The sequence below is a fragment of the Molothrus aeneus genome, chromosome 3 (genome assembly GCF_037042795.1).
Source record: "Molothrus aeneus isolate 106 chromosome 3, BPBGC_Maene_1.0, whole genome shotgun sequence".
In the NCBI taxonomy this organism is placed as follows: domain Eukaryota; kingdom Metazoa; phylum Chordata; class Aves; order Passeriformes; family Icteridae; genus Molothrus; species Molothrus aeneus.
The window spans coordinates 40,209,586-40,351,366 of NC_089648.1; the positions used below are offsets into that span (position 1 = coordinate 40,209,586).

At 42.6% G+C, this 141,781-nt stretch overlaps 7 protein-coding genes across 19 annotated transcripts; 3 read left to right on the plus strand and 4 right to left on the minus strand.

Moving 5' to 3' along the window:
* Positions 1-5,135: 5,135 nt before the first annotated feature.
* Positions 5,136-11,733, minus strand: PSMB1 (proteasome 20S subunit beta 1). The gene is made up of 6 exons (XM_066545648.1): positions 11,575-11,733; positions 10,251-10,358; positions 8,999-9,080; positions 8,425-8,554; positions 6,779-6,885; positions 5,136-5,416 (listed from the first exon to the last, which is right to left on the minus strand). The coding sequence occupies exons 1-6, from the start codon at positions 11,676-11,678 to the stop codon at positions 5,231-5,233; spliced, it is 717 nt and encodes a 238-aa protein (XP_066401745.1). The 5' UTR covers positions 11,679-11,733; the 3' UTR covers positions 5,136-5,230.
* Positions 11,734-13,657: 1,924 nt separating this feature from the next.
* TBP (TATA-box binding protein) lies at positions 13,658-23,354 on the plus strand. The gene is made up of 8 exons (XM_066546723.1): positions 13,658-13,721; positions 15,326-15,562; positions 16,135-16,466; positions 17,533-17,620; positions 19,603-19,694; positions 20,863-21,030; positions 21,336-21,430; positions 22,648-23,354. The coding sequence occupies exons 2-8, from the start codon at positions 15,509-15,511 to the stop codon at positions 22,725-22,727; spliced, it is 909 nt and encodes a 302-aa protein (XP_066402820.1). The 5' UTR covers positions 13,658-13,721; positions 15,326-15,508; the 3' UTR covers positions 22,728-23,354.
* A 1,814-nt stretch (positions 23,355-25,168) lies between these two features.
* Positions 25,169-29,766, minus strand: PDCD2 (programmed cell death 2). The gene is made up of 6 exons (XM_066546722.1): positions 29,442-29,766; positions 29,107-29,358; positions 28,561-28,737; positions 27,428-27,543; positions 26,108-26,224; positions 25,169-25,602 (listed from the first exon to the last, which is right to left on the minus strand). Exons 1-6 carry the CDS (start codon positions 29,740-29,742, stop codon positions 25,438-25,440), a joined length of 1,128 nt encoding a protein of 375 aa, XP_066402819.1. The 5' UTR covers positions 29,743-29,766; the 3' UTR covers positions 25,169-25,437.
* Positions 29,767-29,985: 219 nt separating this feature from the next.
* On the minus strand, positions 29,986-50,022 carry GNPAT (glyceronephosphate O-acyltransferase). 2 transcript variants are annotated; one of them, XM_066546724.1, is made up of 16 exons: positions 49,792-50,022; positions 46,194-46,385; positions 43,609-43,785; positions 42,641-42,770; positions 40,321-40,448; positions 39,789-39,864; positions 39,047-39,198; positions 38,826-38,956; positions 37,924-38,147; positions 35,521-35,766; positions 35,027-35,106; positions 33,163-33,303; positions 32,172-32,271; positions 31,985-32,078; positions 30,983-31,044; positions 29,986-30,689 (listed from the first exon to the last, which is right to left on the minus strand). In XM_066546724.1, the coding sequence occupies exons 1-16, from the start codon at positions 50,020-50,022 to the stop codon at positions 30,646-30,648; spliced, it is 2,208 nt and encodes a 735-aa protein (XP_066402821.1). In that variant the 3' UTR covers positions 29,986-30,645. The 2 variants fall into 2 exon arrangements, with proteins under 2 accessions (XP_066402821.1, XP_066402822.1); XM_066546725.1 differs by having other exon boundaries at positions 46,194-46,382; positions 49,792-49,897.
* Positions 50,023-50,051: 29 nt separating this feature from the next.
* C3H1orf131 (chromosome 3 C1orf131 homolog) lies at positions 50,052-56,743 on the plus strand. Its single transcript, XM_066546726.1, has 7 exons — positions 50,052-50,144; positions 50,279-50,565; positions 52,673-52,729; positions 53,793-53,888; positions 54,583-54,669; positions 55,677-55,729; positions 56,386-56,743. The coding sequence occupies exons 1-7, from the start codon at positions 50,084-50,086 to the stop codon at positions 56,513-56,515; spliced, it is 771 nt and encodes a 256-aa protein (XP_066402823.1). The 5' UTR covers positions 50,052-50,083; the 3' UTR covers positions 56,516-56,743.
* Positions 56,744-58,890: 2,147 nt separating this feature from the next.
* TRIM67 (tripartite motif containing 67) lies at positions 58,891-99,546 on the minus strand. Of its 12 annotated transcripts, none has more exons than XM_066546731.1 (11): positions 99,419-99,546; positions 98,623-99,298; positions 93,293-93,388; positions 89,391-89,513; positions 88,036-88,146; positions 85,707-85,866; positions 78,135-78,280; positions 74,523-74,661; positions 73,253-73,556; positions 65,844-66,006; positions 58,891-64,808 (listed from the first exon to the last, which is right to left on the minus strand). In XM_066546731.1, the coding sequence occupies exons 1-11, from the start codon at positions 99,544-99,546 to the stop codon at positions 64,743-64,745; spliced, it is 2,112 nt and encodes a 703-aa protein (XP_066402828.1). In that variant the 3' UTR covers positions 58,891-64,742. The 12 variants fall into 12 exon arrangements, with proteins under 12 accessions (XP_066402828.1, XP_066402831.1, XP_066402826.1 ...); XM_066546734.1 differs by having other exon boundaries at positions 78,135-78,292; positions 85,713-85,866; positions 89,391-89,510; positions 99,413-99,546; XM_066546729.1 differs by having other exon boundaries at positions 85,713-85,866; positions 99,413-99,546.
* Positions 99,547-127,561: 28,015 nt separating this feature from the next.
* FAM89A (family with sequence similarity 89 member A) lies at positions 127,562-133,824 on the plus strand. Its single transcript, XM_066545649.1, has 2 exons — positions 127,562-127,825; positions 131,823-133,824. The coding sequence occupies exons 1-2, from the start codon at positions 127,562-127,564 to the stop codon at positions 131,979-131,981; spliced, it is 423 nt and encodes a 140-aa protein (XP_066401746.1). The 3' UTR covers positions 131,982-133,824.
* The last annotated feature ends 7,957 nt before the right edge of the window (positions 133,825-141,781 follow it).

The following is a 141,781-nucleotide window of genomic DNA, read 5'->3' on the forward strand; positions in this document are numbered from 1 at the left end:
ACCAACTTCCAAGGCATTCTACAGCATCTCTCTCCTGCCAGGTAGCTCCAGCTGGTTATGCCTCCATCAGCGGCCCAGGATGGAGAGGAGGTGCTCAGCTGAGCCAACCAGGGGCTCCAGGGTGGGAGCATAGCCTTGAAAGAGCAATGACCAGCTCAATCATCCCCCCCAGCCTGACTGCCAAGCTCATCATAGCCAGTTCCACAAAGCCCGGTTAAACAGAGCATTGCTCCAGAGGGGCTGCAGTCCTGTTCAGCTAAGCCACCTCAGTGGGCCAGGCACCATGGGTGTCACATACCCACACCTGGCTGGGCACCTAGGTGAATCAGCACATTGGTGACTTCTAGTAGAACCATCAAGCAGTTCACCAAACCTGTGTAGCTGCAGAAAGCTAAGCAACATAAATAGCTATGCTTCAGAGAAGTCAAATCTTAGGAAAGTCAATAGCAGTTTACCTCAACCATGAATTATCTATGTAACACCACAAGCTTCAACACCTTGTTCCTTTTCCTCAGCACAAAAGGGAATCCTATTTTTTAACTTTCCTTTTATGGTTCTTTGAGCTTAAGTACAAAGGACTGGTTAAATTTCTGGTACCGTGACTACTCTCTTGCCAGTAGCCCTTTAATTTGTATCTTGTGCCAAAGAATATTAATTATTGTAGGCTGCAGTGAAGTCCATCCCTACCCCCACTTGAGCCTCTGAAATGAACAGTGAAGTTGAACTTTGCCAGCAACTGTTAGGAAAGGGGCCAAGAACAGCTTAACAGGAAAGATACTCAGGATTTTTTGTTTGTTTTTTCTGCTAAACCATGTTTTTGTAATTATGAATACTTTGTTGAAATTGCTTGGAAAAGGAAGTACACAGAAAATGGTCCATACAATTAAACTAACTACATATTAGTGTTGAAAGAATATAAAACTGGTCTCACTCTGTTGCACTCATACAGACAAAACCCCTTCTCAGAAGGAATTTGGCTTGAGAAGAGAGATCTGGAGACAAATCTTAGTTAACTTCAGGCCCATGTGCCTTATTGTCTGGTTTACGGCTGCCCCAAATGGCCTAAAAGCAAAGGACATTCACACTAAACAAAAGCAAAGGCTGAAAGAAAGAGAAAAGAGGAATTTGAAAGCTGTCATTTCCAAACTCCTTCTACTCAAAAGTTGATTCCTGACTTTCCATAAGGAACCCTGAATAAGGCAGCAGTTACTTTATACTCCTAAAAACTATCTGCAACTAGACTGGAGAGAAGCAGAACTACTTTTATCTGCTTGGATTCACATGAATGCTGCTTTAATCAGTCCCCACTTGCTTCTGCCACCTTTCCCCAAGTTTAGGTTTGTAAAATCCTGAATTGATTGCTAAATATACAGAAAGAAATTGCCCAAGCAGCTTTCTAGGATGTATGATTACAGTGTATCAAAAAAGGTTTATCAAATGTGGAAAATTACAACTTTGTCCCCTAAGTTAATAAATACTTAAGAATATAAAGGAGTAAGATGCAGTAGGACCACTTCAAACTACTGTACTTCATATAGTATTTTTTAATTTCCATTTAAATGGTTTTCTCTAGTCAGCAGCCTGGTCCTGGCTCCCATCACTCTAAGGCGTATGTAGTGTTACACGCATATCTCAGTGTAAAAGGAAAAATGTCACCCTAGAGTGAGAAAGTTTGGTATTTGGATTATATAACAACATCTTATGATTCAGCCTCAATAAAGTCTTGGTTTTAGTTAAAAGAAAATTAAACTTATCCTTGACTGATATAGTGAACTAAGCTTTTAGAAGGATATATGCAATATTTATGTCCTGTGAAGCACTTTCACTTTCCATAGTAACAGGCCCCCTCTTCAGTACTTAAAATGGATTTGATGCATAAACAATATTGCTGAAAACACATCCAAAAATAGTGAAGAAGACTTTGCTTTACAAAACTAGATTTTAAGACTGGTTATGACCTTGTACAGTCCTTTACACAAGCAAAGGTACACAGCCATTCGGCTGAGATCAAAATAAAGCCTCCCATCTCCTCAACAAACAGTATCCCAAAGCGCATTACAGCGGGACACTGGGAAGCGTGTATGGCTATTTCCACCCGCCCCGCGGGAATTGTGCCGAGACCTGCGAGAGCAAGCAGCTATTGCCACCTTAGGGCGGCCCTTAGTACTGCTGCAGGTGAAGTGGAGCTGCCTGCTCCTGCTCTCGTTGTACACCCTCAGAGCTGACAGTGATCACTCCAAGGTCATTCCAATCCTGCAGCACACCCTCTCTCGAAAGGTACATACATTTAAAATTAATAGAAGGTTTCAAGATGAACATTTTTGCTCTCTCTCCTTTCTTTTACATGAAATTGTATTAAAGATGTCTAATCCCCGTCCAAGCAGATCTGCCAAACCCAGCCCTTTGCTTCTAGCATGTCTAAGTGGCATTGTTACAATTGTTTTGCCTAGCTGCACCTCTGTAGCCTGCCTAGACAGTTCTGTAACCAAGTAAGGCTCAAAATGCCTTCATAAACTGTTAATGTATATGGCAGGCACAGTGCTAGATGAATACTAAGCTGATTTACACCTGGGAAGTACAGGCATGGAACTAAGGAGAGCTGCAGACAGCTGGGCAGCTCTCCTTCCCACCTCTCATCCTGAGGTGATGACAATCTTCAGAAACCAAGTTAGGGAACATGGTGGATTAAAAAAAAAAAGCCTTTCATCCATAAAATACATCTGATATTTGGGGTGTTTTAATACTAATAAGCAAGTAACTTCTAGCTGAACAGCCTGTGAATACTTTTTACTCACACATCTCCTGTCACTCCTGCAACTCTTCACTCAGAGCACAAGCAGTGATGGCATCAGGGCAGGGCATAACTGCAAAGTTAAAAATGTGGGAAACAATCCTCCCCATCTCACTGGTAGCAAAACCCATCCACAAAGGGAGTGGACACAGTGCTACATTCTTTGGTGAAAGAAACTTGGTATTTTCAGTCCAATGGGCCTGTGAAAACACTTCTTTTCCTGCTGGTTCTTCAGCTAGATGTACTCTGCAGGGAAATCTGAAAAGGAGACAAAATGGCCATCTCACATTGGTGCAAGTGCACCAACAGGATGGCATGGAGTCGAAACAGGTACCTGCTCTTATATCTCTTCTGAGACTGCAAATTACACCTGAAAATTCTAATTGCCTTGTGTTTCTACAGAAAGAACTTACAGAGGCAAGACTAGCCACATCAAACTAAAGCCAGTAATTACTAAAATCTGTCAACAGGCATTTATTTTGGATGTAAAATATACCCTTAAATATAAGAGCAGCCAAATTTATCAAAACTTTTCAGTTAAATCATTGCAACTCTCCTATATGTCTGGCATCCTGTAAGAACATTGAATTAGTTCACATAGAAATTAGATCGTTCCCCTTGTTTGTTGCTCTTCACTGTTTAGACCTTATATATTGCAAACAGACCTGTCCAAAAGGCAAGCATGTGAATTTGTTACCCTCTCCTGCTTTTCTTTGCAACTGAAACACTATTTAGTTTAGTTTCAGTAGATTTCAACAATTTTGCATAAAACCCCAACAGCCTATTGTGAAATGCTTGAGCAATTCAACATAAATCTGGTATCAAAGAGAAGTGAATTTGAGCTGCTTTAATTTAACTTTACAGATGTAACAGAGCAGGTATTTAATTCAGTATTGCTGATTTTTATTTTAAACAGGCACAGGCTTTCTGTTCTTAGAGAATTATTGCATTGTGTGCCATTTGCTCAGTACAGACAGCATACAGCTACAGTCATTTATACAATCAACCTTGTTCAGCTAAGATGACTTTTGAAAATGTTAAACATCCCTTTAAGACACTTGAACGTATCTGGAAGTTCTGACTTGTGTGCCCAAGTGACTTCAGCCACAGCGTTACTCAGACTGAGATGCTGCATGCCTTTCTTACAGCCCAAGCACCCGGGAATGATCTGTTCCCTCCTTACCCGGCCCAACACCGGCACCCAGCGGCCAAGCGCCTTCACAAACACCTCGGAGAGCTGGTGGATTTCCTGAACACAGCCAGAGTCCGTTTAACAGCACTGGTTGTTCGATTACTGATGTTCAAAATGTTACCCACTATTGAAACTGTCTACAAAGCCTGGGACAGCCATCTCTGGTCAAGACCAGCGAGAGCCAGGAATAAAGCACTGCACCCAAATGCTGCTCTGAAATCAGCCAGTCACATCCAAACAAGAGATAACAATGTTACCATAGGGTCAAGCATGTCAGCAAAATTGTTCTTTTTAAGGAACTAGTGTGCCACCTGAAGCAACGAGATATTTTATATGTCCTTTTTTAAAGAGCTACAGACTGTGAAAAGACTCTTGGACAAGAGAAAACTATCTTGCCCTTGACAATGCAGCTCTCTTTTTCTAAAGGTCCTAATACTGAAGCCAATATCCAGGACTGCGATACAGCACATCAATTTCCCAAATTTTGATGCAATTTCCCAAGCAACAGGCCTAACAAAGGACCCAGGCATTAAAAAGGCACTCAGGAATCTCCATTCTAAGTTATTTTCCATCAGTAGCCACAAGGGGACAATGCTTCAAATTCTGGGCATTAACCTAGCAGAAACACGCAGAGGTGAGCCCAGATGCAGAGTCCAGGACTAAACTCTGAAAGATTCCATTTAACATTCTCCCCTCTAACACAGTGATGATACTGGTTTCAGATGACCAATACAGTCTTTGCAAATAAACAAAGTCAAATGTCAGGACAGCACATCAGAGAAATAATGTCAGCTGACAGCATGTCAAGAGAAATAAAGAAGACAGGAAAAAAGCAAGCTATGAAGTGCAGAGAAAGCAGCATGAACAGAGCAAATGCTTTACTCAGTAAATCAAGACTGAACTGAAAGGATTATCAGAATATGCTGAACTATGGGAGGGTATTAAAATTTAGGCTCACGGACTAAATTTTAATACCCTCCCATAGTTCAGCATATGGGATTGTGAGAAGGGGATTAAACTTCCACTAGAATTAGCCTGATTGATAGATTAAGATGAGATTAAGGAAACAGACTTGTAGCTTTAAGCTGCTTCCTCACCGCGAACTGCTCTGGTTTCTAAAAAACACAACTTCTAACAAAGACAGCACCACAGTTGTTGAACTTCTTGAAAAAATTTTAATTGGACAAATGTCCTCATAACACAGGTAAATTGTACATCACACATAACTTGCTTACACATGAACTGAATTAGTCTTTTCGTAACTGGATAGTTTGCTCTTTAATTCCATCTTTTGTGACAATGCAAATCTTTAGTGCATCCCCAGTGTACACATCTCTCTCAGCAGCAGAAATGAAGACATCCTTAACTAGCTGCAAAGCCTTTTCCAGGGTCAGAGGTACATGTTCCACATTTTGCATGTTCTTGAAGCCAATCTATGAAAAGATAAAAGTGTATTTTATCCATCTATGAAAACTGATTCAGTCTCTGCACTAGAAAAAACAGATTTAGATGAATTAAAAAGAAGAAATGACCCATCTATTTTAAAAACCCCAAAGCTGAAGTATTCCTCCAAAGTATTCCTCCAAACAGTTTACAGTTGAGAGCTTTGCCAATACATACACTCTTAGAAAAATTACCTAGAAGCAGATCCAATATACAGCCAGCATAGCTCCTCCTGCTCATTCAGCATGTACAAGATCACAATGAACATCTGGATCTGATCTAATTCTTCATAAACTTCTCACAACTTTGGCAGTACCAGAACTGCACATGAGTCTTTTTTTCTCTGGTCACTTGTAGTTAGGAACATTTCTTAAAAGCAAATATTCCCTGAGATCCCTAGACTTCAAAACTAAGTCTATATTGGAGCATATCTGGTCCTACCAAACAGCATTAAATTAGCTCATAAATATAAGCATCAACTTAACCATCAGAACAGGAAAAGGAGAAGAGTTCCATGTTTTGCCTGAAACCCATAAGCAATAAAAAATTATTTATGACAACTTGTTTTTTGCAGAATATATTTCCTTCAGTTAATAAAGTTTAAAAAAAAAGGAAATATTCTATTCCTTTCTCGTCTGGTAAGAATCAAGAATGCTTACTGCTTTTCTAAGCACAAAAGCTGTGATGGCATCACGTTCAAGTGACTAAATACCAACACCAATGTCAAAAACTTAAAATGAGTAAAACACGCTTTGGTATTTCTCCCATTCAATTATTAACAGCTTCAGCTAAATATGAAAATACTATTCAAGTATTTCAGACAGATTTAGCTGAATAAGTTTCCAGCAGTTTTATGTAAGAACACTCTTACTAAAAATGGTATCTGAATTGTACAAAACTGAAGACTTAAACAAGGCTATGTTAAATGATAAAATGTATTAATTAATTCTATCTTCTTAATTTGGTATTATCTCATACTAAGTAACAGGCATATTTATGTTATCAGCCAGGAAAAAACTCCCAAAACCCAGAAAAAAACCCTCCAAACAACTTCTAGGATAAACATAACTCCCCAATTAAAACACTTCTGCCTTTAAACAGGCACTGCAAATACAAATAATGTATTAAAAACCTCAACAGATCCCAAAGCAAAACTTTGATTTCTCTTGAGAAAGTAAAGCCACATAATTTATAAATGTATGGATTACCAGGTCCTACCTGGGTAATAGATTTAAAACTTCTCTCAAAAGTAATATTCTCCAGAAGTAAAGCTACATTAATTTGAATGTCACAAATCTTTACTGAAATAAAGTAAAAACCAAACCAAAACAAAAGCCAACAAGCTATTTTACCTGGTTATCCAGCAAAGGCTGCAACATTGCACTTGCTGATCCACCTGCTTTAAAAGTACTTCTCTCATAGGAGCCCACTGGATCAAAGCTATAAACTGCTCCCTTTCCTGAAGAAAAAAAAAAAAAAAAGAATTAGTATGTAATTCAGAAAGCTGCCCAACACTGACAAGCATCTTCAACAAAACCAGCTCTCTGGATAAGTAGTATCTGGAACATTGCAGATCCCAGTAAACCTTTACCAAACAACACTGAGTATGTTCAGATGATGCTTTTTACAGAAGACTCACTATGGCTGCAGCCTGGTACAATATCCAATGTTATTTTCTTTATTTAAGCCGCAATATCATGCTTCAACAAATGTTTCCCACACTACTTACCACAGAAAAAGTGTTGATGCAGAGTAATCAAAGCAGAAAAATGAGCTAGAGTGTAGTGCTGAACAAAGAGCCCCAGGGGTTCCAAGGCTAACACAAGCAGCTGAGATCGTTCCTGAATGATACATTTCTTGAATTACCTCCAGAAAGCACACCTGGATGCCTCTGCATCAAACTCCCAGAACCAGGGATGATGCTCTGGTCTCTTGCACACTTCCCTTTGAAGCCAGACCAGGTGGTGCAAAGTTTACTGGCTTGCACCAACATCAGAGGCACAGACACACTGTAGCCCTGAAGCATCAGCGTTTGATGAGAACATGCCAGTCAGAATGCAGCAGCTGGCCAAGCCCAGCCCTTCTGTGCAGACAGGCTGCACCCAATTCAATCAACTGGCCAGTGCCCTTGGCAGCAGAGCACAGGAGCTGAACAGCCCTGAGAAAGCCAGCCAAATCAACAATCAATCTTGCTGGACCCTAATTTAGTCCTTGCAAGCGAACCTGCACACTGATTCTTATCAGCTGCTACAACACCCTTATAATCTGAGATTTACCATTATGCAGGGCAGACTAATCCCCTGCCAGATCCCACAAATCACAGACATGTCTTAGCAAGACTGGGAAAGCAGTATAACTTACTGGTACAAACAAATTGCATGGAATGGCTAAAATTATCCAAACAAGACCACCTCTGAGCTCCATCTCAAAGCCAGACAACACTACTCAACCAAATCACTGGACAGCAACCCAGTAAGTTCTGGAAGAGCTGTAGATTAAACTACAGCTTCTGTGTAGAACTCATGATTTTCATTAGAGGTTAGTTAACGTTTTGAAATAACTTTGTAGAAACCTGTCTCTGGAGTAAGTCTTCATATTAAATAGTCTTTACCACACTCACAGGTCTGAATGAAACATATACAATTTTACTGGTGACATCTACTGTAAAGATGCAATTTAAAAATCCAGCAAAACCGCTGTAAAATTTTCCAGTCTAAAGTATTAATTATTTCACTTTAGAGATTTTATTTGTGATCAAATAATTATAACATAGCTTTTAGACCTTCAGAAATGGAAAAATCAAGTGAATAACAAAAACTAGGAAATGAGCCAGATGCACTGTATTCAATCTGTGTAAGTACCGTAATGGCTAAAGGCAGGTGTTGGGAATAGTAACACAAACTTCGTTATTCAATCAGTACACCTCAGATGTAAAGGAACAGCTATCCATCCACAGAAATGCAGCTTCTCTTTTCCCTTTTTCTGTTTGACGTCTTACCTTCTTCATCAAGTCCACCAATTATATTGTAAACATAGTAGGGAAAGAAACGTCGAGAGTACAGGATTGTAGACAGCATTGCTGCAATAGCCCCTGTAGTCATGGTCTTGTTGTTGGAATGCTTGTACATCTGCCAGTGGTAGAGCACATCCAAGAAGAAAGTCAAACACTAAAGCTGACATTCAACTAGAATTACATTTTCTGTAACCTCAATACAGAAGAATCTGACACTAAGCAAAATTATTAACCAGCACAATTAGTGAAAACATGCTGGTCTAAAAGGTAAAGCCTCTTTACAAGCCAAACATTAACATATCTCTAAATTTGTGTAATTAGTAGGTGTTGCCTCATTTACAATACCCTTTCCAGCTCTTCCACTCTATAAATTTGTGGTGTCACACTTAATGAGAACACATCACCAATTTTCCCTGCCAGATCTTTCACTAGCAAAACAGTTATGATACAAACACTCGGAAAAAAACAGCAGAAGTTATAGTTAAAACATGTCATATTATTGGTCTCAAATATAATATTAAGAATCTAAGTTTCTAAATGCAGTAAGATTCGTAGTTACCTTCAATCTGGCTTCAATAATTTTAGTAAGGGTAAGGCAGTCTCCATGGAACCCAGTGCATCCAATGACAGTTTGTTCTGTTCTGAAAAACATAACATTTTGTTGCAATTTTAGACTTAGCATGAACTACAGTAATTTCTTATACAGTAGGTTATTATGAAAACACCAAATGTATTTTCAGTTTTTTTCCAGAGGGCTGCATTAAGCTTGTACAATGGTTATGTGACATTTATGGCTTTGATGGCTTCTGTCATGGCTTCTGTCAGCACAAACAGAAGTTATGTGGCTGCAGATGCACTACAGAAGCTTGGCTCTCTGCTCAGTTTTGAAATGTTTTATGAACACTAACCATGGAAACACACACTTGAAATTTTAATTCTAGGAAATAGAAAAGAGTCTAGAAACATTAACACACACTGACCAACCCAAAGTAGTCATTCAGAAAACATCTTAAAACAAAATCTTCTCTCAGCCTGTCACTAGAATTACACAAAGCCACCATGTGCAGTATGTATCCTGTACCAGACTAATCTCCATCTGGACAGTATCAAAGTCAAACATATAGCAGTAACAAGTTAGACAGGAGAAACCAAGTTATTTTGATTTCATGTCATCAATTCAGAAAAAGAAACAATAACCCTGATAAAAAAAAAAAGTTTATGTAGTTGATGACAGCCTATAAGACAAGCACCTGCTGCAGTAAAATGAACATAAGTGTAATGTAGGTGTAAACTAAGGAGATTCTACCCAGGTGAGTTAACCTAAGCCTAAAATGAACATAGAAAGTTCAATTATGGAATGACTCATAGGTTTACCTCCCCTAAAACAAACCCCTCTAAAGTGCCAGGTAATTAACCAGAGAGATACAGTACAACTGGCAGCAGTGGGAACAGTTGTGTACCATCGCCAGATCTCCTGATGAAGCAGAATGAGTTATCATAGGATTAAGTTTAGCTACAGTTAAATTAAAAATTCTTCTGATTATCCAGCCAAAAAACTTCATGTTAAGGTTTGTATCATGCGAAAAATGTTCTGTTCTCTCTTAACTTCAAGAGCATGAAACAAGAAATCTGGCTATATTTAGAACATCACATCACATCTTGCATTACAGCAAAGGTCACCACGAGTCCAAAATCTACTTTGTTACTGGGCTTTTTCTTCTAAGAATTCTGCTTAAAGTAGGAAGCAGGTGACATAGTCAGCAGTACAAAAGATTTTCCATCTTTTTGAATCCTTGCAGATCTGGACTTACAGCTTGTAGCATTTTGGGCTGTCCCGGGAGTGAATGGAGTAGCCTTCACTCAGACGTGTGTCAGAGGCAACGATACAAAAGTCTTCTCCAGCAATCGCCAGCACAGTCCTTAAAAAAAGAATATTGATAAATCATGGCCTTCAGCACAAGCATCTTCTTAGACAACACAGAAACAAACTAGATAGTAATTCTACACACAGACTCATGTTTTGTCAAGTATCTTACACTCTTTGCTATGCTTCCCACTATGCACATCCCTACTCAACACCAAGGGAAGAAGGCAATAGACAGACTGAAGAAAATATGTGCATGTGGCCCTCTACTCAGATTTAAACTGTATGGAAACTTGGTAAAACAGAGACTCCACACCAGGCAAGAACCAGACCCAATGGATGAGGTATTTTATATGCCTGATAATAACTCATCCTTCTAATACAAGCAAAGTACTGAGCAACAGTATCACTACACTAAAATAAATGTCACTTTTAAAATCTGGTGTTATTACTTCCTAACAACTAGTATTGTGATCACCACAGGTGTACCACCATTAAGTAACAAAGATGCCCTTTAAAAAGCAATAGCCATCATAAGAAAAAATAAACCTACCTGGCCAGATCATGCCACCAACTCAGGTGCATAAAACATCACCAGCCTTTAAGAGTTACAGCAAGGTAGCATCCAACCCAGTAACACGTTTACTAGCAGCACGGTAAACAGCAAAGGCCATAAACTACAACACAAGAAGTTCCACCTCAACAAGTGGAAGAAATTCTTAACGTGGAGGGTGGCAGAGCACTGGAACAGGCTGCCCAGGGAAGTCGTGGAGTCTCCTTCTCTGAAGACATTCAAAACCCACCTGGACGTGTTCTGGTGTCACTTGCTCGAGGTGACCCTGCCTTAGCAGGGGGGTTGGACTGGATGATCTCCTAACTCATCCAGCCCTAACAACTCTGTGATTCTGTAACAGGACCATTACCTGGGTTTCCTAAGCCACTATAAAGAAACAACCCTGCCGGTAACAACAGATGCGTACTTTAAGACCAGTCGAAGTTTAGGGAGCCCGAGTGTTCCAAAAGCCACACGGACAGGCAAGAACACCCTGAAAGGCTGCAAGGCCTCAAGGCAAGCCCGAGCCCAGCTGCTCCTTGTGCTGCCGCTCTCTCCCTACAAAGAGGAGACCGTGAGGGGAGATAAACCCGCACTGAGCACCGAGGAGAAGCAGGAGTAAGGCGAGGAAGGAGTAAGCGAGCCCCAGCCCCGGCGCCGCTGTCCCCTGGGCCCCATGCCCCGGGCCGAGGGTGCCCCGTCCCGCCCGGGCCCTCACCCTCCGTTGAAGGTGTACGGCGAGAAGCGGTAGTGCTGCACGGGCGCCTCCAGCCCGCAGCCCGTCTCGGGCCGGGAGGGCCCGCATCCCGCGGTGGACAGCATCGCGGCCGCCCGATCGCTGCTGTCTCACGGCGAAATGGCGGCACCGGAGGCGGAAGCGGAGCCTCTCGGGGAGGGCAGGGCAGGGCAGCACCGCCTCCTCTCGCTGCTCTGCCGGGCGGCGAGCGCCGGGGCCTGGCCGGAGGGCGGCGGTGCCGCTGTGGAGCGGAACCCGCCTGCAGCAGGGGGTGTTGCCTGGGGCCCGGGGCAGCGCCTGGACAAGAGCCGGGTCGGCGCTGGCCCATCGCCTGCGTGCCCGCTGGTGGGAACGCGCAGGCTGCTCAGTGGTGAGGCCATCACGCACCGCTCGTGTTTGGGCAGCAGCGTGGCTCCTGCTCTGCAGGGGAGAGCGCCTTTGGAACCGCCGTGAAGAGCAAGAGTCGGGAATCATAGAATCATCGGGAGGTTGGAGTAGGAAGAGACTATCTAGTCCTGCCACGGGCAGGGACACCTTTCACTGGACCAAGGCGCTCAGAGCTCCATCCTGCATTAAACACTTACAGGGATGGGCACCCACAACTTCCCGGGGCAACCTGCGCCAGTACCGCACCACCCTCAAGCAAAGAACTTACTCCTAATATCTAATCTAAACCATCTCTCTTTCAGTTTGAGGCCATTCCCCCTCGTCGTGTCACTACACGCTCTTGTGAAAAGTTAATCTCCACCTTTCTAGTAGGTCACCCTGAAGCCTTCCCTTATCCAGGCTGAATAATCAAAATTATCTCAGACTTTCCTTGTGCTTCATCCCTCTAAGCATCTTTGTGGCTCTTCTGGACTTGTTCCAACAGCTCCAGGTCTTTCATGAGCTGGACACAGTACTCCAGATGGGGTCTCACCAGGTCCTTGAGGTGGGCCCCATGGGGTGTGGTGCCAGGCACCCTGGCACGAGTGGAAACAAGTGGGAAGGGCTTGGATAGAAGCTCGAAGAGGCACTAGGGGAGTACAGGGTGGGGACAGTGAGATGCAGGGGACACATGGTGCTCCTGAGGAGAAGTGCGCTGCCCTGCTTGGGAAACACAGCCGTGGTGGCTGCAGTCTCCATGGGCACTGTGCAGACACAGCAGCGAGATCTGCAGTACAGCAGTGTGGAACTCTGTACAGCTTCAGTGTGAGGAACCACAGCTTATGTGAGGGCCTGGTGCACTGCCAGGGACCCCCACAGATTCACAGGATCTGGAAGGGACCACAGGGGGGTATGTGGGGCAACCTTTCTGCTCAAGCAGGGTCATCCTAGAGCACCTGGCACAGGGTTGTGTCCAGATGGTTCTTGAACATCTCCAGTGAGGGAGACTCCACAACCTCTCAGGACAATCTGTTCCAGTGCTCGGTCACCTGCACCGTAAAAAAGTTCTTCCTCATATCCAGGTGAAACTTCCTGTGCATCAGTATCTGCCAATTGCCTCTTGTCCTATTGCTTGGCACCATCAAGATAAGTCTGGATGAATCCTCTTCACATCCATCCTTTAGATACTTATTCACATTTGTGAGGTCCCCTTTCAGTTGTCCCTTCTTGAGGCTGACCAGGCCCAGGTCCCTAAGACTTTCCTCATAATTGGATGCTCTAATCCCTTAATCATCTCTGTAGTCCTCTGCTGCATCTGCTCCAGGAGCTCCATATCTCTCCTGCCCTAAGGAGCCCAGAATAGGACACAGCACTCCAGATGTGTCTCAGCAGGGCTGAGTAGAGGGGCAGGATTGACCTGCTGGCAATGCACTTCCTAATGCATCCAGGATAGCACTGGCCTTCTTGGCCACAAGGACACTGCTGGCTCATGGTCAGCCTGTTTGCACCAGGAGCCCCAGGTCCTTCTCCACAGAGCTGCTTCCCAGCGGGCTGGCCCCAGCCTGTACTGTGCATGTGGTTACGCCGCTGCAGGTGCAAGACCCTGCATTTGCCCTTGTTTGATTTCCGAAGGCTCCTCCCCGCCAAGGCTCCTGTCCCGCTGGCGGCGGGAAGTGACGCGCCGGGCGCGCCGGTGGCGCGGGGGCGGGGCGCGGCCGGGCTCCGGCGGGCGCGGAGCGCGGCGGGAGCGGAGCGAGCGCCAGGTACCGAGTGCCCGCCGCTCCCCCGCGGCCGCCGCTCGCCCCTGCCCGCGGCCGGGCCGCTGGGGCGCGATGGTGCGGGGCAGGCCGGGCCTGGAGGGCGGAGACTTGCGCGGGCCGAGCTCGCTCCGCACCTCCGGGGCGGCCTGAGCCGCGGCCGGGGGAGCGGGGAGGGACTCCCGCGGCGCGGAGGCGGCGGCCGCCTTTCTCTCCCCCGCCGCGGGCAGGGGGCGCCGGGCGCGGGATGGGCGCGGGCAGCGGCGGGACCCTGTGAGGGCGGGCGGCGGCTGCGCGGGGCCGGGGCCGGGGCCGCTGGGTGGGCAGCGAGGAGGGCCGGGGGGCGCGGGCAGGCTGTGGCCGCACGCCGAGCGCTGCCGTGTGGCGGGGGGCGAGCCCGAAAGGGCCCTCGGGGGTGGGTCGGGGCCTCCTCCGGGCTGTCTCCGGCTGCTGGACTCTGTTCCCTGGACCGAAACGTCGCCCGGCGTTTGTAGTGGAGATCGGAGCAAGCCGCGTTAAGCGGGTAGAGGAGGGAGCTCTGCGTAGTCGGTGCCCTGGGTGCAGGTTTTGGCATGCCTGGTATCCAGCCTCCTAATTAAATATCTGGGCTGTCGAGGAGTTGACTTTGTTTCTTCCAGGATAATGTTTAGGCCTCTAATGTACCCACTTTGTAGAACCTGGGTGCTCTGCTTGATACCTTTGGTGACGGTAAAGATGATAATGTCTTATGGTCATGGGTGGAAAAATGCAGGTATTTCTAGCTACAGTGTAAATATTATTGTAGTTCTAAGCTCTCATATCTTAAAAAAAAGAGAGGCTGAATAGGCTGTCTTCAGATTTTCAGGTAGCCTACCTCTGGCCCAGTAATGACCTTGAGTATTTCTTAGCAATAATTAAGAAGCTTAGAAATTAATGGGATAATATTTTATATCATTGGTATCATAACATATAAATTCTCCAGTTCTGTTGTTTATTTTCATAACGCAGCAACAGAAGTATAGTTAAAAAATGAAAGAAGATCATTGTATGTTTCACTTGTGTACTTAAAATTTGTTTTCACATATTTCTTTTTTCCCTGCGTGTCATTACAGTTTGAAATCTGTTAGTGCTTTGTTTTATGGAATTGGATGGAAGAGGTTTTCCTAGCTGTGATTTGAGCTGCGATGCTTTTCTCATAGAAGAAAAAACGTAATTTTTGAAAGCCCAAGTCTTAAAATGGCCAGGAAGAGACTTACAAGCAATGTCAATCAGTAGCTAAGGGAATTAAATTCTTTAAAAAATCAGTGCTTTTGCAGCTAAAGGAAGCTTGGAGTAGAATGAGCATCAGCAGCTTGAGCTGTTTGTGCAGGAGGGTTTGGTTAGCCAGAGGCCTGCCCATGTGAGTCAGGTGACCTGCCAGGGACTTCAGCAGACTCATACTGCAAAGTTTCTATGGAGTGTGCCTGAAAAAGGTTATTTTTATGGATTGTGCATGCGTGTGTATGTACGCGTGAATGTTCTTATATGTATTTGTACGTGGGTGTCTCTTGTCTGAGTCAGCAGCTGATAGGCTTGCTTTTGGGTTTGTGTTTAGATATTATTCTCAGGATATTCCTTTTTTTTCTTTCCAGGCTTTGGTTAGTGTTGTAGACTCATATTTCTCTGAAGCTGATGTTTTCCTAACACTTACAGCTTGGCTTTAAAATCTACTTCGCTGGAATGTTTTAAACGGTTTAAAAACCTCTAGGATTTGAAGTTTATTTAAATTAATTGAAGGAAATACTTCTGGCCTCACCAAAGAAATAACTGGAATCATGGATCAGAACAACAGTTTGCCACCCTACGCTCAAGGCTTAGCCTCCCCTCAGGTAAAAACAAATTATTTAAAATGTAACTATGATCTGCTAGGGATTGAATAATTCTAGTATAAAGCAGAATTTTGAAACCATTGATGTCTATATTCAGAAGTATAAGAAACATGTGGTTTCTTATACATGGAATATATGTGGGATTTCTTAATGGGATTCCTCTTAAGTTGAAACATGACTGACAAGTTGGAAAAATTAATTTAATTTTGGTGGTTGCTCCTTAAACTATGCACATAATGGATTGTTGCTGGGCTATGAATGCAGTGAGTACAGTGAGCACAGTTGGTGTTCAGACAGTTTCAAGTTAAATTGTGGGTCAGAGCTGAGACATGCTTGCAACGTAGTGTGAGAAGTATGTAATGTTCTCTAGATTCCTTTGGGTAGTACTTTATTCTATAGAACACCTGCATTTCCAAGGATTTTCTGATTTTAATTATTTACTACTATATGCTTCAGGTTTGATACGAGCAACTCAGTTAACATAATTTTTGATTCCTCCTGAAAACTTTGTCTCTAAAAACAAAATGGAGTCATCATGATCTGTGGTTTTCATGTCCTGTTTTCTTCTGCAGGGTGCAATGACTCCAGGAATTCCAATTTTCAGCCCGATGATGCCGTATGGCACAGGACTGACACCGCAGCCTGTCCAGAGCACCAACAGTCTGTCCATACTGGAGGAGCAGCAGCGGCAGCAGCAGCAGCAGCAAGCAGCACAGCAATCCACGTCACAGCAAGCCACACAGGGAACATCTGGTCAAACCCCCCAGCTCTTCCATTCACAGACTCTTACCACAGCCCCTTTACCAGGAACCACACCTCTGTACTCCTCTCCAATGACTCCAATGACTCCAATAACTCCTGCAACACCGGCATCAGAGAGCTCTGGCATAGTGCCACAACTACAGTGAGTGCCCATGTGTCAGTGCATCATGTCCTTTCTCAGGTAGCCCTTTAAAGAAAGACTTAGGACCAAATTCATATCAGGAATTAGGTACTGCATTTTGGTGGGAAGGGAGGTCCTGAGAATTTATGTCTCCTGTAGCAATATGAGTAATTTTTACTTTTATTTTTAGCTTAGCTTCATTACTAAACCACTTAGTAATATAAACAGTTTCTTAGTGATTTGTCAATGGTACATCTTTGGAGCATACCAGTGGAGGGTTATATGTCTTCATTTAACACTGTCATAATTTTTAACTCCTTGCAGTTTAGGAGTTCAAGATGTTTCCTTTTCCAATGCTTGCCTAACACTGAGTTTGTGAGAACGTAAAAAACCCTAGAACTAGTTGGAAGAACCCTAGAACTAGGTATGGAAGTATTTTCAGTGAACTTCAGTTTTAAAGAGACTATTTCAGAAATTTTTGGCTGGGACAACGAGAAATGGTTGATACCATAAATTGAAAGAGTAGTTTCTCATATTTTTCTTAATTTTTCTCCTCACTGAGGACCTTTATATTTCCGGGTTTTCCCAGAAAACAAAATTGTTTATCTAGTAACTTTTTAAAACTTTCTGGAGACCTACTGTCCCATCTCCTGGCAATGCATTTACCTCCTGGGTCATTCCCACTAGTTTTGCACCCTCTTCCTTGAAGGGCATAGCAAGGAAAATTTCAGATGGTACTATATCATTTTCTCCTGTTTCCAGCAGCTTCCCTGATTGTGGTGAGGGCTCTCAGCATCAGTAATTTTTCCTCCCAAACTGAAATAGAGGTTCTTCTCATGGGACACTTTTCATAATAGCTGACAGATAAGGAGGAATCAGCAATTATGCCTTAGGAGCTTCTGCCCTACAAAAGGACGTTCCTGAGCCAAAACACTGCTCAGTGCTCCTGTTAGTAGGAAAGATGCCATTCAAACTTGCTTGGAGAAACAAAATAATTTAAAAAAATTGATTAGGCTTGGTTAAAAATGAGGAAGACACATTAATTCCTTATTGTTTTTTTAAATATATTTCTCTGGTCTGTCTTTAGGAATATTGTGTCTACAGTGAATCTTGGTTGCAAACTTGACCTAAAAACTATTGCGCTTCGTGCCCGAAATGCTGAATATAATCCTAAGGTAAGAGAAATGTATTAAGGGTTCATCCTATAACAGATAAATTAAAGGCACAGGTTGTGGCTGCAGGCTGCTGCAATAGACTGAAAAACCTACCTGCTATATATGCAGTTTTATACTGTAGTTAAAAGGGAAATCTTAATAAACTTAGGACATTCAAATTAGTAAAAAGCATTTTTATGCTGAGGTAGCTGTGATGTGCACCAGGTTGTAAGTTGTTAGATTTAGAAAAAACCTAATCAAGAGTGTAGTACACTGGCCAAGCTTTTTGTGGTGGAGGTGCCCTCTGCTGCTGTTCATATGGGCATATTTGTTTGTAGTGCTCAGTGAGCTCTTTTTGCTTATTACTGTGAAATGTCTGATGATGAAGTCTTTTTCCCTATCTCTGAACAAGGAGAAAGGAAAGAAGAGTTAAAATCCTGGACTTCTGCCAGAGCTGTGGTTTCCTCCACCTAGCTGCTCCTCTGGAATTCTTACGGTCACAGGGCATTCACTTATTTTTCATAGTCTCACTACCCTCTGTTCTCTCATGTTCTCCTCCAGTACTTCTGCCATCTCATTGCTTCTGATGGCTAACTTGATGGAACATTAAAATGGATCAAAACAAAACCAATTAAATTGATTTTTTGCATACTGACTTCAAAGTTGCCTGCTGCTTCTTAATAGTAGTAGGGTTCTAAATAAGTGGCATCTTTTTAGTTTGGGAAATCTGAACAACAGCAAAGGACCTGGAGCATTAAATAAAAAAAAAATGTTGTTTCATGTTTCTTTTGGGTGGCTCCTCTTGAAAATGTTATCTTTGCAACAACAGTAGCTGGACACTAATAAAAGTTTAGGTTTTACATAGTTGAATTGGCTTGTCTTGGGAAGGCTTCAGTTTTCCTGGAGTGTGTGTGGTTTTCTTGTTTTAGCATTTAGTATTTTGCTACAGTTGACGTGAACTCTGCTCTTAAAGGTTAAAGCACACATGCAGGCATATTTGATAAATGACTCTTACTGTAAGTTTATACCAGTGATGCTGTTACATAATTGTGAGTAAGGTATTAGCGCAGCAAAAATTTGAGCATGCCTTGGTAATTCCTAATTTAGGGGGTAGGTGGCTGTATAAAATTTGTAGGCTAGAATAATCAATATCAAACGCTGTTTTCCATGGCAGAGGGATAGAAGGCTTATGTAACACGCTCCTGACATTTAGTCAGTAGATTCATCTATCAAAGAAAGATGTTGCTTGGCTATATTATTTAAGTCATATTTTGACAAATGTGCTGTTGGGTAACCCACGCTACCGCCTTGGTTATATCAGCAGAACAATTCATGGGACTGCAGGGTGAGCTGTTCCGAGTTAAATATAACAAACAGGAGTTTTGGTGTGTGTGTGTGTGTGTGCGTGTGTGCGCCCACCTCAGTTTCCAGTATCTCTTGCCTCAAGGAATTTAAGAATATTTGGAAATGCTTGCTGAGAATGAAAAGCTAGAGCTAATGAGGCTGCTGTGTCCTACAGTGGTAGCTGAGCTGACTTCTGTTTACACAGGACTTTGATCTCCAGCTGTTCTGTTTGCTGGTATAGTAACACTGTAATCCATTTTTTTGGATAGTCTTCCATCCTACTTATAAGATAAAATTCCAACACATATGGAGGAATTTTTTAAAAATTGTTTCTATTGCTCTGATGCCAATCTTAGTGTTATTTATATGTTACATACATATGTTATATATATATATATATATATATATGCATAAATATATAGTAATGAGAGATAAACAGGAATGCAGTGGTAAATATCCTTCCTGCCTGGCTCTACCTCTCTGTGTATGTCCTTGAAGGTACTTATGGTTTAAGCATTTCAAGTAAACTTTGAGTGATCTGTAAGTATGTTTGAGTTTAGTTTTCCTTGCACTGCAGTGTAACTTCGATGATGCAGATTTGGTTTTAATGTAATGATGACAGCAGTATGTCACTAACAGTCTCAATGCTCACACTTCAGCGTTTTGCTGCTGTTATTATGAGAATAAGAGAACCACGTACTACTGCACTGATATTCAGCTCTGGAAAAATGGTGTGCACAGGAGCAAAAAGGTATGTTTAGGCATTATGAGCAAGCTAACTCAGGCTGTCTTTTCTTTTGTACCATGATGCTTGTTTATATAGACACATCAAAGTTGTACAGGTACAACTAATCTTGTTTCACAGTTATCTCAGATTATACACATTTCTACAGAAAATGCCTGTTTATGATTGAAGAGACTTCCCAATTTGTGGGGAAATGGTACTTCTGTTTCTGAAGTGCTTTCATTCAGTCTCATAAACTGGTTTGCAGAGGTTATTATATTCATTTTTTGGCCTTGCAGTTACCCGCTTTTTCTAATAATTAAAAAAATTCAGCAACTATGCATTGGAACTGCTTAAATTGTAAGGATGGTGAGAGAAGAATTTTATATTTGAATAGATTCATTCATCACAGGACTAGAGCTCCAAATCTCAAGTTCCTGTGGTCTGATCTGTTCTTAACATGACCATTGAAGGACAAGAATTGAAAACTAAACATAAGCGTAACTCTGGTGGGCAGGAGAGAAATTCTGCTCCAAAGAAGTCTGCTAGGAATCCAGAAGGAATAAACTAATGAGCAGAGATGAATGAATAGATCTGTACAGGGGAACATTTTCTCTGCCTGGTGATACTTGAAATTCAAGTTGTCTTACTCTGCATTGGCAACAGATTCTCAGCTGTTTACAAACCTGAAGCAAACTGAATTCTGCAACAGTGGGTAAGGCTGTGCAGTTGTATTAAACCCATGTTTGAATGCCTGGGCTGAATCAAACAGAAGATTTTGCCAGTTGACAGATTTTTATATAAATCTGTATTTTCTAGCAGTAGTAATTCAAGGTTGTTCTACAGTGAAATCTTAAGTAACAATCTAATCTTAAGTACTTAATCTTAAGTAACAGTCCCATTAGAGGGACTCTGGTCAATATTTTAAAATGTAAAAGGTATGGATTTATAATTTACTGTTTTGTGTCATGAACAGTGAGTGCAACACTAATGGTGTCCAGGAGCCTATTATCAAAATTAGCATGAAAATCAGTCAGTGGTAGTTGTTAATTTTGGATGTAAAAATTTCGCATGTGAACTCCCCTCTCCCTCCACACAGACTTTTTTCCCCAGTTAGGTATTTGGGGTTTAATGCTGTTTGCTTGAAGTAATATTTAACTGAGGAGGTAATACAGATATCCTTTTCTCACTTCAGTGAGGAACAATCCAGACTGGCTGCAAGGAAGTATGCAAGAGTTGTTCAGAAACTGGGTTTTCCTGCAAAATTTTTGGATTTTAAAATTCAGAATATGGTGGGCAGCTGTGATGTGAAATTTCCCATCAGACTGGAAGGATTGGTACTCACACACCAGCAGTTCAGCAGGTAAAAAAAGGCTTGCTTATGTTTCATTCTTGTTGCATACTATCTTAGAAGGTGACATCTGTTTAGATTATTCCCTTGCACCACAGGGAAACCTGCATCGTTGTTCCCATCTCTGCACTGCCTCAGGTGTAACTGAGGCTGCCCAATGTGAACCTGTCAAAATTTGGTTTTGACAGATTCACATTGCTGCCCTCCCCAAGTTTCAGAGAAGTCTACATCTGCTCTGCCAGTCCTAGACTGGGCCCTGAAGATGGGGTGGAACATGGGTCTGCAAGCACATTTAAATACTCTCTCTTCTCTTACAGCTACGAGCCGGAATTGTTTCCTGGCCTAATCTACAGAATGATTAAGCCAAGAATTGTTCTGCTTATTTTTGTTTCAGGAAAAGTGGTTTTAACTGGTAAGTGAAGACAGCATCTTACTCCAAGAGGTGAGATTTAGACTGTATGACAGAGAACAGACAGGGATACATAAGCTGCCAGGTATTTTCCTTTAGAGATGACAGTACTGAGAAAGGAGACTTAATAGAGTATTCCATGGATGGAGTGTTAAGGAAACTTCCCTGTGCAGCCATCCAGCAGTCACCCTGGCAGTCAGAGCCACACCAGCTGCAGCAGGACCAAAGCCTGTTTGGAGTGGGCAGCTTCAGCAAATCCAGCAGGTGTCCTGCTTGACTCCCTACACATTCCACTCACACAGTCAGACCAGGTTTTCTTGAGGGCTCAGCACCAGGCTTTGTTATGCAAAGATTCAGCAGTTCAGGCCTCTTGTCTGGGTGTGCTTCACCCAGAGCTCAACCTGCAGCTCAGCACTGCCACTGCACACACAGCTACCAGCACCATGTTCCTTAACAGATGGGAATGCACAAAGCAACAGCACATTTGGCTAGATCAAAGGAACAATCATCATGAACCCTAGTCAGGTGTGCAGGTGCCCAAAAAGCTGTAAGAACGTAAGATCTTTCTGGCAAAATCTGAAAGACTGTTTCTGTGGCTGAGCATGTGACTGAGCTAGCTTTTCTTTGGCAGCTTGGTTGCAGGCTGCTGCCATGCTCTATGATACAGCAGCCAAAGAAGGGGAGATACTTGAGCTCTAGGACATCCTCAACCTCTGGTGCTCAACCTACTCCCTCCATTTTTTCTCATGCTGTGTCTTACTAGGAAGAAGAAACCCGCAAGCCCCACAGACAAAAGAAGGATCATGTCCCTGCAGTGTGGGGAAATGCAATTCTCTGCAGTGGTCTCCATTGCCAGACCTTCCTCCCCCTGATACTCACACTCTCAAAACAAGCTCCACCAGTTAGGCCTTTCTGCACAAACATCCTACAGGGCTGTGCTTTGTTGTTGGGTCTCTTGTGGAAATCATGTATATGAAAATTCATTTGCAACATAGCATCGTGGCAGAGATGCTAGTGAAAGTTTTAGCAGTTGTCAGATTAAACAGAGAAGGCTGGTAATGTAAGCTCTCTATGAAATGTGTTAAAAAGGATTGTAAAAATGGGGATTTATGAATACATGTAGGTTTTATATAGACTTGCATTCACATACACATTCTAAAAGCTAAAATTAAGTATTTGGCGAAAGGTACAAACTAATTGAATCCCTTCTCTTTTTGCAGGTGCTAAAGTACGAGCAGAAATCTATGAAGCATTTGAAAACATCTATCCTATTTTAAAGGGATTCAGAAAGACAACGTAACAGTTTCTACACGTTTCAGAGAAATCAGGGGTATATTTTAAAAGGTATTGTGTATGGCACAGCAGTAACAAGAAACGGACTTCCAGTGCAACTGCAACACCAGGACTTGGACTATTTCCCAGTTAGTGCCTACTTCCCTGATGCTCAAGGGGAACTGTTTTCTTGAATATGTCTACTGAGTTACTGTGAGTTGCTTTACTGGGCTGTTCCTGGAGCAGCCCCTCCAACTTTTATTTATATTCTAGCTTTTAAATAGTTTTAATGCCAGTTCTATTAATAGAAAAAATCTGTAAGTTGGTTTAAAGACAAATGCAACTGTGTCACTCAGTATAAACCACTTTAACTGCCATGTATATATGTTTTAAGTTCCTTCCATAAGACCATGGTTTTTATAATTTTCAGAACTTTAGCTTTTAAATTTTTTCAATTTTAAATTTCTTTGGTGCCAGACACATTCCCTCTTTCCAGTATTAAGCAAGATAGAATAAATTTATTAATTAAAATGGCTCACTGTACATATATATATAATATATACCTTTCTTCTCTTTCCTTCTTCAACTCCACATGTACAATAAACCCTGTTTATACAACTATGGGAACTGTCTTAATAAATTTTAAAATTACCCAGCTTGGTAGAATGAAATACATTGAATGACTTTTTTTATTTAACAGATTTTTTAATAGCAGATGCACTGCTCTAAGTGACATGTTGTTTTGAGAGAATCTTAGCAGTGCTCTGGCTTGCTTACCAGCAGTCACACCCTTGGCAATGTCCACCTTGAATATTTCCAACATGTTAAAGCAAAAGAGACAACTGGTTAAAGAAGCTTGTGTTTGAGTATGTGTTGCCTTATGTTCAACAGATGGCATATAGGTAAGTCTTAAATAGCTGCACTTGACTGAAACAATAGATCCCTGCTTAGCTTCTAGAATTTCTTTAAATTACTACCTTTGTATTTTACCAGCTGTGACAGCCTCACTATATTAGTGTTCCTGTAAAATGTCAAAGCCCTTCCAACTGGAGTCAGCACATACATAATCTTCCTTCTGAACGATGCTTGAAGCCTAATAGGCTCAGAGCTAAAAATAAACTTTTTTTTTCCTTCAGGAAATTTCCAGGAATAATAACCTCTCTATGACTTACACATTATTTCAAACAGCTTTTATCTGAAACTAACCCAAATGTAAACAATGGTCTCATTTCTAAGTTGGTGTTTCATTCCAGACAAAATTAAGTTTTGGCTGGCTTTGATACTGCCCCATTTGCACATCCTGAGTGACCTTAATCTTCAGACTTCTCTCTAGATCAGTGTCTCTCCAGGTGTTCTAATGACTGGTTTCATGGATCTTACCAGAAAGATGCTGTTTATTAATGCAGCTGTGCAGGATATGCTCAAGCACTGTGTTGCCTTCAGTGCTGTGCCACTCTGTGCTGTGAGCTCATTAATGTTCCTGAGAGCTCTTGGCTATAACTGTATGGCTGTCTGTGCTTTTGTAGGACCTGAACTATTACCAACTTATGTGCAAAACTCTCTTCAACTCTTCAGAAAGCTTGAAGCCCCAAGAAACCATAGGACAGTTTTCAACACAATCAGTCAAGCTGTACTACAGTGACTTGAGACAGTTTGCTTTTTCACAACACAGACCAGGCCTTCAAACTACCCTGCTAGAAATTAAGTCCTGTGATAACAGAACCACTTCCAGGTACAGCATTCTCTGCCTGCTTATTTGAGTACTTTCAATGCCTGAATGATTTCAAAAACCCCACAGTGGGCCCCACAGAGTCACAGGTAAGCAGCCATGAATGGTTGGAGCAGGATAAGGGAATAAGTAACTGAAGTCAGTTCTGTAGGGAAACACACAAAAAAGCCTTTTCTGCAAATACTGCCATAGCCATAGAAGTAGTTAAGCAACTACCACAGTAAAGTTCAGCATTATGGTTTCACTATTCTCTTGCCTCAGCTATTTGGCACTCATACAGTGGAAGAATCCCTGCAGACTTTAGGTAGAATTCAGCCTGAAAATCTGCTGCTACAGGCAGTGTGTAACAGACAAATGTGTTCTGGTAGGGCTGACTTTGTTTAAACTGCTTCTGCACCAGGTAACCAAGTTAAACTATTGCATGGGGCTAATAGTTTTAAAGTCAGATAAAACACTTAATTTTTGTGCATTTTACCTCAACCACTCAGTCAGAACATGTGACAAACTCCCAAGCTGGGTTTATGTATCTGCTGAGAAAGGGAAGTAGATTTAAATTCCACAGCAAAAGGTTATGTAGCTTTATTTTAGCTGACTCATGTACAGCTCTTCAACATAAGCACTGGAGTGGGTTTACAGTAGTCTGCTTTTCTTTGAATGAATATTAATTTTTGAGTAGCCTGATGAAAATCCTGACAGACTACAATCTTTTAAGTTTTTGAAGTTCCATTACCAACAAAATATAATTTCACCAATCCAAAAGTTTTTCATCTTTATTTAATAAACTTCCAGAAATGAGATTTGAAATAAGGCTTTCTGAACAAATGCATCTGGCTTCATTACCAGGTTGAAGTAAAAGCTCCTCTGGAGCACAAGAGAGGCTGTCAAGGTCTAGTTACAGCAGTTTTATCACTGTTACAAGATGCACTGTTATCAGTGACTTCAACTACCTGTTTGCATAGTGCAGAGGTGCAGTGAAACAAACCAAGTATTCCATTTGGATTACTCAATTTCATAAAGTACAGCCCATGGAATAGTCTTGTTTCCATATGAACTCTTCCAGGTATTCACTTTCCCCGCCACAGCTGTCAGCACAAGTGTACACCACCAGCGTTCCCCAGTCAATGCTCTCTCCAAGGCTGTCAACCTGAAGGTGATTCAGGAGCTGTGGCATAATCTTCAAGGAAAACCAAAAGGTTTAGAGGCAGGCCACAGACTTCTCCCCTCTCCCCACTTCTCTTGAAGAACAGTCCTGCATTTGGTGTAAGAATTTATATTCTCTTACACCAAAATCCCAACTGAAGCTACTATGTATATGGCAGCTCAAATAACCAAATTTGGAATTCTAGGTAAGTTTTATTTGGCCTTATAAGACTTGCCTGATTTGTGAGCCTCCCACCATTTGAAATTCCATTAGTAACTATGTTTTGCCTTTCCATGACATAAGTGTGTTCATCATACATACACCTCTAGCATTCAAAGTTCTACAGCTGAATGCTTCCAGCCAAACTTATTTATAATGCACACAATGAATTGAAAAAGCACTTATAAAAGTAAATAAAGGCTCTGTACGATCATTTAGTGTAGTTAGTTTGTTGCTCAAATTACAAGCCAACACCTATACAATTAGATCCTGAGTCGGAAATACATTACCTGTATTATTTTTAAATGAGCTTACATACCTGGAATTCAAATATCCTTTTGGCACCACATACACAATTTGGGATATCTTTTTCTTCAGGCCTATTTTCACCTGACACCCAGAGTGGACCTTCTCCACCTCTGCAGTATCTAATAATCTGAAACACAGCAGAAAGTTTAAGTTCTTGTGACTATCCTTTCATCTTGCTATAAAATAGGTGTTTAGTGACACAAAGCTGTAGATAGAGCAGAAAAAGGTCAGTTCTTTAACAACCATAGCAAAATATAATTTGCAAATGCAGCATTCTAAATAAGACAGGTTGCTTATATGAGTTTTCTTAACTATGTGAGTCATGCAAGTATTCATACCATATTTTTTCAGTGACCCAGGGGATCATTTGTAATTCCCTAACCAAGGGATCCAGAAATGCAAGGTTGTATATGTTACAGTCTTGGGGCAGAGAAAGAGCAGCTGGAGAATTAGCACACAGACCTGCACACAGTTAGGAATGCAATCCAGATCTTTCTGTCTGCAGTTCTGCATCTAAATACAAGCAGACTAGCCTAATGTTCCAAAAGGTATTTTCTTATCCTTTGTTTTTCAGTTATTAGCAAATCACACATCATCAGCAAAGGACACTTGGACAGATCAGTCAGTAGAGAGATGGTCAGAGAGAGTGAGGCACATACCTAAGGCAGAGAATGGAACAGACTCAGTCTCCTACTTTCTGAGTGTGCACCTTAACCCCTCAGCTACCAGGCAAAACATGGAGAGAATTTCTTCACCACTTTGATGGATTTAGGACTGTGTCTTCTCTGAATGAAACCAGGGACCATGGTTTTGTTTGACAATGTAGCTTTTTAGCCTTTTGCAGTAAGAAATAGCATGGGGGAAGGATTTCTGTTTTAAATAGTAGAAATTCTAAAGCCATCCTTCAACCTTAAAAACAGCCAAGCCACCCCCCAATGCAGCTGGTGACACTGACAGAGCTCTTCTCTGCAGTTTTTGTTCTGCTGAGAAGGAAGGCCAGCAGGGCTGCAGGCTGGGGGAACAGTGCAGTGGTTCCCCATGTCCTTTGGTTTGAACCATGTCTCAGGATGGTGGCTCCTTCCACACTGGGGAGGATTCAGCGCCCTCGTGCCACCTCATCCTGACCAGCGGCTGTTTAAGATGGCTGAGCAGGTGCTAAACTCTTACTTGGGCACGAATTAAGTTCAGCACATAAGGAAGATGAGAGGGTGTGGGTTAGGTGTGTAGAGGATGAGGAGGCATCCCTGTTTCTAACTAGTACAAAACGCTGCATGTGCAGCAGGATGCTGTGTCAGAACCACTACTTTCAAAGGCTGCCCCATCTTCTGACCTGCTCTGGTTCAGCAGCTACTCGTTTTTTAAACATTTGGAAGATCTTTTCTTCTGCAGTCTCGTGTTTTGCCATTGCTTCCAATGTCTCTTCATCTAAGGACTGAAATGCTTCATCTAAGCAAGAAAGAAGAACAGTAAAACTTACAGGCTGATATAAGACACTAAAAATTAAAAACAGTATTAGCACGTGTGAATTTATTTTGCTTCATAAGTCATTCCTGGCATAAATCTAAGATCTTTTTTCTTTTCATGACATGTTAAGATTTGGTCACACACAGGTCCATTTACTAGTTTTAGCTGCATTTTAAACAGATGTCAGTACTGAATACTGGAAAGGGAAGGAGTTAATCTACCGAAGTTTATGGCTCCCAGCAGATATCACTGAGACTACAGAACTTTCAGGATACCACACTGGAAAAAGGCCTGCATGCTGCTCATGTGCCAGACTTCAGTTTTTAGCACTGAAGAGTGTATCTGTTACACTCCAATAGCCACGTCAACTGGGGCCACTAAACACTCTTGAGACAGCTTTGGACCACAGCAAGGGACCACCAGGAACCCAGCATCCTTTCCTGGCACCACCACAAACTGTCCATCCTGGGTGTCTTCAAAGACAGTGTGGTTGCAGCAAACCCATTGTGAATTTAGGGGGAGCAGGGAGGAAGGAGCCTGCACTTCAACAGTTAAAATATCCTCAAACCAGTTCTCTGCTAGAATAGAGAAGAAAATTTTATTTTCCATAAAGTAAGACAAATTGAACTAAGTCAAGCCAAGACAATCTAACAATGTGCTGATTTCAGCAGCATCCAGCAGCAGGTGCTCAGTCCTGTCCTTCTCACTTGAGATGTTCCTGATCTACTGGAAGCACACAGGGACACAGTGTAACTCCAAGCTACCTGCAGCGACAGCTGCTTCAACAGCTCCTGGGGTCAGAGCTTAGTAAGTCTCTCCCAGAAAAGCAACTTATATTATGGGATGTCTACAACAAATTAACTTTGCAAATGACTGCACGTTTAGCCTTTTTTCACCAGCAGTTTACAAGGAACACTTAAAAATCACAGTATTGGATATCTTAAAGATGTGATAACAGGCATAACCAGGAAGAATTACAGGCAGTATGTTATTTCTGACCTGCAGTGCCTGCAGCTCCAAGTTCCTCTTGATCTTTTGCGTCCTTTGATGTATCTTCAGCTCCTTGTTCATCATCAGTGCTGTCAGCAGGAAATTCTGGTTCCTCAGGTTCTATCAAAATTTCATATTCCGGAAAAAGGAATTCGTTATGCTCTGGAATTGCATTTGCCAAGTCATCTAGAAAACAGAAGACAGACACCACTTCACAACGTCATCTAGTATTTCACGTCCTTCTCCCCAAAAGCTACACAGCAAACTACATAGCAGAAGTATTGCATGAGCAAGAAAGATTTACATCACTGCTAGACCTGACCTGACCTGAAGGTAAGAAACACTGTTATGTTAAGGACAGTGGAAAACTGCAACAGGCGTCCTGTTGCTTTGAGCCTCTGTAAATCCAAGTGACGTGGAAGGCAGACCAAACAGTGCTAGCAGCAGCATTTAAGAATTCAAGAGCTGCGGCTCGGCAGCTCGGTGCAGTATTAACCACAGCTGGCACGGGTGCCAGTTCCCCGTTGCAGAGGTCTCCGATGGCGGCGGACCCACCTCCGGCGGCGTGCTGCCCGCAGGAGCGGCGGTGCCCGCGCCGCCAGTCCAGCGCCTGGTGCTCGGGCCCGCAGTAGGCGGCGCGGCGGCAGCGCCCGCAGCAGCGCGGCCCGAGGCAGCCGCAGACGCGGCAGAGCGCGGCGCCGCTGCTCAGCCGCCGCGGGGGCGCGGGGGCCGGGCCCGGGGGCGGCTCCTCGGGGGGCGGCTCCTCGGGGTACGTGTCGTTCCGCCGCGGCAGCTGGCTCCGGAACACTGCGGGCGAGACGCGCCGGTCAGCGGGGCGGCGGCCGGCGGCCCTCGCCCCGTCCCTCCCCGCGTCCCCGCGCCTCTCTCACCGCGGAAGGGCCCGCCCGGGCCCGCCAGGCGGTAGCAGGCGGCGCCGCGGCAGGCGAACACGAAGAGGGTGCGGTGGAAGGCGTCGGCGCGGCCGGGCAGCGGCGCGTACAGCTGGAGCAGGAAGGCGCAGGGCTGCTGGCAGCGGCCGCAGCGCAGAGCCGCGGGGCCCGGCAGCCCGGCCTCGCCCAGCCACGCCGGCCGCCCCCCGACCTTGCTGGGGAAGTAGGTGCTGTGCAGCCGCCAGGCACCGCCCGGGCCCTCCGCCGCCGCCGCGAAACCCAACTCCACGCCGGGAGCCATGCCGCTTCCCGTCCGCCCTCACGCTCCGAGAGGGGCGGGCGCTGCACGGCCCCGCCCGGCCCGGCCCGGCTCTCCCAGCCCCACCCCAGCTCCGTTCCGGGCTCACCCCGCCCCTGCCCCGGCTCCGCCTTTGTAACGCGGCAGCTGGGAGCGGACTGGGAAAAATAAAAGCCCTGGAAGACGAGGGCAGAACTCTGTCAGCTCAAGGGACAGCGCAGTCAGCGGTGAGACGGGGAGAAGAGATGACAGACACGTAATCGACGGTGCTTTAATTCAATGTTTAAATATAACATTCATTAAGTAATTAAAATAATGCCAAGCTGCCTTAGAAAAAAAACAAAAAAAGAAACCTAACAAAACCAAAACCAACCCAAACACAAAATACCAAAACACAAAACCCAACACATTTATCAGTTCTGGTTATTGCCCGAGGTTTGATTTGTGCTCTTCATTCATAAGGGCCTTGCCTTACATTTAGCCAGCCAGCAACATTTTTTTCTAAGTATTAATTTTAATAGCAAGTCTTTTAATTCCCTGTTACATTTTCACATTCATGAAATACTTGAAACCAATCACATTCCTTGTTACAAGTCTAGAAAACTGTATGTAGGTAGCCATTGCTGTGCACATCTCTTTCAATGTTTATTAAAAAAAGAAACAATGTTTAATTTTTTTGAAAAAACAAAAACACAGTGAGGATGTACATACACCTCTAAGCCCCTCAGCAGCAATTCCTAAGTGGTAATGGAGAGCTGTCCAGCTGAAGAAACACCTCTGTGCCTCCCACACTTGCAGGCTGGCTGGGCAGGAGGCGAACCTTGTCTGTTCCTATCCCTGCTCCAGTGGGGCAGTGGTCCATGTTCTCAGTAGGAGCTTACATCCACTCACAGCATCAGGAACCATTCAGAGTCGTGCAGCCACAGGTTTCTGTACAGGTATCCGAGCATCTAACAAAAAAACCCACACTAAATATTTCTGATCAACATGCTATAAACACCATGCCAATAAACTACTTCTTACTTTACTGCCCTCAGCCACTGGATTGCACAGTATGTGAAATAAAGAAGGGAGATTTCAAAGCTGCAGCTAATGATACCAGAAAAAGCATTGTAAAAAAATATTACTAAGATTTTTATGCAGTTAAATCTATGGAATCACTAGCTAAATCTAACATATGTGCATTGTCCAAAGTAATCTATAACTTGAGAAGCTATCTTCAAATTAATTAGAGAACACTTACCAAACATGTCCAGGATTTTACTAACAGCCTCTTGATTTACATTGTAAGTGAATCCACTGGGCCTACAATTATTTAAAAAAAAAAGTTTACTCAAAAAATATTCCTTATTCCAGTAATTTCTACGCAAATAATAAAAATTAAACATTTTCATAATTACATAATATTTTTCATGACACCAGCATACATATCTAATTGAAGGACATGTCAAACTTCTACTCTAGAACAGTCATGGTTTCTTTACCTTTTCTCTTGTTCACAGTTGCCAAATTCTGTTGCACTCAATTTATTCCTTTTACTTGAAAGGGGAATTTAGCTACATTTACCTTAACCTAATAATTTAATGAACAGAGGCATAAGGAAATAGCTCAGGTGATCAGCTGCCAACTATGTTCTGTGGAACACTCAAGACATTGCAGGGACTTGTTCTACTGGGGACTTCCACGATCATACTTTTAAACACAGTGAGGAGCACCCCAACAGAAATTCATTTGATAACAGAATAACACATCATACAGCAACAGCTGCATTTTAATCTTAGGCCTATAAACCATGAACTGTGTAAAAAGACCCAAAGTATTAAGCTCTCAGATAAATTGCTTTGAGATGAGTTCAGTGCTGAAGTTCTTCAAAACTACCAGTATTCCTGATTATTGCTTACACTGCCTCACAAGGCTTACCGTAGCACACAGTATTACAAATAAGCAGTGCTGTTCTTTTCTTATCAGAGTCTTGGGAGGAAAGTTGAAAACAAAAGGTGAAGGGAATTAGAAGCAGCCTAATAGTGAGTTAATGAATTTTGTTAGGTCCCACAGGAGTCTTTCCACTATGAGGGCATGCCATTCCACTTCCACATCATGTACAGAAAGGAACTACTGCATCTTCTCTATGACTCCAGTCAACCTCTGGTGCTCAGGCAGTTGGGGTTCTGCTGTTCTGCTAGGAGCTCAGACATTAAGCATTGCCACTAAGATTTCTATGCACCAGGTATCTAACTTTACTTACATTTTCTTCTTCTTCACTGCGCCCAGTTGCACAAGAGCTGATAAGGCATTTTTCTGCATGTCAGAAGACAGCGCTTCATAACATTGTGTACTCCCTATGGAGAAGGTAGAAACACAATTAAAATTTTTATAATTTTCATTTAACAGGCTACTCTTGTAAAACCATATTGAGTAACAGCTGTACACACCCTTCTCAAGAAGTTGAAAAACACAGTTGCGGATTCCAGGTATAAACTGCTTCTCAGTAAATGCTTCTTTCATTTCCTTTGAGAGGTATCTGAAAATTAACTAACATTTTCAAGAAAATGAGCATTCCTTTCTTTTAGATTGTCAGCTTGTAATGAGTTATAAATAGATGTGTCCTTGTAAGTAATACTATTCCACTTTGAAAAGCACAGGGAGGACCTCAAAAGGTATTGCATAGGGCTACTGAAAGTTTTATTACTGCTTTACAGGTAAAAGAATCCCAATATTAAAATAAGACTCCATATTTCTATAATAGCTACCTTAGACATTAATTTTACTTCTTATTCTTACAACTCAAAACAGTTTAACTTTTTTAAAGCAATACCTGTTCTGAAGATGAGAAAAAATGGGCACATCAGTACACCTCATACATCAGATCACTTACTACATTCCGCTATGTTGAACACCTCCAGTCTCACCAATCTTATACTGACTTACCTGAGATTTTATCCTTCTGGGTTTGTATGTATTACTTACTACAGGAATGTAGTAAATGTTTTATTTTATTAAAACCTTGGAAAAACCAGAAGAATTTAAAGAGAAATGGGTGGAATTAATGATTCCCATAAAAGCTCTCAGATAGGAGATGCAAACTCATTTCCACACCTGGCAGGACAACCCACATAAAATGAATTAAGCAAGAGCTCCTCATAAAAAAGAACAATGAACCTGGTAGCAGCACACTCCCTATGAATCTTATAAACCCACAATGAGCCATCACATCACGTAGCAGCTACTGCTTTGGCAAATTGGACAAGTCTGAGCCAAAAGCTAAAACTGGGATCCTTGGGGAAGGGTGGGTTTAAGATTTATTACTGCTGTTTCTTAACTTTTGCATTTCTCAGCCTATTTACACAGAAGTATCACAGCTCTCTTACTTTCCCTACAAAACACAAGAAAAAAAAAGAGATAATTTTCTGAAGGACAACATACCTGATAACCTTCCACAAAAGGTTTGAACATAGCTGACAAGAAAGACACTGTACCACTTCCTTTGTCAGTAGGGTAAATCTCCTGTTGACTCGTTTGAATGGCATCACATTTTGTGAGTAGAAAACATCCTTCCTCAAAATCCTGGGCAAGAAATGCATAACTAAAATTCTAACATTTACAGAAGTGCAGCTACTATTTACCACAAAATCAACAACAGAAACCACAACAGGGCACCACTTTCATTTCTGAACTCAGTTGTCAAGAAACTTGAACCAAAATTTTTCTGTCTCCCAAAAATACTCATATAAAAAGGCAGTGGGAACATGTTCTTAAACATAGCAGTTCCTCAATGCACAACAGACCTTGGCCCAAAGAAAGTGGCTGTAGCTGCTATTGCAACAGCCAGCCTGAGCTCCCTCAGGATTTTGTCAAAACAGGGTCAGGTTGTCCAGTTTAGAGTTTTTTCCTAGGGGTGTTTTTTATTCATTTACCTATTTTTAAACTAAGGGTTTGCCTTTATCTCATGTCCAGTGTTTGCAATAAATGATAATACAGATCACTGACCTGCCCTCTACCAAACAGAAAACAAATGGCCAAAAACTTACAAAGTATGGAAATGTCAAGGTCAAAACCATTTTACTGCCAATATAGGCAAAAGGGGGACAGATTACACAAAGGGATGGGACAAGGACATGACAGGCAAATGAATGAATAAAGCGGTGAGTGGGTGGCTAAAAGATCCCTTAGCATCACAGCAACTCTTTCATCAGACTCCAGCAAAGTCAGTCATAGCCAGCCACCTTCCTGCTCCCTGCTACTTTCTGCTATTTCAAGAAAGCTGCAAGAGGCAAAAATTGTCAACAAATAAAACTTAACTGTGCCAGTCAGCCTTTAAAAAAGGCTCAATTCTCATCTATATAAAAATCTATGAGATTTTAATACGTTTGCAAGTCTTGAACATTCTTGTGAAAATTATACTATCTTGTTTTTTAAGGCAGGAAAGATCGTACCTATCACCATCATATATTTGTCCTCAGCATTGATAAAAATAACATGTAATCAGTTTAAAATCCAGTTAAAAACTATACATACCAATTTATATTGGGTCTGAGGCTGAACCAGCTTTTTAACTGATAAACTTGTTTTCACCTGCATTTCAAGCAGGCTGGACCTGAGCCAGCTCTGACCAAGCAGGTTTGTGTACAAACTGACAGAGCAAGTGCTGCAGAGAGCCAAGGGCTGCCTGCAGTTTTCCCAGCTTGCCTGTAACCAGCTGTGCTAGGGGTGCACACAGGCACACTGAGCCCTGGAATAAGGCAGTGTGCAGGAACAATACTGGCTTTGTCTGACTGATGCCTGCATGGGGCAGGAGGTAAAATGAGAGGAAACTCTTTTCAAGCAAAAAAGGATGCAAGTAAAGCTTCCAAAGACTCTAAGAGGGAAGCTATTATGCCATTAGGAAAGCTCTCACTTCAAAAACCTTCACAGGCTGCACCCCTGACAGCATTTACACTTCTTTGAAAAGATTCTTTTAACACAGATTTTCAGATCTGTGCTGGAAGACTGGTAGCTTTATGTGAAAAAGCCAAACTTGTGCTACAGTTAATTTTAATAGTTCAGAATTGGGCAATTTAATTATTTTTATTTTTTTTTACTGGAATGGAGAAAAAAATTGCATTGGCAACCTTGTGGATTCAGACAATATTTCACAATCAACATAATGACCCCCTTTGTAGTTCTCCCACTTACAGATCAAGGTGATATCCGGTAGGTAAACAAAGCACTTGTTTAGCAGAGCCCTGGAATCATGCTATTTTAATTGGTTGCATTACTATCAGTATTTTTGTATAAGGGATATTTTTACCTTCAATGAAATGCCAGGAAAGAAGATGAACTCATTAGAAAAAACATCTCTCAAGAAGTTGAAGCAGCTATAGACTTCCTCTGAAAAAAATATTGTAAATGCAAGTGAAGAGCCATTTACTCCTTATTTAAGAGAGTACCTACTTAAATAAAATACAGACTTGGCATTTGAAGCATACATACAAAGGCAGAAACCAAACAGAACAGCAAGTACTCAAAGCACTTGATTCAGCTGTAAAGAAAAGGAAAGAGCCAGGGCTTGCAGCTTCTCAGAACATGCATTAGATGCCACAATCAAATCCTACAAAAGGATCAAAGGGTAAACAAACAAAAAAAAGGGAAGCAAAATATCCCCATGCCCTCCCACCACATCCACCTTATCCCAAGCATAACAGTCTTGGATACCTCCCGCTAGCAGTCACAGGAAGCTGGTGCTCCTCTCCCAGCCGATGGCACAAGGAGCAAAGCCAGCAGCTTCCCAGAGCCCCAGGGTACCTTTTCTGAAGCTGGGTGCCATCTGCAAGGCGACTGCCACCAGGGCCGGGCGCACAAAGACGTTCAGCAGCTGGTTCCTGTACGTGGCACACATGAGCACGGCCAGCGCGTGCCTGAAGACGATTTCCCCTACGGCTCCATCTTCCACTCCCTTGTCATTCAGGACCACATGGCCATCGACAAGGCCAGCGATGTTGGAATGCAGGGTGAGGCCAGACAGGACTGCTTTTTTGGCACACAGGTTATCTAGGAGGAAAATACAACACTCAGGAAGTTGCAAAAGGGAGCATAACTCTACTGAAACAGCTCAAAATGCACCAGTATTTCAGACACTACACCAAACATTCAGTTAGAGAGCTGTTCCAATAGAATCCATACCAAGAACTGGCAAACTAGGCATAGTATGACATGGTGAGAACAAATTTCAGACATTTCTATAATTAAAATGCTTAGAATTCTTCCACGTACTAACAACTGCAAATTGTAATTATTCCTTTGTCCCTGGAACAAATATTCTGAGCCTTCAAATAGAAAAAGGATATATCTGTTTGATGGAAACATTCATTAGTAAGGAAACAGAGACTATGCTTCTGCTTAAGCATTTCTGACATTACAAGCTTTGAATCAGAGGTACAAATCTTTTAATAAACTTTTTCATCAACTTTCATACATAAGCAATGCCTCATCCCAAATTAAATTTATAAAAATTCTTAGCATAAATATTATTACATAACATACGTACTCAATGAGAAACATTCCCTGCATCAAATCAGAAACAATTTGACAAGCAAGCAATAAAAACTTCATATTTAACACTAAAATACACTTTATATGCTCACTGCACCACAGGCATATCAAATCAATATAGCCTCTGACAGAAAAAACCCATCGTATTCCTTTCCTTTAATACAGATTTCATGTAGAGTCTCCTTTCATCTTATTTTCTCCTTCAACCTACTTTGAGTTTTGCTAAAGCTCCCAAGTTTCTCAATGCAATAGGAAGCAGAAGTCTGTGCAAGTAATTTTTACACTTCCTGTTTTGAATATAAAATTTTGCAAATATTCTGCCTGTAACGACCAACCAGCATGACAAGGGCAGAAATAACCAGCTGTTTGGAGACCAGAATGGAGAGCGTACATGCAGTTGCTGGCATCAGCAAATTGGCCTTTAAAATGTATTTCTTCTTTCAAATTGGCAATCCAAACCAAAACAACAAACCCAGTATGCAACTGATGCTTCGAGCACTAGACAGCACACTCTAACAAAATCCACTCAGCTGTTGTCCCTCCTCCATTTCTTTACCATGCCTATTTGCTATTTACTGACTACATGACAACTCTACTAAAGCAAATGCTTACTAAATGTTGCTAAGAAAATAAACAAAATAAATAAGCAAATCCGGATGTGGTATGTTTTTCAGTCTACTGTGTAGTAAGATTTGAAATGCTGTTTAAGTGTTGCCATGAAATTCTTGCTTTTATCAGTCTGGCAGAAGCAGACCTTGCCTGCATTCCCTGCAGTGCCAACCCCTGAAAGAAGTGGTTCTTTTTTTTCCAGAGGTGACAGAGCTCTTTTATACCAGCAGTCTGCTCCTATTTCTGTATTGTAGTAGTGAGAGGATCCTTGATTATACACAGGACTACAAAAGCAAAGATCCTTGGCTTAAGTCTACCTACAGCAGAAATGCACCTTAGCCACGTGCATTACACAATACCACTCTTTGCTAGCTTTACCACTTACATCCTGAGGCTCTAAAATTGCCTGTGTCACTCTGGCTCACAGAGGGAAATTTCAAACAAAGTTTGAAAGCACAATCAATCTTTCAGCAGACAATATATACACTATACATACATATGTATATATATATGGGGGGGTGTATATAAATCATCATTGTTTCTGGAGATAAAATGAAATTTAAAAATAAACAGACAACTGAGAGTTTTGATTTCCTCTACCCATTTGTTTCTGCTAGTTCTTTGCACCAGTAACAACTTATACTGTAGCCAGTACCAGGCAGGACATGTAGCATTACACAGAGTTAAGTGGTGCAGATCAGACAACTGCCTGTGACTTACACACAGTTCAGAAAGACAGGAAAGACAGACACTACACAAACTGTAGTACTCTGACAAAGTACCTTATAATTTCCCTCTCACTTGATAATTTCCCTCCCTTCATGATACAACATTAAAATGTCTGTTCTGTTTCCACCTGTTTTTCAAAGTATTATCTTCAACAGGTTAAGTCAAATGTCAGATTTCAGCATGATTTTTAGCATATCCTAAAATCCATTTATAACTCTAAGAATTCTGTAAAGCTGTTACTGTACATTGCTTCCATAGAAATATAATTTATCTTTCATAAGCAACAAGAGGAACAGAAATAACACTTTCTCTGCATACCAGGCCATTCAATGAATCCTCCAAAAGTCTGTGTTAAGCCTTTAAGCCACAGAGTCTTTTCTATTAGAAGCTCAAATTCCATAGCTGGCAAATTCTGGAGCAGGACAGCAGCAACTAGCACCCATGGGCTCAAAACCATGTTTTCTATTTGCAGGAGCTCCATTTTATAAGCTACATCACTGACAAATTCTTGGATATCCTCAGATGGCTTTTGGGGAAGATGTCTGAAAAAAACAATGCAATTTAAGGTAAAGAGCTCAAAAAGTCTAATAGAAATAACAACCCTCTTTATTTCTTTCATATTGTTCCCAGACCTGTCACTTTACAGCATCTAGCATCTGCAGGGTGATTCTATGTGCTATGTAAAACAGAAGTATAGAGCAAAGAGCATCAGTAGTTGCATGACAGTACCTGAAGCACAGACCTCTGTACTGATGCTGTATATTTGCTGTCTTCAAACAAAAATCAAAAGCATTATGTTTTACAGAAAAAACTGCAAAAGCAACACAATCCAGTCACAGCTACAGCTCTCCCCGTCATACGGTCACTTAACAGCTTGCAGGAATAATGCAAGAAGTGGGAGGAAGGTGAAAATTTCAAGTGGCAAAAGCACCACATTCTCAGGAATCAGAGTTTTGCCTGGTTCATGCATCACCATTAAATTTTAAAGTGGTGTCTTCTCAACACAGGGAAACCCACAAGGAACAATTCATTTCAGAAACACGCAGTCACAAGCACAATAAGCCCCTGCTCAACCAAACAGGTTCAGCAATTTGAACAGTCAGATGGAGGGAGGTGAGAGAAGATGAAAACAAAGTATAAGAGAACATCTTAGGTAGTTCACATAGGTGTAGACTAAACCAATGTTTTTCCTGCGCATACACCATGGAAAGATGCAGTACCTGGGAACCAAATTGTATGGGCACCGATTGATCCTCCCAGATGCCAAGGTTCTAAGGGATACTGGCTGGCCAACGTAGATATGTATGGTACCAAAATTGTCACTGAGGATTCTCCTGGCTTTTAACAACCCCTATGAAAACGAGAAGAGGAAAACTTAAATTCTGGTGCTACAGGGTGTGTATACGTCCACTTATGTTGTGTTCTTAAGGAATTTACATACAGATGTAGATTCTTTGGGCTTTGGGACTCCTAGGAGTTCATATGCATAGAGAGATTCTTCTAATATCCTCTCATAGCTGATGCTGATGGGAACAAGGTATGTGTCAAAGACTTCACGTTTGAAAAAGGGTTCCATCACAATGCTGAGAAGACCTGCCAATTGGGAAAAAAAAACATTAATCACCTGTCCCTTTCAAAGAGGGAAAAGCCACTGCAATTTAACTTTGAAAAGGATATCTTTGTATTTTAGAAACTGCTAATAGGTGTGCACTGTGCCTGTTCTCTCTTCAAGCAAGCAGAAGCAAAAGACATTGCCCAAGCCTTAAAATAGAGGGTAAATGGAAGCAACACTCTTGGACAGCTGTTTGTGCTCTTTTTAGCAGCACTGCTTTGTGCTTGCACAGCATCTTCCTTCTAAAGATTCCCTGTTACTTTTACAGTTAGAACTACAATATTTCCCTGCTGGCCAGCAGATGCCTATTGTCTAGGAAGAAAATGGTGAAGAGTTATTGAATTCAGCACACAATGGGGCAAAGGGAACAAAAGCAGTAGAGTGCAAGTGAAATGTATTGCTGTTCTTTGTACGGCCTTGGAACCCAGCCATGGTGTTTTCCATACTCTGACAGACTTCCCCAATTTCCCTCTACATTAACATCCCTTCCTATCCAAAGAACTTACAAAGCACATAGCCACTAATGAAAACACTAATAATATTAGAAGTTCCAAATCTTAAATAAACATACCAAATTTTGGAGTCAGAGTCTTGGCAGTGCGGCTTCTAGTCCCCTCAAGGAAAAATTCAATTGGGGCATAGCCACTCTTCAAAAGTAAAACATACAAACAAAATCTAGTCAGAAAAAACATTTCTTCTTTATTGCCCACAAATAGTTTTAAGTACTTCAAATGTAAGTAAGTTGGTTTTTATAATGAAAGACAAACATATCTAACTTAATTCATCTGTAAGCATACATTCATCCATTGTATTTTTCACACCATATAGTTTAATTAATGAAAATATTGAGTATTTCAGGAGCTATGGGCACACAATCCAAAAGAACTGATGAGGAGTAATTTGTTTATCACTTACTGAACTGTGTAATAATAATAGAGTGCACACATGGTCTTCACCTACAGCAAATCTGAGGTAAAAAGCACTTACTCAGATCACCATGAAGACTTTCAGTCACACAGCCAAGACATCCTGTATATCTCACAAGAATTGTTCCAACAGAGTATTTCTTAGTACACATTGTGAGATCTGAGCAAGTTATTTACCCTTAACATGGTTTTTACATATTCAGCAAACACTGCCCAGTAGAGTCTGTTCCCACCGAAGGAACGTCGCATAAAAAAGGCACCTGCCCTTCGTAGCAGCTCACCAACTATTTTCATTTCTAGGAAATCTGAAAAACAATCAAACAAAAACCAAAACCACACACACACAATTTACTGATTAATATCAGCCAGCAGAATCAACCACAACATTTCTAACACGCTGACTACCAGAATACAGAAGATCTCTTTCAAGGATTTCTTTGTTGCCAACACATTTATTTGCTTTCAAATTGTCTAGCAAGACTTATACAGACAAGAATGGCATATTATAATATGCTTGTGATTTTTTTTAAGCTGCATTCACTTAGAGAGTAATTTATTTTCATAATTTAGATGGCCAGAGTTCAGCCATAATAAAGACTAAGTTTCTCAAGTACATTGTCTCACTCATCTTTAGAAAAAAGCAGCTCCTACTGAACATGTTCCAGAAGACACAGAAATTAGGCAGCCAATTAAACTACATTAGACCATCTATGATCCTGACTCATCATTGTGGGGGATGTACACCAAACCAGCTAAAATTATTTTTTAGTTTTTCAGTTTTAAGCAATGATAGTCAATGCTTAACTTGTCAAAAGCAGGAAATAACACTTAATGTTAACAAAGTTCTTATGGAAGCATTTAAAACAAGTCCACATGTAAGCTGGCAACGTGCCATTCCAAACTCCTTGCCACCTCAATCCATGAAACACTGGAGAACAGATACTCAGTTAAATAAATTCGTATTTCTAGTTGCAACACTGACAATGACTGCCCTGAAGATGTCACAGGTGCCAGAAACATCATCCCAACACCAGCTAGATTCATGCTAATGTACTGTATGAGGATGTACTGGCAACTGTTTACCTTCCCTTAGCTAATCCCTACAGATCTCTCTGTATGCTTGAAGCCAAGAGATAACTAACAAAGGCACTTACCACCTACATCAGGAGAGTCTCTTCACTCCGCACAAGTGCTGATTTGAGAGTGACTTTGTAAACCACATCTTGTGAACCTCTACCATGACATGCAGTTATGAAATACAACGACAACCATAGAGAACTGTTGTATCCTCTGTTTTCTCCAGAGGAATTTAAAATAATACACACGTGCAGGCAGCATCAAGCTACAAGCCCCTAATTCTTTGGGAGAACTTTGACCCTGAAGCACCCAAAGCATTTAAAAAATGTTAATCATTAAAAAAATCCTTGTAAGCTAAACTAGTAGTACCTTAAGATACTATTTTGAGGTCCAAAACTCAAAAATACTCTAATCCAAGTCAGCAAAGGACTACACCAATACCTGTAACAACACATGAGCAGATTCTACAATACACCACAAGCAAACTGCAACACCTTGATCAAGGCAGCTGTGAAACATGGACTTGTGAATTTAACCTGCATCGCCCAGATGCAGCAAACTCAAAGACCAGGGAAATCTCATCTTCCAGAGCAAGCCCATTCTCAAAGCTTTTATTAGTCTTGCTAACTTCTTGACTGGAAAAGCAGACAACAGTAAAGCAGAAAGTTCCAACATCTCTGCTAGGCTACCTTACCTGTGCATGGAAAGGTAACAGTGCTGCACCAGACCTGAGTGGTTTTCGGCCTGCTTAGAAGGCCTGTTTGATACTCTTGACTTCCAAGAACAGGTTTCTAAGTTAAGGGTTGACAGTATCCAGATTATCAAAAAGTACATGAACTTGGAAGACACTGTTCAAACCCTCAAGAATTGTTTCCTACAAATTTACTGGCTTCGTCTGCTTTACAACTAAGTATGCCCAAAATCCTGACCTCTAATATGCCATATCATTTCCCTGCCAGCTCTGTTCTCAGCATGTCACAAAGTTCTGCCAATACTTCAAAGGAATCAGTCACATCAGAAACAAGCATGAGATGTCTGGTACTTTGTAACTGGCTGCTGTGACTGCATTTTAAACTGTATGAAGTACCACAGAAAGTTCTGCACCCACAGTAGCAGCTGGGTAAGTTCTTCCCAGTTACCAGGCTATGAAAGCAAATAGAAGTATTCTTCCCAACCCTTATCTATGCCCCAGCCTCAGGTCTACAGATGGGATACTTCTGGGTGAACTTGCTAAGAAAAATATTCACCTTTGACAGGACTCAGCACCAATGAGAAGCTTTCAGACACTATAAGCAACTTACCCAAGGAGGATTTAACAAGATATATTTGGAGCAGAAGTTAAACACAACTACTTATAGTTGCAGCTACCAGAGAATGCTACCAATTCTCTGAATCCTGAAAATGTTAAAAACATACTTGCCTATTCCTGCTGCAATGACAGGCAAGGCCAAGTCATAGGTGTATAGCAAATAAGACAGCATCAAAAAGTCTATGTAGCTTCGGTGGCTGGGCAGCAGCACCACGGGATGCTCCTGAATGGCGTGTTGCAACTGAAAAAGAACAGTGCAAACAATATTGTCCCAATATTTACTGACTGTTGAAATTTGCAAATATAGACTTGCACAGGGCTTAAGGCAAACAAAACCCCATTTGCTTGAGGGTTGCTTCTCTGTCCACACAATCAATACCTCTTTCAGCACAGAATCCATTGGAAACTTGGAGCAGTTGTTTCCAGAGTAGCCACCTGAGGCTCACAAGCATCACAAGACTCAAAAACTAGGGGCACCCCATCATGGGATAGTCTAATTCCAATCCCTTTTAATGGGAATGGGAAACCAAATAGGGGCTGTCAGGACTGACATTGCTGACTTCCAGGGAATGCACTGTACCCTCCAGAACAGCAATATCCTGAAATGAAATAGGGGGACAATGGTTCCTGGAAACTGAGGAAAACCTAAAGCATCTCCTTCCTCAGAGGTGCACAGTGTTTCACCACACTTAGTTGTATGAGGGTGTTGCTGAACAGCCAAGTAATATTATATTGTGACCCCCAATTCAGCTAAATGCATTCTTATTTTATAATATCAGATAGAAAACACTCTCTCAGTGGCTGATCTAACATACTCACAGGTACATGGTATTCCTTATTATAGGAAGCATTTGGAAAATATACAAAAAATCCTGACAGCTGTTTGCCTCTAAAATACTTACATATCATCTGTCTTTCCTCCTACATTTACTAAGAAATGCACTAATAAACAAAAGTGAGTGCTGTCTTTTTTTTTTTTTTTCAGAGAGTATTTTTCACATTTGTTATTTGTGATTAGAGCTCTTGTCCAAGTGACTGGTCTGAAAATATTTTAACTTTTTCCTCCCACCAGTACTCACTCTCTGCATTCCTTCTTCATTCACACAAACTCTCTGGAAAAGCTGTTTAAATATTTTGCTCAGAGTGAAGGCAAAAAATCTGACAGCTCCTAGTTGCATACGGTGGCCCATCTCATCCAGGATTTCTGTGGCTTCTTCTTGAATAATATCAGGTGATTCTCCCATTTCTTTTGCTAACTAAAGAGAAACAAAACAGCAGTGACAAGTTGCTCCCTTCTCTTTGCCCACGTACACCATTCTAATGTGCCACAGCTACTATGGGAGAACTACTGCAATAGTCCACAAGATTTTGTTTTATGTAATAGGTGTGGACTAAATCATACAGAATCTGTCTGGTGCCAGCCAACAAAGCCAAGTTAAAGATGCTTAAAAACCAAAATAACCTTGGACGTCAACGGTGGCGGGAGGACATATAACAATCCTCCCCCCAAACACAACATATGAATGTTTTAACTTGCAGCACATTCAGAGGATATTTATGTTCAAAGAATATTTCCTATATTATCCGTCTGAAGAAGACTCTGTGCATTTTTCTTTCAATAGTAAAATGAAGGCTATGTTTGTAGAGACAGTCAAAATGTAAATATTTTAAGTGCATTTGGGTTAGAGTTTACAAAGAACCTCAGCCATATCACACTACCATTTCCTTGTGATGCATTCCTTTGGCAATGGAGAGCTGAATTGCATACAAAGCACTGTCTCTACCAACTGTGCATATCAATGATCTTTCTTCTGTTGCCATGCACATCCCCTTTTGAAGTTCCTTAAAATAGATTTAAATAATGGCCATCCCTCTAATTTGGTATTTGAATCTAGAAATATTTATTGAAAAGTTAAGCCTTTTACTGTTATGGAATAAGGAACATGACTTTTACTCAACATAGAGGAGGAAAGGAATGTCAGAAGAAAGAGCCTCCAAAAAAGCACATCTCTGTTTGGAAGCCAGTGCTGCTTACCTATTATTTCCATTTTGTGACATAAGAGAAAATCCATCTCCTCCAATCTACCTCCATATACCTTACTATCACAGCTACTAGGTCAAATGTGTTTTCTTAAATGCATTACCCATTATCCTACATATTTCCACATGCAGTTTAAACTGATTATTTTAGCCACTTAAAGAAGCCATAAACTGCTTTCACTTAAGCCTGAGAAAATCAGTCTTGCTTACGAAGCCAAAAAATTCCTCTTGTTATTCAGCAGGAAGAGATTCTGTTCTCATTCACCAGCAAAAGGCTTACCATACAGTTCACTTGTGTGATTTAAGGGCAAATCCACTGGATATGGCACTAAGAACTTTCCAAATCAGAAACCAAAACCCCAGACCAGTCACATATAGAAATCTAAAACAAACAAATGACCTTAACTTCCCACACTGAACTTTAGTAACCGCAGCAATTTGGCACAAGAACAAATTCAAGTACGCCTGTGTAAAGCTGTGCAAACCTTGCCCAGGCAGGAGGGACCCTCATCGTAGAGGACTGGGCACATTGCCCAGGACACTCTCAGTTAGAAACTTCCAGTAACCTCTGGTGCAAAACTGGGAACCAGGCTGCAATGGCAGGTCTGCTAACTCCCTTCAACCACTTGATGCAGCCAGAAAATATTCATCAAAATAATTTCCTATCAAGAAAGTACTTTAGAAGAAAACATCACACAAACGTCTTTCTATCAAATCCTCTGTAAAGTATTTTCTTTCAGTAAATTTTTAGTGTCTCTGGAGTTGAAAGATTTTTTTGGCTTTCATACTACTTAGCAATCCATAATGGAAACAGAACTACTTTGTGGTGTAGAGCAACATACTTTACTTTGTCACATTATAACACATTTTGATGTATCACAGGTAATACTAGCCATTAAAAGAAACAAATAGAAAAAAATTTACAGCAGCCTGTCACTCAGGACTAACCAAAACACCTTAGGTATTTCTGCACGCTCGCAATTATTTTTATGGCTACTGAAATTAGTTTATGCTGCTAATTAACACACACACATATTTCAGGTATTTAAAGACAGTGCAAAGTATCAGCCAGCCTAACCATAAAATACTTTATTTGTTATAAAGTAGTAGCTGCCCTTCATGTTAGAACAAAAAATATGGTTACATCTTAAACAGTATTTCTAATTCAAAGAATTATCTGTGATATAGAACTCTCATTTTAGTGAAAGTAGCATTTAGGACTTGTTCATAAATGTATCATTAACCTATAAAATTCCTACAAGACCCCCCTAAAGTACAAAAACATCTGCTAGGAAGGAGAGTGCTAATGTCTTTCACAATGTTGTTCTGTGGTGAGAACAGTGGAGTATGAGGAGAAAGAGAAAAAAGAAGTCAGGCACACTGGATAAATTAATGATGAAGTCTTGTATATGCAAAATCAAAACACTGTTTCATGAACCTGACAGTTTTAGTGGCAACTCCAGTATTTTCTTTTTCCTGCCAAAAGAGTTATTTATTTACTGGACCATCTTCCAAACTACAATTACCATTTTAACAAGGTCAGCAACAATTTCTTTTTCCCTGCTGCCACACAAAGCTTGGCTGTGTGATCGACCTCATCTTAGAGCTCATTGTCCAGACTCACCTGCTTGATAACATACTGAACTTGCTCTGAGTGGAGAACAGCACTTTTGATAGCGTTGGGCTTGCAAGGTGAAAGTCCCTTGTAGATCACCGGGGTGTAACACTTCATGGCGTATCTCAAGTCACTGGACAACCGTCTTTCCTCCAAGATATCCTCAAACTCATCTCTTTTCTTTGATGTGAGCTCTTTCTGCTAGGAACATACAAATGAAGAATGAGACACTGTCTCAAGCTGTTTGGTGACCTGCTTGGCTACAGCACCAAAATAATGATATGTGCTACTTCTGCAACATTTGGGGTTTCTTCTTAGCTTTCAATAATGTCTGCATGTTACACTCTGTGACTGCAGGAGCCAATACCACCTGCTTGCATGAGTGATCCAGAAAGAAACTAAAAAGCAAAATAAACAAACAAACATACACCCCCCCAACCCCCAAAAAAAACCCTCACTCTAATTCCTTTCAATTGCAAAGATCCCCAAATCACCCTATGCCATGTTACTTAATTCTTCCTCCCCCCCCCCTAAAAAAAACCCTTACCCTAATCCCTTCAACTGCAAAGATCTTAAAATCACCCTATGCCATGTTACTTAATTCCACACAACAGGGAGAAACTGCAAGAAGACATGGGTTTTTAAAGCTGAAGTGTCTTGCCTCCAGCCTCTCTGTAATTAATAGGTATTAACTAAAAGACTTTTGATTCCAACTCTCACAGCTTCATGAAGACAATACCATGATTCACATTATAAAAACCCAATCATCAACACACAGAAAATAATCCCTGCTACTTAAAAGTTGCATCTGGAACCTTGGTGACTTGTAGCTTTCACACAGCTTGGATGTAAGGTGCATGAAACATTACCAGGCAAGAACAAATTAAAAAAAAACAAGATACCTCTCTGTCAGCCACATGAATGCAATACGGTGCACATGTAGGTAAAAAGAGAGCACAGCCTCTGAGTAATCAGTACCACCACTGCCAAGCAGGAAAAACCCCAGGGCACCAAGAACTAATTGTGAATCCATCCTGCTGCAAAAAATTCAGACAAAACTCTTCCCTTTGAGCTAGCAGACCCTTGTGCTGGAGAGAGATGTCTCCTATTATCTCCTGTATCACTACAGTTTGTATGAATGACCCTTCAGTCTTCCCAAGAGTGAAACTGTATTTCTTCAAGCTTCAAACCAGCAGCAACAGCCACCAGGTAAGTAAGACAACTGGAGTAAGCCTCTGTTAAATAAAAAAGTATTAGTTATGACCAAACATATTTATTAGAAGATATTAAAAATAAAAATGCTTATGTCTTCTTCCACAGTTCCACTTGAAGAGTAGCACTGGCAATCTTTTCATTCATTCAACCTCCCCTTTCTATATCTGACCCGTGCAGAACCAAACTGATAATGAAGGATAAAACATGCTTCATGAGCTCCTTCAGTGACCTTTTCTGGTGCTGAGTGGAAAGCCTGGCCAGCAACACACAGGGGAACACCAGCAAGAGATAAGCAAAATGCCCAGCAGTGGCAGCTGGGTTTTCAGCCTTGGGAGAGGGAGTCGGGTTTCACTGCCAGCCAGCCAACCAGAGCCACATCAGCAACACGGTCAGAGCAGCTGACATTTGTAGAGAGCAAACCTTTAGCTCCTGTCCATTCATCACCACAAGGTAATTTGGTGGAACAAAACAAAACAACTCAAATCAGGAATATCTCCACTTAAGAACGACAAAAAATCCTTCAAAGCCTCATCTGTATCAAAAGTCAATTTCGTTTTATTGGAGGACACAAATCTCACTATAATGTTTGACCTTCTCAAGTTCTTTGACCCACACAGGACAGGCAAATTTGGAGACCATCCCTCTACTATAATTGCATTTAGTAGATTGTATAACTTTTCTTTCCACAGCTGCAGTTTAGAGAATTAACTGCAGAACAAACTCAGCAGGGACTTTCAAAACAATCCCAAACAGGTATTAAAACTTTTAGGGGGTTTTGTCCTGTATGATTTAGCATTACAGCTTTCAACCTCTCTTCTTTCACAGCTTTCAATTGGTTAGTATTTTGCAAGAGCTGAGTAAGCTAAGATCTGTTAAGACGACTGCAAATAGTTTCTATCAGCCATCTGTTGCTGTTGACACCTTATATCAAACCCCTTGATTAAAATAAAACAAAAATAAATCCCTTATGTTGTATAATGGCAAAAAAAGCTCAGAATAGTAGCAGAAAATGACTCTAAGTATCACCTACTCAGATCAGTATGTGACAAGTCATTGCTCAGAATATCTAAGCAGTGTTTATGTCAGTTACAAAAAGTTAAAACCCTGCAATCTGCAACTACATGAAATCCAGACAAAGAAAGGCAGCACTCAGCACAGGCATGATCAGCCACATCAGCAGTCACCACACTGCTGCAGCTGTTCCCCAGCACAACTCCTGTGAGCAGAGTTTTGCTATGGCCATGGCCCACTGAAAAATCACCTCTATGCCTCTGCTCTTTGTCTGAGGTCTTCAGACTTGATGTGCAACTGAATTCTCTCCATGGCAATAGTTATTTTCATGCCCTGTTCTGAAGGAGCACTGAGGGAGCCAAACCACACACTTTACCAAACACTAAGGATTTGCAACTGTGCTTTTACACATTACAGCCAAGCTGTTGTTCCAGCTTCAATTGCCAGCTGGTAGAGAACACACTTGGAAAACATACTGTTGGAAACCCGGACATCAGAAGATTCGGTGGCACACACTGTTACTGTGACAGCGGTGAAGTGTGGAAGCAAAACAGCAGGAGCCTGGAACTCCTCTGCTTCCATATAACTAGGATATGCAACGTAACGATGGTGCTCGCGATGCCCTTGGGATACCAGCACACAGACAAGACACAGAAGAGAAGTTTGGGAATCTCTGCTGAAACAAGGAGCGGTTTCCCTCTCTCCCTAGTCCCCTCCGCCAAACGCTTGCAGAGAGGTGGGGTTTAGCACCCCACACCTAAACCTCCTTGTCTGAGGCTGGCGAAGGAGCTGCGGGGAACGAACAAGGTCAATAAAGTAATTTGCACTGTGTAACACGGGAAAACCCGCTTCGGCCGCTCCATGCCCACGACAACCTCCCAGCGCGGAGTTCCCCATGGCTGGCAGGACAGGTTGCTGCGGGCTGAAGCCCTGCGGAGCGCCCGGTGTCCGGACCCCTGCCCCCGCAGAGAGCCGGACTCCGGGACGCTGCCTCCCTCAGGAGGAGACACTTCCCACCGCCCCCAGCCCGGCCGCCCTGCCGCGGCAGCTCTGAGGGAGCCGCGGCGTTCGGGATCGGGAGCTCTGGCTGTCGCGACTGTCACGACAGGCAGTGAAGGAGCAGCTGAGGCAGCGAAGGGCGCGCGGGAAGATGAACTGCAGAGGGCAAACGTCCGGTCCCGCCGGGGCCCGGGAGAGGCCTCGTCCCTCCCTCCGGAGTGCAGTTCCCCTTCCCCAGGGACACGAACCGGGGGTGAGGGATGGAGGGGCAGACTGCGCCAAGCACCGTCATTCCCCTTCAGAGAGAGCGGCGCCGCCGCAGAGCGGGTGAGGTGAGCAGCCCCTTCCCCGCGGCACCGCTCCCGCCGCCGCTGCCGCCTACCGAGTACATGGGCGCCCCTCGCCGCGCCCGCCCGGGCGCCCCCGCCGTCGCCATAGTCCTGCGAGCTCCGCCGCGCCGCCCCGCGCCCCGCTCGCCCGCCCTACCCCGTCGCGCTGCCCTGCCGCCCGCCGCCGCCTCCCGCGGCGCCCATGGCCCCGCGCCGCCCCGGCCCGGCTGCCTGGCGCGGTGCGGCGGCGGAAGGCGGGGGCACCGCGCCATGGGCGGCGCCATGTCGGGTGCGACGGGAGCCGCCGGGGGTCACACGCCGGCCCGCCCGCCCGCCGCGGCAGCCATGGGACCGCGGGAGCCGCGCCGCCGGCTGGAGGCGGTGCTCGGCGCCCTCTACGACCTGGGTGGGTGCGGGGGGCAGGGCCGGGCGCTGCGCCGGCACCACGGTCCTCCCGGGGGGCCGGGGAGGGGGCCGGGCATGGGCGCTCTGGAGCGGAGCGGCGGCGCGGAGCTGACCCACGGCATGTGCTCGGCACAGGTGAGGAGCCCGGAGGCGGGCGGCGCGCTGCAGAGGACGGCGAAGCGAGAGCAGTGCTGCCGCCAGTGGAGGAAGAAGAGGAGGAGGAGAGACGGGAGCCTCAGCCGGCGGCGGGCGGGCGGCGCGGGGCCCGCGGCTTCTTCGGGGAGCTGCGGGCCGAGCTGAGCGCCGCCAGCCCTGCCCCGCCGGCCCCCGCCGGCCCGCCCGCCGTGGAGGTCGTGGTGTTCCGCGGGAGGAAGAGGAAGGAGCGGCACGACCCCTCGGCAGCGCCCGTGGGCCCAGCACAGGTAGAGCCGGGCGGGCGCTGTCCCCGCTGCCCCCGAGCCGGCCCTGCCCGAGGGTGGGCGCCGTGGGGCGCTCCAGCCCTCTGCCGTGCCCGGATTTGTCCCTCTTGTGGTACAGCTGCCTGGAAATCCGCATGGTTTGGCCATCCGCGTGCTCAGTTCGATGGCATCTGGTCCTGCTGATTCCCAGTGGGGCTGCTGGAAACAGGGGCAGGATGAAGCAGGGGAGGGGGTAGGACTTGAAGACCAATTTTTTATCAATTTCAGATCTCTGGATAAGAATCCTGTGTTTGAAATAGGCGCATTTCAGCAAACTAAATTGATTTGCTGACAGGCCTGATGTTACGGCAAGAAGTGAAAGAGATGGAAGTCAAAGCCTGTTGATTACTTCAGTGCCCAGGAGTTTTGTGTGCTTCTCTGTTCCTGTCAGTAGCTGTGGATGCGAAGTGCTAAAACTTGCTTCTCTTCTCTGGCATCACAGCAGCACTGGGCCATTGGCAGGCAGCATTTGTTCTTGGAGGATCAGTGTTGGGTAGTCAGTGGGGGAAGGCATGACAGCATTAGATATCAACCAGTCCTCTGGTTTGGTTTCTCACCACTAAACTGCTTTGCGCTACCAAAAACTGTAGCTGAGTTTCTTCAGCAGGGAGATCTGGATAGGTTTGGCTGGAAGCTGAGCTGAGGGGTTGATTGGTCTCCAGATTTTATAGCTTCTCTGGTTGTTTTCCTTGAGTTGTCTTTATGGCCATAATATCAGAAGCCCATTCTAAAATAAGCTCTGATGGGCCAACATATGGCTGTCTTGAGTTCAGGGAGACTTACTGATATTGGGGATTTGATTGTTTGGAACTGGGGACTTCAAGAGACTCAAGCAGTTATTTGAATCCATAAACTTCTGTGCTTTTCCCAGCATGTCTTCCTCTTAAGCTTTTTTTATAGCTGGAGTTTTTTTACCTGAAAATACTGGTGTTACGCTTGTAGCAAAATCCTCTGAAGATAACCGGGTTTATTTGTGGTTGAAATCACAATTCTCTATAGAAGCCTTGCAGAGCTGAGAGGAGTTTGGCTGTGGTGGATGCAGAGGGAAGCCCTGGTGTAACCCTTGGGCCTGAACCTTTGACTTACTGTGCCCTGAGGTCCTGCAGAGTGAAAAGGAAATGCATGATATGTATTTCAGTTCAGCTGTAATGCTTATGTAGTACTCGGGTTTCCTCTGAGTGGATTGTACCTTTGGGAGCAAACAGGGAAGGTGAACAGGGTAATCTCTTGAACAGATGGCAGTTTGCCTGCCTGCATCAGCATGCTTGGGAGTGGGCAGAGCTTCCACTCGGAGAGGTGCCACAGCACATCCTCCCTGAAATCAGAAAGCAGACGGTCTAAGACAATCCTGAGAGATTTGTAACTGCTCCACAGTGTCCCATGGGGGAGACTCCTGTAACAAGCAAGCATGGAACTCTCCCTGGGGATTTTGTGCTTCTTTTTCTTTCTAGGAGATAGTGTGTTCCCCCTGGAGAGTGCCCCTCCAAACTGAGAACTGCTGATGGAAGGTGTCTGTGTAAATTGTGGAGTAGAGAAGATACACTTTTCTCTGAGCTCATTTTGAGCCAGTCCTTTCTTCAGCCTCTGCTAAGTGGGTTCTGCCATTGCTGACAGTGCACCCTTTGGAGCTGTTTCTCTGGCATTAGTGAAGCTGGATATGGACACTAATATATGTCCATGCTATTAGGAATTAAGCTTGTTCTGTATATTGCCCCAGCTGTGAGTACATGCACTGTTACCAGTCAGTAACAGTGACTCAAATAAAATGACAGTGAGCTGAAATTCATGAGCTGTCCTACATTAGCTGTTCAGTATGGGTTTGGAAATGGACATATGAATGATACATAGCTCACACATGGCAGTTTTTCTCTTACTTACCTAGAACAATGCCATTGAAACTGTCTCTTTTAGCAGATCCTGGTAATAAAGCTAGAAAAATGCTGCTGGAAACCTGTGTATTATTCCATACAACTGACTTTACATCTCACTGCTTTTCAGAAAGCTATCCCAATCAGCATTTAAACTGGTGTTACTTGTCATATTAATTTGAAATGCTTTGTTTTGTTTATAGACTCAAATAGTGAATGAAGAGAAAAATGCAGTCAGACAAGAATTTAACTTTGAAAAGGTAAGTCAGTAGGATCAGACTAATGTCACTCTTTTAGTGTACAGTTATGTGTACACATATACTTCAGAAGGCTGTGGTGGGACTGATGGGAAACCTTTCTAGAAATGGCTAGGTGAGGATTCTGGGTGAGGATTTCCTAATAGGAAATCTCTCTTGTAGGTGAGGATTTCCTAATAGGTAATTCTGGCTACATGCCACACCAAAGGAGGAACAGGCTGGCAGCAGTCAGCTGCTCCATATGGAGAGAGGTGTGTTACAACTTCATGGCCTTTCTTTCTGATCTTCCAATGAGAATTTGAGGGGGATGTGTAAAGGTGCTTGAATTCCCATAATGTTTAACATGGTTCTTTCTGCCCTATGGTGTTAAATCACTGACATCTCATGTGGGAAGGAGAAAAAAAGTGTATTTGCATCTCATCTGTTTTTGAAACAACAAATAGCTTTTTCCATTTGTCTTTTTATTCTCATCTGTTCTTACGTGAACATAACTAGCATTGGCCGCCTTATTAGCTACTAATTTGTTTACAGATCTGTGCAAGTTGTTTTGTGTGCCTAATCATGGCTCAGGGATGCGTTATGATCCAGTGGAATCTGTCTCTGGAGATTCTGCATGGAGTTCTGTACTAAGGAGCTAAGGAGGGTGGAGATTTAACCACAGATTTAAAAAAGATTATGGATTCATTAGTGGTTTTGCCATGGTATGCTTCTGTAGTGTTAACTCTACCTATGTATGTAGTCAAACCGCCTTCTGCCTGTCCATGTTTCTCAGTGATAAGTGCTCATTTTTTACATGGAAAAAATCCATTCCATGTGTTACCTCATGTGAAATGAGGAGATTTGAAAATTGTCCCCCTGACAGTCTTCACCATCCAGAGATTAGTTGGACAATGGTTAACTGCTCTGCAGTATAGTTCTGAACTCAGTTAGTTTTATTTTATAGCACACCAATTTCCAGTATTAGCCAGGATTTCCTCAGGAGTATGACTTCATTGAACTCTGCCAGGCATTGCTTTACAACAGGTTGGACATTATGAAATGCCTGCAATTTTCTGCAATGTTCTAGGCTCGCCTGGAAGTGCACAAGTTTGGAATCACTGGCTACAAGAAGCAGGAGCAACGTGTTTGGGAACAGGAGCGTGCTATCATGCTGGGAGCCAAGGTAGTTGTCCCTTGGTTTGTGCTGGAGGTCACCCAGCTGTTACAATGCAGAAAAGCAGTAAAGAACATGAGGGGCTTTGGTATTACTCCTTTAAAACACAAAATCCCCTGCCCTGACCCTTCTCTCACTTCATCCTTACTTTTACGTCATCTGTTCTGTCTTGTCTATTTTCTGTAGATGATTAGAAAATTAGTATGGTTGTGTTATCAGGAAAGTTACAGATTACAGATCAAATATGACTGATCAGGCTGAAAAACAACATTTACTGATTTTTAATCAGGCCATTCACGAATAAATAGTTGGAGAGTGGGGCTCACTTTTTAAATCTTCATTCTCACAGACAGATAAAGATGGAGAAAAGTTTTTAGTTCATCATAACTAGTATAAAACAAAAAAATAATGTTTGAGGTGTTTTTTAGGAAGGGGGTTGGGTTTTTTTGCTCAGAGTATGTATGTAAACCTTGTAGGACCGATAACAGAACAGAATTGTCTCTCTCTGCTGTCCTCACCAAGAAAGAAACAATTATTGATTACCTGATGTCTCTTAAGTCAAATCCTCTCACCCAAAAGGAAATAAGCACTTCTAATGTTTTGCCACCACAGTGTGAAAAGTGCTGTCTGTACAAGTGTGTGAATAATTTTTGAACCTATTTGAAAATTTAATCAGCAGTATCCCTCCCAATCTTTGTTGCAGCCCCCCAAAAAGGCACATATGAACTACAGGACTTACCAAGAGAAACTGAAAGAGAAAAAAGCAGTGAAAGATGCTGATAAGGAAAAGGTTTGTATGAAATTTTCTGTAGAAAAAGGCAGTGTGTAGGAGCCAGCCCTCTTTAAAAGAGCCTGACAGATAATAACACCTCAGGAGCAGGAGGAGTGCCTGAGCTTGACACCTGCTGCTCCCTGTGGATTGGGCTCCTGGCTCCTACAGGATTAATCTCATTGGTAAAAGCTGGTTGTGTGCACTATGAAGACACAGAGTTAGGCTTGTGTTGTGGTTGGTTTCACTGCCTCACCCTTCCAGGCTGTTAGACTGATGACACAAAATCAGCAGTGGGTTTTTTTTTTTTTATCCTTTCCTCTTAAGAGGAAACAGAATGGTCCCCAATTAAAGTTTGTTGCATGTTGTCTGACCATAGGGAGCCAGATCTTCAACTGCTTTTTTATCAGCAAAATTCCATCTAGGATCCTACTCATTATTTAAAGCAAGGGTGAGGCTTCTGTTGCACCCATCCTCTAGCACAGCCCATCTGGCTCTAAGCCTACTCTCTGCCTCCTTATGGAGCTTTCCCATGTAGTTGGGAGCAGGCTGGTGGGGCTGGTAAGTGCTCTATCAGCCTGTTTCCTGCTGCCCTCTTCCCCAGGGACCTACTTCTCCTGCTCTGTCATGTGGCTCAAAGTGCATGACCAGTCGCAGCTGAACCTGTTATTTGACAGCTGCCCTCAGCTGGGTGACAGGACTCACCTGCCTGGTAGCAAGTCCATCTTCTGACCTTGGGATCTGTCACATGCCCAAGAAGGAAGCCTCTGCTTTGCACGTGGCAAGGACAGCACGTTGGTCGTGAGTGGGCTGTGCTTTCCATAGGCATTAGGAGGGGCTCTGGGTGCTCCTGGCAGTGGCTCCATAATATGTTGCATCACTTGTTCTGTCAGAAGGTCTCCCAACTTGCTTTAAGTTCCTGCTGCTCTGTGAAGTAAAGGCTATTTACTGAATGTTCTTTGTGCAGGTGGTTGTTTAACCAGCATGCTCTGTTCCTTTTTCATTAAAATATGTGTCTTTAAAAACAGGAACATAAAGGTGATTCTCTTAAGAAGAAGAAGAAGCAGAAAGAACAGGAGAGGTGAGGTGTTTTTAACATGGTCTACCCAGTGTATCTCCCCTGTGTAATTGCACAGTCTTACTCCAGAAATCATGCACATCACAGTGCAACAAAATTCTCCGGGTGCTGAGCTCCTCAAAAAATAGTGACACTGCTCAGTGCCAAGCTGTTCCAGAGGCTTCAGTTCCACAGCTTTACTTGGGAGTATGTCAGTTCTGCCTCAACACCTCTTAAGACTGCAGCGGGAGGTCAGAGGGATGAAAATCCCTGTGTGCAGACTCATGAGACACCACTTGCTCAGAGCATTTGCCCTAAGAGATAATTTCTGCAAAGCATAAGCTACAGTATACAGAGGCTTGAAAGTGAGCTGACATTTCCTAATCTTAGTGCTGCAGGTTTCCTCTGTACTCTGTCTTCCTTCTCTATCCAAAAATCTTCGTGTTTCTAAACTTTTAAAAATGTAAATCATGCTGTAATGTGCTGTAAATTTTGCATGTCTATGAAGGAAAAATGTTCTGAAGTTTTTACATGCTATGGTGTGATAATACCATATATAATAATGGTACCAATACATAATACCAAACTCTGCATAAATAGGTGACTTTTTCACCATATTAAGCATTTACCTGTGTTTCTGCTGTTTATTTTAATTTTTGTTTTTCCTCTCCGTCTTTCAGGAAGGCCAAGAGGAAGAAATCAGTGCCTAGCATCTGGCCTGCAGGACAAGTTGGAAAATTCAGAAATGGGACCTTGATTCTGCAAAGCCGTGACATAAAGAAAATTAAATCATCTAAAGTTAGCAAATGAACTTCATGATACAGAGTGAAATGGACAATATGCAAATATGCATAAGAGAATTCACATTGCTAGCAACACAGACTTCTGGGGCCTTTTGCCTATCCACCATATCCTAATTTTTTAATCTTATTTGTTATTACAGGATTTTTATGTACCATTCTGCTTTGGGATGGATATTAGAATTTACTATTTTATAAATAAAGATAATAAAGATTAGAGTTCTTATTAAGAATGTTATACAGGCTATTTTTATTAGTCAATATGTGCTAAAAAAGCCCTTTTTTTGTAGAATCAGCTGATTGGCTGTAAGTAAAATACTCATTTAATCCATAAATTAATGGATTAATATAAATATATCTTTGGATTAATATACATATATCTTTCATATGGAAGGAATTTGGAAAAAGCAATATCTTACTCACTCTGAACTGGAAATAGGCATTCTCCAAACATTTATTGGACATAAATCGGTTTCTGTATCCTTATAGATTATTAGTGGATAGTGGAACTGCAAAAAATTTTTCTGTCCAGCAAAACCTCTTAATGGTTCAAAATTACCTGCTTTGGAATGAAAATAATACTTTTCTGAAGTTTTGTCCCAGGCAAGAATTACACACTCATCTTGTATATCTCCGTAGAGATCTCCAAATAAGCACTTTGGAATAGTGGTTTGGTGGCTTGGTTGTTTGGTTTTTCAAAACCAAACCATGTAAGACTGAGCAAAATGAGCATGGACACTCAAAAGCTACTGGTTGTTCCAGTTAAGTCATGTTTGATTTGATTCCATGCTTCTTAAGGCCTTTCTATGAAATCTTTACCAAAACTGCCTTTTGGTGCTATTCGGATTTCAGCAGTCTGGTGTATCTGGAACAACACTGATTGTTTTCTGTAGCTAAATCCTTTATTTTGTTACTTTTAAGGTCCAACCATTAGAAATGGCAATTGTTAGTAACACTTCCAAAATGAAAGTTCAGTATTTTAGGGGGAGACAAAGATAAGGATAACTTAAATGACAGAATTTGTTGTGTGTTGTAAGGAGATGTGGAGCTTGTTGGAACAGCTCTGGCAGTGAAGGATGTGTACATGGTAAGGAAAACAGCCCTTACAGCAGGAACTTGTTTCAGGTGTACTGGTACCCCTGTGGGCTGGGAGCCTGAGCAAGGTGATCCCGGACCTGAGGTCTGTGTCTTGCCAAGCTTGCAGCACCATTGGAGGCTGCCCCTCCCAGGATAGGAAAGTGTTCTGGGATAGGGAGAGCCACACCGTGGACAGGGATGCTTTCTGGCACACGGCTTCCCCCACACCTTCCACCTTACTTTGCTCTGTGCTCTGCCAGCACAGAGAGGACCAAGAGGAGGGAGAGGCCTTGGAGGGATCAAGTGCCCGAGAACAAGCAGAAGGGAATGTTTCTGGAGCCATGTAGGAACAGAAGGGGTGTGCAGAGTTTGGTTGCTAAATGCTGTTATCACATTTCCTAATTGCATAATTTGATTTCTTACTCAGTATTGGTTGCAGATTCAAACTAGAATTAAGATTCCTGTCTGGTTACAGACTTAATGACTTATTTGACATTAGGGAAATGTCAAATCACAATGGCGTGTGAAGGTGTAACCACTAAGAATTTAGTACAGAGCATCAAGACTTGTTGAGGCAACAGCTCTTGCTTTGGATGTTGTAAGATAACCTGTATTTTACAATTCATGGTTAATCCTTGAGCTTAGTTTTTACTGCTCACTTCGTGATAAGGTTTTGTTCATTTCACTTGGCATATAATGTGGGACTTCATGTTCTCCATCAGTTTTGGTAAGTTAAAATGTTCACTTTCCACCTCCTCAGCTGCCAAAAGCTACTTGGGAGTGAAACTTAGTCAGAGTGGAATGTAACTTTTGCAGTCGAGCTTGTAAGATCTATAACAAGTTGAAAAAAGTCAGTTCTTAAAGTAAAAAGTTGAAAACTGAAATGCCAAGTCGACAGTGGAATGTGAAAGTTTTTGGGGGAAGGAAACAAAAAGTTTATTCAAAGTTTTGCATTTTCACACTTAATGTGTGTATGCACTATGAAAGGCTTCTGTTACATGGAGATAGGTTTGCTTTTTCATATCATGTCTCCAAGTTGTTTTGAGGTGTTCTGTAACCAACATGAGCCAGAGCTAGCAGAGCAGTGCTGACAAAGAGAGGTGTTCCATGCCACTGAATCAGGATATGTCTGAAGCTGAGGCACAGATGGTTGCTCTAAGGAAGGACACTCTTGGCTTTCTCCATTAAGTGGATTATTCTTGACTGTAAGTAACAACGCAGTATCAACAGTAGGAGATAGGCAGGCAAACTTTATGAATGCCTCATCTACGTAATGATAATTTGTAAAAATAGGGTACTGATGCTGGATTTGTTGGCAATGTTAAAAGAATTTATTTATAAACTGTAAAACAGCATAAACTTATATGTCAGGTTTTCCAAAAGGGTAATAATATTAATAATACACAAAGTTTTAGTTGGACCAAAAGACAAAAAGCAGTTTGTTTCTAATTCAAAAAATACAAACGTTTGCTACAGGTACAAAATTATAAAAAGTTTGTATTTTCCTCTTGATCTGGTGACAGACACATATAGCAGAGATGTATATTTCACCAGCTCCAAATTCATATAAGCTATGGGAAATGATAGTAAAAGAAATTTTGTAGTTAAGAAAACTTAGAAACAACTTCTTGTCTTCCATTTAACTGGAATTGAACACCGTTTTCTTTTTCCTTTGCAGTTTTTTAGTTGCCAACATTTAAATTAGTGTTACTCATGCTTCATATAACAATCAGAAATAACAGCAGGTTTACCTCATGCATTTATTTTTAATATTCATCACATAATGTCTTCTCACCATGCTACCTAGGAAGGTTAGTGTTTTTATTGACAACATTTAAGGGAGGTGGAGGATAAAGGAATGCAATCAGGATCCAGGAATATTTCTATCTACTGCTTCACAAGAAAATGTTAGAAATTCTCCAATTAGCATAAAAATAATTTTTTCATTAATTCAGCTTGGAACTGTTTGCAATAACAAATGTAACAAAAAGGTCATTTAACAGAAGGGGAAAATGCTGCTGAGTGCCTCTGTCAGTGAAACACACATCTGTCTCCTGTATTGTGCAATGATGCAGGAGCCCCACACATCTAGTCTCTTGGGTTTGCATATGGGCTTCTTTCTGCACCTGGGAAGACCAAGTGTGTCCTATTAATGATGGATTTGTGCTTCAGGCTGCTGCTCCACCTAGCTGTGTGTGTGCAGCATTCAGTAGAGCTGGGCAGAGGAACCACCAGAAATGTTGTCAGTAAAAACTAGAAGCAGCTCACTTTTTTTCCCTAAAAAAAAAACAATAAAAGGTCTCTCCATCTTCGCCTGGTAATTTTCAGTGACAAGTGCCCTTTACATTTGCAATGTGGCTGATCTGTAACTGTAATCTCCCTTCCAAAGTTGATCTGGCCAAGATGCTTGGTGTTTTCATATTACCTTGCCTGGTTCAAAATTGAATTCTTGGTTTTGCTATTTAAAGCAGAATGCTGCAAAGCTAGTAAAGCCTGAGATAAGGTCTAACAACTCTCCTTCCTCATCTTTCTGTTTGTGACCAAAGGATGTACCAGGTGGCACCAGAAAGCTTCTGTTCCCAGGTTGTGGAATTTTGTGTCCCTTTTCACAGGGACAGATGATCTGAATTGTGGTCCATAAATGCACTACCTCTTTTGGCAGTTGCAAACACAGTGGTTTTCATACAGTGGTGGTGGCAGCTTAGCCTTAATCTCATCTCTCTTACTTTAAGAAATATTGTCATGTAAGAAAACAACAACAACAAAACAAGCTGCGTCTCGCATTTCTTCTTCCTCTAGAACAACTGGGAAACCAGAGTGTGGGGTGGTCTCTGTCATCTTTACTAACTGTGCTTTGAGGGAAAAAAAATAAAATAAAAAACAACTTACACAGCACTACCACAGAACTCTATCACCAGCCAAGAACAAACTACAGCAATACACTATCATGGCATTATTTACAACATGATGGAACATTATGCATATAATAAATTACATTTAATACTTTTTCCTCTTAAACTCTGATAAATGTAAGCTCATGCTTATTTTATTTATTTTGTTCAGTCCAATATATTTTCCTTTATGTATCTTAAGTGCATAGGCAAGTATAGGAGGTGACAGTGCTGTTTGCCCATCTTTTCTATGTTTTTAGAAGTCAAATTGCTTTCCAAATTTGTAATACATCACAGTATATTACTGTCCTCACTGAGATTTATTTTACAGCACATACCTTTCCACAGCAGAAGGAGCAAGGGATTGTCAGCTACATGTGTGCTTATATTGACATTAAGTCTTACTAAGAGATCTTGTGAGCTCTTTTCAAGTTGATGAGGGAAAAGGAGGAAGTGGAATTTGTATAGAATTGCATGCCTTCGGAAGTCTGACTGTGCTCCTGAACTTAATAGAAATTGGCAGAGGAAAGAGCCAGGAAGAAGGTTTACAAAAGGCTAAGGTTATGGCCCCCAGGGGTAGGTGAAAACTGAGAGTCCTTTGTTGCTCTGCAGGACAGAAAGTTCAACTGCGGTATTTACTTTGCAGCTGTTCAGAGGTTCCGTACTGGTGTGTGCAGAAGTCGAGCTTTGTTTTGTTAATAAGGGGAGGGCCTGTTTGTGCTTTGGTGGGTTTTTTTAAATGTTAAGTCAATTTACAGCTACCTCGTGTAGCCTCTGTACCATAGTGGATGGGATTTATCCCAGTGCAAGAGGCTTTGCTCTCCTGCTTATAAGAAGCAACCTGGCCTCTAGGAGCTGAAGAGTCCCATGACAGCCAGTTTTGAGTGAGCTTGGAGCCCCAGAGAGCTGCAGAAATACTCTGAGGGAACAAAAGGAAGAAGAGCACACAAAGTGGTCCCCTTGGGTATCTATTCCACTCTTCTGCGCTCTGGGTTCTCCCTGAACAGTCAGCAATGCAGTTTCTACAGGGACTAAATGCTGGCTCCCTCCCAAAGAAAGGATTTGGAGGAAACAAAAACTGGCGTAAGAGATACTATAGATGAAGAATGTGCAAACTGCTGGGTTTGTAATGAGATGGACCTTGGGGAAGTTGCCTGCAGAGAAGGAAACTACCTCCAGCCTGAGCAGAGCAATGGGAGTGCCCCACCTCTCCCTGCTGCTGTTCGGATGGCCCCTGCAAGCTCTGCATAAATATTAATGGGTGGAGTTGTTAGTTTCCTAGAGTAATTTTAACTACTTAGGCATTATTTCTGTTAATCAAACTAGGAAAATGTATCCAGCTGAAGTCACAAGAGTGCACTCTATGAGGATAACAGGTTTATTGCTACAGGCCATGCCAAATGTAAGTCCTTGATTGTGTACACAACCAACACATGCAAACGCTTTGTTTAGTTCTTTACCTAAGGTAGTCTTACTAATGCAGGTAGCCTACTTCTAACTGTATTCCTTTTAACTTATTTGCATTTCTGCTAGGTTAAAAGGAGACTATAATGGTAGCTACCCTACTTTTGTGAATGTTGGAATGCATAGAGGGTAAAAACTGAGCTTGTCTACTCACTGTTCCTACCTACTGTCATATATTCATTAGAAAACAACATGTCACTCAATGTGTTCTCCCCAAGACATAATACACCAGGAACCAACACCAAAGCAACTATGAAAACAAAAACTGAGTACTGCAAACACTTCTAAAACCCATTCAAAATTCATTTTAAACATCTGGCAATGGTTGAAGATTGGAAAGATGTAAATTCATTTGAGTTTCCTTTACAGAAGTTGGGAGTAAAGACAAAGGTTCTGTCCCAAAAGAAACAATGCCCTGTCTTTTTGAATACAAGTGGAAGTGGAGTGCCTTCCATATTAAAATTATCACAGGATGTTTCCCAATATAAAAACTATGTGCAATTTATGTACAATATTCCCATACACTACTCTGACTGGCAATACTCAAAGCCAATGCTATGATTACAACTGTTAGGTTCATTGAAGAGCACACTCAAGAGGAAATTTGGGGTCTGGTAGCGTTCTAGCTGAGGTAGGTGAAAACAGACCTGCTAATTAGAAAATCTTGCATGAGTTCGTATGGTATTGAATGAAACCGAAGATAATAACACAGTTGGTCTCTGTTATTCCTTACAAAACCAAGATAAGCATAGCACAGTTATTCCATTGTCTACAAGTTTACTAATACAATCCATTCCAGACTTTAAAGGAAGTGCTGTTGCTTCCTCACTTAAAAGCATATGTCATTATTTTTCCATTGTTGGTTTTATTTCCTGTTTCATTCTTGACGTTGGTGAAGGTGCGTGGCTGTCCTGCAGGAGAGGTGGGCTACAGGATACTTGGTTGGCTACAGCCAGCAGGATGGCAGACTGCTTTGTGTCTGTGCAATAGCCCAGCTCTATTCTGGGCTGCCTTTCCCTTCCCACAATGGCTGTGAGGTGGGATGATCCACTGGAGATTCTGGCTGTTTGCCACAGGGAAGCCTTGCCATCACTCAGCACTACCTGAGTGATGTGCTCCAGACAGAGAGCAGAAGGGGGCCTGCAGCAGGATATCTGGGGGCTGGCAGGCTGCCTGAAGGCAGGCCTGGGCTGTTTGTCCTATGGCTGTGCCTTAATGCAAGGCAGTAAGCCGGATTTTGGTCAGAATATTTATTTTCAGGTTTAATAATTACATGCCTGATATGTGTGTGCGTATATGTATGCTTAAAGAGGAAAATTTGTATAAGCAGCAGGATTTTAAAAAAGAAAATAGTACATTGATAGGATTTGAAAGTTTATGCTCTTCTTGTTCGATAGCACCACATTTCTGTAGGGTTAGAGTGACAGGAGTCCAAGATGTCATGGGCTCACCAAGCCTGCTGCATCTCGTCCTCACGCATTGCCACTATACACACACACACACATGCACACCTTAACTGGGTTCAGAGGAAACGAAGCACACAGGCAAACCGGTGCTTGGTTTTCTGACAACTGCATGCAGGTGACAGTGCCATGGCTGTGAGAAAAGATCACTGTCAGTCAGACTCCAGTTGTCACGGGCAGCACCTGAAATGGCTGCTTGTTTTCGTGGGACATGCCAGGCACAGGTCAAGTCTTGCAAAAGATTTATGTCCCAATCCAGAAAAATTCATAGGGATTGGTTTTGCATTACTGCTATTAATCTCTCTCAAGTGTTTCACTAGGATCAAGACTTTATTTAGCTCACAGTAATCTAATAGAAAATTAAGGCTTCAGATCTCAAAGCTACATTGGAACTACAGCTGCACAGGTTTTATTAGGATCAAGGCTGGAAAGCATCATTTCTCAATGTGGGAGACTTTGCATGTGCCCTATTTAAATAAATCTTATATCATTTCAGTTCAAAGGAATCTCCCATGCACTGTTTTTTAAGAGTTGTGCTGATAACCACAATCAGATCTTCTGGAAGTGTCTCCGTAGTCATGCCTAAATAAAAAACACTAAAATGCATCAAGGATGTTTTTCTTTCGACTTTCTGTACCTGAATTCTGCATGTATCGTGGTGTTAGCTAAAATGAACCCAGATATTTCATGGCAGCGTTTGGGAACCAATCTTGTTCTCATTGCAGATAAGTTGTGCCACTGAATTCTAAGGGGACATTATCCTATAGCTTACTGCAGTCTAGAGCCAGAAGGAATAATCCATGATCATTTGAGCCCCTGAAAGGAATTGAGAACCAGGAATTCTTGAGCATATAACCTCCACTTCAGCTGTCAAAACATATGCTTTCTTCATTTAAGGACTTCAGGTGGCAAGGGAATCCAGTTCATCTACTGCTAAAATGCTCCAACATCCACTGTCCTTCAGGCTCGTCCATTTTTTCCAGCATCCCTAATATTTAAGCACAAATCCAGCCATGAGAGAGAAAATACACTCATTTAACCTTTTGCTTTGCAGACGTGTTTGTGTGTGTGTGTGCACATGAGTGTACATATGTATGCAACGCAGAGTAGATATGTTCAGGTACCCATCTGCAGTTGAGTGCCAGTCCAGTGGATGTGCTTGCTATAGCTGTTAAATTGAAAATGGAGTGGCCTAGCTCTAACCAGCCGATTACTCGGTGAGCAGCATGCTGCACAGTGTTTGAAGTCAGGGAAGAGGATGCTTTTTTACTGACTTTCTGAAAAGTGCCAAAACACACTGAGAAAGCTTACAGAATCCAGCACAGTGTCAGACGGGGCTTCATTAGTTGTTGGGCAGCTTGGGCTGTTTTACAGATTGTGGCACCTCCAGTCCTGTGTGCAGGGTCACCTGCACAAAGAAGAAATAACATTAGATTCAAAACTGAGACATCCTCAGCAAAGAGCATTTGTGAAGGCAAAGTGCAGGCAAATGACATGGAAAGGGCTGCGGGACTGCAGGTCCAAGTTTAAATCAAGACTATTAATAGAGATGATATCTAGCCTTAGAAATGAACAAGTCTCCTTCCCCCTTCCCTCCTGAATACTTTGGGAACAAGAAGCCAGGTGTCTGTATCTTTTCCCAAATCTAGCCACTAGTTGTAGGTATCCAGAAGGTAGGTAGGTAGGTAGGTAGGTAGGTAGGTAGGTAGGTAGGTAGGTAGGTAGGTAGGTAGAAGGTTGATGGGATGTCTGCACGAGGGACCCCAATTGCTTCAGGACAGAGATCACACAGTGGAGCCCATGGACATGATGAGTGCTCCACCTTGGCTGTCCTGGTCCTGCCTGACCTAAGCTGACCTCCCTCAGTCCTCAGGCTCCTGGGTGTTTCCACAGGTTCTCTCTCATACCACACCTGGTTTCTAGCCATAAGCAGTGGTCTTGAAGTAAAAATGCATTATTTTTATAGACAGTTCCTCCAAGAGGAAAACCTCTTGTACACAGAGCACAAGAATGATGTGCTGACTGATATGCTCTGTTGTGCCAATTCTCTGACCTATGTTGCCTTTGCTCTCCTTACCACTGTGCTGTTCATACTTCAGTCATTTGCCAATGTTAATTATCTCCAAACATGAGATCTAGGAGGAATTAAGATGGTTTTTAGTCAAACTGGCAGGGGAGAACTTTAGAGACACTGCTTTCCAAGTGGAGCATCACAGGAAAATCAGAGCAGGAGTTAGTGCATGCAGGTACTTTCACTTGTTTTACAGCAGTACTCTTTACATTGGTCAGGCAAGGCAGAAAGTCAAATGTGGTCCAAAGAGTGTAAGAAGCCTAGATGTAAGCCTGAGAAGGAAAAGAACCCCTGTCTGAACTGACTACCCATAGATGATGCTATCAGCTCCTTTAGTTGGAAAGGGTAGGTGGGGCTGGACTGCAGATTTACCTGGACATTTCGATTGAGGCTCAGGGCAGGCATGAAGACGCCCTCGATGTTTTCAAACGCTGGAGGCCCCTGCTGCTGCCCATTGATGTAAAAGGTCAGGTTGTGCTTGTTCAGATCCAGCAGCACACCAACAGTGGCACCTTTAGAAACTCCTCCTTCAGTCCTAAGGTACAAAGGGCACTTTGTTGGTGAAGGCAGAGCACACTGTGCTGCTCTCTAAGGACAAGCCAGCCTTACTAAGCAAAGGGAGCGTGGAGCAGCACAGGGAAATTATTATCCCTGAGGCATTTGGTGATGACTGATCCACACCTTTATCTGAAGCATACATAGCACATCCATGGGAGCTTAAAGAAAGGATCCTAAACAGAAATTAGATCCACTTCTCCTGCAACTGCAATTTAAGAGGTGAAAATGGTGTCCAGAGCTAACAGGTCCCCTCAGCTAATGACAAACTGGGAGGTGAGCCAGGGGAGTCCTGGAGACACATCACCTCTGAGTATCCCTGTTACAGTGAAGTGATGCATGGCAGGAAATGAAAAAGCAGGAAGCTGTTTTGCTAGGTGTTCATTTCTAATCAATATGCCTGCTAACAGCTCCAGAGAGAGATTTTAAGTTCAGTTATTCACCTTGACATGCTCTAAGGGAACCCAGATTCCCAGAGCCCAGGGAGGAGCACAGGTACAACAGACAGTGGTTTTGGGGAGGAAGGGAAGTTGGGACTGGTTAGGCCTAAGTGTAGCTTCTGATTGACAAGGTGCTCAGCTAAAGGACTGGGAGCTGTCTCGAGTGTGCAGGCCCAGTTATTAATACCAGTGATAATTGGTTGTGTCAGGAGCAGCTGCTTAGAGCTCCTGCAGTGTCAGAGCCTGCCAGGACACACTCAGCCAGCCATTACACGCCTGAGTGATTTGACATTAATGCACTTTGACTTGGGGGTTAGTCAAACTCAGTATTACTTTAAAGGACACTGAGCAAAAATACCCACTAGATATGCAGATTGGCCACAGGCACTGCCTTTCTGCTGATATCATGGGGCTCTGCAATGGATTTACAGCCTATTTGTCCAGGGTAAATCAGATTTCAAATCATTTGCAGTAGGAAAGGAAGCAGCTGTCTTTTGTCCCATGCACTCGCCTCAGGCACACAACATTCACAAGATTAACGGTATTTTATCGTAAAATTTATCACAATAGGTAGGCAAAACATAAAAAAAAATAAAAAGGAGGGGGGGACTGGAATATGATTAGGAAGAATGTAGCACAGGGTAAGAAATTTTCCTCTTGTCCGCTAGGTGTCACAAACTGTTTTCCTTTAGACGAAATGTGGCACATGGTACTTCATCTGAAGGTAGATAATAGAAAACTGTTCTGACTTCTCCATTTAAAGTTCTTCAAACAATAATAGTATAGCTAAGAATCATGGATTGAATCTGAGAGGTTTTAGATATGGAAATTCACTGTTCTCAGATGCCTTTGATTTGATTTCTGGTCCTATAAGCATTAATAGGTTTTTCGCTGAGCTCTTCTCCAAAACCACAAAATAAATTATTTTCCATCAAAACTTAAGATGCTTACCTACCATGAATATCTCAATATATAGACTGTTTTTATTAAAAGCCCTCAATCATAAAACTCACTATGAGATTGTGGGAAGCAACAGTACAATGATTTGGAGCTATTTACATGTAGATTACATTTTTTTCTCTGTTTAGGAACAGCTTTGCATGTAGGACACCATAATTTAGATCCTGCTTAAAATGGATTTTATTGCATCCTTTTAAATGACATAGATTCTCTTAGGGAAACAGAAACAGCAACTTCATTTTTTTTGAGATTATGATGTTCTTTCCTCTATGACAAGCCAATTTGTTTCTCATGGGCTAATCAGTCGTGTGCTGCACAGTGACATTGAGTGACCCCTCTGCAGCCCCTGGGGACAGCCCCACTGAGGAGGAGATAGATTCTGCCTGCAGATTCCAGCCAGGCAAGGGCAGGACCCAGCTGAGGCCCCTACATGAGCCACAGGGGTGTGGGGGCAGAGCAGAAGGATGGGGACCTTCTCACTTTATTCCTGCCCCAAGTTCTGCAGGAATTCAGAAGGTAGGTGGTCCCATTCCTACTCCATCATCTCCCCACAGTGAGAAACTGGCTCTGGCAGGATTTAGGGAGGACAGAAGCAGGCAGCAGCTCTTCACCACACTGCTAAAAGGGAAGCTGGACTTCTGCTGGAGCTGAACAGCTGCTCTTACTCAGCATCCCATGCTTCCTTGGGAACAGTACTTTGAGGAATCCAGCTTTTTTTGGACTATTTTCCTGGTTCTGGCTCCTTCCTCTAGGAGGAGAGCTGGAGGAGTCTGTTTATGAGAATACTTATGCAATACATTTCCTCACTCTTATGTACACCATTTAGACGGCATTACAGGATAATTTTTCTAATAAATGCTTTTGTTGTGGTAAAAAAAGCCAAATAGCTCAAGAGACTCAAAGTGATGTTGCTCCCTCCTGGTACACTTCTGTGGCACCACGTAAAAAACCTGCTCCTTTACTGTGATGCATTTTTAAACTACTTAATGACACTTATACCACACAACCCCAATAACCTTTCATGTAAAAGGAAAATACAACTTTTTTGTTGCAATGCTCCCTTAATAAATACTTAGTATTTATTAAAGGACAATCCAGTTCTGGAGATAGGTAACACTGTTTCATTTTTTCGAGTAAATCACTTGAACATTTTGATTTCTGTGTGCAACACTAAGTCCTGAGTGCAGAAGTGCTGTGCAGAAGCCTGGAAGGTCAGAGTACAGCAAGGGGAATCTGGCTACCATGAAGAATGCAGTCGCCTGTGTCAGTAGAGGCTGTTATTCCAAGATGCTTTCAGTAACAGCTTGGACAATGTGCAGAATATGATTGCATGAACTGGCTTGAGGAATTAAGAGTAGTTTCACTATTATTTAAAAATAAATATTAACAATTTATGAACAATTCAATAAACTGAATAATTAATTCAACTCTCCATTACAAAACTTTAAGTGTTAGCTTTACAGCATCTTAAAAACTTTATATCTATTGCTAATTATAGCATTTTTCATTCAGTTGTAGCATTTTTGTGTGATGAAAAAACCTGCTCTTAAGATATCTGAAGAGACTCTCCTGATTGCAAAGGACTTTAAAGACTAAAATGCAAATACTCTAGATTTCAGCTTTCTGTTGTTTTCCAGTATAAAATATTTATTTCAAGGAGATTTACATCTCCTTCTTTCCATAGACATGTAGTGGCTGGAGTATTGCCTGTAGCACCTGGTAGTCCTGCTCTTGGTAACTTTGCCAAGGAACAGATCTATTGCATTGAATGTCAATGCCTCTTGTTAATGGGCATCCAGGACCTCTCAGAACAGTTTGGATTGGAAGGGACCTTTAAAGGTCATCTAGTCCAATCCCCATCCAAAAAACAGGGACATCTTCAATTAGGTTGAGCTGCTCAGAAGCTCACCCAATCTGACCTTGAATGTTTTTAGGGATGAGGCATCCACAACATCTCTGAGCAACCAGTTCTAGTGCTTCACCATCCTCATTTTAAAAAAATGTCTTCCTTATAGTTAGTCTTTATAGTTAGTCTGAATTTATCTTCTTTCAGTTCAAAACTACCTCCCCTTGTCCTAGACACAACAAGCCCTGCTAAAAAAAGACTGTCCCCATCTTTCTTATAAACCCCCTCCAAGTACTGAAAGACCACAATCAGGTCTCCCTGGAGCTTTCTCTTCTCCAGGCTGAGCATCCCCACTCTCTCAGCCTTCCTTCAAAGGAGCGATGTTCCATCCCTCTGACAATTTTTGCCCAGGATACAGTTGTCCTTCTGGGCTGCAAGTGCACACTGACAGACCATGATCAGCCCCTCAGGCACCCATATCCCCAAGGCCTTCTTGGCAGGGGTGCTGTCAATTCTCCCTCCTGCCCTGACCCACAGGCAGGGCCTGCACTTTGCTTTGTTGGAGCCCATGAGGTTCCCATGGCCCCGCTTCTTGAACGTGTCCAGGCCCATCTGGGTGGCATCTTGTCCCTCAAGAGTGTCAACCACAACACTCAGCTTGGTGTCATCTGTGACCTTGCTGAGGGTGAACTTGATTGCACTCTCTATGACACTGATGAAGACAATAAATAAAACTGGCCCCAGTATGGACCCCTGAGGGACACTGCTTGTCACCAGCCTCCATCTGAACATCTAGCTGTTGACCACTACGCTCTGGATGTGACTATCCAACCAATTCCTTATCCATCAGACATCCATCGAATCCATGTGTCTCCCAGATGAAGAGAAGGATTTTGTGGGGAACCATATCAAGGGCCTTACAGAAGTGCAAACGGATGGTGCCCACAGCTCTTCCCTTGGCCACTGCTGTAGTCACTCCATCATAGAAGGACTTGCCCTTGGTAAAGCCATGCTCACTGTCTTCAATTACCTCCCTGTCCTCCATGTGCCTCAGCATAGCTTCTGGAAGGATCTGTTCCATGGTTCTCCCAGGCTCAGCTTTCTGGGAACAGCAAGACTTAAAGGTGACTCTGAAACCTTTATCTCTGCCCTAAAGTATTTTCTCAACCACCTTCCTCAGCCTGTTCTCAAAAGGATCCCTCTGTTTCTGGAAGCAATAGTCTCCTGTTCACGCCCCTTCCAGCATTACAGAAGCCATGCTAGATCCAATTTTGCATCCTGTGAGTGAAAGGAACAGAAAATGTGACAGGTCACACAAATTAGTCTTCCAAGCTCTATCTCAGGTTATCCTTGAAACTAGTCATTTATTAATTACCCTAATTTATTCTCATGAAGCTTATGAAGCAAGAAACTATTACTAAGGTGTAACTTTCACCACAACAACATCCCAGAGGCTAAAAGTTGACAATGAATTCGCTTTGGATTGTGATGCTGTGCTGTCATGCACTCGTATCCAGCAGGGAAAAACAAATAGGCAGCAATAACTGTTTCCACAAGACTATTACATCTAATGAGTTAAAAAACTGACCTAGTTGACTGTCACAGTTAAAAATATAATGCCTAGACCTAATTTCATTGAAGCGCATGTGATTTCATAAGACTGCATGCCCTTTGCGAGTGTACTTCTCTTGAACAGATATTCCATGGGTCTATCCATGCCTTGCACATGCCTTTGTGTTTTATCAGGTAAAAACTGGCAAACTATCATCAACAGAAAGCACTTTGTTCTCTTGATTAAGCAGGATGATTGGAAATCCTAATTGTTTCCATTGCTTGTGTTTCCATTGCTTGTGTTTCCCAGAAAAAAGCTTTTGCTTAGCTTGTGTGCTGCTTGCCGGGAGGAGCATGCCGAGGACCAAATCCATAAAATAGGTTTCTGGGACAGTGGTGCACAGAATGGTTGCCAGCTTTTTTCCAGAAAACATAAGCTGTTCCACAGAGCATTAAAATTAATACAGCTTAGCATTACTTCCGCCCTGAATTGAATCAAGATGTTAAAGGCACAGAGAACTTTTTGGTATATTTATTATACTGATGTTATTTTACTCTGTATTGTCTTAGAACACGATCTAAGGCTTTTGGACCCATGGAGAACAATCCAAGTGACTTCAGACAGTTTTGATCCAGCTACAAGGTCCTTCCACCTGTCTGTAATGAACTGAAAAATCAAACCATGTTTCAAACAAAAATTCCCAGCAATTGCAGTGTACTCACTTAAAGCACAGGTATGCTGTAGAGTATAAATGACTATTCCCTGGGAGACATTACAATCAACCTCAGGACACAGTGCATGTTGACACAATCTTATCACTTTAAGGAGACACCTGCATTTCAGTGTTTTAAAAATCACTGTAAAACTTTGTTTTAATCATTTGGTATAACAGAAAAAACACCTGAGACAGTGAGAGTCTAGTGGGACAGTCAGTAGAAAACTAAACAGAAGTTGATTCCAGCTCTGCTACAGACCTGCTACATATCCTTAGTCAGTCACTTTACTCATACATCAGTTTCCCATTGTGATAGAACAGGTATATGAATACACCATTTTCCAAAATAAGCAAGTTACTTCAGATCCTTTTCAGACAAGTTCTCAAGGGTCTCAGTACCCAGCTGACCTTCAGCTAAGGCTGACCCTCTCATGGGACACAGAAAGAGAGCAGTGCAGTTCTGCTCTGATACCTTCAAGCAAAGTTAACCATGTGTCCCCTGCACAGTCTGGCACCACTTCAATGAAACAGAAGCCAGCACAAGGCAGAAGTAACTATCCTGAGCACTGAAAGTCATGCAACCGTGTCAGCACAACACACGATCTGTGCTGACAGTTGTTCTCTCTGTGTGATCCATCCCTGGAGGTACCTGCAGTTAGAACATGTCTCTCCACTGCTCAGTTGCATTGACAACACAGAGCCTCTGAGTGATGAGACAGAGAGGCGTGGTAACAGTGGCTTGGGGGCATTCTGAAATCCTCCTCTGTCTAAGATGGTTGTACTAGTTGAGGTGCTTTTCGAAGCTCTTCAGTACAATGAAAGCTGTCACTCAGCCCTCACTGCCAAACAGTCCCTTGTATCCAAATCTTCCTCAGTGTGACCTACAGCAAAACCCTTAATAGCTGTCAGAACTGGAGATGAACACCTGCAGCCCAATTATTGTACAATCTGCACCCAAGATTCCTCCTAATGAAGAGAATCAACCACCTTTCTCCCTCCAGCAATGAGAGAAGTCCTGCATCCCATTGTGCTGTGCCCCTGTCTGCTGATGTGGGTGGGACACGCAATAATGGGTTTAAATCCCAGCAGGGGGCATTTAGGCAAAATCTCAGGGAAAAACTGATAACTGTGAGGATAACAAACACCAACACAGACTGTTAAGGTGCAATCACTGTCACTAGTGATTTTTAAGAAGGAAGAAAATGAGTACATTTAGCCAGGAGCTGGACTAGATGGCTTGCTGAGACACCTGCCTCTGATGCACTGTCACAGACATATTTTATGAAAAATCCTTTCATTAGGATCTTTTCTCCTGAGAAGCTGAGAGGACTTAGAAATGAAATGTAAACAATAATTATCTGCTGCTGTGGAATGCAACAGGTGCATCTTTGATTGGTCTCATATGGTTGTTTTTAATTAATGGCCAATCACAGTCCAGCTGTCTCAGACTCTCTGGTCAGTCATAAGATTTTATTATAATTCTTTTCCCTTCATTGCTAGCCTTCTGATGAAATCCTTTCTTCTATTCTTTTAGTATAGCTTTAGAATATAATTTTCTTTTAATATAATATATATCATGAAGAATAAATCAGCCTTCTGAAAAATGGAGTCAAGATTCTCATCTCTTCCCTCGTCCTGGGACTCCTGCCAACACCACCACAATGCAGGGCAGAAGAAATGCCTGTGAGGAGAAAAGCCCCAGGCAGCACTCACCGGTTGGTGTGGGAATTGCAGTGCATGAACCAGCTCCGGTTGTTGTCCACATACATGGCCCACGCCTTGTCATCCTTGCCCAGCATCATGTCCTTGACCACGTTAATCCTGGCGATGCCGAAGGCCGGGTCCGGGTGGTTGTCGTAGCGGTCCACGTGCAGCTCCCAGTAATGCACGCCCTTGGAGAAGGCGGCGGTGCCCAGCACCACCCGGTCATCATAGCTGTTGCAGGTGGCAGTCTGGTTGTCATTGGACAGCACTATGTCTCTGTGAGCTGAGGAGGGGTCAAAGGTGAACCATGCCACTGTGGAAAGGGAAAATGAAAGGTAGGATTAGATCAGGAGGTGCTGTGTCCATGTGTTGCCTGTTCAACTCAAGTAAGAAGGATAAAATTCTGCCTTTGTAAAGACCCCAATGTACTCTGAGGTAATAAAGACCATTTTTCCTTGTTACTGTAGGCAGCTACACAAGATGAATCTGAGCTGGTATCCTGCTGCTCTTCAGCTTAGAAGTGCTTTACATCATTTGTGCTTGTTCCCCTGAAATTTAGCTGCTAAGGGTAGTGACATTCTGTCCACACACAGTAACAAGAGAGTCACTGAGGAGACAAAGGCTGCTCCATGACATGGAAACTGCTCATGTCAGTGAATTGGTTCAGGATCGCCTTCAATGGATATGGAGATTAGCTGCATCCATGCTGGTTAGGATTGACTTCACCAGTTTTTCAAAGTGAAGGGTTTTTTTAAGGAAAGGAAAAAAAGGCCCCAAAAGCTCTTAAAGTACAAATATTTTATACTGGCCTATTTTGGCAACACAGCATAAAAGTGGAAGTGATAATAGCATGCACTTCTCAATTCATTACAATATCATTAATGAAGATAAACTTCCCATAATGTCCGTATGGATGTCAAGTATAATTACAGAGGAACAAGCATGAGTTCCCATCTCTGTTTTATCAAACCTTGCAGGGAAATTGAAACAGTAGTGAAGAAAAAGGCAAATCCCAAAGATGTATGTAGAAAGGGAGACAGAGTGGAACAAAAAATATCCCATGAGTTGCATAACTGTTTCTGTATGATAAAGAAACTCTCCTAGTTAGATCCTAGACTTTTACAGCCAACTAAAATCACACAACTTGAAGCCTGAAGCATTACTGATAATGGAAAATGCCAGTAGGTGTCAAATACATTAATGGGTGTAAAGGGATGAAAGTGTCCTGCTACTGAGACATGCAGCTTTTCACTTAGAGAGTGGCAAAGGCCCAGCTCACCATCCGACGTCTGTAAAATGACCGTCTTGCTGTAAGGACCAACGCCCGAGGAGTTGAAAGCTTTGACCCTGGCATTGTAAGTGCTGTTGAAATGAAGGCCATCGATGGTGCAGAGGGTCTCCTTGCCGACATATACCTCCTAAACATTCCAAAAAATATGGGAAAGAGAGAATGAGGGAGATAGTTTAACATAGTTAAGACTTCTAAAGACTTCTAAAAAGACTTCTATAAGCCAAAAGTGAACAGCTTCTCTTTGCTTCCCAGGATGAATGAGTTATGCTGTTATAATAGAAACAGCCACAGCATGGGAGACATCAAGGATGGCCAGCACTGGACAAACTAAGGTGAAGATGAAGCTGGAAGGGTAAAGCAATAAAGGGCAACACAGAAAGATCTTCATGCTCCTCTTTTCCTAAATATCTACTCTAAACCACTATTTTGGAGAGTAGTCCCAGTATCTGACACACTATGACTGCTATTTTGTGCAAGACAAAAAAGGGGCATTAAGAATAAAAAAAAACAAGAGCAGTTTTGCTCTGTTGGAAAGGTTCTCTCATGCCTAGGTTAAAATATCATTTTGAAACCTGAAAACACAGATCCAGAAGAAATTAACTCCTAAAAGTTAGGATTACATGCACCACATGTTGAAACAGTATCTAGACAACAGAGACATCAAAAAGATCTTCAAATATTTATCATACAGCAAGTACTTCTGTAATGTGAAATATTTCAGAGGGAGGAACATCTAGGCAGACCAATGAAGAGGATCAGGTTATGCCGGCAACAATGAACTGAAAGAAGCCTAGAAAATCCTGTCTTGGAAGCAGTTTGAAAGATAATTCCTTTCCACCTCTGATTGTCGGGATCTTAGCTTGTCAGAGTGACCCTGAGAAATGTTAGAAGGTCTCTTTTCCCAGTCCGGCGCTTGAAGAAGGAGTCAGAGCTCTTCATTTTCGGTCTCAAGGTTGTTTATTGTATCTTATCTATAAAGTTCTTCTGTCCTGCCGAGGTCCACTCAGCAAGACAGTCAGAGGCACTCTGGCTGCCCCCAGGGCGGTGTTATGTCTTTATACTAAAAACTACATTTACAATGTTTACAATTACCTTCCAATACCTATCACCTATGTTAGACAGTGAGCTTCTACTCTAAACCAATCCGTAAGTGCCAACATCACAGCAGAAGATGGAGGCCAAGAAGAAGAAGGAGAAAGGCTGGACACGCCCAGTTACCTCCATCTTGCCCCCTGAACCCCCATACCAAAACCCCTAAAATCTACTTTTCCACCCCGTGATAACTTCACTATTATTCTACCTAAACTGTTGCGGCTTGCTGATCTTCATATAAGGTTGGTAATTTGCTCCATGGGTCATAATCAAAACCACAGGCATTTTGGGCTCTGTGCCAGGGCTTCTGAGCCCCCTGGCAGGGGTCCTGGCTGTTCTGGACAGTCAGAGGGATGTTCTGGGTTCCCACATCTGATTTCTCTGGTTCTGTGAAATCTGTAGGTTTATGGTAGCAAAGGCACCAAAGTGCTTAAACCTGTCACTAGGCAAACCACTCAGATCCCAGTTCAGTTAAGATTTAGTAATGCCCAGGAATAGTTCTGATGGTTAAGGCTCTCTCATATAAACCCAAAAGGATGTGATGAGTAAGAAAGGAATTGATTAAGTTTACAGCAGGACATGTGTTTGTCCTCTTTGCTACTATGGTGGCTGCTTCAAACAACGAAATGTCTTGGGTCCTGAGTTAGCTGGTGATCGTTCATGGAGACAAAGAAGAGTTTTAATAGAATAAATTTACCTCCATGTCATAAGAGATGCTGACTGTGAAAAAATTTTGTATTTGTTGAACAACTCTCATATTTTTTAATCCACTTAATGTTTACCACTGTTCACTGCTTCATGAACAGTGCAGGTTGATGCTCTCTGCTTCTACAAAGATGTTCTTTAAATCCACCCATCAAATACTGATAAATTGCAGTCAACATCTTTGCTTTCAGACATAGAATTCTCCATTTAAAAGGTCAGCAAACCCTTATTGAGATGGCATTGCTGAGAAGCCTGCCTTTTATATTTTAATAGGTAAAACCGAGGATGCTCCTACCACAGCAAGCAGATCATTCCCCTTAGAAGTTGTCACCTTACATTTTTAAGGATTGAGATAGTTTTGTATCTTTTTCAATCCAAAACCTTAACACGGCACTGCTGGCAGTCCTAAAACCTTTGCAGTACCAAAACTCACCCACACAAATGAGCTTGGATACACACCAGCCTGAAATCTTGTCATTCACAAGACATGAATACCACTTTAAAAGGTTTATCCTGGATAAACTGGATAAAAGATACTGGAATTCTAACACCTTCTTCTAACTCTTCATTCATCACACACTGATAACACTCTTACCTACTAACATTGACTATATTGGCAGCTCTCAGCAGCCATTCACAAAAATACCTTTTCACACTTTCAGTAGTGGAAGCCAGGCTCTTCAAATCCCTGTGAAATGTTACTTGGACAAAGGAACTGAGGAGACCTTCCAAAAACCACAATGACCTCTTCAAAATGCCCTGACAATACTGCTGCCTCTTCTAATGAGGAGTGTCCAAACGAGGCACCTTTGCTGGCTATGGGTGTAGTGGTTTGGCAGTTCCTTAGGTGGATCCATGCCAGGACATTTTCAGCTTGAGAAATCTTTAGGTTTCCTGGGAGAAGCCAGTTTGCAGCTCCCGAAGAAATGCCATCACAAGTTTTTGGCAAAATTCCCTGTTTGTGAAGAGAGCAGCTGTGCTCCACAATGATGTCCAGATGCTTTTGAGGCACCAGCCCCTAGGGAAAGCACTGGGCCAGCCTGGTCCTGAGCAACAGGAGCCTGAAGCCTGCCTGAGGCAGAAGGGCCACAGCTTCTAGGAGGACATGGCTGGAAGAAAGCTGATTGAATTGTTTCTCTAGTTTGTTCATCAGGATGTGTTGAAAAAGTATGGGAGCCCATAAGCACCCTGCACCTGCAACCAGGAGCATCACGTTGTGGCATCAACCAGAGGATCTGGAAGGCAGCACTTGGGAAGCCTTTCCATATTTATCAATTCCATCACAGCACGATAGTGGAAAAAGCTTCCACCAGTCTGGTCCCATCCATTCCCAAGGGAGAGGTTTAGAAACCCTGTATTTTTATGCAGGATCATATTTTTACTCAGAAAATCAGGAAAGATGGAGTTGCATTTCTGGACCAAGAATGTCAGCTGTTGAAACAGGGTGCAATGGACAGGTGAGAGTAGGGGCTTCAAAGAAATTTCTGGTTTGTGCAATGAAACACTTCCAGCTTCTCATACTCAGCAAGCTCATATGGGATTTTCTACTCCAGAATGCACTGGGCATACATCAAGGCCCTCTTTCCAAAAGCCCTGAGAATAACCTCAGACAAACTTCCTACCTAGGCCAGTGGTCCTTAAGCAGCATCTGCACTGCTTTCTCCACCAGCACAATGGAATTAGGGATGTTTTGACATCCCAATCTTCCCTACCCCTCTCCCCACCCTCAGACAGAAACAAATCCGTATCTGGAGGAAACTCACATACAAAGAAACACAAATAAATGCTGAATGAAATTCTCACTCGGAATTGGCCACCATCTCCATCATCAAGTTCCAAGATATAGCCCTCCACTGGGTTGTGGCTCAAAGGTGGCATCCTCCAGGCCAATGTCACACTGTTGTTCCTGGTGCAGCACTTCTCCAGCTGCAATAATGGGACAGGTGGCACTGAAACAGGAACTGGGTACAGGTTAGTGTAAGTCTGCCCTACCCCATTAGTCTGTGCTGTGAGCACTAGGGCAACTGCTCACCTCCTTCCCCTTGCAGGGGAGCCAGTGTTTGTTAGGAAGAGAGTCCATTCTCTTTCTTGAAACAAAAGGCAGTAAAATTACATAACAAAATCTTGTTACCCAGTTAGACAAATCATTTCACTGAAATATGTAGACAGAAACATATCTGGACTTGATTGTCATGTCACATAAGAACTAGAGTCTAGGGAATCCATGAGTGTCTTCCTTCCCAGGAGTCACTGTCTGGAAGAATTCTTTTTCACACCAGAGCACCCACTGTCCCCAAAAGGAAGGGCAGAGGGTGTCTCAGGCCATAGAGTGGCACAGGCAATCCTGCCAGAGAACCCAGTGCATTAACAAAGAATTGGGTTGGTAGCAAGCAGAGCAGCCACTCCTCCCAGCACAGCTGAGAGACAGCCTGAACTCCACCAACAGCAGGAAAACAATTCTTCACTACAGTTGGGGGGGGGTTAAAAATCTAATTTACCACCCCTCCCTCTCCCCCTAATTTTTCATCAAAAACACCTTGGATGTGTTATCTTTATGGCAACCATACTTAAAATAAACTGCTGAAGCAAATTTTTCTGTTTGCAAACTTTATCTAAATCCCATGGTTCAGGTAGCAAAACGAACTTCTGCATCACAAGAGACTCCTCATGGAAATTACAAATGCAAATTTTTCTACCAACATGCCTTTTCAGTGACTTGCTCAGAATAAACACCAAGAGACTGTTTGCCAGACCAGCATCTTAAAAATAAAAAGAAACAGAGTAAAATATTCAGCTGTGTCTCTGTGGGAAAGAGACCTCTATCCAACCTCTCCTAAACAGAACTAAACTCTCACTGTTCACTCTTTGCTGGCAATTCTAAAGTGAAAATTTAGTCTTCTGGATAGAGCTGGCATGCATCTCATGCACTGTTGAAAACATACAGGTTAAGTTAGGATGCAAGTGATGCACAAAGCCTGCCTGGTCTTCTGCCCAAGGCTAAATTTTACCATCCAATATCTCAATATCATTTCTGCTGAGCTCAATCATGTCTTAGAAGAAACTGAGTGCTCTGAGAATTCATTGCCCTAATAATATTGGTTTGCTCTTCTTTTATCTACTTTGACCCTCTAGTTTATTTTCCTCCTTCTGTCTGCGTGAGAGCTAAGCCCTTGAGCTGTTCCTTTCGTCCTATTTTATGTTTCTGGATAAAAGAGGACTGTTCATGTTCTGTGTACCAAGCAGACTGTGGGAAAATGGATGCTACTGTGTGACAGGGCTGAGGCTTCACCCCCACTTTGGAAGTGACTCGAAAGTCAACATCACACTTGTGATAAACAGCACAGAAGCTACCCTGGCTTTCCGCTGGCATTATCCATCACCACAGTGAACGCAGATGGTTGGTAGCCCAGAAGAATGAAACAAAAGAGCTTTATAAATTAGCTCTTGAAGGTTTTTCTGTGAAAAGGAAGCCTTGTTCCTATTCCTTGATATTTAAGGATGATTCAGAGGGTGTCATAAATAAAAACCTGCTTGTTTTCTCACATGGAAAGTTCAGAGTTTCCTCTAGGAGACACTGTGTCTGGAGAAGTCACAGAAATGTAACAAGAGTCAAAAACCTGAAAATGAGGAATTCAGAGGTAATGGGATTTCTTAAGTGAACCATTTTAAGTTTAGAGTTTTGTCTGTGTTTGTTAACCAATATATTCCTGGTGACTGATGAGCCTGGGAGAAGACAGGGCTCTATCAGCCATCCATACTCCTGCTGCTTTTGCTAGCTGGTTAGCCCTCTCAGGAGGCATTTTTCTGGTCCTCCCCATTTCTGAGACTCCTCCTGGCAAGACTGGATGAAAACCTAGTTCCTGAAGTTTCTAAGATGCAAAACAGACAGTGCACTAACCTTTCCAACCTCTGAAAAACTCCTAGGAACACTGATAGGAGGCTTTCAGGAACTGTTCATGTAATGCACAATGCCAAAAAAAGAGCAGAATTTTTGGAGAAGGGTATGTGTTTTACAATTCCTCTTTAACTATGTAAACAGGAATGCTGTCTAGGAATAAAATACGTTTTCATCCAGTAGAGTGCTGTTGTTCCCACTTCCCAGGGGGAAGGGTGAATTTTAGCCCAATGTGTGAGAGTCTCACATATTATGGGGAAGCGCCTTGGCTTCTTTAATGTGTTGCTAGATATTCAAGGCTTTGTGGGCAATCCATATCAGCCGCCTGCTCTCTTTGATCCAGCCTGAACTGCACAACTCTCCTGAAGGAGAGGCAAGAAGCTCCTGCCAAGCATCTTTGCTGCATGATGCTCTCTGTGCCCAACCTGCTTTCTACACTGGATGTGGATGGGCAGAGATTTGCCTTGATCTCAAATTCCCTATGGGAGGAGAAAAGATGAACACCTCTAAAAATCATAGGAAAGTGCAAAGTGATTGAATAATCGGGATACTGGTATGTACTTCACAGCAACAAGCAGTGGAATAGGACTAAGGAAAGAAAAAATATAGGCTAAGTGCCAGGGAGAAAAAAAAAGACTTAGATGTTAAATTGCAGTTCTGTCCCACTTCTTGACCAATTTAAAGTTCTCAAGAGATTTTTTGGAAGGAAAATATTAAAAATATAAAGGGAGAAATGTTACTGCACTGGCACAGCGGGACTTATTAATGAGTCTGAATGATGTCCTGCTATTTTAAACGTGCTTCATGCAGGTCACTCTTTGATAAGAAATGTGACACTGACTAACGTCTCTTGTCAACTGAGCAGTTCTCAAAACATATTGCTCAATGCATCTCATGGCTGATCAGGGTAGTCCCCTCACAGGGTACAGAAGGGCTGCTCTAAGATGCTGTCTTTTGTCCTCTTGACAAGTAATGATGTCACCCACCTTCCCAGACTAGTTTTTAAAGGACTAAATGCACTGAAAGAATGGGACCCCCCAGAAACAGGAAAACTTTGACTTCCTCCAAAACTGCAGTACAGCTCTGGAATAGCTTGAGTCACTGCTGTAGCAAGTGCCTTACAAACAGTGTTTGGAGAGAAGGAGAGACCACAAGGAGCTGAGTCCGTGACATAGAGCAGAAAGAACCAGAGGTAAAGCTTAAGATGAAACAGCTGTCCTTTAATTCTCAGGGCAGTATAGTTCATACCTGCAGAAGCAGAGAAGATTTGTAGCAGACATGTCTGGGGAATCTTCATGGTTTGCAGAAGAGGGAAGGAGTCAGTCAGGATAAGGAGAAGCAGTATATGAATAAATGTTCAGAGGTGGTACAGAAAAGTAGAGTAGCTACATATTTTCTGATTTTGTATCTAGTCCTGTTTTTCAACCAATGAAGACTGCCCACCAGTTACAGCTGTGTGAACAAAGCAGACCCGGAATGTGCATTTGCCTGTGCCAATAGCTCTAACTGAGAATATGTGAACTACACATTAAGCCAGGCATCAGAGGACAGGAATTTTGTGACAAGGCATTCTGTAAAAGCCTCAGAGAGAAGAAAACATGGAGAGAGAAAATTATCTGGGAAAGCTCAAAATGCCAGCAACCAGTAGAGCTGTGTGAGTGTCTCTGAGGTCAGCTGGCCCAGGGAGTGTGGGACTCAGTGAGACCCTCTGATCAACATGACTGCCTAAGCATTACTTCTGCACCTATCACATCTCTGCACATTTAATTTGTTCTCAGATTGCTTCTTCTTTCTGCAAAAAAGAAAAAGAACCCTATGATCTTTATTTTTTAGATGAGCTTTTGATCTGTGCCTATAGAGAATGCATCAGTAATGTAAATGAACGTCATCAAAGCAAATGCAATGTGATTTGTTCTCATTTTCATTCTTTGTCTAACACAGTGAATCAATGTTTACTTTCAAGCATGCTTTCACTCTAAATGACCCATGCAATGGGTTCAATGAGGTTGAATGAGGCCAGAGTTTGAAAAAAAAATAGAAATTCAGTCATGTACTAGGCACTGATAAAAATAATACAGATATTACATTGCAAAACTTTTGGAAAAAAAACAACTTACAGTTGGAAAAGCCATGCTTGCCCTGTTCTCCTAGATCTCCCCAAAACATCCTTTACAGATCATTGAAATGGCTTAATAACACTCACCTCAACACCAACATTTGGCTAAGACGGATGAGTTGTTGGTGTGCTGGCGTAGGTAGGATTGAAGAAAGAGGAGCAGATGAAAAAGGAGGACATTTTTTCTTTGTGAAAGTGGATGCTCAGAAATATGGAAGTCACAGAATCACAGAACAGGTCAGCTTGGAAGCGACCACAGGGGCTCATCTGGTCCAAACTCCTTGCTCAAGCAGGGACATCCTAGAGCACATGGCACAGGACTGTGTCCCTACAGTTCTTGAATATCTCCAGTGAGGGAGATGCCACAACCTCTCTGGGCAATCTGTCCCAGTGCTCATGGTGATAAATAGCAAAACATCACCATGCAACTGCAGCTTCTCCTTACAGTCAGCAAAGGGATGTTCCCAATCAGTTTGGGTGCTTGCTCCTGAAATGCTGAGTTGATTACTCTGATAGCTGCATTTCTAGATGCAAGACCATTCTGCATGAGAAAACACAAATAGCGCATCTGAAGAAGGCCAAATCATGCCTAGAAAATTTGGTGGCCTTCTATGACAGAATAACAGCAGTGGCAGATGAGGGAAGATGATCTGGTGTTCACCTACCTGGACTTGTGCAAAGCGTTATCCATATAACATCCCTGTCTCTAAGATGGAGAGACAAGAATTTTAATGGATGGACCTCTCAGCTGATAAGGAATTGGCTCGATGGCTGCACTGAAAGAGTCATGGTCAATGGCTCTATGTACTGTGTCCATCTCCAGGGCCCCCAACATAGAAAGGACATGGAACTGTTGGAGTAGGTCTGGAAGATGATCAGAGGGCTGGAGCACATCTCCAATGAAGACAGGCTGAGAGAGCTGAGTGAAGAAGACTCCTGAGAGACCATATTCTGGCCTTCCAGTACCTAAAGGAGGCCTACTAGAGAGCTGGAGAGGGAGTTTTTACAAGAGCATGTAGTAATAGGACAAAGGAGAATGGCTTCAAACTGAAAGAGAGAGGGTTAGATTAGATATTAGGAAAATCTTTACTGTGAGGGTTGTGAGGCACTGGAAGAGGGTGCTCAGGAAAGCCATGGATGTCCCTTTCCTGCAAGTGTTCAGGGCCAGGCAGGATGGGTCTCTGAGAAACCTAATCTAGTGAAAAGTGACCCTTCCTATGACAGGGGGTTGAGACTAGATGATCCTTGAGGTTCCCTTCCAATCCAGATTATTTTATGATTCTAAAATAATGCAGAGTTGGTTGAGGTCATAGAAGTAAAATTTCAGAAAAAAAAGGCCAAAGTGTCAGACTGAGAAGTTCAAATGGAAATAGACTTGCTGTCATAAATGAAGAAAGACAAATACATGTCTATATACTAAACAATCCCCAATCCCTATGAATGCTAGCTTGGAACTGGTCAGAGGCTTGTTCTGCTTGGGCACACAGAGGTCGGAAGGTGAGTTACGCCATTCCTTATGCACCTTAAGGAATGCTGGCCAGGTTAACACCTTTCCACTATTCTTTGCATGGTGTGTGCATGGTCACTCTGGTTGTGCTGACCAACCTGATGGGACATGCAATAGATAATACCTGGTCAGGACCAAGACAGCTCAAGAAAAAGCCCTTCCTGAGGGCTAGCCTGTCTCTGGGGAGCAAAGTCCAAGGGTGTTTGGAAGCTCTGCACAGGTTTGGGCTGCAAAAGTCCTGTCTTCTTCTCTGCCCCTCGGATTGTGTCTAACTCAGTACCAGAGCTTCCCTGCCATCTTATGATAAATGAGAGCGTAGCAGAAAACACTTTAATTCAAAAAACACAAGTGAAGCTGGCTCAATTAAAGTTTTGTAAGTCTTCAAGCTTAAAGCCAGGTGAATGTCCACAAGCCAAATACCAAAGCTGCTCTCACCTCAGGTAACCTGTGGTTAATTAGCAATCTAGGTGACTAGTTTAAGTAAATCCTTCCTATGTTTGTAAAGGAGAGTGGTGGGAGATTAGTATTAAATATATTTCGCAATAAATATGGCTAGCATTAAATATAAACTGATTTTAAAAAGACAAGTGCAGACAGCATTCAGAAGAGTTTCATCAGTGATATTCCTGCTCTCTTGACTCCACTTGCCTGTCTGACAACATTTCAAAGGAGCAGTTCACAGATGTTTATTGAACTTTAACACAGCCTGTTTATGCCAAGATGCAAAGCATTCTTGGTGAGCAGACTCTGGCCTTTAACTGTTCGTACATTGTTTCTCCACATATCTGCCAAATTATCCACCCTAATTACTTCATCTTGGGTGTCTTAGATGCAGAATTAGGCCCAGAGAGAACACGTAAGTGGAACAAAGTTCTTTATGCTTGCTCAAAACAACAAAAAAACCCACATCTGACATCAGTACACGATATCCTTAACTCATTCACTGACTTCTGGCAGCCTCTATCCTGTCACCCCCATGTATAATTAGGGCTTGAATCACCACTGAGAGAAGCTAATGACATCATTCCCAGGGACCACAATGGCTTTCAAACCCAAGTGTTCTATGGATCTGTCTAATTCTGATGCAGTTCTCAGCCTGCTTCATATAAACCAACCCCATTACAAGCTTATTATGTTAATTTTCTTTTTTTTTTATGTCAGTGACATGTCCTGTTCATCAGCTTCTTCTTTTAGATACATTTTTTAACCTCAGTTCCCTCTAGCTTGTTCATCAGAATTATCCAGATACCTGGAACCATGGAATGGTACAGCCATGGAGCTACTATCCCCTTGTGTGGTACAGCCATGGAGGTACTTTCCCACTGTGAATCTCTTCTTTGTGATTTTTTTATTAAAATGGGCAATTTTTACAGCGCAGTCCAGATACAAGTCAAAGGTCAAAGGCTGGGGGTGGGGGGGTGTTCCCTATTCAAGTGTGTGTGAGTGTATATTTATTTTCTACTTCAGCTGTTTCTGACAAGATAGGGGTAACTGGTATCTTGAATTAACCATGTCAACCCTAGGAATGCTACAAAATGGCATGAAGTCTCATGCAGCTCATGTCTTACAAATCTTCAAAGCCCTACTCTGAAGCAAAGTTATCTTTACAATCTTTAAGTCCATCTGGTATTTCTATCTGAGCTTGTTCAGCTCAGACAGAAATACCAGATGCACGTAAAGATTATACATGTGAGGGGAGCACACCTTTCCAGGAAACACCCAGTAACCTGAATTTGCCTGAACACCTTTTAAACCATCTGGCAAATACAAGTCATTCCTCCTTTGAGTCCTTACACCTCCCAGCACTGTTTCAACACATGCATGAAAAACAGGAAAAGGAAAATCATAAGAGCTCACCCCTACATTTCATCTGAATAAAATCCAGCTGGTGAATTGACTGCAGTAAAGGTTCACTATCCAGAGTCAAGTCAAACTCAGCAGACACTTTTGGCTCCAAGGCTCCTTTGACCCACTGTTCCTGAGATACCTGAACACGCTTGATTAAAGCATCTGAGATCTGAAAGAGAGTGTCAGGTTTATAATGAAATGGCAGATGCACACATTAAAAATGACAGAATGCCTGTCAGATACAGCACAAAGGAAACAGAATTAAGACAGCAAAACAGATGAGATGGGATCTGGTCGTTTTGGGGTGAGGTCCATTTTTGCTGCATCTTTTCATCTTGTCTTTTCAAAATAAATCTCATATTAGGCTAGGAAAGTAAAAACTGCATTTATAAAGCCTGTTAAGATTATGTTGTGTGTCATGCCTCTGAATGCCACATATAATTCTGTACTCTGTTCTCTGATCTGCATGGTCTACTTTTGCTCTCCTGTTTAAAAAGAAGTTGCACAAAGAGAGGCTTAAATGTTTGAGTCTCTCCATTCAGAAGAAATGATTCAGTGGATGAAAGCTAAAGGATTAAAAAATCAAATGGTAAGGAAGGTGTATATTACTCACAGTGAGGGTGATAAATTGTCAGATAGATTTTCACATATATGATGGATTTTCTACCATTACATGAAAACCGAACTTAATTTTTAAAGATTTGCTCTAGCTCAGCCCACAGACAATCAGACCAAAAGTCAAACTGAAATGATCACAACAGACACTTCAGGAAGTTAAATCCTGCCCCTGTGGAAATCAATGAGCTCAGCTGTCCTTAAGTTCAGTGAAGCTGTCATTTGGGTATCAGGAATCCCTGACAGTGAATTTCCTGTAAGTCACAGAGAGTAAAATTTTTTTCTGGGTATAACAGAGAGAGTTTTCCTCTGTTGTAGGAATTTGGATACTTTTCCTCATTACTTTTACTGAGGACACTCCTGTCTGAGCCCTTGCATCCACAGCTCCTTATGGGTCTGTGCAGTAGGTGGAGGAGCATCCCACATCCTCCTGCAGCCTCGGTGTCACTTACTGGGATGCTGGATCCCTTGGCCATGTCTCAGTATCCTGGCTGCAGGAGTAGTTGCTCAAAGTAATGCAATGCCTGAGGGTCTGCTGGCTGTATTGAAAGCATCATTAGATTGACCAGGAAAAAGTAAAAACAAAAATGGTTTGTGTTTTTTTTTTTTATAAAGGGGCCTACAAAAACTGAAGCCACAGAAGTTACAGGGAAAGTAAGCTGAAAAGAAAGTAAAGCATATATCTAGATAGCATGTAGGTAAGACCCAAAGGTTTTGTTTGTCCTGCAGAGTCCAGCCAACAGCCTGTTAAAATCTGTGTAACCTAGAGATTAATCTACACCACACATTTCCCTCTCTTGCTTGAGACCAGACATGACAGTAACTATCAGTCTGGAGTGTTAATAGGTTTAGGTTGGCTAATTCTCATCCTGTTTTTTAGGGATGCTCTGACAAACCCCTGACACTCATGCATTCATGTGTGCAGGTCATTTTGTTTGATGTACCTTTCTTTTTAGGAAGTAAATCAGGCAACAAAACCACTAGGGCAAAATAAAGTTATTAATAAAAATATAAGAATAAATTAAACAAAATAATTTATGGGAAAAAAACCACTGTTATGTTTTGTCTCATCAACAGACATTTTCACTGTTTGCACCTAAGAAGCAGTATCCTGCAAATTAAGGCAATTATTGGCTAGGCCATATTTTGCAAAGAAAAGGTACCTGGAGCTGCCACAGGTCTTGATGCAACAATCTCAGCAAAGCAAAGCTACAGGCAGCCCCTTCAGACTAGATATCCTTACAGGGGAGGTGCTGAAAGGACTCTTTTACACAGGAAAGCAAAGGGGAGAAGCACAAGGGGGAGAAGTACTACTCTCCTGAGTCACTGACCTCTCCAAATTAATCAGAGAGCTCTGTGAGGCCTTGTGTTGGGTTTCTGAGATGAGAATAAAATAATATTCTGCAAAGAGCTATCATCAATTGCATAGCATATTTTTCTCATCCCAGAAGGAAGGGCTGTCAAGAGGAAAGACATCAGGAGTTAGGGCAGTGGTGTGACCACTAACTCCCCACCTCAGTCAGGGTGCAGCTGTTAAAGCCATCTCTTTGCTGGAACACTCATGCAGTCACCCGGCTCTCTGAGTTTTTAGACAGTTCTTACAGGAGTTAAGGTGAACCTGCCTTGGAGGTGGAAGGGGCTAATTAACAAAGCCATACATTTTTAGACTTAGCTTTAATTTATTTTCCTTTTTTCCCCTCCAGAACATTAGGAAGAAAAATACCTGTAAAAACCCAGAGGGATCATTTTCTTTGATAACTTCTAGGCAGTATTCCATGAGCCCTGTTGACTGGCGTAGCTTCAGTGTACAGTGATTTATCTGGTCCCAAACAACCTGGAAAACAAACATCAGTACAGTTCTATGACTGCCTCAGCTTGCAGTGAATCATATTAAACTATTTCAGAAGAGACAAAGAATGGGAGAGTGTGTTAAATCTATGCTTAATTTAGCTGCCATATGGCCACTGCTGTATCTCCATCAGCTTCACTCACTTGCTCTGTATTGTAAATAGTGATAATTAGCTTGGCAAAATGTTGTGCACAGGGAATCTCAATTTTCAGAGCAGATTAATTTCTCAAAGATTAGGCTTGCTTGGGGCAGAGAGGGCACAGAACATGTCTCTGCATTTGCAGTGTTCACATTTCCAGTCATACTTTCACTAACATCTGAACTTTTTAAAAGTCCTTCACTTTAGAGGCAAACTGCTGGAGTGGTTTCTCACAGATCATACCCTAAACATTCTCTTCACAATTTATTATTGAACCTGCTCTGCTTAAGAAGAGATTTGCTGGAATTAACAAATAAAATAGCTACATTCCATTTTTCCAGATTTTGGTCTTGGTTCTGCTGCCACATGGCTGTGGACTAGGTCTAGTAGCACTGAGTTCTGTAGGACAACTTGTGACTGCAATAAACTGCAGGGTTTGCTGTGCTGTCAGCAGTATGTCCTAAGTGCTGGTTCTTGTTAAACAAGCTGAATGCTGATCTCAGGTGGATTTTGTTAACTGATATGTTAGATAATCCATTTCACTTTTTCCTTCTGTCTTAGATACTTTTATTGTGAATGACACCATAGTACCTCAAAATCACATTAAGATCACCATTTTAAAAAATGTGTCTATTTAAATATGTCTTAACTGCCACTTCATACAACCATTTTAGATTTCTTCTTGCCATCTTCTTTCACTGTATTTCTTTAACATGTTTTGAGTAGCCCATGTATTTCTGGAGGTGGCTTACCTGAATTTAAAGATTCGAGGAGATATCAAAATCATAACTGTTTACTTGGGCAGAAGGTGCCAAAATCCAAACCACACACAGGTTTCACTGATAAGCACCCCTAAAAGATAGCCCGAAACCATAAGACAAATAAAGATTGATGGCCTGATTCAACAAACTGCTGAAGTATATCCACCATCTAACGTGTGTAGGCACAATTCTATTAAACTGCTGAACTGGAACCTGCTAAAGGAACTTTATAATTTGGTCACTATGAGATTTCATTGTCAAGGGGAACTTGACAAACCACAGCAGGTATCTCTCAGCAGCTGTGCTGAGCTGATGAGAGGAGTGCTCACCTTCAGCTTGTGCTCACGCTCCTTGGTGACCTTTGTGAGCAGTTTTGCCTTTTGCCGCGTTAACGCGTCAACCAAGGCATCGCACTGAGCCACGAGACAGGCTTCGTAATCCAACCCGTTCTCCTACAACGAGGACAGAGTCACACACATCAGAGACTGCACAGTTTGCAGCTTAAGCTATTGCTCATACCTGCTTTTCTGCTCAGAAAAGATTTCCTTTCAAGACCCTCAGCATTTTTGTTGCCTTTCTGATTTCATTACAGCTGTACCAGTACTAGCTGCATGCTGTAAAATGAAACAATAACATGCCATGCCACAAATGGTCTTATTCAAAACCATGATTTACTGGCACTTTCCTGATGACAGATGTACTACAACATGATGTAAATGCTAAATGTAACATACACAATGCATACATACATAAGAGGATTCTGCTCCAATCTGTTTTGATTATCCCACTGTAGCAACTTTGAAATCACTGGCTCTGTACCACAGCAATTAGAACAGAATTAGGGACCAGAATCTGGTCTACTGGCTTATTACAAGGAAAATAATGAGGTACAAAGCCCTAAGGTTTGTGTATTGCTTCGAGTACTTTTTATAAAATAGCTAGCACTTGGCAGTGGAGCTATGTACTTGATTAGCTTTTAAAAAAAGAGGCAACTTTCTATTCACATTATGGTAAAATTCTTTGCTAGGCAGAAACCAGCATGAGGTATACAACACCGAGCATTTAATAGGCTCTGGGAACAATTTAGCATTACATAAATTCCTGGAACTGCTTCTCTAGTACCCATTCAAAGGAAGACTCTCCCTCACCTCCTCTGCTCGTGAGACTAGAAGGAGAAAACTTTCAAGCTTCTCTTCCAAGGAGATGTTTAAGTGTGCTATCAGCTTTCCTCCCAAATACCCCAATTAAAAAAGAAAAAAACATCATTAAATGTGAGAAGATTTTAAGCATGTACTGAAGCAGAAGTGCCTCTTTGCTAAGACATTGTACTCCCCTAACTCATTATTATCTCTTATCTCTTTAGCTTTTCTCTTATTTTCTACTCATTTGCTTTGTCTTCTTTATTTTGAATTCAGAACTTTCAGCACTGTACTCCCTTCCCTCACTGTGACCCGTGCATCCCATTCTCCAGCCGATGGGTGCAGGGTCAGCGTCCCCTGGGAAGCCCCAGTGCAGTCCTGAACCTGCCGGGAGATGTGGGCGGGGGTTTATCCGGGGCTGGGGAGACTCCAGACGGCTCAGCTCCTGCTCATAGGAGGTTTGTCTTAGACTCTTCCTGTCTGCATCTCCCCCACCTCGGCTGGTGTCACTCCCAGCTCCCCCTTAAGCCCATTTCCACCCCGTTACTCCTGAAGTGCTGCTTTGTGCACAGAGCCTGAATCAGTCGGTGGCTGCAGTGCATCGTTTCTTTCTCTCCTCATTTTCTGCCCACACATCAAACAGGGTGTTTGGCTATATGCCTCCTTCAAGTGAGAAAGTATGAAATTGTTACAGCAGATGGGAAAATGGGAAAATCAGATCATGACAGCAACAAGGAGAAGCAAGGAAGCAACAGGAGCAATGAGGAACAGGCAGTATCTGAAAAGAAAAGACCAAGAGATATAAAAGTCATCTCAGAGAATAGAAAGGCAGGAAAAAAGAGGGGGAAACAACAGATCTGCAAAGCAGGGAAAAGAAAAATAGGTTATGAATTTGCAAACTGCCCCAGGTAAGATGAAAGCATGATTCCTGGTAGCTCTGGCAAACTCAGAGAGGAGATAAAGAATGTGGGTGGCTGCCTGGTCTGCAGTGCATTGAGACAGGATAATAAAATCTACATATTGCTTGATCCTTTGTGTAGAAGTATTGCTAAAATACATTTTTGCTGAGGGGTAAATGTCCATATGCAAGTGTGGCAGCCATCATAAGATTTCTGCTGTAAATAACCAGCTCTATGTGTCTGGCTACAAACCTGTGCACAAAGGCTACATCTGTTCCCCCACAAAGTAACAGTACAAGAACTGGTTTTTGTCCAAATGTCAAAAGGCACAGACTGGCTCATGACACATCTAAACCGTTTCCCCTCTAAGAGTGTGGCTGTACCAAACCTGACTACCAGGAGCATTGCCTGGTATGTGCTATCATCAAAGGTGGCTCGAACATTGCATGAAAGGAGTGCAATTTGTCACGAGAGAAAACCATTCCAGGAGCTCCTTAAGGGTTAAAGTGTGTGAGTGATCATCTTGGAGCCATGCCCCAGTCTCGTTTTACTTAGAAATACAATATGCAGCTGATTAGTCCTGCTGTTTTGGTTTGCTGAAATTTGATGTTTCACTCAGACTCAGGATGAAGATTGCCTCAACGTGTGAGGGTCGGATTCAGATTTGTGACCAGACGTGGCTAAAAGTTAGAGAGTACTGCTGGATAAAATTTCCTCTTCTGAGCTCTCCTCTAGCATTTTAAGCAATAAGCAGCATCAAATAAATGGCTTGGTCTTTTGATCCAACTGTAGCAGCTCCCTTATGGAGAGCAATTTGGCAGTGATTTTATTGAAACACATTAAAGGATTTTACAGCATAGTCATAAATAGTCATAATAGACCACTTCTAGGTTTCAGGAGGGAAAAATACATTTGTAATGGAGCTAGATGACTCAAGAAAGATTGGTGATAGACTACTGTTTTGGATGGGTTATCCCATCCTAAAATAGCTGTTCATACCTACAGGAAGAAATGCTCTCTAGAGGTGCCTGTCTTTTCTCCTTGGACAGTGAAAGAAGTCTAAATGAGTAGACTACATAACTATGTGAGCTACATAACTGTTAAATGGGTAAGTCAGCTGAGAGAAACCTCACCCTATAGCCAAAATACAGCACATTACAAGTGCCAGTCAGTGGCTTGGCACTGGTTTCTTTCAGTTAATTGTCCTTTAATTTTACCAGTTCCTCATTTTGGTGTGCTCCCTTCCCCACGTGGCTGTGGCAGACTGTGAGGGTGCCTTGTTAGGCTGCCCTGAGGCAACCCAAGAGCTTGGGCATCTCTTGTGGTACAAATTTACCCTCCGAGGTTTTAGGTGGAATACTTTAATGAATAAAGAATAAACTTTTTGAATTTCTGCTTTGGTTTTCCCTTACTAACAAGCGCAGGACACAAGTGTCCCCTCCTGGACACTGCACAGCCCAAACTGGAGTGGCACATTTCCAGGTACACTCCGCAGGGCCAGAAGGACCTTGAGGATCATCTGACCTCCAGCACTGATGAGTCTAAATTTGATTGAAATTAAGGCTTGTTTCATTTTGGGTTTGTGCCCTCAATTACTGCACTCACTATGAGCTCTTTTTCTGACTATTAAATCTAGACAATTACAGGCATGAAAATAACTTACGCTCCAATAAACGACACATTGATTTAGCAGCAGTTCCTTTTTTTCTTTTTAGTAGAATATTCCTGTATTTTTGAGTATGTGTAGGACATTCTTACAAGTACTCTAATAGGCAAGCTGACTGGATTTTTTGCAGAAATTAATGCATTTTAAGGAAATGTAAGATGAAAAGCTAGCACATTTTGAATGTGTTAAAATGAGAATTTATCCTAAATGCCAAATTCAAGCAATTGCAGTCAGTCAGGGAGGAGCCTAGAAGCATGACTAATGGATTCAATCAAACACTAATCAACACAGCTCAGATGTCCAGTATTGAGTATCAGCTTTTTGCAACAAACAGCAAACAATCTAGAAGCTAAGAGGGGCTTGCAAGCATTATTTGATGAACAATTTTACCTAGCAAATCCAGTCAAGAAAGGTCAGATGATTCCAGGAAAGATGAGAACAGCAAAGGAAACAAAGTCATCAAATAAATTATTCACTCAGTTCTATTGATTACTGTATTATCAAAACAGATTATATTTTACAGTTACCTGGATCTGCTGCAATAAATTTTTCAGCTGAACCAAAAATTCTTTAGCTTCCTTTGCTTTATCTGAAACGCCATTTAAAGCCTGAGATAGCTGTGCCTGCAAGGGAGAAAAAAGGAGGAGAAAAAAGGAAAAAGTTAGTGATAAAATGCAAATGCTTTTCTTAGTAATCCTTGGATTTGATTATTAATGATGTGCAAAAAGACTTACATGTATTCCTAATTCCACAAAGTGTTTCTGCTAGAAAAGAACAGTTAAGATTTTTACTGTAATCAGATTTAATGAGGGTGAAATATGCATGTGGGGGCAGTCAAGTATTGTGTCTGCATGTTCCACTTTATTGCAGCAACTTGGTAAGTCAAACACCTTTTTATAAAACAGCTACCCACGTTTATAAGGAGGTAGTAGTCTTACACTTACACAGTAGCATCTGTCATGCTGAAAAATCCCCAAGTGCTTTCCAAAATGACGCTTCTTTTTCATCCAAGTCTGAAATCTTTATAAATGTGGTAGATGCTACCAAACCTGAGATACACTAGGACTTTAAAAACAAATCTGCCTTCTCAGACTTCATACTTATGTCCCTTGGGGCTCCAGTTTCCCATGTTACAACTCAACAAATGGGTGAATGTTTCTGCAAAAGTTGGAAGAAAACCTTCCTCTAATTTTGACTGGTAAGGCACATAGAATATGTCTTTTTTAAGTCCACACTCTTGGCCTGACCTTCCCTTTCCTCAGCCAACACCTGAGATCTCTAAGCTGAGCCAGAGGCTTGTCGATGAACTTCAAGGACAGGAAGGAAAGAGTGGTTTTGCCCCTGGCAGACCCAGTGATGCATTTTAGGGTCCCAGTGTCCTGAGCTGGAGGACCATGACTGTGAGAGTGATTAACTCCCAGTCAACCCCAAATTTGTGCAGGATTTTCTACTCCAGATGGATCCCTAAGTCCAGGAGTCCCAAGAGGATTAACTAAGTGTACTCAAAGAACTGGCTGATGCCATTGAGAGGTTCTGCATCTGGGATGGAGCAACCCTGGACGAATGTATGACAGGGCAACAAGAGGCTGGAAAGCGGCCCCTTGAAAGCACATTAGTGCTAAAATCTAAATGAGAATATGCTTTACAAAATTCATTCATTACAAATGTAAGGGGAAGACACATTACTGTGCCTATTTCTCAGTATTTAAATCTCTGCTATTTTCTTACACAAACCCTTGTAAATGCACAAAAACCTGAAATGATGATGTTTGATATTAACACTATGGGAGGCAACAGAAGCAAACTCCAGGTCCATGAAAAAATCTCTGTTTTCTGCGACATCAGACAATCAGGCCTTGAGGTCAGCCCCGCACAGGCTGGTCACTTTTGCCAAAGTTTGAAGTTTTTGACCACACTTTCTGTTCCACTCACAGGGTACATCCGAGCCTTTGATTTGTCAAGATGACACAGAACAAGGTTAAAGCAGCACATGACAAAGCAGCTGGGGTGTTAGCAAGAAAGAAATAGGTGGCAGAAGCATTATATTCTCTGTCATTGACCGTCCTGACCAAATTGTCCCAGGGAGGAAAGGGTTCCTTTCTTTCAAATCAAAATCAATGGTTGGTCCCAAAAAAAGTGAAACTTCCACTTTCCCAACATCTGCCCCAGCTCTCAAATCATCTCAAAGTTCATTTCTCCAGATCAGAAGAGACAAAGGCAGCATGTGGGCATCAAAGCAGCTGTAGAAAACCACCACAGATGAATTGTAAGCAGCATATATACCAATGGCAATCAGCACAGTCACTCCTGGCACACTCCCATCACAGAGAGCTGCAACAGAAACTCAGCCATGTCACTGGCTAAAGGGCTCATAAGTAAATTGATCTGTTCATTAAAACCTGTGGTTGCATTAACTTTACTCCAGCATGAAGCCGAGTAGAAGGCCAGATTTCCATTTGTGAAGTCCACTTAGAGATAATAGCCTTGTTTTTCCAAGCATTTGTAAAAGATACCTTGCAAATCAGAGGAACTTAGTCATGCACTTCTCATTAAAATCAAGTGGAGCTACATGACTAAGCCCCCAGTAAACCAACCAAGCCATAAAAAAATGCCCTGTACACCCAGAGCAATCTTTCATACCACAGAAATATTTATTGTAAGCCAAACTGAGATGTAACAAGCTCCATTGACTGGGAAAATTAATAACTCCTGACAAAGGGTATTCCACCTGGTGTTATTCTCACTTTCATACCTGGTCTTGCAACCAATAATCTGAGGGCTGGAGATGGAGACCAAGTTTCTATTTCCACCAATTACAGGAACACAGAGATCACAAGGATAAGTAATTGAAGCCAGATGGGCAGGGAAGACCTCTGATTTCAGAAAATGAACCAGATAATGGCCATGTCCTTTTTCAACCGAACAGTTCATGCTCATTTAGCTTGCCATTCCTCCATCTCTCTTTAGCAGCAGGTTGACTATTGATTAGATAAGCCTGTCCTGGTGTTGAATTCTCATAGAGCCCACATGTTTTTGGGAACACAAGTCTTTAGGTCAGAAAATAAAAGCAGGCATGAGGACTCCTGCACTTGCCTGCCTGCCTGCCCTTCACAGACAGTTCCAGCTGTGGGTGTTTTCAGCATTTTGGTACATATGTATAGTTAACCCTTTAGAATGGGCAGAGCTGAAATGTGCCCCTCATCATTCCTCACATTCATAGGTCTGAAGTCCTACCTAAATGTGATTACAGTACCACTGTACTTGTTAAGAAGACATGAAAGGATTAAACTTCAACAGAAGACTAAGAGTTTTTCTTAATAACCTTGAACTGCTGGTCCAGATGCACTTTTTAGGCAAGTGAATATAATCAAGTCCAGCTAAACCAGGGGATTTTCATAGATTTGTGCCATTGAAGCCTTGTTGTCATTTTACAGCAATTTTACTTTGTCTGTAGAAGAAGTTACACACAGCAGTGCAATGGGGAACCTGCACCACTAACAGGGGCCAACCAGTCCAGTCCAGCTTTGGTATCAGCAGTACAGCTGAGAGTAAGGGCACATTTCTCTGCATGGCCTGCAGCACTGCCTGGACAAGCTTTTACACTCTGTAATTTGCCACTAGGTCACTGTAATAAGGCCCAGACAAAGGAGGAGCCAAACAAAGGGCTAACACAAGGAAGGCTCCTTGGTCTAAGAACAAACCTTTCAGCTGCCTCTACCAGCTATGCCTGGAGCATCTGCAGAGAACACATAAGCCTTAAATTACCTTTGGCATGCCAGTCAATGTAAGTAATTTATGGTTCGGCCAAAGTAACTGCAGGTAATAAACTTGTAGAAATTGCTGTAACAGAAAACTATTTCTAAGCAGAAGTATCTAATTCCAAAACAATTTATCTGAATGAATGTGAGATGATGATTTAGGCTGCCTGGCTATTCAGTTCCATTATATTTATTCTGTGCTAAGCACATTTTTCTGGGAAATATAATATTCACAAGAGCATAATTTCAGAGTCCCCAAATTACTTAATTTTGAGGCTATCTTTTCACAAGAATTTTGACATTGATTGAATACGCAAATCAAGAGAAAAATAATGTTCTGTGATACCTCAGTCATAGAAAAAAAATGTAGTAAAAATACCAGACAAAAGGGTTTTTTCAATATTTGACAGTAGGAAAGAGACAAAATTATTAATTCTGAAATTTGATTAGACTGGACTGTCATGTTCCAAAAGGCATCAAACAGTTTTAACTCAAGGTAGATCATAGTACATCACAAGCTGGTCTCTCATGCCCTCCAAAACATCAGCCACACTTGAACTGTGAACTCAGACCCTGCTCACCAAAACAATTCTGCTCAGAAGTGGATTCTGACACTGGGATATGAACAGCAGCTGCAAAAGTTTAATCTGCAAGAGAACTTATCTGCACAAGCACTCATCATGTTAGGGAGGAATGATGGCTGAGCTGCTGGCAGAACATTCAAACTGAAACACCTCCAGTAGAAGTTTGTCTTTCTTCTTGGATGGATCAACAAAGCAGATCACCCCAAGGGGCATCTTCTTTGGATCTTAAAATAGAGAGTAGTTTTTTTGTCTTGCCAAATACCTCAGCCTATCTTGTGCTGAGCTAAGATAGATAGTGCTGACACCAGTCTTGATTTTGACCTTTCCTGCAGTGTCTGAAAGGATCTCTCTGTGCTTTCTCCACTGCTAACTGCAAGTAGAGAGTAAAAAGAAGGGAATCCAGCAGCCAGCAGAGCTGGTCAAGTGCTCTTTGCACAGCTGTGGGAGAAGTCCTTTAACCCCAATACAGCAGGAAGCTCCAAAAGATTGTCCTCAGCTGTCAGGTATTGAAGTCCCCTCTCTAAGTTCATATGTATGAACTAATCATTTTTCCAGGATCCATCATTCTCAGCAAGACAGAACTAACTTCATACATTTTTCAACTTCTAAGGCCACATCTTGCTCTTTATTCACATGGTTGCAAAGCCTTATTTTTAGCAAGGAAAGCACGACCAAGTGACCCACCAGCTCTCCCACACTTCACTAAACCCCTGTGTAGCCAAGCAAATGGTTCTGACCTCTCCACAAAGGAATCCAGGGAGGGGTAGGGAGCATCACTTGCAGGGAAGCATGAATCAGACAGTGACAATATCTGAATCAGAAAAAGCTTTACTTGTCCCTAGTCCCCATCTACAATTCCTTATTTATCTTTGTATCATGAAAATCCCTCCAGCCATTACTCCTGGCTTCTTTGGGAACTGAGTGGGAGGAGACCTCTTTAAGGCCCAGAAAAACACCCAGTGTCAATGATCATCTGTACCATGCTTTCTTGTCTAAAACACTTGAGTGGCTGTGGGCCACTCTCCCTTGTTGACAAAGAGTTGTGGCAGCTTGCACAGAGTCCTGGATGAAAGGGAGGTGGTGAAAAGAAGGAACAACCACCCTGTCTCCTCACAGGTAGCTGCTGCCACTGCGAGAGCATGGGAAGGCTGAGGACAGGATGCCCAAGGACCCTGTGGAAGGCAAACAAGTTGGTGAGATGGACTTGCTAATTCCAGCTATCTGCCTGAGACCTGGCAGAATCTCAGTGGTCAAGGTGAGTCCAACACAAGAGGGAGTCTGGGTTTTCCAACCCTGAGCAGAGGCTGCAGGGTCAGCGGGAAGTCAGGAAGGGCCAAAAACCTAAGAGCACCATGCCGAAGAGAGAAAAGTCTGAGAGGATGATGGACATGAAGGACCTCATGTGCCACAAACTGCAACCCGTTTTTGGGGCATTGGAGATGAACAAACCACAGTGCTGAGCATCACCCCAGCTCTGGGTATCACCCCAACTCCCGGCCGGCTGCCAGGACTCACCTTGTGCTGCTTCCACATGGCTCCCAGGGCCTTCACGTCGTGCTTGTTGTGCTTGCCCTCCTCCAAGCATTGGTAGCAGACGGGGCTGCGGCAGCTCACGCAGTACATGCTGTAGTTCTCCAGGTCGTGCTCGGCGCACGTCGGCAGCTTGCGGCCGCCGCCCGCCCCCTTCCCGCCGCCGCCGTCCCCGCCGCCGCCGGGGGCGCCCGGGTGTGCGGGCGGCGGGGCCAGGCGGTGCTTGGCGAAGGGCCCGCGGGCCGGGTGGCAGCGGAGCTGGCATGCGGCGCAGTACAGCACCTCGCACTGCTCGCACAGCACGGCGGCCGGCTCGGGCGGGCTGCGGTCGCACAGCTGGCACTTGGCGGCGGCGGCGGCGGCGGCGCGGCCCTGCTGGTAGCGCTGCACGATGGCCTCCAGCAGCCGGTTCCGCTGGAAGCCGCGCAGCCCGCGCTGGTCCAGGGACGCGCTCCGGTGGCACTGCGGGCAGGTGAGGGAGGAGCTGGCGGGGCCGGCGCCCCGCGGAGCCGCCGCCGCCCCCGGGGGCGCGGGCACCAGCGGCAGCACCCGCACGCCGTTGGGGGACTTGAGGCTGGGGGTGTAGGAGCCGTAGCCGCTGTCGGTCTCGCTGTGCAGGCTCAGCTTGTCCGCGTGGTCCCCGCCGCCGCCGCCCGCCGCGCTCTCCGAGTCCAGGCAGGCGGCGGAGCCCGCGGCCGCTCCCGGCCCCGCTCCCAGCCCCGCTCCCGGCGCGGCGGCGGGCGGCGCGGGGCCCCGAGAGTGGAGCAGGGGTGGCAGGTGCTGCTCGCTCTCCGGGGTCTGCACGGCGATGGTGCGGGCGCAGGGCAGGCAGACATTGTGCGAGCAGGGCAGGATGATGGGCTCCCGGAACAGCGAGCCGCACACCGGGCACTTGAGCTCCTCTTCCATGGCCGCGGCGTGGCTTTGTGCGCGGGCTCCTCAGGCGGGAGGCGAGGGGTCGCCGCCGGCTCCCCCCATCCCCCGCGGCGCCCCCTCCGCCGCCTCCCTCCGCTCCGGACGCCGGGGCGAGGCCGGGAGGGCTCCGGCCGCCGCTGCCGCCCCGCGCGGTTCAGCACCCGCCGAGCGGAGACAGCTCCGCACGGCCGGGCCGGCGTCGGGGGAGCCGCCCCGCGGCCGCGGGATGCCCGGGGCACGGACTGGCTGCCGCCGGCCGTAGCGCGGGCACGGAGCGCCGTGGGACTGTTTTAGCGGTGGTGGCATAGAGTAATAATATGTGGGGAAGGGAGGCGGGGGGCGGAGGCAGGGCAGGAGTAGGAAGGGGCGGGAAGAGCCCTTTCCAGCAAATAAAGTGGTCGCTCTCTCTATGGCTGGGAAAGGCTAAAACGTTTTTTAAAGGATCTCCACGCAGCGATCTCTTCATATGTTTAAATAAAGCCATTGTTTGGGTAGCAGATTGAACGCAGCCGGGGTTTCGTTATCTCTAGTAGCCCATCACCGAATTAGAGAAGGATGCTCACCAACAAACTACGCTCAAACCTCTCATTCACACGGCTCTCACCATGCTGGAGCACAACCACGATGCACAAAATGTCAGGCACTGACAGAGGGAGGGATGAGAAAGGGGTTAAAAGGGAAGCACGAACCCCAGCTACGAACACTGTGGCTGGCAGGGGCGGCAGAGCGCAGCAAGCGGGGGATGTGCCACATCGCCCCAGCTCCCAGCCCTGTGACCCCAACAGGAATCTGCCGCGAAGATAAATCAGGAATGACAGCTGAGAGTTTATGAACTGAAAATAACCATCCTTAGGAGAAAGAAACCAGCAGCGGGAAATCCCCCATCTGTTTTGTTTACATATGCTTAGCGTGGATGTAGCAGTGGTTTATTTCATAGTGAAGAGATTATATGTAAGAGTGATTTCACTGATTTTTATTATTGTTTTTCGTCAATCTTGTTTAACAGCCACTACCATATTAAGCTCAATTCTATAAGCAGATCCTAATTTTTTGTTTGTTTTAAAATGCAAACTGGTCTTTTCAGAACAGCTATTTTAAAAATTAGTAACTAAGTGGTATTGAATGAAAAGGAATAATAAAAAAAAAAGAAAAGAGAAGAAGAGATAAAGCATTAAAACATCATAACGTTTCTCAGTAAATGACAAGGGTTTTTGTGACACTGGTTAGGAAAGGGTTTTCTTGTTTCAGGGTTTGCTTTTGCCAGATTGTTAAAACAGTTGATGCACAGAAAAGGAGGAATGGGGTCAGAGAGTAGGAATATATTAAAGCTTCAAGTTTTTTTCAGTCTTTCCTCTCTGGAATTCTTTTTTGTATCTCGCCCAGCCACTCTCATGACAAGCTGAGGGGGAAAAATCCCCAAGGGGTTTAAAGCTTTGTAGCTCCCCATTTCAGGGTGAAAAGCAGCAACTTTGGCCTCTGGCACACAGCAGAAACAGCCGTGACCCACATAAACCTGCCTGTCATCTGGCTAGGTATCTTCTTCTTTTATATGACCTCTGTGCTGAGATTGAGAGTTTCTAGACTGAATGTGTGTTTGGGCTACCTCCAGCCAGAAACCTCAGTACTGCAAGAAGTGTTCTGAAACACCCCTGATTTCACAGCTACCTTATGCTGCTGCATAGTAAGAAAAACCCGTGGGTGAAATACTGTTATCTTCATAGTGGCTGTTCTCTGCTCTACCATCTGTCAGCAGCAGGAGTGGAAGTACTCTAAAGATTTCTTCCAGACCTATAGGGGAATCCAAGTCACATATTTCAAGTCTATGTTCAAGCCATAATCTGAAAGGTAATTATGAAGGCATGGTAGCTTTTTCATGGACTTTTGCCTTGTTTCTTTACCTATCCTTTGTGGAAGGTGACAATGATCATAACGTGCATAATAGTAGCATCAGGTCTGAGACATCAGAGAAAAAATGAACAGACAGGTAAATGGTGGAAATGTAAAGCTATGAACACCAAACCTGACCAACTGCCTTTTATAGCTGCTTTTTAGCTGGGGTTTGCAATTTCCAGAGTTCTAATACACTGAATTTTACATATCCATTTCCAATTCTACTCTAGAGTTTATGTAAAATCCTAGAATCATTGGCACTTTACACGGGCAATGGCAAGAAATAAACCATCTCAGAAGCACATTCTCTTTCAAACACAACTTTTCTTCTCTCCTCAAACCTGACTTCACGTGAGAGCATATCCCTATAGTAGGTGACATTTGAAATGGAGCTTAAAAATGTGATCTGTTCTTCTCTGTTCTGTGGTGTGACTTTTACATCATTCAGAGTCTTTTTAACCTTCTGAGTGAGTCTGAAATGTTCATGCCCAAGAGAGCTATGGCTTTGAGAGCAGGGAGAGCTACACTTGTTTACCTGTCCTACTGGTCCCAGGACAGTCCTTGTTGCCAAGGAGTTGTAGAGTTTCAATGCAGAAACCTTCATCCCCATGGCACCAGAGACTGCTGCTGGAAGTAGCACCTACTTTAACAATATTCAGTGTTCTGATGAGTTTAGGTTGCACAGGACAGGTTCTTCTCCTTGTGAAAAGTATTTCTGTGTATACCTGCACTGCTGCTGATAGAAGTGAACAGTCAAAAAATCACTGTAACCCTTACTACTCCAGGGGTCAGAACGGAATCTGGTCTAAGAACTGGTTGAAAAATGTCACTGAGCTTGAGCAGACTGACCTTGGAAATTCTTACTTGTGATGAGGAACACATCCCACCAAGATAATTCCACTAACTTTATTGGAACTATTAATAAAGAACTACTTGGTCTGAGCCTGAAAGAATTGGGCCTTTACTATGTTTTGTAATCAAGGCACTATTATAATGGCTATGATCCCTGTGATTTTTCATCTTTTTATGTTCAAATGAGTCTTTAATCTGTTAGAGCTGTAGCAGTGTATGGATAACCTAAGGACCCTATACTGGCAGTCCTAGCTTTGATCTTCATTTTAATACTTCAGTATCACTAGTATCATCCCCTTAAACTATTTACCCTTTGTAAGAACTTATTAGCATCTTTTATATCCCCCCAATGGGGAAAAGAAAGCCAATGAGGTTTATTTATAGATTTACATTTTAAAAAAGCCATAAGGCAAGTTGTGGTACAACCCTGCAGTAAGGAGAGATTTGATTAATCTTTCCTCTCTTGCTTTATTGCTTATGCCTTCTCATTATGCTTGTTGTGACATTTTTGTTGACTTCCTTTTCTTGTTCTATTTAATATTTTATATTGCCCTCCCACATTAACCCATTTCCTGATAGTTTTCCTTCTGTCTTTTCACATTTTTTTTTCCTTCAATAGCTGTCCACCAAGGTCACTTCACTTTATTCAGTTTCCTTCTTTTACCACTGCTGTTTCTCCATAGGGAATTTTTTGATTCCAGTATTCCAACATACGTTCCGCTAATGGGCATCACTCCAAGCGCACATCCTCTCATCTGAAGGGCAACAGGGAAGAAAAAGGATCTTATCTCCACAGGTTCTTATTCTATTGCAAGAAGGAGAAGAGACAAATAGTTCACAAGAGCAGAGAAGATAAAATGCACTTGGGCTAAAGCCAGCAGCTTGTGTGGCAGTGTGAGCTGAAGAGTTCCACTGCCTCGTTAAAAATGCAGGGGGCTCAAGGATCAGCAGAGGATGCCCCCAGCAACCACAGTGGACAACACAGCTGCACCTGCTGCCCATCTCTGAATTTTAGGCTGGATTCTAACCAGTGGCTACACACCCCACACACCTCGGCATTGCTCCCACGCATAATATAAAACACAGCACAGTATAATCTCTCCTGTCTGCTTTTTCTTCATCATGTTCTTTACCCAGACTTGTCTTCCTAGCATTACCAGCTCTGGCTGGAGCTGACACTGCATGTTCTGTTTGAGGGTTGATGTGGCAAAGAGGCATAGGAAGGTAGACTTCCACTGTGGCTTAGAGGAAAAGCTGATCTATATGGTCTGTGGGTCAGGGAGCTTTGGAAATGGCAGCTGTGCTCCTTGGCTTTGTAGATTTGCACTAGGCACATTATGTAGGTGTAAGAGTTTTGAAATTGATTTTGTTTGGTGTTGTTTTTTTTTCGAGAATGCATTCAAGTAGCTATTATATTATTTAGGGTTTTCAAATATTTGCACGTTGGTCTGCTTATGAAAGGAAGGACGGCAAAGCTTGGCAGCGGCCCAGAAGAGTGCCACAGAAGCATGGCTGCTGATAAAAAGCTTATCTGTTGGCTAGCAGAAGACTGTATCTGTAATAGAAATGCAGCTACATATGGAATTTTCTCTGTCAGGAAGTAAATCTGCCATGAAAAATGTAATTCACAGTTGAGGACAATTCGAATTTTATTCAGAATGTCCGCTGAGTATATGTTTATTATGATGGTTAAACGGCAAAAAATGGTGCTGGATCCTAAACATTGCTCAACAAATACTCACACTTCTAAATCTATTTCAGCCATCTAAGAATGAAATTCAATACAGAGAAAAATAGTGCTTTAAACATACATGCCAACAAAAAGTGGTAGGTTGGCACAGACAAATCTCAGTAACAGGTCAGTTTCAATACTTCTTAACCAATTCATATCTAAAAGAAAGCACAAAGAAAGCACAAAAGGCACTAACCCATAATCAGGACTCTTGAAAAATAAGATCTCATGTTTCTGTGATGCTGTAAAAATACATCAGCCTGCAAGACTTTGGAATTACTCCAGGGACATCTTGGCTTTCCTGCTGTGCCAGGAATCCTCTCTTTCTTGCTGCTTTTGTGCAGTGGAGTGAGATACTTTTCCTTCAATGCTACAGTTCAACTTGCAAGCAGCATCCTCAGGGGTGCTTGCTCTTTTGAGAGGCGAGAGGATGAGAGCACTGGAACCTGAGCAGCTGCATGTGAGGGACAGCAGGGAATGGGGCCCTGCTTTGGACACATTTCAGAGCACCAAAAGGTTAAAATCCTAACACTATGATTGTTAGAGTACTTGTGTCACATGTGCTGCCTTTTTAGAAAGTAACTGTAAACTTCTGGCAGAGATTATTTGGTTTCAATGGTATTACAGCGGAGACTGGGGTAGGGTTCCTCATCTGTTCCCTGGGCCAGCTTGAGGAGAGAGGGTCATAGGAAGCTGTTCTGAGCATGGGCTTGCAGTCTGCCTCAACCTCTGCACCTGTCCTGACATGGTTCCCTGCTCTCTCAGCTGTCCCTCTGGTCATTCCATTCATGCCTGTAAAGAAAAGTGTACATGGCACTTTAAGAAAGTCAAGGATTACATAAAATCCAAACCCATCCCAATATCCTCATTTGGTAGGAAGGCTGGAAGGAGGAAGGAAAAAGTAATGGTATCCTAAGCATTGTTGAGTGGATGGGAATAGACAAGAGGGACAAACACCCCCACAAAACCAAACAAGGGGTAACTAATCTCAACATTGAAGCATCAGTGTTTCCTAAGAGCAAAGGAAGGGCTGAAGGAAAACTTGTTTGGAAAAAAATCCAGGCTAGTTTAGACACTTGTATGTACAACTGTAAAGTGGAGGCAAATTGCCACCACGTGGCAATCTCTTCTCATGGAAAGAAAATACTTGCACAAAGGGGGTAGTGAAGTTTTGTCCCTGAAAGGGTGGGCAGTGTTGTGTGAACTGGGCTAGGGAACTAATCCAAGTGCAACTCACTGAGAAAGGTCTCTTATCAAGAAGGGAGGCCCAAGTAGCTTTTCTCCTTTACTAAATGTAAGAAAAGACAAAAAGTGCTATCCTTGTTTAGCAAGACACAACTAGCAAGGAAATCTCCCTGAGCAATGAAGGATCTATAGATATCCTGAGAGATGGACATTGCTCTTCTATTCTGCAAGTAGCTCAAGTGAGCCCTGAATGTGTATTTGAAAGACCAAGAGACCTGTCAGACCTGCCTTCTCTGTAGGTACTGGGACAAAATGTACATGGAGCTCCAGAGGGTTTGACCAAAGCCTCCTCTACATACTGCAATGCCATGCAGGAGCCTTGCAAGCTGCATTGAGAAATGAGGGGTAGGAGCCAAGAAAAATGTAGGAGATTATAACTTTGAGTGGGGCCAGATTGACAGGTTGCAGAAACAGAGGCTGCCTTGAGCTTCCCCTTCTCTTTTCAGCTTTGTTTCTGATAAGTAAACAAGAACTCCCACATTTCTATGCACCAGAGAATCAAGACAGGGGAGGCCTGTAATGTGCACAGAGACTCAGGTCCTGCCAACTGCTGATGAGATGAGCACTGTAATCCAGCATCAATCTGTGTCACCGCTGTACAGGAGGGTTCTTTCTGACACCACCCCCAGCTGCCCGTTCTTGTCACCTCTCCTGCATTTACTGCAGCTTTCAGACAGCCACAAGCATTAATCCAGACCAGGAAAATTAGCTTTCAGCGTCAGCATCTTGATTCAGAGGTTTCCTTGTGCCTACACAAGGACAGGAGTGGGGAGGAATGGCCCCTTGCAGCACTACTGAGAATTTGTAGAAGATCCAAAAAGCCATGTCTGTGGTGTGAGACATCAGCATCAGTCAAGTGGGGAGGCAAGTCAACAAGATGCCAAGGTTTTTTCATCAACACACCTCACCTACATGAGATTTATGCGTCCTTCTCTTCAGCAGCCCATTGAGCTGCCCAGTAGGAGGGAGCAAACAGACGTCAGCCAAATCAATCACGCTTACACCAGCAATGTATTCTTTTGCTTCATTTAGTATTACATTTCCTGACTTGAAAAACACCTTCATTCTGCTTTTGTCCTCTCTTTCCCTTTGCTACATTTTCTTTTCATCTGTGACAGCCTCTTTGAACATTCTTATATAAGCACAGAGATTCTGCTTCCCTCTTCCTTATGTTGCTTTCCCTTGCTACTCTTCACTACTCCTTGATGCAGAGAAATTCCCTTAATCCTTCACCTTCCCCTCCTGCCTTTCTGCCTTTCTCCTCCTTCCAAAACTCTGCTTTTTCCCCACTTCAAACCGAATCCAGCCCTAGTTGGGGATCAGCCTTATAGACAAGAGGGAAGTGATCTGAAGAACATGAATCCTACAAAAAGGTGGGGTTTATCCTATCATCAGTCCTCTGCAATGGCTATGGCAAGAAACCCTTATTCAAGAGAAGGAAGATGTGCCTATCTGTCCCTAGGGCACAAAGGACTGCCCTTTTCCTGCCCTCACTGCAGAAGGACCAGCCTGCTGATTGGGTATGATGCTGGCCATGAGGTTTTCTTTCTCACGTCACTGTGATACAAGAGGCAGAGGATCCTCCTTGGGGAGAACCCCTTACATAAGAGATTTTATTTGTCAGTGTGCATTACCAAATGCCAGCCCAAAACAGAAGCACAGCAGAGAGGTTTGTGTAAAGATAAAGAAAGCAGCATCACTCAACTCCTGTGCAGCTCCAGCAATCTGGGTCATGGAGGGGTGTAGGAAGCTATTAGCCTACTGAGAAATACTGTTGTAGAGAAATGCAAGGCCCTCTCTGGTCTGGAATCAAAAGAGAGAGAAGAGAACTATGAATCCCACAGACAAACCAGACAACCTGGTCCATTATATTCTAATTCTTATTTAAATCAAACTTCACACCATTGCAACCACTGGTTTCAAGTGCTTAAGCTTCTTTTTCATCATAGCCTGTACATAATGTGAAGCATGAATAGAATCAAGAATAAACACTAGGTAGTTCCTGTATATGCTTCTGCTATCATCCTGTAGAAATGGTTAATCCACTTTCAGGCCTCCTGTTCATTCCTCAAGCTTCATAATTTCCCAGTACACATCACATGGGAAACGAGAATTCCATAAATTGCACTCCTCAAAAAAACCCCAAACCATTACCAATCTGATTTCAATTTTCTTCTTGTATGTGCTTCGATACCCACTAAGATAAATGAAATGGCAATATTTGTGAAATACCCAATCTACTGTATGTGTATTTAAAATCAAATCTGTCAGCACATTACCCCAGCTGTAGAGAGATTAGTCAGAATCTCCCTCCTCAACTTTTCCCTCCTAAGTCTCTTGCTGGGCTCTTGCTTCCTATGAGTTGATTCCACTTTTAATTTTATGTTTCCATCAATACCAGAAGAGTAAAACAGCTGAAGGGAACAGATAAGGGACTTAGTCCACTACCACCACCATCCAACTCCAAATTGGATTGACTGGCTGAGTGCCCCCAAATCCTCTATGGATATGCAATTTAATAGAAAGAAAAAGACTCCACACACAAAGAAAAATATGCAGAAAATAATAAGACCACTTTATGAAACATAATAGTTTCAGCAATGTGCATATGATTATATCCTTAATTCAAATGAAATGCAACAGACATCCTTTTATGTTACCCACGGAAAAAAGAGCCACAGCTGATGATTTAATTTGTCCTTTTACTAAATGATTTAATTTTAGCAAGCTGTAATCCAAGGAAGAACATTAAAAAGGGCCATATCGCATCAGCCTAACAATAAATCTGGTCCACTTTATCTTTGACAGCAGCCAATAAAGGCAACGGGGGAAGTGCAAAATAGAAGTGAAAAAAAAAAAAACAGATGGGAAAAAATACTAAGGACAATTTGAGGAAGATGAAAAATAGGTTAAAGCAAGTGGAGGAACTGAAATAATTCCTTTAGTTAGAGCGAGGCTTTATTCCCATGGATGAGCACACATGGATTTCTAGAGAGGCAGCTCCAAGCAGGATCAGTGCTCACAGGGAGCAACGCTCTGGACTGTGCATGACTGCTCCCTTACCTGATGGCAGCAGTGGAGATCAGCTGTCCTGCCTGCACAGGGAGAGCCTCAGGGATTTGGCCAAACATCCATTTTTAATTTGTTTTCCTTTTAACTTGAGATAGTGCCCCTAAGATTCAACCAATTTTAACTTCAAGCTGAAATTATGTACCTTCAAAGTATGTGTTGGCGTCATCTGTAATTGCTCAGTTAATGGGAAAATTAGGATTATAATAGTCCTACCAAACTCCTTTGTCCCAAACCAGGCAGATCTCTGTCCTAGTGCTGTACTGTGCTGGCCCCATCTCTCCCTCTCACTAGTCTCCTTTAAATTATTCCATTTGGCTTCACGACTTGCCTTCCCTTGATCTCCTAATAGGATGGTGAGCCCCTGACCTCTTTCCAGGAGCTCTGCTTGAAACCTAACCTTTCCAGACTGCCAAACTTCCATTTGCTCCTCAATTCCTTCCTGCTGTGCCACCAGTCTCATCAGACTCTTTCTAAAACTTGAGATTTCAATCTTCTTTCATTATTTTTCTGCTAGGAAAACTCAGCTTAGCCTATTCACTGCTCAACCACCACAGTAGTTGCTGAGTAACAAAGAATCAGTGGAACATTACAGCATTTGCAGCAGCTCATTTAACAGCACCACAAATGTTTTGTACAAGGAGAGCGCCGTGATTTCTATTTGTTCCTGATATTTGGAATATCTCCAGCTCAAACACTGCTGTGTTGGGTTTATTTTTTTTTTCTGATTTGGTAGAACAGAGTCTTCATTCAGGATCTGTGCACAGCACAGGTCCCCAAGCAAGAAATGGAGGGTGGGATTGATTCCACTTGGAGACCATGGCTCGTCCCTCCATGGGGCAGGTGCCTTTGGCTGCAGGGACCTGCTGCCCACTGCCTGCCATGCCCAAGCTGCTCCAGGCAGCTGGCAAGGTTACACCTGACACTGACCCTTCAGGTGAGCCAAGCTGGCTTCAGGTGGGAAATGCTGCCTGCAGGAGCTTTGCCCCCTGAAGTGACAGCAGCACCCACGGTGAGGGACTGGAGAGGCACTGCAGATGTCAGCACCAGAGGAGAAGTGTGGATGCCATGGGACAGAGACAGAGAAACAGCAAGCGTTTCTCACAGCGCCTTGTGTGAAAGTTGTAAGGATGTGATAACTTGTTAAGTATAAACAATCTGCAGGTGGTTTTTTTCTACTTCATCTCTCTGTTCTTCTCAAGGATGGTGTATGAGGAAGGTGTTTTTGTTAACCAGCCAATCAAACAGAATGCATCGTATCACTCTGTAAAAACTGCACGGTTCTCTTGAATAAAGCCTTCTTTTGCTATTTCTACAATACTGCCTCTCGCCTGCTCCTGTGTCATTCTCGGTGCAAGAGTGACAAGAAGGGGTAAGAACATCCCTCCTTTGGCAAAAGGCCAGGTTTTTGGCCTTTTGCCAAAGGAGGGATGCACAACAGATCCCTAACCCCACTTGCTGCCCTACCTGCTTCAGGTCATTTCTGGCCTTGCTGATAGCCCTCTCAGCTCCTGCTATGGCTGTGGGTAGTGATGTTAGCTCTGACATTCAGTTGTAATTGACCCTCATCCCCAAGGACACAGAGCAGGACAAAGGAAGGCTGCACTAAAAATACACCAAAATAGGCCACACACTCTTGTCTGGAGGACCCTTCATCTCCCCTGCCACTGTCTTGCCCAGGGGATCAATGAGACTGCAGGCTCTCCATGGTGCCTGTCCCAGGCACATGGCCAGGAGCAGCCTTCCCCCTGCACATGGAGATGGTCCAGCACTGGCCCTGTTGTGGGCACTGGTCCTCTCTATTGCCTCTGGTGTGCTGAGGAACATTCCCCTGGTCTCCCTCATCGTCTCAGTAACTCACTAATACCGGATGGATCACTTTGTGGATTGTTGTGCAGGGCAGTCTGTTTGACCATTTCCTCAGTGGAAGCCATCATTACCAATATTCTTATCTGAGGTGCAAGTGCCCGTGACAAACATCCCTTGCTCAGGCAAAAGGCTGGACATTCTAAGCTTAAATGGGTTACTATCCAGTGACTACCCTGTATTACTACCAGTGACATCATCAGAGAAATCATTATTTGAGACAACAGAGGTCTCAAACTAGGAGTTCGAATTTTTTTTCATACATGTAAATTTCTTCCATGGGTGTATTTACATATGATGTTGCCTTGGTTTTAAAAGATAGGTGTTTGCTAATGAAGGCAGGAGCCTCCCCTGAAATGGAAAATGTAAACCCCCTCCCTCTGAATTACTATAATTTTGAAATTAAGGGGCTCTCAGGAAAAGATATGGGAGCAGAAATAACTTTTCTTTATTAGGGAAGAAAATAAAAATAAAATAAACAATGCAGTAATACAAAACAACACTGATAGAGTCAGAATACAACCTGACACCCTGTTGGTCAGGGTGTTGGTAGCGGTGTGATTGAATGGTGGCTGCAGCCCTCCTGGAGTGACAGGTGCGGTTCTGTTGAAGTAGTGAGCCTGTAGAAAGGTGAAGTTTTCCTCTGAAGATCCAGTGGTGGTGTAGATGGGCCTGATCTTTCTCTGGGGAGCCCAGTGGGAAAAGGCTGTCTCTGGTGTTCCAAATCTCTGATTATATCCAGGTAGGAATGCTTGGCTCCTCCCTCTGGGTGGAGCATCTCACAATGGGATGATGTAATTTTATCAGTCATGCAGTGAGACTCAATGGCCCATTAACAGAAAATATCTCTCTGGAGGGAGGATTGGTTGTGGAAGAGATAAAGAAAACTGCCCAAGTAACAGAGCATAACTGCCCCACCTTTAACAGATTGAATACACCCCCCCCCCATTTCCAACCTGAGACAGACCTACCTGTTGATCATCTCTGAATAATTATAGCCTGCTTTTCTGTATTTCCATCACAACCCAGAGAGGGTGTATGGGAATTAGGGGTAAAGGAGGTCTGCAGGGATTCTAGAAGAGGCTTCTGAGGTGACCCCAGTGAGATGAGAAAGGCACTCATCTTCTGCCTGCCTCTTCATCTTTATATTTAAAATTTCAAATATTTTTACTAAACCATTTGTCAGTCCACTAATAATAATTACCATGGCAATCACAACATCACTGTAAGATATAAACTGTGAGTTTGTGATGTTCCAAGACACTCCATTAGTTGAGTGGTATTATAAAATAAGAACTTCAAAATTTTTTTCTGCATTGTTTTTTTAAATTTTACATCTCTGTGTAAAAAGTAAAGACAGTATGCCTTGAATCTGTAATATAAAAAAAGCAGCTGCCTTCACCTTCCAGCAATACAAATACAGCACAACAAACTGTATACACATACGCCCCACCCTCAGTCTGCACAGCTGCTAACAAATACGTATTTTACATTTAGCCACTAACTGCTGTTCAAGGTTTCTCTCTAAATGCTCAGGGACAAGCTAAACATCACTTTGATTACAGGAGGCGCATTCCCCATATCAAAAGCTAGAAAAAGTAGTTTCTTTAATAGCAAAAGAAACAGCCAGTGGTGATTAAAACAAGCAAATGTCCTGGGGAAGTGTTTGAAGTGAACTGCAGGCCCTGATCAAAGCACAGGTATTGTAAGCACACAAGCTAGCAGGAAGAAATCCTGTCTTTTATTAGACCAGCACGCACTACTGGAGAAAATGGGCAACTTTTTATACAAAAGCCTTTCTTCAGCTCTGTCATTTGGTGTATAAAAGGTGTTGTGTCTCCCCACCTATGTTGTCTCTCTTCTGCTCACAGACCACTGCTGAGCCAGTGCTCCTGCTGCTGCAGCAGAGGAAGGTCTTGCTGGCACACATGATTGATGCCACATGGTCCTACACTTTAGGGGAATAATCTCAGAGTTTAATTATTCCAGTACAGAAATGCAAAGAGAATTTATCTGAATTATTGAAAAAGAGCTCTGTCTGAGGAAGAAGAAACAAGCAGTTGAAAGACATATTTTTCAAAACCCAACAATTCCATTGCAATGATAGCAAAAAACTGTTTTCAACATGATTCAGGTTACCACAGAGCAAAGCTGTCTAAAGTCTCTGTCTTTTACAACTGCTCTCTGGCTTTGTTCAACTTTATTCCAGTGGCTTCAGATACCTGTTTCTTAATCTGTAGCTTTGCACCCTCTGCCCTACCTGTCTGTTTGCCAAACTGAGGCAAGAAGAGCTCTTCTGCCACTTTCTCTCAAGAGCTGTGAGATTGACAAGAAGCACGTCTGACAGTGAGTAGAAAGCTGAGAAGAGCCCTCTCCAGCTCACATTTGCAAGGGGTTCACTGCTTCTCAGCTTTTCCTCATCTCTCAGCAGCAGCTTTCTCCATCCTGAGGCCTTGCAATCTCTGCAGGGAAAGGAGGCTGAACTGCTGATAGAAGCCTGAGCCACATGTGGCATGGCAGAGAGACAACAGTGAGACAGGAAGGAAGAAGGGAAAGGTGATTAACAGGGGTGAGAATTCCTGCAAAGGCAGCGTTTGACATCGAGGTAGGCAACAACTTGAAGAAGAGCAAGCCTCAAGTTCACGTTTTGGCTACAGAAGGACATTAAACAGATTTTGGGATTGGAATTAATTTTTCTTGAACGGATAGTTGGATGCCCTGGAGAGCTGTGGGATGGGACTGAACAGGGGGTACCAGTCCTGGGAGGGGTGTGGCTCTTCAGTAAGCAGCTTGTTGAAACTACCTCCCCTTCAGTGGTGTGTGTGTGAGGTTCATCCACGGGAAAAAGCAAGACAAGGCCAAGAAGGACAAAATGTTAACCCAAGCCTTTATTCTTGTGCCACTAAATTGAATTCATTAGTGAAAATTTTTGACTGAAGGTAATGCTGAAACACACTCCACTTGTAGATCTGCCAGTTTGCTTCCAAGCCATCTGTGATCAGAGAAACATTTTCCCCAGCCAGCTCTGCTGCCAAACAGGCAGGCAGGCAGGAGTGAGACAAGGGGGCTGACTAATTTCCAAATGTCAAAGTTTGCCTTTGACTGTCTCCCTTCCCCCCACAATTTTGGAGAGGTAGAACTAGCTGTTTGTGATGGCTGTGCCTTGGGCAAAAGAACTGTTATTGCTCTTGGGACACTGGCTACCAGTGCTGACCACTGCTCCTGAAGTCTCATCACACAGTAATCCCTGAGGAATGCACCTTCATCTGTTTCTTCAGGGGTTGTTTTTTCTCACTCTGTGCAATATTTTGTGAGCAAAATACTACTGTGAAATCCTGAGTAAATGTCACTTGTACTTTCCTTGTCAATGAAGAGTGGAGTTCTTGCTACAGATCCCGGCTTTGTAGCGTGTGCCTGTTTATTCCTCTTACAGACAGACACAGTACCCTGTGAACAAGACTCTCTCCAGAGAGCATGTGAATAGTTTAACAATAACACATGGCCCAATGTATTTCCTCTCAGCCCAGAGGCAAAAGAGACAGTACTTCCCCAAATAAACACAGTACCCATCTATCCAATCCTTCCATATTCCTGCAGACAAACACCTGGGGAAAGAGATGAAATTGTAACCTTTCCTGAAAGCCACTGAAAGTCCTTGCCTGTCTAGGACATGGCACAGTGGAGGTTTTTACTGGAAATGTTGCATAGCTGTGGCACATTAGACCTAGGCCATGGTCTGTAAATTCCCAAAAGCTCTTAATGAAAGATTTGACTCTGCAGCTGTCAAAAATCAAATGCTGAGATATATGCTGAAGAAAACAAGAAACCTCTCCAACAGCTGAGAATCAGAGTGGTGGCAATGTCCATCAGCTACTGCCCATCACCAGGTCACGCTGCAAACTGTGAGATGCATGAGATGCACCCGTGTTCTGCTGAGGCTGTAACTCCTCTGGAAACTCTCAGAGTGATGCAAAATGGGATAACCCCATCTGTAAGTCACACCACAATACAAGAAAGATATTAAGCTGTTAGAGAGCATCCAAAGGAGAGCTACAAAGATGGTGAAGGGCCTTGAGGGGAAGCCGTATGAGGAGCAGCTTGGTCTGTTCAGCCTGGAGAGGAGACCTCACTGCAGTTACAGCTTCCTTGTGAGGGGAAGAGGAGGGGCAGGCATTGATCTGTTCTCTCTGGTGACCAGTGACAGGACATGAGGGAATGGCGTAAAGTGGCGTCAGGGAAGGTTTGGTTTGGATATTAGGAAGATGTTCTTAACCCAGAGGGTGGCTGGGCACTGGAACAGGCTCCCAGGGAAGTGGTCACAGCACCAGCCTGACAGAGTTCAAGAAGTGTTTGGACAGTGCTCTCAGGCACAGGGTGTGACTCTTGGGGTGTCTTGTGCAGGGCTGGAAGTTGGACTTGATTATCCTTGTGGGTTCCTTCCAACTCAGCATATTCTGTGATTCTGTGATATATATCCATAAACATAGAAAAGTTATGTGGAAAGGTGCAAAGGAACATGTGAATAGAAAAATAAGAGCTCTTCACTACATACATTGATAGAAGCTTGAGAAAAAACAGAGGAAGCAGAACCCCCTCTCCCCTACATGCCTTTCAGCCTAGATGTTCTTGTTTTTCTCTTTTCCCACTTTGTTTGGCTTCTCCTTTTCACCGTGCTGACAATTTTACTTACTGTTTTAAGGCTGTTATTTTTCTCAGCACTTTTTCCAGGAAACACTAATTTCCTTTTGCCACATCTTTCTTTTATTTCTTTCTTTATTGTCTCACTTGTTACACAATTCACCATACCACTGGGGCAGTGTCCTCCAAATACACACTTCAAATTTGCCTATTATTCCTCATTATTTTTGCCCCAGCAAAAGCCCCAATGACCTGAGTTCCTCCTTTCCTGCTGAGAACATAACCTCAAAAGAGGCTTTTCTTCTCTCTTTACTTCTTTCCCATTTCACTGTTTCTTTTTCAATGTCATTATCTCTCTTCTCCACAACCAAAACAACCCCCTCAAAGCTGCCCCTGTGTTTATTGTCTTCCAACATCTCCCATGACTCTCCTCATTGAATTTCCCATAAGGAACCCTGCAAAAATCACGAGACCCACAGAAACCCCTGCCACAGTGATGAAAAATGGATTGGCTCTACCTGTGCTGAGAGTGGGAGCATAATTGAGCCTCTCACGTCAGTTGTGAACTCTGCTGCTCACATGGTCTACTGCAAAGACTGTAAACTAAGCACAGGCTCCTGTAGAGAAAATAAAAGCTGGAAGGGCTCCCCTGGTGCTTCACATTACACTGAAGCTTCAAAAAGGTAGGAAAAAATACATTTGACCTTTGCAAGACAAGGAAGCACCGGAGAATGCTGCAGAATGACTCATTTAAAAGAGTTTGAGAAATGTGAAGGAAATAGACAATGCTGGGTTAAGATGCAAATGTGATACAGAGCAGAGTGGTATAAAACTCAGGAAACTTCAAGGAAAAAGAAGGGACTGGGAGGAATTGGAGCCAGTGAATTCAAAGTTAACCCAAATGTTGCATATATGGAAAATCACAACCAGGTTAGCTTAGAAATGCTTACATCTGTCTCAGCACCTTGCTGCTCCAGGTTCTCTAACAGTGTTTGTCCCTGGACTACAAAGAATTTGACAACCTAAACTCTCTGTAGCTTTATTAGTTCTTTGCCCCATTTTGGTGTCATCCTAAACTAGGTCTAGCACAATTTAAGTTGCAGAGGACGTACATAAGGGAATATTCTTGCACACAGGGCTGTAGTCTTTTTGAAAATTGTAAAAGCTTAAAGTAGTTAGCAATTTCCCAACGACTGACATCAATAAATTATATGAGGAAAGAAGGCTGGAAGTGAACTGAATCCTTGGATGAAGTACAAGAAAAAGAGGACAGGCACTTCTGTTGCATTATCAGAGCAAGGGCAGGAGAAAATTTGATCTTCTCATGGCTCTTTGGGCAGCTTCTGAGGTACAGCTGTGGCTTGCTCTGGGGCAAGGGTATTAAACTAAAGATTTGAGCTCTTCCTGCTGCTTGTTCATGAGGCACCATGAATAAGCAGCACCTATGGTCAGATCATGGATGTGTCCCTCCTTCACTGAATAGCTGACCTGGTACTTAAAAACCTGTGACACCATCACTGACATTTATGTATGCAATTAATTTCATATTAACAAATTTTCCAGGTGAAGATTTTGCTTAACGTGTCTTAACATTTAGCCTGTTTTCTCTAATGGTTCATTAAAACAGTCAGTTCTAACTTGATTTTTGCATTGTTTTTATATAACCATTTGCTTCTACAGCAGAGAAGAGATGATGCCAGCTAAACCCAAATTCATTACTTCAGTGATTACATTGAGGTTGAATTAAGTGATGCATTTAGCCTTGCTTGGTAGTGTTCTGCTCCTTCTGTTTTGGATAAATTAACCACTGATGATCATGGAGTTTTAATAAACTGACAAGGTTTAATTTCTTCATACAGCTGTGAGCTTCCTACCTGATAAGCATAAAAAAAGACTTATAATGTCACTATTTTAATCACCTTTTAACATATGTTGTTCTTGTTTATATCTCACTTATTTAATTTTTTGTTGATTTTCTCTCTTTTTTGCCTAAATACCAGTAGAAATGAAGCAGTTTGTGATGGCTGAGAAAAATTACCATACAAGCAATATTTAAAAGAGTGTAGTTGTACAGTGCTCCCAGTGTAAACTGGGAGGAGAGGAAGAACCAGGGGGAATAATTCTTTACTCAGGCTAGGCTGCCTCTGTCATTCAAGAGGACAAAATAAAGACAGTAGGGCATTGCCAGGCTGCACTTCCACCTCCATCTGAAAAGGGCCCAAGGGGAGTTGTGCTGTGCTAGCTCAAGCTATTTTCCTTCCCATCTGCTCAAGCTGATTTAGAGAAGTGCATTATGCAACCTAACTGCTGTGCTGGGGTTCAATGAGTGTAGCAGTGCACTTAACAGTTCTAGGAGATGTTTTGAGGAAAAGGAGGGATTACATAAAACCAGGCCTTTCAGTCTGCAATGGTAAAGGTATTGCTATATGGCTATTAGAAGAAACAAAGAAAAACCTAGTAGGAAACCCCCACACAACAAACCAGAAAACCAAAACCAACCCAAAACAAACTCTTAAGAAGATGAAGATTAAAATTGAGAAAGGCTGAACCACACTCAAATGTATCAGTAAGATGGAGCAATAGTGTGAAAACCAGAGAGAACAAGAGTAAAAGCACCTTACCTGCACATCTTGGGCATTTGGCAGCGAAACACTGATGTTATTGCACAACAGTAATCCAGGACATGGTCACCAGCAGTTCTTCAAATAGTTTTGCATCACTGCCAGTATCAAAAGTAGCATTTGTAAATCACACATTACACTCTTGCCCTCGCACTAAAAAAACCCCACACATTTAGTGCTTGTTTGTGAAATGTGATGGAACTTTGATATTAATATTGCTTAATGAAAGCCTTCTTCAAGTTCCCTACATTTTCTCTTACAAAACTGATTGTGTCCTTTACACAGGCTAGTATTACAAGTAACACCATTTTTCTCCATCCTTTTTATGTGATTATTATGCACCTCCCAGGTTTATTTGGTGTATCAGTATTGCTCTGAAGACCGAGGTCCCCTAAGGAAAAGCCTGACAGCAAGATTGTTTGTCAGTTCTTCTCTGAAACATCCAACATTCAGACACCACAGGCCTCCCGTTGATTCAGACACAGGCTCTAACCCAATCCCCTCTACAGCTGAAGCCAGTGGACAGACTGACACTGAATTTCATGAGATTTGGATCAAGCCTCATGAGGCTTATTCAAGGAATGACAGAGGTCTCCAGAACATATTAGGAAGCATCTTCCTGTGAAAATTTTGGAAAAGATCTTAAAGTTTACACTTCTCGCAGTTTTAGCTAGCTGTGGCTTTGTTGATACTTCATTAAATTAATGAGAATTAAAAGTAATTAATTTTCAGAATCAAGTCTGGAGCAGAGACAGCAACATATTTCAGTTCTGAAATCATTAAAAAATCATAGTATTTATGAGTTACTGTTTATCTTCTATGATAGTTCACCAAAGTGATATCAAATTATCATTTTACCTCTTTCTCTCTCTACCTCAAAGCAATATCAGAGAAAACCATGACTTGACAAGAATAAAGTTGGTAAATATAAATGTCTTCATCAAAAGAGTGAGTGCCACAGGATGCAAGTAACCTATTTTCAAAGCACCAACAAAATTATGTTAATTCTATTCTAAAAGTTTTCATAAGCATTGAAAAATAAAAGAGATGGTACTTGATTTTTTTTTTATAGTTGAAATTTGACAATAATTGTGAGATATCTAAAAGTTATTCCAGGTCACTGGTTTTCCAAAAAGTTCTGAAAACTCATAATAAAGAGCAATTGCACTCTAGAAGTGATTTAAAACAGTAAGTTGAAATCAAAGCATACATACCTTGCACTCCACATCTTATTTCTCACAGTATAGGGGTTTGTGGCCTTGTATAAATTACATTTTATTTATCCTGTCCCAATTTTGAAAAAGAAGCTAAGAGAGAGAGGAGATTAAGAAGGAAGAAGTTGCTTTTTCCTGTCCAACCTGTAAACAAGATCTTCAAAAGGTCTCCACCACTTCTAACTCCTTAGCATTCTTTAGAGATGCAAGTGGAAATAAAATTATTGATGTGCCTTAAAACTGACTTTTATTTTCACAGCAAGTGTTGAACTTGATAGCAATCCTATTTTTGATGGTTCTTATTCAGGCTGTCTCTGTAGGCTTCCATCTTCTCTGGACAACTCAACAAAGAAAAGCAAAGCAGCCTTTAGATTACATTTCCCAAAGGGAATGACTCTTATTTTTCCAGACTTGCCAGAAATACTTCATAAATCCTTGTTTTTCCCTCCAATTCATTTGTATACCTGTTTGTTCCTGTCAGTGACTGATTAGGGATCAGCTTGAACTGATCTCATTTCCAGCACTGATATTTGGACTCAGCAGCTTCCCCTCCTTGCGGATATTTGCTGTCGCATTTCCCCCTGCAGGGGTTTCAGCCTTTTGTTTTACTTTACATTTTCGTTTCCTTTTGCAACCTCAACATTTACTGTAGATTGCTTTTTGGGTGAGGCTCTCTCTGTGCCATATTCCAGATGGCACCAAGTTGTAAAATGACAAAGAATTGACGGGATTATTATATGGTTTGATCCTGTCACATGTGAGCTGTCTCCAGCGTTGCAGCAGGTGTCTAAGGTGTGTGCAGGAATTGCTGCACTCCAGCACCATTCCCACCTGGCAATGACAGCTGTTGGCATTACAGTTATTCCTCAACATCTCTACCAGAAGAACAACTCTGAAAAGCTGGAGGGACTCCATGGAGGGAAGATGAACTGAACCTTTGGATCCCTCGGTGAGCTGGATGTGTTTCTCTCAGTCCACGTGTCAGCCTGGGACAAACACGTCTGTCTGCAATAAACTGAAAAGCATGATTGTGTTGAGAGGCACATGAGCTCAGCACATGCTGATAAGGATCATCTTCCCTCCTGGCAGGCACATAGAGTTCTTGGGCAGGAGACAGAGAAACAACCCCACAGTTTGCATTGCCTGAGAGGGGCTTTTCTAACAGAGAAGAAGGGGGGAAAGAGGGGTGGATTGTTTTCACACTGTTGAAAATGTAAACTGCTTTGATACAATTTCTCTGCCAAGTTCACATCAGGTAAATATTGGGTATCATGTACTTACACCAAGAAGTTATTTTCAAGCATTATGTTTGCTGCATAGAATGTATTTAATTTTTAAATACTGACAGTATTTCAAAGACATTCCTTTGTCAGTACCATTACAGAAGTAGGTTGCTCATTTGAAACAAGGCCCGAACTTGTTGCGTTTTGGGTGCTACACACTAAAATGCTGCAAGAGGCAATGATCATAGTTCAGCTAGGAGAACATCTGCCTCTGAGGCAGTAATTGCTGAGTGTCTCTGCACTGAATTTAGGGGTCACTGGGGCTGCTGAATGTGCTGTTCTTGTATGAAATACGAAACAAAAATTCTAGTCACTTGTTGGCCATTAAACAACTGATGACAACTTTCATCAAAGACTCATAATAGCTTTGCTCCTCTAACTGTGCCAGGTAATTATATTCTCTCTAGCTAAATGAACTTTCAATTACATAGAGTATCTTTCTCCTCTAAACTGTTTAGAAATAATGTTACACACCATAAATTAAATGATTTCCCCTGTCCCACCTCAGAGGTGGCTCAATTTCAGCACAACACAAGGAGATCCAGGTCCACATGAGGATCCTCCCCTCAAGCTCTGGCCTGCCCTCAATTCAGCTGCTGCTGTGCTCTCAGGCATCTCTGAAGCCTCATCCATCCTGTGCAACCCCAGCTGCTGCCCCACTGAAATGTGCTCATCACTCTCCCTTGTGAGTGCCTGCAGAGGAGTGCAGCCTCCTTGCAGCGGCAGGCAGAGCTCCAGGCAGGCGGAGGGCAGTGTGGGACAGTGGCATCTGCACAGCTGAACTGAAGGCTGTGGAATGGGGCTTTCTGCAGCCTCAGTTTTGAACTTAATTATTCAGCAACTCAGTTCAGGCACAAATCTGTCTACTTGCATTGCAGCAGAGGAAAGGTTATGTTACAAGAACACAGGTACATCTGAATATAAAATTATGCCCCCCCAGCCAGCATTATACCCATTTACAGCTGAAGAGGAATGTTTGTCTCCTGAGCAGTGTAATCTACTTATATCTAGTGAAAACATGTTATCTAACAGATTTCCATATTCAGGCTGGAAAAAAAAAATCTGATATACACAATTGCTAAGGGCAAACACTAAGAAGAAAGAAGCTAAGAAGCTAAGAAGAAAGAAGCAAGAAATATGATCTCTTTGCTAAGATCCCCAGACATAACAGTACATAGAAACTTCCATGTTTATTCCAAATGACCATTTCACAGAGAAATAAAGAATTCTTTTTTTAAAATTACCAATGACCACTCCTCACTCAAAAAGGCCTTGAGGCAGATACAAATTGCTAGAGAATCTGCAATATACTGCACTCAGCAAGCACAAGTCCTTCCCACTTCTGTGCACCCGCAGCCATTCCTGCTCAGCAGCTTGCTTCCCGCTGTGCTGTTTTGCCTGCAGATTTAGAGCTCCCATCATTTTTACCTCACATGACCTCAGCCCATCCTCCAGATCTGACCCCAATGCAGATCTCACTAAAGGAAAGGGTCTGCTCAGTGTCACTGGGATAATAAGACAAATACCCTTAAAGCCTGTAGCTCTGATCCCCTGGCGATCTGCTTTCAGTAATCAGATTCTGGAAAGCTGTTACTGTAAGTCAAGTCAGACTGTTGAGAGTAAGAAATGAGTTGTTGTGAGGCTAACAAACTGAACTAAGCAGAGACTGGTAATAAATGCCCCCTCAAACCATCTTTTGGAAGAGGCAAATGCTTATCAGAACTATACTGAACTCATGGGAAAGAGGAGAAAAATATCCCAAAGCACTTTGAAGTCCTTTTTACTTTTCTTCTTTTTTTTTTTTTCTTTTTTTTTTTGACACAGCAAAAGGAGATGTAGGGAAGATGTTCAGAGCCACTGAGAACTTTGGGCATGAGGCTAGTTTATTACACGGTTACCTCACAAAATCTGCTGTATTCTTTCATGACTATGAATTTTCATATAATACTGAAATTATAAATTCCTACAGGCTACCATTGTTTCTCATTTCATTTTAGGGGATTTACTTTTTCCAACTGATAAGAAATAATAAAATGGCTTGCTTTCTTAACTACAGCAGAAGTCCTGTAAAAAAGGATACATTCTAGGATTATGAATTTGGTGTGGTCTAAATTACAATTCTTTTTTTCTAGAGTTCACAAAATGGGGAAGAATCTATGAGGCTGGAGAGGTAGAGGAAAAAAAGACTGATACCACTACATCTAATTGAAAAAAGTGAGAGGACAGAATAAGGAGATTTTAAAACTAGTGTTGCAGTGCATGGAGTGATGTACTATGGAGAAGATTTATAGTTTGATCTAAATTTGAACAGAGATATGAACAAACCATATTTTGACATCATCAGGAAAACAACAGCTGGATACCTCAACTAGAGTTTCCATCAACTTTACTTTCAGATCCAGTCCTTATCTTTCCTTAGCATGGTCCTTCCTATAATCCTGAACTGGAATTTTTGACATGAAAGTACATAGTTTGAGTCTCTTTTTTCCCATTTACAACACAAAACACAGCACTTGGAACTGACTGCAGTGTAAAAAATACAGTGAGAGAGAGGAATTAGACCACTCATCACTGCAGAAATGTAACTATTTGCCACATGCACACGCTCTTCAGATTTCCATACTGCTTCTCACTGCTTTAACTGATGGGCATAAATTAGTTCAAAAATCTATACCATCCTCATTGAGAAAGGGAGAGAGGAAAGAGAGCTCTGCTTTGAGTTGCTGCCACTTAAAAAACCAAAACCAAACCCAAAGCAAAGCAAACCAACAACCCAAAAACAAAAAACCAAAGCTCACAAGCCAGCTGGGAGTTGCCATCAGTGATGAAACAGTTGCTAACACACACTATGAGATCTCTACAGATCACTGCCTGTAACCTCTGATTCCTGCTGAATCTATTGCCCTTGCTTGGCCCAGTCCTAACCACCTTTCTGTCACACCTACTCCCCATGCCCTAGACACATTCTCTCTCTCCTGTTGTCAAAATTTTCTTTTTTTTGTCTCTCCATGAAAAAGGAAGAATTAGCAGTCTGACTCCACTGCAGCAGGCTAAAGGGTAGCATCAGATATGGCAGAGAAGCTGAGGAAGACGGCAAAAAGAGTGCTGAAGAGTAAAATAAGTTTTCTTATAGAATGTTAGGAATGAATTGTGTAGGCATAAGTTTAACTGTAAGTTGCTTACAGCTTAGCATGAGTGGGTCCTGCTTAAAAATTAGCATAGGCGCACTCTAAATGAACTCTGCTAACATGAATGGCTAGGCAGAGGATAAACAAAGACTGGTTATCTTCAAATAAGGACTGAGACCCTGGAGGGCCCCAAGGCTAGTCCAAGCTGTAAGGTAAGAGCTGCCCATCTGGGCATGGAGAAAGACTTCAATGGTGGACCCCACAAATTGCCAATAGACCCAGAGGAGAAGGGGAAGTGAAGATTTGGTGCACAGCTAGTGAGGGTAGAAAGGGCCAGGGATTTCTTGGCCCAGGATCCCTCTCCAGAGACACACAGATCGAGCATCCATGTGTGGCAGCTGAAGCAAGAAAAGGCACGGATAGGAATGATGACATTGCTTTGGAACAGGGTCTATGCCAGGACAAGGACAGGATGTGGTGAAAAACCAAAAACAAGGGCAACAGCAGCAGGCTGAGAGAGCAAGTGGTGTGTACCTGGGTTTACACAAGAATACATTTCATCAAGAACATTAAACTGGAGCCTGGATCCCCCAAACGTCCATATTTGTGGTTTTGGCACTTTGTTCTGAATCCTGTAAAGGCTGAAGTGTCTTTCTTGGGTATCTATGAGGTAGCAGACCTATAAAAAAGGTAAAAGCCCTCTATTGCTCCTGTTTACTCAGGTAGCTTAAATAGAAGGATCTCTGCTCTAGATCTGGGATACCACTTTGCTAGGGGCCTAGCTGGAAGCCCCTGTGATATGTGTTAGAATATGCTTGGGGTTTCACCTTTTAGGCAGAGATATAAAAATTTACCTGGGGAAAAAGTGTGAAAATTAGGACCCAACCTAATTTTCATTTTTCTTTTTTTTCATTTTTCATTTAAAATTTTTCATTTAAAACTAATGAAAAATGATGCCTAAGAATTGAATGATCTTTAGCTGAAAATCTAGTTTCTGTTTGGATATACCACTATACGGCATCCTATATCAGGTTCCAGTTATAGCCAGCAAATTCTGAATTCTCTTCAGCCAAGTGGCTGTGATTCACATCATTCCCAAAGCACCCCAAAAGATCTCTGTTCCTCCATACCAGTGATAAAAGCCATAGGCCCCATAAGAAACAGAGTGTGTTCAGGCACTTTAACTATGGGGGCAAATGGAAGAGAAAAGCATGTGTAACTAATTATTAATTTGTCTTGCTTATGCCCAGATTGTGGTATCTGGATCCTGACTGGCCCTTGACAAGTAATTTTGACTGCAAGTTAACCCAATGAGATACATCTTCCCAACACAAAAAGGATACTGACAGAGGAGCTCTGGTGCATCTTATTTGGCAAGTTTTAGGATATCCCTGATGCACAGGTGACAAACGTGACACGTGCCACATTGCTGCAAACTCTGGAGTGTTACTTTAAAGTTCTAATGAAGGTAGCTTTAAGCAGAAGTGCTGCTCTGTGCCAGGTAGCTTGAAGCAGAGGCACATGTTCTTTTGTCAGTTCTGTTGGGTTGAAAGTCATTCCGAGGAATCACAAACCAGGCTTTTAAAATTAGTCAATGTTTTTTACCATGACCTACCTTCAGCTCCCTGTGTCCTCATGTGCTTGTTCCAACGGGGATAACAATACTACCTTCTAACACAGGGCTGTCATAACGAGGAATTCCATTAACATCTGTGGATAACTCAGTTATTAGAGGGGAAAACATCAGAGAAAAGGCTATAGGGAACAGTCTTAATGTATCAGTTCAAGGTACACTATAATGCATATAGATCACCACATTTGGAGAGAGGGCTGTTAGTAAATGATGCACAAATGATACACAGGCATTGTGTAGCCTCCTGATGAATTAGGAAAGGAGAACCATCACATATGAACATGTAAATTAAACCCATGCCGTAATGCATACGGAGATGTTATGGGACACCACTCCTCTGGAACTTCCTAATTCTTTATGACATAGCAGCATGTATTTTTAATGTGGGGTTTTTTGAGGTAACATCCTTAGCAAAAATCAGTTTTGACAAGTAACATGTTTCTGTAGTTCAGTTCTGGGAACCCACAAAGACCAAGAGGTCTAGACAGCTAACAAAGGCTTGCTTCATAACCAGAAGACATAACTGCAAAAGACTCCAGCTTCCATTATCACCCTGTTATAACTAGGTCAGAATAAATAAAGCAGTAGATTTAGATTTTAAAAGATAATTATGAATTTAGTATGAATGAAGGCTAGATAAGTTTGCCAGTTGAGAGAAGGGTCACTGAAAACCCAACAAGTAGGTTTTTTCCTTTTTCAGATTACAAAGCTGAGCAGTAAGACAACATAAAGTTCTCGGCAATGGTAAATGTGACAACAAGGTGCCTAAAGGACACAAGTGTGAAAAAATGCACTCAGATTTTAATGAAATCAGGTAAACTGAAAAAAAAATAAGATAAGGTGGTCTAGATAAAATAATACAAGCTTTTTCAAATAGCTGTCATCTGGGAGAAAAACGGGGGGTGGTGAATGGAGAACAAATAATGCATTTGCTAATAAGCAGAAAAATAGTACAGTGTGTACTTCTTTAGCAAACCAAAACAAAGTTTTTGCACTCAGGCACCCTTGGTTGACACTTTTAATCTACAATAAGGATGGTTTAAAATGCCTTTATTTTCATAAAAGCTATGAGCACAACTTTATTTTTCACAATCAACTTGGGCAGAAGTAGCATCATGCTGAACAGGGGGAAAAATCTTCTTCATTCCAGGGCAAAAAGCATAAAAAAGACCATCAGGTTGTCTGAAAAATCAATTCCTAAAGTGTCATATAAACATGAAGAACAACTGGCAAAAGCTTCCTCAACTTTAAGCAGTTTGAAAACAATTGTCACAGAGTCCAGTGACATTTAAACCATGAAAAAACCATGCAAGTCTGGGAACAAAACTGAAAGTATGTAGAGGCTTAACTCAAAATCACCATATCTGGGTATTTCTTGAAGAGAAAACCCCACAAACAAAGCAGGGTCATGGGAATAGGAATGCACCTCTAAACAATCTGGCTTGGCAATGGCAGCATATTCCCAGAACTCCAAATTAATACCCTGCTTAGGTTTGGATTCTGAATAATCCAAAACTGCCCTCTTTTTTTTTTTAAGAGACTCCAGAGATGCAAACATGTCAAGGAGAAAGGGAGGAAGCATAAAAGGCACAAAATCAGAGTTGGCACATTGAGATTGTGCTGCTGTGGCACCAGAGCTGTGGCCACACTGGCAGTTTTGAGGATTCCCGTGCCACATCCTCGAGCATGGCTCCCTCTCCACAGCCTTCTCAGGAAAGCACCTGGGTATTTCTGTAAAGCAGAGCAATAATCCTCTCTGTGAATAATGCTGGAAGACAGACAGCGAGCTAACTCTCAGATTGAGAGGTTTGACTCACAAAGCAGATAGACCTAGGTTTGTGTAGTTGCAACGCTCGGAGATAAAACACTTTAAGTACAAAACTTGGCTGTGAGCATATGAAAGGGTCGTGGATTAAACCCAGCTGGAAATAAAGCACCACAGCTGCTCGCTCAGCCACCCCACTCCCCCACACCCCCCTCCCTCTCCCCCAGTGGAATGGGAAGAAGAATCAAAAGTAAAACACGTAGGCTGAGATAAGAACAGTTTAATAATTGAGAACAAAGTACAAATAAAAAAAGGTGAATATCCCTTTGGCCAGTTTGGGTCACCGGTCACCGCTGTGCTCCCTCCCAGTTTCTTTTGTGTACCTTTTCCCCGGCAGAACATGAGACAAGCACACAGAGACAAAAGAGAGTCCTTAGGATAAACACGACTCAGCAAAAATAAAAGCATCAGTATATCATCAACATTATTCTCATTCTGAATCAGAAACACAGCATGGTACAGGCTACTAAGAAGACGTTTATCCGAAGCCAAATGGGGGCAGAAAGAAACATCTTGATGGGAAGGGTGAGCAGTGTCGCCTTATGCAGGCGACTGATGCAACACCATCGCCACAGACGAACCGGTCACCTCCGCCTGCAGCAGTTAATCTGCTTTCATGCCTGCTTTCACTGCGCTTCATCCCTCCCCCAGCCCCTGGGCCGAGCCTGGAGGCTCGGCCCCGCTGCCGCAGGGCCCCTCTGCCTGCCCGTGCCCAGGGACCGAGCGCTGCCGCGGGGCTGTTTCTGTGGGGCACGGGCTGAGGCCGCGCCCGCAGGGACTCACCGCGGCTCACACAAAGCGGGCCCGGCCCTGAACCGGGGCACCTGTGGCGCGGCCCCTCCATCACCCTGCGGCTCCCCGGCTATCTCCCCTACCTCCCCTGCCTCCCTTCCCTCGTCCGGCCCCGCACGGCTCCCCCGCCCCCGCCCGGCCTGGAGGCGGGGCGGGCTCCGGGCGGCGCCTCCCGCGGCGGGGCCGAGGCGGCTCCTTCCGTCGGTGGCCGCGGCTGCAGCATGAGCGGGCCGGGGCTGCCGGGGCCGCCGGGGCCCGGCGGTGGTGCGGGGCTGCCGCCGCTGCCCAAGAGCCTGAGCGGGCTGCTGAACTCCTCGTCCTCGGGCGGCGGCGGCGGCCAGGGCGGGCGGTGGCGGGACCTGGAGCGCCTCTACGCGCAGAAGTCCCGCATCCAGGACGAGCTGAGCGGCGGCGGCCGGGGCTCGCCGCGCCCGCCCAAGCCTCCCAACCTGGACGCGGCGCTGGCCCTGCTCCGCAAGGAGATGGTGAGCGGGGCGGGCCGGGGCTCGGCGGGGGTGGCGGACGTGGCAAGCGGCGGCGGGGGCGCCGCCACCTCCCCGGGGCCAGAACGGCGCCCCGGCTCCGGCCCCGGGTGGGCGCTGGCCGGTGCAGCCCCCGTAACCCGGCGCGGTGCTGATGCCGACGGCGGGGGAGGGCCGGGGCCGGTGGCGGCGGGGCTGCCGCGGGTGTGGATGGGGAGCCGCTTACCGCGCCCTGCGGCACCCCCTGGGACCCGGCAGCCACGCTGAAAGGCTGGTGGTCAAAAATCCCCCAGCGTCGGCGGCGATTCGTGCAGCCCTGGTGGCTGTGGTTCGGCGTGGTTCTCTCCAGGACTCTGTTTTGATCCTGTAGCGCGGCGTTATTATAGCGAAATTCTTCCGGGCGACCTGGCGCACCTTTTGATTAAACACTAATTGGGTGTTGGTGCTTTGCTGGTGCAAGCTGCAGCTGTAGTGACTAATAATAGCCTAAGCCTCGCCCGCTGAGGGTTCTGTACAATCAGTGCAAGAAAGACAGGGAGCTGCTGGAGAGGGTCCAGCGGAGGGCCACTAAGATATTTAGGGGTCTGGAGCATCTTTCTTATGAAGAGGGGCTGCAGGAGATGGGCCTGTTTAGTCTAGAGAAAAGAGGACTGAGAGGGAATCTCATTTATATATATAAATATCTGAAAGGTGAGTCTCAAGAGGATGGTGCCAGACTCTTTCTGGTGGTGCCCAGCAACAGCATGAAGAGCAATGGCCATAAACTGAAACAGAAGGAGTTCCACCTCAACATGAAGAAAAACTTCTTTACATTCAGGGCAGCAGACCACTGGAACAAGCTGCCCAGGGAGCTCATGGAGTCTGCCTGTCTAAAGACATTCAAAACCCACACAGGACACGTTTGTGTGTCACCAGCTTGAGGTGACCCTGCTTTGGCAGGAGCTTTGCACTGGATGATCTCCAGAGGTGTCTTCCATCTCTAATAATGCTGTGAAGCATATAAAATATGGCATTGCTGAAAATCTGCCAAGTTAAAGACTTTTTCTCAGGCTAAAAATGTGCTTGAGGACAAAAAGCTCTTTTGAAAGGTCTTTCTGTGGATTTGGAAGAACAGTGTAGTGTGATGAAATCCTAGTCTGCCACCAGTGTTTCAACAGTTAGAGATAATTCTTAAAACTGTGTATTAGAATTGCCAGTTTGCATTAAGGCTCAGGAAGGATGGGTGTCTATTGACTGCTGGGGCTTTCTTCTGCAATGCTGTAAAAGGAAACAAGGACATATGGTCTTAGTCGTCTTAAGCCTTTCCAAAAAAGCAAAGAGAACTCATTAGGCAAGTCTAATCTATTTTTTTTTTCCTAATGGGAAATCAAATGAGATAGATACTTCTCAAAGTCATTTGATAACTAGACTTCCCCTTTAAACTTTCTTTTAATACTCTGTTATCCTTGATGATAATTTGATAAAATACTTCTGAAGAAAAAGATACTTCTGAACACATCAAAGACTTTCAAGCAACAGGGTCCTTGGTTCCAGATGTACTTTTTTGTGGCCTGTACAAATTAAGAGAGACTCTTGTGTACCAATAGGCTGTCTTTCATCAAGAAGATTAAAGTGCTTTATTACTGATATTGAACACTCTTTCTTGCAGCAATCAAAGATATTTTTATTGAGTAATAGTCTTGATTTAAATTTTCCATAGTGAGCGAGGAAGAAATGCACAGAGCATCTTTTCCTTCATGATCAAGCAAGGTACTGTGTGTATGTATGTAAGTTTCTAAAGCTGAGAAAGTGATGAACTTGGATGCTTTGGAGAGAGAGAGAGAGGGAGGAAAGGAGAGGTCATTTCAGAACTGTGATTGTGAGGAACAGAGTTATCACATGGAATTGTGCACTATAGGTTTTCTTATCAAGAGTCAAACACAGCTTGGCTGGCATTAAAAACTGTGCTAATGCTATCAGTGTTGGACATTTCTTCAGGCTTTTCTTACCTCAGGGATCATACTTGAAAGTTTTGAAGAGGCTGCATTTTTCTCACTAGACTTCCTGTTTGATTGTTTGATATTCGTGACAGCAACAGAAAAATAAGATATTAAACATAACCATTTGGTTTAAAGACCTATTATATAATATATAATATATAATTCTGCTGGGCAATTTTTCTCTTGAAGTTTGTGCTTGGCAGTTAGTAGGATTGAACTTTACAGAAAGTGCTCAAGTCTTTTATGGAGCTGAAACAGGAGAGCTGCTGGTGAAAATGCTCCCACTTTCCTTGGGAGACAAAGGTCACTGGTCTCCAGGTTGACTTTTTTGGCTTGACTCACTCCTGATTGCTTTTTGAACAGCTCTGGACTGCAGTCTTGTCCCTCAAACATTTAGCCCTCATGCAGGTCTGCCAGGTGGATCTCATGCTTGTATGCCAGAGCATTAAGTCCAACTTCACAGCATTCTTTCTTACCTGAGGTGAGCAGTTTAGATTATAAAGGAAAATGGATGAGAAAAGTAGCATAGATCTGAGGTGGGGGAAAGACTTACCTCTAATATCCTGGCAGCTAGCACAGTGCTCCATGTCTTGTCCTAAAGTCTTCACATTTAGCCTGTGCAAGACGTCATCTTTTGACTTCATGATGTCACCAGGTAATATATGTTGTTCTTGAAAGATGCTGTATCCTCTTCTTCTCAGTGGCATTGTGGTGTATGATTTTTTTTTCTCCCTGCTTTCAGAAAGAGCTGCTGGTAGAATAGTTCAGCAATGTCAAAGTAAGATCTTCATGCTAGCTTGTTGTGGTTTTCTTGTGTGCTGAGTGTATTGTCCGGAGAATTTAGAAGCATAAGGAGAGGTTAGAGTTCTCATTATGAATAAAATACAGCCTGGTGTTCAGGTTGCAGTAAAGGCTGCTAACATTATTTATTTATTTATTTATTTATTTATTTATTTCCTCTTGACATGAGTTGTGGCAAAAACTTTTTATTTGATGAAACTGAGGCTCACTAGGAGCAGTCTGTTGGCTTAACACTTCGTTGAAAAATAAGGCTGAAATGGCTGTTTCTCTAGAATCTCTAATTGGGTGGTGGTTTAAATTAGCTGCAAGGCAAAACCTAGTTTTAATTTGATCTGACTTGGATAGGTGACAATGTCAAGTAAACTCTCCATTTTGTTGCCAGAGAGGGAGACTGAACTGAGTTAAATGAGTAGCATGATTTCAGTTTGCAGTGCAACATACTGGTTTTGTACCTGACATAAAGATGCGGCCTTTTTTTTAATGGTTTTTCAAATCCTTAATTTGCTCTGGAACTAATATTTGAGAAGCTTAAGGACCAAAATATTAGGTGCTTAATTATAATCAAGCACCATGTGCTGAGTGGCACATGAAAGTACTCTGAAGATTTGTAAGAGATGAAGTTTGTCCTTGTGTCACTTCTGCTTTAGTTTTGCTGCCTGGAAGTATTGTGCTAGACATACCTGGCTTTGCCAGATGCCTATGTACATCAACATTGAAAAGAAAATTAGAGTAGAAATACTTAGCTGGGAAGTGGGAAAACCAGTCAGAGTCCCATTTAAAACTTTTATTCCAGGGCTGTTTCAGACAAAAGCAGAGCACCTTGTAATGGTGTCAGAGAAAGATGTGTGAAAGACACATGGTGTTTCTGGAGAAATATCTCCCTTGCATAATGAGGAATATAGACTTCATGAATTTATCTGCCATGGCTCTGACAGCAGTGAACTGCTTATTGGAAGTTAGGCCCATCATTGTAATACAGCATTTTGAAGAACACTTTGCATTTGTTCGGTACTATTGCATCACATCGTTCCTTGTTCTTTTGTCCAGTTTATCCCATGGGGCGTCTGCCACCTTAGAAAATGAATTTTACTTTCACTTTTTGTAACTGTTCAAGGTGGAAAGAAGCTTGAACCTCCTGTTTAGCAACAAAAGATACATAGCATTATACTGCCATAGAAAGACACTTGTAGTAATGATGGTTTGAATTGTTGCCCCTTCAGGTTGGCCTTCGGCAGCTGGATATGTCATTGCTGTGTCAGCTCTACTCCCTGTACGAATCCATTCAAGAATACAAAGGTGCCTGCCAAGCTGACTCTAACGCAGACTGCTCGTACGCCATGGAAAACGGATTTTTTGATGAAGAGGAGGAATACTTCTAGAAGCAGGAAGATTCCCCTCAAGGCTGACTGGACTGAGGTTCTTTGGTCCTTCTCTCCCTGTAACACGCCTCAGCAAGAACGACTGGAATTTGTATGGATCCCTCTTCCTGAGGAGGAACACCCAGCTACCCTGAGTTGTGTTAAATTCTCTTATTTTAAAAGGCTGTCAGTACAAGTTACTCATGCAAATACCACTTGAGCAAAGTGCTGTACTTTAACTTTTGAAGAGTCTTCAGACATGCTTGACAAGAGTTTTCAATTTAATTTGGAAGGTGGGTGTTTTCATCTTACAAACATCGGTAGCTTATAACTGGAATTCTAATCATAGTAGACAGCAGTGACTTCCTGAGTTGTAATAACTTCATAAGGGGGGAGGGAAGCCTCTGCTGTGGTGTAAATAGCTCTAGGTGATTTTTGGGGGGGTCAGTGGCATTGATAAATGCATTTTGAACAGGCATCTGGATGCACGCACATCCTCAGCACTACTAAGCTAGTTCTGCTCTTACCGGCTGCATCCAGTTTTGTACTGGGTGAATTGTTTACACAGTGAATTTTTTTTTTCTCCTTAAGCTAATTTATTCCTAGCTTACAAGCTGTACATGTGATAGTGAATGTTATCAGCAGGGTTTTTTTTTCTGTTGATCTAATTCACTTTCTTGGTACTGCCACTTGGCATTAACTTTTATACTCTTCTCTGGATTTCTTGCATCAACGTAGCTCTTCGACCTGCTAAACGCTGCTCTGAAATGGTTTGCTTAGCTTTTACTGCACTGCATAGTAAAAGCACATTTTCAAACATAGTCTGTCTGCCACTATGTGGCTTGGAATAACATGAACTCTTGTGCAAGTGTTCTTGATCATATGAAGAATAAGGAAACCTCTCATATGACACAATGGGACAAATTGCAATATTTTATACTGGGTGAACTTTGTTGCTGTAAGGTAGATGACAGCTCTTTTTAAAAATGCGAAATAAGTATTTTGAGCACATACTTTGCATATGTTAAAACTTTTTATACTAACTTGTTCTTTGAAATATAAATTATTTTTGTTTTCAGAACTTACTAAAGCACTTGCTTAAGTTTTTTTATTAATTCATTGTGTGAAATGCTTAATCAGCTGAGAGTTGCCAACTATCTGAGTTTTCACCCTTCTCTATTTTAAGTAAAATCAACTCCCAATGCGATTTTAGTTTCTTAAATTTAATTCTGAAGATTGCTGTAAAGCACAGTGCCTGAATCTTGACACAAGGTAATAATTAAGGGCTTAAACCTCAAAGGGTTTTTGCATGGTTCATGTCTGGCATGCATGCAGTTTGCAGGAAGAATTGGAGATCACATTCTGGGGTAGCTCCTCTGTTAGTTTTTAACAAAGGCTAGGATGTTTCAGTGATAAAAGCCAAGAGATTTCCAGGGTGCATTCCCTCTAAAACTGGCTTATTTTAGTGGAATTTGAAGGCCACGAGAGTAAACACTGTGCTGTAATTGTGTATGTGTATAAGTTCTTAATCTAGTCTGTGGCAGTGGTTGGATATTTTTTTTAATGTTAATTCCGGTCTAATTGCTTCACTCACCCAAAACTAAACTGAATGATAAGGAAAACACAGATAATTCAGATAGTTATATCTGTACTTAAAAGTTGTGTGCCTATGTGTGTATACATGTATAAATATATATACACACACATATTTACATGCAACTTTCTGCTTTGACTTAAGAATGTATAAGCTTTTAGTATAATTTGCTGTGCTTTTAGTATTTACATGAGGCTTTTTCTAGTCTGTTGAAGTACTGCTATTTTCTTGCTCTTTCCCCAAAAATAAAAAGCATGATGTTTAGCATAACTTTCTAATGTTGTGTGTATTTTAATTTACCTTTTCAATGAATACAAACCCTACCCCCCCTTCCCAACCCTCCCATAAGAAAACTAGGACTAGTCATCACCCTGGACTGAAGAAAGCAATCTTTGAATTAAATTGGAAAAAGTTCCACCTACCTCTATTTGGAATGGAATTTCCTGCTTCTCTGTCTTAATTGGATTTTATTTGGTTTTGAATTCAGGAGAAAATCCTGTTTCTACTACTAAAACTAATAATTCTGTTTTACAGATCTTTAGACAACTATTCCTTAATAGTCTTGGTGATGAGAATGGACTTGAGCAAAATTCACAGTATTTTCTCTTACATAAATTAAAAAGCAAAATGATTTATATTTCTAATCCTGCTCATGATTTAGGCAACATGGAACATTTGGCTGGTATTCCCTCTACCAAGGGAAGAATAAATGTCCTAAAGCATTACTCCACAAAATTTGGACTGAAAAACAGGATGGATTATAAGGACTTGCTAAGTTTTCAGCACCCTGCCCCTTTTAATAACACCATTTTGTGTGGGAGAGAAGTTATAGTCTGTGTTCCTAAGGAAAACCCAAATGCCACAAGGGCTGGCTAGCCAGAAGGTGGTTGTAAAATAATAACCAATAAGCAGTTGTTTCAGAGGCTGATTTCTATGCCTGGTGTTGCAGTTGTGAGCTGTATCTCTTTACCACATTATAACAGCATGAAACAGGGGAATTGCTCTGAAAGAGGTGCTTGGTATGAAAGTGTAGCTTAAATACTGAGTAGTTGCTACAGGCAGCTTCAGTCCGAGTTTGGTGTGCACGCAACAGAACGGAGTCATGTTACTACAAAAGCTTCCTACCCATGGTCCAAACCTCATCCCAACACAGCTTTCCCATTTTGACCCATAACCCCAGTTCATCTCAACTCCTAAGTTTTTAAGGGTGCCTTTTAAGAATACAATGAAAGAAACCCTTGGAATCTTCTCTGCCCAGTGAACACTGTGGAACTTTTCCAGTCCCACATAGCACAGGCAATAATGAGCAGGCCCAGGAAAAGACAGGTTTACGAGGAAGCAAGAACAGTAAGGCTCCTGCTGCCCAGAGGTGGAAAACTCTGAGTGCAGCAGTTCAGAAGGCAATCTACGCTGTGTGACTTCCATGGCCTTTCTCCAAAGGGCCTATAAATGTGGTAAAGCAGTTAGAAATAATTGTTACTTCTCCACTAGCTGTAGTTGAAGTTTTATTTTTACTTCACAGCATATCACCCTCATTCCATTGCTATGACAACTGCAGAGTCATACTGTCATAATTACATTACAGTTTAGTTCCCTGGAAATTTCCTTAGTCTACTAAAAGAGAAGAGTCTGGAAGGAGTGCTCTGCTTTGGAGAAAGTGGGTGCCAAAAAGTAATGGGTGACTGATACTAAGGCTAATATGACAAATGAGCATTTAGGTTCAGCTTCAGCTCTTGGTGAAGTCACTGTCAGTGCTATTGACTTTAGTGTGGATTGACTTCAAAGCAGGGATCTTCTCTTAAAATCAGAATTGCTGTTTGTTATTTCCAAGACTGTGGAACAGCTACATGCTTAGATTAAGGAGATATTCAAATACACACTACAAATGTATTACTCAAAGGTAGTGCATTAATGCACTGAAATGCAGTAGGCAATCATTAGAATAATTTGTAAAAAGCATGAATGTTGCTTCAAAGAAAGTTTTCCAATAAAGGTGGGGCAAATCTGCACTCAGTTTATGCATAGTTTAGATGCTTGCTAAAGTTGAGGCTTTAGCATAGTATTTGGTGTAGTCATGAGATTGGAAGACTAGGAGAATTAGGCAGCAATTACAATAGTATTTGTAATTAATTTAGTTCCTAATCATAGGTAACCAATCATTTTACGTGGCTTCTAAAATAAGTTGATTTTTTTAGAATTATGTTTACAATTTCTTGTAAATAAGACAGTTTGCAAAATTTAAATGCAATTACGAGAATAGCAAAGCCCCCACAGTGCTTATAATTGATCCACTTAGTACTTATTTACAAGCCTAAGGTTTTGTGTCACATTTAGCCTTCATCCTAAGGAAACAAAGTGTATGCAGTAAATCTGTCCAGGCATTTTCCATCAGTCTGCTTGCTATGAACTAGAGCTGATAGGACAGAAGTTGGTCTGTTCTTAGAAAGCTTGTAAGAATATGGAGCTGGATGAGGAGACTTAACTGCTTCTTCCTTGGACAGGATCACAGGTATAATTCCCCTTTTGGCTTCTGTTAGGCCACCCTGCTGCCAGAAGGCAAAAGCTGCGTGGTCACACAGCAGCTGGCAGCTGTGCAGTGCTGGGTGCCAGGGGGGCAGTGGGAAGGAGGGGAGTCTCAGCACATCTTTTAGGGACTGTATGAAAACTGCATACACATTGAGGGGCTGCCTTCAGTGGGATGCTAGAAGGGAAGAGCAGTGGGGAGGAATGTTAGAGTTTCTGGAGGTGAGGGCTTGGCACAGTTTGGAAGAGATGCTGAGGTCCTGGGACACAAGTTCTTTAAATCCCATGTTTGATTAGTTCTGCTGCTGACACCTTGGGGGATTTTTCATGTCCTTTTTTGACCTGTTTTAGAGACTGGGGGTACACTACTTCTCATGTATTTTTAACATGACAGTCATTTGTTGCAGGTACAGACTTTTGCTTAACTGAAAAGAACATGTTTTCTTTGACTTTATTTAGCTGCTTAGCTAAAGTTATCCATTTTCTTTGAGGAATTAGATTGCTCTGAGGGCAAAGGAAATTAATTCCCCCATTGCTGTTCTGCTGGCTGGTGGGGAGGAATGTGAAATGGAAGGATTAAGCAGGTATGTGCCAAAGGGAACCCTAACAACAGGTCTTTTCTCCAATGTACAGCTCTGTGACCTTCAGCCACTTTGAAAGAATTTACTCTGGTTTTTTTGTTGCCTGTCTGTACAGGATACATTACCACAGCAGTTTGAGGTTCATATTCCTTTTCATATGTGACACGCATTTTCTCAGAAAATAACTCCTCAGAAATACATTTTTCCATCCATTATTTTTTGTTTATTTGAAGTTACTACATTTAACTCTGGACAATGCTGCATGACCTAAGGAAATAGCTTGTTTGTTTTCTTAGCAAAGTAGTTAAAAGATTTCTCCTATTTCCAAAGTCATCTTCTCTTGATTTTAACATTTTCTGTGAGTTTCCAAGCTCCCTATGTGGTAAAGCCTCTTAACTGCTTATTCTATGATCCTGGGCACTCCAGCTCTGCAGGTAACTTTACAAACACCCAGGGTCTGCTGTGAGGACTGGGTTCTGCCATGGCTGAAAGAGCCTGGGGGATCTGTGCACAGGGACACTCTCCTGAGCTGAGGTGGTCTGGAAGAGCAGAGGTGGCTGCACAGAACCCAGATGTGCTCTAGGGATTAAAGCCTAGGTAAGGCTGGATGTGTGCTGGACTGGCACCTGCAGCTTGTGGGGCAATTGTGTCTTGTAAGGAATGAAGAGGATTAGCAAGGGCCTTTCACTGAGATGACTCACTCAGCAGTGAGTTTGGCTATTTGGTTTTAAGTGACAGAGGAACTTTGGAGGGGATGAATATTCACTGCAAAAGTCTCTTTCCCTTAGGTTTTTGTCCCCTTCTCTTTCATCTGTTCTAGTCACAAAACTTAATTAAATGATTGCAGAAACAGCCAGCCAAAGTAATGAAGCCCACATATGATTTCAGAGGAATGTGCTTTTAGCAGTAGAATTTACATTTTTCAGATAAGGTTAGTATGCAAGTTAAAAAGACAAAGCCATCTGCTACTGAAATACAGACTTGTGACTATTTTGGCTCTTCTCTGAACTTTTGGCACAGATTATAAACGCACTTGTGCTAAGACTTTATTAAGATAATGTCTTCAAGAGAATGTAATTTTTCAGAATTCCTCAGTTTAATATGAGATGAGAAATCCCATGAAAATGATGGATTGTTAGAATTTAGTCGTTCAAGCAGATTGTTTGGAATTGTTGGTGCATAGAGAGTTCAGTTCTATGTCAAACCACTGCCTTAAATTCATGTTAGCAGTTCAATCCTCCTTGCAATGCTAACTACTCACTTTCAGAAATCACAAGCATTTCTTCCACAGGTCAGAAATGTCCCTGTGGTTATTTGGGTAGACACATGAGTAAGAGTTTGTGAGCTCCTTTTGGCTCAGGATACCAGGTGCTGTCACAAACAATAAAGTTGCCTGTCTGAGCCCTACCAGCTCTTGCTTAAACTCTTCTGACTCGTCAAACAGCAGAACCTTTTTAAATAATTTACAAGCAGGCAGTGTAATAAGGTCGTTTCTTCAGTTATGAAAGCACCTGCGTGACAGGCACAGTACATTTTATTGTTTTTTTTTTCTCTCTCAACTCTTCACAGTATCTTTGGCTACCTGAATCTTAATTTTTACAAAGCACTAATTATTTGTACTGAAAGGCCTCATGGATAATGGAAAATTCAAACATTGCATGCAGAGGTGAGCTAACAAGTAAAGTTTTGAAAAGGTAAAGTACAAGCTTAAACAGGACATTTTAACCTGTTCCATTACTCCTAAACAACATCAAAGGCTGTATTCTGGAATAAAATTACTTCTTATATGCTGTGTTGCACTAAAGGTAACAACTGAAATATTAACACAGTTTGGGATAGGGGAAGGACGTTTTATCAGAATCAGCTGAAATAAATAGTACATAAAATCAGAGAGCAAATTAATTTCTCATAGGATTAGAATATCAAAGCTCTGTTACCATGTGAAGTTTATCCTGTATGAACAATCTTGTATGTTTAAAATAACCTTGCTCTTTCTGACTGATACTTAGTCATGATACTCAAATTGGAGAAGCATTTCCTTAAATACCTTGCATCATACATATAACCTGTAGAGAGCATGGAATATATAGCACCTATTCAATGTATAATTTGTGTGCATTTTTAGAAGAGGAAAGACATTTATGACCAGAGTTCTAGTATATTTTTGGAGACCATCATTGCACAGTTGCTTGCATACAGTGTTAACCCTTAAGGATAAATGAGAGCAGTAGAAATTTGCAGTAATCTCTGTGGGGAAGAAGGAATTCTAGTTTTTGCATATCTTTTATCCTGTTTCACATCCTTTCTAATAGGGTTTGCTTGAGGTCTGAGTTCTCATATGTAAATAGGTTTGTCTTGTCTCCAGTGCTTTGTGTGGTTACACAAAAGGACTTTTCACTTATCACTAGCCAGTCATTCAAAAAGTCTTTTCTGTTTCTGTTGCAAATGCAGGACTGTTTGAAGCTTTCAATGTTCCTTCTTCTCAGAGAGAATAATACTCTTTTCTGTGCTTTTGAGTGCAGGTGTGTACAGGCAGAATGCATCAATCAGTGTTAGAGAAGCCAAGCATATCTCGTTATTACTGCAGGCATTTATTTGTATAAGCATCTGCTAAAATGTGTGCCCACTAATGAAAATATACACTACAATTTCTTTTGCAAATCAGGAGAGAGTTTGCTGGGATGCATTTATTCTCCAGGAACAGAAATCTCAATGCACCATGCCCATTCTCTCATTCTCTGAATTACTTTCATTTGTAGGCACTGATTGTATTTTTGTTTCAGCTTAATGGTGGGTTACCCAGTGCCCGTGTCCTTACAAAAAGTCTGTAGTAGATTGAAGAGGTGCAGGCTGCCTTGTTCATTTAAAATTAAATCTTCAATGCTTTGTGGTCCTGCAGCCAAGGAATTTGATGGATTTTCGTGTCACTGGTTTAGCAAGGCTAAGCAGGGGGTAGGGGAATAGGAAGCTTGCAACCTGGAGAATAAAATTGAAGGACAGAAACTTTCTAAAAGACCAAGCCACCATCTTCACAATGGATTCCTCAAGTAAAATCTTGTATTTCCACAAAATCATATTACTTGAATAAATGGTCATAGTTGAAAAACAACTGGGCATCAGACTGCTGCTACATGCAGTAGGAGCTGATAGGTCTCCTAATTTGGGAAAGGCAGCTTAGGTTTGGTCTCTGAGAGCCAGAATCTCTGCCTGCCATGGAGAACATCTGTCAGGAGTGCCTATCCATCCCAGCGGCTGGCGGAAGGACCAATGACCTCTGAGATCACTTCTAGCCCTGTCTGATTCTGTGAAAACAAAACTATTCCCAAGGGGGTGGCAGGGACAGCTGCCTGCTCAGGACAAAGAGCTGAGCCTTCAGGAGCAGCTGCTGCAAGGAGTTTAGAGGAGACAGCACTTTCTAATATAATGGCATGAAATGACAGATGGCACCTTCCACCCTGCCATTATAGGGAGGAAGGATCTGCACACGAGGGCTTCCTGTTTTGCCATCCTCTATTAGGTTGTGTTGGAGAGGATTAAAAACACCTCTCTGAACTTTCAGTCAAAGTGCTTGTGCAGCTGAATTAGATTAAAATCACCATGCTGGCATTTTGTTACATGAAAGTAGCTGCGTAACAATGAGAGAAGGGAGACGTGATCTCTGCATGCTTCTGATACTGTTCTGTCAGGGACATGACTTTTTTTTTTAACTGATACAATCTGTTCTGTTGCACAATACTCAAATTATTGTGGGAGGAAGGTGCCTTTCTTGCTGTTGGCATTTTCTTTCAATGTAGGACCTTTAAACAGAAAGAAGCCGCACCATTTCATACATAGATAAGGCAGAAAATGCACAGGCTGTAGGAACTGGTTTGACCTTCCCTCTCCTTCCATCTGCACACATATAAATTTACAATTTACATAAACCGCACAATTCAGTTAAGCAGAAAACTATTTTAGGGAAAAATCCACTTAAAGAAGTGCAAAATCCATTTGAAAAGATGAGAGTTGTGGTACAAACTAAGTCTTGTCATGTGGGTGTGTAAAGAAATGAATACCTGCCATTGTGTTCGTCCACAGCAAAGTTAATTTGCTTCTCTAAAGAAAAGGGTTCAAATCACCATTCCTGAAAAAATTCTTCATGAATCATCAGTGTTTTATTTTCATTTTGTTCCCTCCCAGGACAAAATGAGTAAGAGATGAATTGTGCTTTCCTTGCCATGCAACCCATCTGCCATTTTCACACTGCTCAGTAGGATAAATGTCCTTAGAGGGAAACAAATTTGGACAAATTTATGAGGTGTATGCTCAATGTAATACATTCTCTTTTGGTCCCTATCCTCCAAAATCCAAGACATTTTTTCTGGTGCTGGGATGTGGCATGTTATTATCCAGTGGATGTTCTCAATGGGAAATGTTTTCTTCCTAGTTATTATTACACTTCTGTTGGCTTTTGATTTTCAGTGATCAAAAGAATGCTGTAGCCCTACTGAGAGCAAGAGAGACTATCTCTACTGTAGCCAAGACATGATACATGTGTGGCTTTGATGGTTAGAACCAAAGCTTTATTCTGGATGAGAAGTGAGAGACCAAAGAAAGGATCAAAGTTAAGGAGTGATGCATGTATGACAGTGTCAGATGGGCTGCAGCTTGCCTGGCAGGGAATCACTATAAAGGCAACACCCACAGATGCTTACAGAGTGGATATGCAGTTCTGAGGAAGGAGTGCAAGGTGAGTAGAAGTGCTTATATGTTGCTGAGGTCTTGTTTTCTTGTTTAAATCTGTGCAATGTTATTGAAATTCTTTACTGAAAAGACACCAATGGTTTGTAGCATTTTTTAAGAAATATTTTTCTGCAAAATGTACCAGTGCTTTCTACCTCAAAGTCTCAAACTGTCAAATAAAGTACCTTATTTTTTCTTTTAGATAGCTGAAAGTAAGATCAGCTAATGTGCGAGTTCCCTTTGCTTGTTTTTTAACTAATTTCAGATTTATTTTGGCACACAACAGCTGCAATAACTTCAAAATCATAATAAGGGATCAGTGATTTGCTGTATATATTCCTAAGTCTTCAGATGTGTACGTTCCAGAACTGCATGCCAGCGAGGGTCAGAATTAAAGCTTC

What these genes read in the sequence shown, in the direction of transcription:
- PSMB1 (XM_066545648.1), bottom strand. Translation starts at nt 11,678, where the DNA reads ATGCTGTCCACCGCGGGATGCGGGCCCTCCCGGCCCGAGACGGGCTGC. An exon ending in CCGTACACCTTCAACGGAGG is followed by an intron (nt 10,359 to 11,574) that starts GTGAGGGCCCGG and finishes TCTTTTTTTAAG; the next exon opens with GACTGTGCTGGCGATTGCTG. An exon ending in TGGTGGACTTGATGAAGAAG is followed by an intron (nt 6,886 to 8,424) that starts GTAAGACGTCAA and finishes TTTTTTCTTCAG; the next exon opens with GAAAGGGAGCAGTTTATAGC.
- TBP (XM_066546723.1), top strand. Translation starts at nt 15,509, where the DNA reads ATGGATCAGAACAACAGTTTGCCACCCTACGCTCAAGGCTTAGCCTCC. An exon ending in AAGGCTTAGCCTCCCCTCAG is followed by an intron (nt 15,563 to 16,134) that starts GTAAAAACAAAT and finishes TTTCTTCTGCAG; the next exon opens with GGTGCAATGACTCCAGGAAT. An exon ending in AGGAAAAGTGGTTTTAACTG is followed by an intron (nt 21,431 to 22,647) that starts GTAAGTGAAGAC and finishes CTCTTTTTGCAG; the next exon opens with GTGCTAAAGTACGAGCAGAA.
- PDCD2 (XM_066546722.1), bottom strand. Translation starts at nt 29,742, where the DNA reads ATGGCTCCCGGCGTGGAGTTGGGTTTCGCGGCGGCGGCGGAGGGCCCG. An exon ending in CGGGCAGCACGCCGCCGGAG is followed by an intron (nt 28,738 to 29,106) that starts GTGGGTCCGCCG and finishes TCTGTTTTCTAG; the next exon opens with ATGACTTGGCAAATGCAATT. An exon ending in TGGAGCTGCAGGCACTGCAG is followed by an intron (nt 27,544 to 28,560) that starts GTCAGAAATAAC and finishes TTTCTTGCTTAG; the next exon opens with ATGAAGCATTTCAGTCCTTA.
- GNPAT (XM_066546724.1), bottom strand. Translation starts at nt 50,022, where the DNA reads ATGGCGCCGCCCATGGCGCGGTGCCCCCGCCTTCCGCCGCCGCACCGC. An exon ending in GAGGGGCGCCCATGTACTCG is followed by an intron (nt 46,386 to 49,791) that starts GTAGGCGGCAGC and finishes GTATGTTCCTAG; the next exon opens with CAGAAAGAGCTCACATCAAA. An exon ending in GGCACCCAGCTTCAGAAAAG is followed by an intron (nt 35,107 to 35,520) that starts GTACCCTGGGGC and finishes TATTTTTTTCAG; the next exon opens with AGGAAGTCTATAGCTGCTTC.
- C3H1orf131 (XM_066546726.1), top strand. Translation starts at nt 50,084, where the DNA reads ATGGGACCGCGGGAGCCGCGCCGCCGGCTGGAGGCGGTGCTCGGCGCC. An exon ending in CGCCCGTGGGCCCAGCACAG is followed by an intron (nt 50,566 to 52,672) that starts GTAGAGCCGGGC and finishes TTTTGTTTATAG; the next exon opens with ACTCAAATAGTGAATGAAGA. An exon ending in AAGCAGAAAGAACAGGAGAG is followed by an intron (nt 55,730 to 56,385) that starts GTGAGGTGTTTT and finishes TCCGTCTTTCAG; the next exon opens with GAAGGCCAAGAGGAAGAAAT.
- TRIM67 (XM_066546727.1), bottom strand. Translation starts at nt 99,546, where the DNA reads ATGGAAGAGGAGCTCAAGTGCCCGGTGTGCGGCTCGCTGTTCCGGGAG. An exon ending in CATTTTACAGACGTCGGATG is followed by an intron (nt 73,557 to 74,522) that starts GTGAGCTGGGCC and finishes CCCTTTCCACAG; the next exon opens with TGGCATGGTTCACCTTTGAC. An exon ending in TGCAATTCCCACACCAACCG is followed by an intron (nt 66,007 to 73,252) that starts GTGAGTGCTGCC and finishes TTTGTACCTTAG; the next exon opens with GACTGAAGGAGGAGTTTCTA.
- FAM89A (XM_066545649.1), top strand. Translation starts at nt 127,562, where the DNA reads ATGAGCGGGCCGGGGCTGCCGGGGCCGCCGGGGCCCGGCGGTGGTGCG. An exon ending in CCCTGCTCCGCAAGGAGATG is followed by an intron (nt 127,826 to 131,822) that starts GTGAGCGGGGCG and finishes TTGCCCCTTCAG; the next exon opens with GTTGGCCTTCGGCAGCTGGA.